Source organism: Bombus vancouverensis, chromosome 18 (assembly GCF_051014615.1).
Source record: "Bombus vancouverensis nearcticus chromosome 18, iyBomVanc1_principal, whole genome shotgun sequence".
NCBI lineage: Eukaryota > Metazoa > Arthropoda > Insecta > Hymenoptera > Apidae > Bombus > Bombus vancouverensis.
Genome location: NC_134928.1, coordinates 1078398 through 1222576, shown reverse-complemented (window position 1 = coordinate 1222576; position 144179 = coordinate 1078398). Strand labels below are relative to the sequence as shown.

The 144179-nt window shown below is 38.5% G+C and overlaps 7 protein-coding genes, 2 long non-coding RNA genes and 1 pseudogene across 13 annotated transcripts; 5 read left to right on the top strand and 5 right to left on the bottom strand.

Moving 5' to 3' along the window:
- The first annotated feature begins 47991 nt into the window (after nucleotides 1–47991).
- LOC117160356 (uncharacterized) lies at nucleotides 47992–49383 on the top strand. Its single transcript, XM_033341052.2, has one exon. It carries the CDS (start codon nucleotides 47992–47994, stop codon nucleotides 49381–49383), a length of 1392 nt encoding a protein of 463 aa, XP_033196943.1.
- Nucleotides 49384–53545: 4162 nt separating this feature from the next.
- On the top strand, nucleotides 53546–55240 carry LOC143304041 (omega-amidase NIT2-like). 3 transcript variants are annotated; one of them, XM_076626349.1, is made up of 3 exons: nucleotides 53546–54424; nucleotides 54817–55022; nucleotides 55081–55205. In XM_076626349.1, the coding sequence occupies exons 1-2, from the start codon at nucleotides 54341–54343 to the stop codon at nucleotides 55000–55002; spliced, it is 270 nt and encodes an 89-aa protein (XP_076482464.1). In that variant the 5' UTR covers nucleotides 53546–54340; the 3' UTR covers nucleotides 55003–55022; nucleotides 55081–55205. The 3 variants fall into 3 exon arrangements, with proteins under 3 accessions (XP_076482464.1, XP_076482465.1, XP_076482466.1); XM_076626350.1 differs by having other exon boundaries at nucleotides 53547–54424; nucleotides 55094–55178; XM_076626351.1 differs by having other exon boundaries at nucleotides 53883–54424; nucleotides 55107–55240.
- Nucleotides 55241–60844: 5604 nt separating this feature from the next.
- Nucleotides 60845–136472, top strand: LOC143304038 (uncharacterized). Of its 2 annotated transcripts, XM_076626343.1 has the most exons (5): nucleotides 60845–61479; nucleotides 61564–61758; nucleotides 68224–68490; nucleotides 109540–109806; nucleotides 133398–136472. In XM_076626343.1, the coding sequence occupies exon 5, from the start codon at nucleotides 133677–133679 to the stop codon at nucleotides 135816–135818; it is 2142 nt and encodes a 713-aa protein (XP_076482458.1). In that variant the 5' UTR covers nucleotides 60845–61479; nucleotides 61564–61758; nucleotides 68224–68490; nucleotides 109540–109806; nucleotides 133398–133676; the 3' UTR covers nucleotides 135819–136472. The 2 variants fall into 2 exon arrangements, with proteins under 2 accessions (XP_076482458.1, XP_076482457.1); XM_076626342.1 differs by lacking the exons at nucleotides 60845–61479; nucleotides 61564–61758; nucleotides 68224–68490; nucleotides 109540–109806 and adding an exon at nucleotides 126736–126866.
- On the bottom strand, nucleotides 88592–91142 carry LOC143304026 (uncharacterized). The gene is made up of 6 exons (XR_013060720.1): nucleotides 90654–91142; nucleotides 90346–90441; nucleotides 89991–90269; nucleotides 89647–89915; nucleotides 89467–89563; nucleotides 88592–89304 (listed from the first exon to the last, which is right to left on the bottom strand). It is a non-coding gene; the product is annotated as an uncharacterized LOC143304026 (long non-coding RNA).
- LOC143304025 (venom serine protease Bi-VSP-like) lies at nucleotides 90660–92710 on the bottom strand. Its single transcript, XM_076626308.1, has 5 exons — nucleotides 92372–92710; nucleotides 91936–91987; nucleotides 91667–91864; nucleotides 91313–91408; nucleotides 90660–91241 (listed from the first exon to the last, which is right to left on the bottom strand). The coding sequence occupies exons 1-5, from the start codon at nucleotides 92390–92392 to the stop codon at nucleotides 91144–91146; spliced, it is 465 nt and encodes a 154-aa protein (XP_076482423.1). The 5' UTR covers nucleotides 92393–92710; the 3' UTR covers nucleotides 90660–91143.
- On the top strand, nucleotides 94619–95730 carry LOC143304040 (omega-amidase NIT2-like). Of its 2 annotated transcripts, XM_076626346.1 has the most exons (3): nucleotides 94619–94857; nucleotides 95250–95431; nucleotides 95514–95730. In XM_076626346.1, exons 1-3 carry the CDS (start codon nucleotides 94774–94776, stop codon nucleotides 95653–95655), a joined length of 408 nt encoding a protein of 135 aa, XP_076482461.1. In that variant the 5' UTR covers nucleotides 94619–94773; the 3' UTR covers nucleotides 95656–95730. The 2 variants fall into 2 exon arrangements, with proteins under 2 accessions (XP_076482461.1, XP_076482462.1); XM_076626347.1 differs by lacking the exon at nucleotides 95514–95730 and having other exon boundaries at nucleotides 94628–94857; nucleotides 95250–95455.
- LOC143304042 (uncharacterized) lies at nucleotides 118483–121135 on the bottom strand. Its single transcript, XR_013060737.1, has 6 exons — nucleotides 120547–121135; nucleotides 120239–120334; nucleotides 119884–120162; nucleotides 119540–119808; nucleotides 119360–119456; nucleotides 118483–119197 (listed from the first exon to the last, which is right to left on the bottom strand). It is a non-coding gene; the product is annotated as an uncharacterized LOC143304042 (long non-coding RNA).
- On the bottom strand, nucleotides 120553–123636 carry LOC143304039 (venom serine protease Bi-VSP-like). The gene is made up of 6 exons (XM_076626344.1): nucleotides 123563–123636; nucleotides 123127–123178; nucleotides 122858–123055; nucleotides 122598–122693; nucleotides 122372–122526; nucleotides 120553–122043 (listed from the first exon to the last, which is right to left on the bottom strand). The coding sequence occupies exons 1-6, from the start codon at nucleotides 123581–123583 to the stop codon at nucleotides 121888–121890; spliced, it is 678 nt and encodes a 225-aa protein (XP_076482459.1). The 5' UTR covers nucleotides 123584–123636; the 3' UTR covers nucleotides 120553–121887.
- LOC117161888 (omega-amidase NIT2-like) lies at nucleotides 121183–129089 on the top strand. The gene is made up of 5 exons (XM_076626345.1): nucleotides 121183–121293; nucleotides 125864–126048; nucleotides 126441–126622; nucleotides 126705–126925; nucleotides 127200–129089. The coding sequence occupies exons 2-4, from the start codon at nucleotides 125965–125967 to the stop codon at nucleotides 126844–126846; spliced, it is 408 nt and encodes a 135-aa protein (XP_076482460.1). The 5' UTR covers nucleotides 121183–121293; nucleotides 125864–125964; the 3' UTR covers nucleotides 126847–126925; nucleotides 127200–129089.
- Nucleotides 136473–136645: 173 nt separating the features above from the next.
- LOC117161889 (U6atac minor spliceosomal RNA) lies at nucleotides 136646–136729 on the bottom strand (annotated as a pseudogene).
- Nucleotides 136730–144179: the final 7450 nt, after the last annotated feature.

Sequence of the window (144179 nt, the reverse complement as noted above, 5' to 3'; positions counted from 1 at the left end):
AATTTTCCTTTCTTTATTTTCATCTACTTTTTCACCCAATCTTTCTTTGGCGGAAAGTCTTGTAGGTGAATAAGTTTCTGGAACTGGTTTGAATTTTGTCCGGTCTAATTTAGCTTTCTTCACTGGTTCCGTTATTTCAACATTTCTTTCGTTTCTTCCTACATTTATAGTAACGTTCACGCTCTTCCTTGCTTCTCTATTAGGTTCAACTTCAAGTACTTTAGGCTCTGGATTCTGATATAGTACTTTTCTACTTTCACTTATCTTTTTAATTTCGATAGGTCTAATGGCATTTATAGCCTTTTGGAAAATCGCATTTTCTGCTCTTTCAATGTAACTACTTATCTTATATAAACCATGATCTTTGAATGCGATCCCTATCGACTCCCTGTATTTGTTATGTATCTTTGAAGTATTTCCTGCTGAGACTATCTTATTTTCATTCGTTACTCTCGCATAGCTAATTAAGTTATTATCCATTTCTTTCACGTAAAATACATTAGACATTGTAATTTTAATCCTCCTTTTGCTTACTTCAAAGTAAGTTAAAATTTTTCCGACTTTTGTTCCTTTTAGAATTTTACCGTCTCCTAACTTTATATTTATCAGGTTTTTTAAATTTTCGTACGCAACAAAATAAGAGTCATTATTTATAATGTGATCTGAACATCCATTATCCAATATCCAATCTATTTTTCGCGTATCGCTAGTACATACCGTAATTTCATTTTTATTATTTTCGCGCTCTACTCTTGTTAGGAAAGATTCAATTTCTTAGTCGTCGTAGCCCTCGTTGTGTGAATAATTTGCGTCGTGTTGACTTGCCTCGTAGTAGCGTTGTTGCCGGCCTCTGCTTTGTCCTCGTTGGCCAAATCCTCGTTGGCCGTATCCTCGTCTTCTTTGGCCAAAACTTCGTCCGCCGCGACCCCTATTCTGCTGCGCCTGATACGCACCTCCTTGCTGTTGCGTTCTTCCATTGTTTCCGCCTTTATACGTGTTTGTGCAATTTTTTGCCATATGACCGTACTTTCCACAGCCATAGCACTTTATGTCCTTTTTTTCGGCTGTAAATACATTTGACTTTGTTCTATGACTTTCTTTCTTGCTACGCGTTTCCCACATTATAATTTTATTTTTCAAAAATTCACATGTTTGATCACTTTCTTTCACTGAGTCGATTAAGTCCCCAATATAGCTCAATGATTCTGGTAGTGCTTTCAGCATGTAGTCGAGTTTTTCACGTTCGCTTACATTTGCACCAGCACTCTTTAATTCATTGATCGTTTTTTCAAATTCCGTGAAAAATGAATTTGATTCTTCAAAGTCTTTCAACCTCATCATGTCTAGTCTACTTCTTATACAAATTTGCACTGCTGTTGATTCCTTCATATACATCTCATCAAACTTTTGCATTATTTTTAAAGCAGTGTCTTGATCACCAACAAATTCTAATTACTCATTCGTTATACTACTATAGATGTAGTTCATCGCCCATTGATTCTTTTCATCCCACTTATCTTGCTCTTGCTTGTCCATTTTCTCTCGTGTAGCCGGTTCATAACATTTTTTACACTTTAATTGCATTAATATTCTTTTCTTCCACATTCTGTAATCGCGTCCATCGAATATTTGAACCTTAATTTCGTCGTCCCTTGGCATCTTGATTCGTTTTCTATATTCACGCCTTTTTTTTTCTTTTTCAAAAAATAATTCTCTTTATTATCCAAAATCTTTTTATTTGTTCTACCAATAGCCTTTTTATCTCTTTAGAACTTATTTCCAATTTTTTATTCCTTTTTATAATTCGACTTTTATACATTCACTTCCGGTTACACGTGGTTCCTTAACATTGAATTTCAACAACCACGCTCTGCTACCATGTTGAGAATTGTGGATCTTTGAAGCCGAAATAATGTTATAGGAACATTAAATTTATATTGACAGTTATTACTAAAATAATGATATATTTATTACATGGACGATTCTTTATATATTTATCGATACACACTTGCACGCGTCTCAGCACCTTCTACTATACCCGACTGTAAACCGACTCTTCGACGACCCTTAACCGACTGACTGTTTACATTCATTTGTTTCGAGACGCTGCGCACACACACGTACTTCCACACACTGATATATACATATAAGTATTTCTACTACGCACTTAACTCAGTCCAGCACAGAAAATTACACATATCTCAACAAAAACACTCCTGAAACAATAATACACGTCTAAACTTCATGGTTGCGACACATGATTCTTTACAGTCTTTAATTAAATTTGTCAAATAGTTTCGTTTTAAATAATAGAATTAACGAATATATAGTACATCTACTTCTATTTTCATTGGTAAATTAATTAATCCCATCTTTTCATTTTTTCAAAATAATAAAGCAAAATCTCTAGATATTTGAGGTGGTATAGTGATAGGTGCGTAAGGAACTACTCTTGGTGTTTTACGAACAACAGTTTATTAGAACTAATCAACAATCAGAGTTAACAATTAATAATCAACAATTACACTTAACAGACAACAGGCAACAACTAACAAATAACGATAGACACCGAGATGCCGTTCGACGCATTGCTATCAACGAGGACCGAGGAGTTACACCTTTAATGACGCAAGACAGACTGACTCTGCTTTTTGTTTTTCTTCGCGCAGATCCTTCCCTTCGTAGCCAATCGATATCCCCACTAGCGTGCATTCATTAGATGTGCCGCCCGTGCTGGCGCGTGTATGCTCTTCCGAGAATTCGGCGGAAAGAGTGTGATGATATCGATGATACATTGGGCACGTCGGCGTTGCGCTTTGGCGGCGTCGCGCTTTGTATCCGGAGCCGTTGAAAAGTTCCGTGGCCCGTGCCGCCACATATTCATCGAGTTCATCCATTAATTGCATTAACCTCTTCTGGAATTTCTAGAGACTCGGTGCGATAGTAATACAGGTAACCGGCAATTTAAAGCAGTTTACTATACATTATGCGATTGGATTTACGATTTACGATTTCCGATTTCAAAACGCTTATGCTTAATGAAACAGTGGAGCAGAAAGCAGTCATTTACAGATTCCTAACATGCACTCGCGTTTGAGATCCGATTCAAAGGGAAACCAGCAATACGCCATAGGCACTGATAACATTACAGAATGCATTATCGATTAAAGCTGTATGTATCAAAAAAATCTTCAATTGTAATGAAATTCATTTTACATATTGCATATTTTACGAATGGAATAATTCAACGTAGATTTTAACACGTTCGTCGCCCAGCGTGATTCGGCTATGTTTCCTGCGGAGCCCAAATCCGACCGCCGGCACGCAGAACGTAAATAGAGCGATAAACGGAAATTCATTGTATATCTTTTTCGATTCACTGTTTATCGCCTTCGATTCACTGTTTATTGTCTTCGATTCATTGTAAAGAATATATTTAGTTCTGAAATGGAGAAAGGGATAAACTTTCCAGCTAGAGTATTCCGAGGGATCTCATGACAGATATCTCAAATCTTTGATTTAATCGAGAAGCATACTTGTGAGACGTACATAAGTGATTTTTTCATCCTCAAAATGTTCAGTAAACAGCGTGAAAATATATTTGAAAGTAAGGAGAGTAGTGATGACGAGGTAGTGAATTTTAGAAAAAAAATTATAAATAGAATTTCATCGAGTTCGAATGTTGAGGAAGCATGTGCAAGCAAAGACCTCAAAGACATGTTGGAAGAACTTGCTATAAACGAAGTAGAGAAACTCGACTCTATTGATAATTCGTTGATATTTGACTGGAATGAATTCGCTAACAGGCAACAGACATTTCCGTTCACCGGATAAAGCGGATTTCTGATGGATTTGCCGTCTGACATTAGCGCAAGTGAAGTGTCTTCGTTATTCGTCACAGAGACTAATAGAGAATGCAGGGCAAAAATTACACCAACATGAAGTGGCACTGCGCTACCGTCGTCCGGTAGAAGTTAGTGTCGAGTGGCGCCACACGTTTAAGTCCTCCTTTATCGGCAGGATTTCGACCCAGTTGCTCGTGTCGTGGCACTTGATCGTCGCTTTAAGGTATCTATGCAAGCGTTCTACGATCCCATTAGACAAGGGATGATAGGCCGATGTGCGCAGGTGCGTGACGCCGAGCAACCGGCATAACTCTTTAAACAGACACGATTCGAATTAGCGTCCGTAGCCGGCCGTTATTTTTAAAGAGACGCCGAAACGAGAAATCCAAGCGGAAAGCCGAGGCGATAGTTGGCGCTTCCATAGCAGCAATGGGAACGGCTTCGGGCTAACGCGAAAAACGATCGATACACGATAGACAATATCGATAGCCCTGCGAGTATTGCATCACGATAATGTGTAAGTGTATGTGTCCGAACCGGCCTGCTAACGTTTTGAACGCTCCAACTGGTGAGGATACGTGCCTTTCTTTTTTTTTTTTTATACGAGAAGGGGAAATGCATTACGCATACCAAACAACCCGCGCCGCCGGGTTATGTGGGACTCGGCTGATGGTAGTGCCATACCCCCTAAAAAACCCCTCCTCTTCCAATCCTTCGAGTGGAGGGTCTCGACGGCACTGTTAATACCACATTACTTCGACGAGACCCCATTCGACGCGTCAGCTCCTTATCAAAAAATGCCTCTGTTTCTTCGGAGATAGTCATCATCCTCTTCTTCCCCTTTTCCGAATCGCCCCGCCTTTGTACCTTTTGCCTGTCTTGTCCTCATTACTATCCCGCAGAAACTGCGGAACAACGATAGCTCCTACAATCGCACCCGCTCTATTACAAACCGTATCGAAATGATCACAATAATTTCTGTTAGAGTGTAACACTACGCCTAGGTATTTAACCCTTTCGCGTGTGTTAAGCACCTCTCCCGTCAATGTTATATTAAACTTCTTCGGAACTCTCATTATCGTCAACAATATAATCTCCGTTTCCTCCTTTGCTATCTGGAGACCCGAATTTTCACACCAATTTAATATCGTCTTCATGTGGAGATTCAAATCTACCTCCACACTTTGCTTCTTCTTCAGACCCACCAAGCTAGTGTCACGTAAAATTGATACTTGGGTTGTAAGAGAAAAGAAAGCTGAGTCGTAACCCAACTATTAATTTTCTTTTATCGAACTTTATTATAATTTTGGCACTTACAATGATAGAATAACACTGAACAGTAAAAAGGGTGTTGTACAAGAACAGCAACTAGAACAAGAACTGCCCGAGCTGGGTGAAGTCTCGGTTTATAAACATTTTGGTTTTAGGATGTTGAGGGGCTAGGTGTATCTCTATCTCTGATGTGGACTAATGTGCGTCACAGCCTTGGTGTAGGCTATGATGATAAGGTGGTGATGTGTCCAAAGGAGTCTGAAAGTTGGGGGTCTATGTCTTATCACTGATGTAGGTTGAGATGTGATTGATGTCACAATAGCAAGGTCGTCTGCAAATGCAATAGCTCTGAGATTGACACTGTATCTTCGACCAATCGCGGGGAGACGCAATCGCGAGGAAACACGTAATAATCGACGCCGCGAATTGGTCGATCCCCTGATTTTCGTTGAGATAATGTGGGTGGTTGAGGTGGTATAAGTTCAGGCTGCGATTAACAGGGTTATAAACTATATATTTTCAACGCTTAAGAGTTACACCGTTGCGCATGATATACATCGTAGACGATGATTTGGCGTATAAAGATGCGATACACATGCACAATAGAGCAAGGCCCATACAGTTGAGTTTGTTGTTTTAGTTGACGTAGCAATAGAGGAGACTAAGTATAGATATGAAGTGACTGTTCTGTAGTCTCGAGAACAAGTTTAGAGAGATGACGTGCTTAAAACTGACTTGTCGCTCTTATGTTATTACGGAAGAAATTTCGATGTGGGTGTGCCCTTTGAATGAAGAACGCGGATCCGTTGTTCACACTTTTCGTTAGGAAAATTGAGGGTAATGATCCGCGATGTTGATTGGTTATGACCCACGTTAATGCCTGAAGGTATGAGGAGGAAGCCTCCTACCATCGTGGTTCGTGGGTGATCTTGTTCATGGGAAAAACCAACCTGTTTTGTTAGACAAATATTCAGTGTTTCCCAATAGGTGAATACCCGCATTCTCCGTGGTTTTAAGAACGCCCAACAAACCCAAGGACTTTTCTAATAACCAGCCGCAAACCGAAAAAATTTCTAGGATTAAAAATCCTTCAGGACAAACAGATCGACTGAAAAACATATGTTGACACAATGAAGTTAAATTTAAAGGTTTATAATGGGTCCTTAGATTTATCGAGGGTCGAAATGACGGTACGTAGACCGTTGGCTGTCCAACAGCTAGGGATGGAGTGCAGATGTCCTACGCGACATAACACTGCTCTTGGAGATACAGTCACAGTTATTTGTTGCATCTATTGAGATGAGAACGTGAAACCGGCGCTCGTATAAAGTGGAATTGAATCTAATACAGATCCCGAATTCTTTTAAGAATGCCGATGCGAACTCCCTTCGATGCACACACACGCGCCAGCGCTTTTGCTTTACTCTCAGCAAAAAAAAAAAACAAATATTTAAAGTAGTAGTGTTAGAAAATATTTAAGTAGTGTTTTACACTGACTGCAGCCTGTTCACATTGAATACTATCAGTGCCTTCACAGTCATGCAACTACGGACTACTTGATATTAAATACAGAGCCTTAAATAATGGCCAATAAAACAATACAAACTGAAGACGATGTGCCAATATTTTTATTGTTTTATTGACTACTATTTAGAGCTTGAAAGTACGTACAAAGAGAAATAGACATATTTCCGAAACCCATCTAGTAAATACGAATTATGAATAAATCTCCAGCTATATAAAGTTTGACGATTGTACAAAGTAGATTTACGCTTTTTTAAACACATTTGGTGCACAGCCTGTTTGCTTCCTCGATACCACACCCTTGTTTTCGTAAGGAACTTCTGAAATATTATGATTGTTCCTGGATAAATCCGAGTTATATAAATTTAAGTTACATAAGCATTGACAAAGAATATAGTAAATTCTTCTTCGTGAATGAACTCTCTGTCGCTACCATATTGTAGCCATTTTGAGGCAAAAGTCTAGAACAATTTTGAAAGGACAGAATCATTCCGACAGTCGATGAGAAACTTTCAGAGAACTGAAAATATAAAGTTTGAGTGTCACTTAGGTGTATTGGGTGTGCAGTACGCGCAGTGGGTGTTGTATGCAGTGTAGCATTACTATTCGTTGTTTATTATTTAAATCGCCATATGTGTTACAAAATATCGTATACATTTGGAGAACTTTCGGACGTGCACCTTTGTTACCACACCAATAGAACTATATACCTAGCACAAAGATATTTTTTAAAATAGATTATCGATTTCAGGATATAGGTACATTGAAACCTGGCGGGCGAATTCAGCACGACGATCCGGATCTGGGGGACGGAATACTGCACCGCATTGAAAAAAATCTCAGGTTAAATACGAGGGTTATTGCTGCTGAAGAAGGTGTCAGCAGCAGCACCGTGTAGTCTGTATTGAAGGGGAAAGATCTACACCTGTGTAGCTTTCAGAAAGTTCACGAGTTAAAAACAGAAGAAAACTTTTTCAAATGGATGAGTCGGAAAATCCAACGCAATTCCAATTTCCCCGCGAGGATATTATTTACTAATGAGACAACATTTAATAAATGTGACACTGGAGTAACAAATACACGTAGCGATCAATTTTAATCACATCACATTCTACCCACGCAGTGTAGGAACATTTGTCTAACTGTTTTGGAGATTGATGGATCGGTGGAAGGGGACTTGTGCTTTGGTCTGCTCGATCCCCACGTTTAAATCCCCTCGACTTTGACCTCTGGGGACACATGAGGAGGTTAGTGTACGCATCGCCGGTGTCTATTGCAATAGAACTGCAACACTGCATTCTCGATACGGTAAAATTTTAAGAGAAGCGTTAGGCTCTGTTTACGACAAAACGGAGGTCATATCGAACATGTGTCGTAATTCGTTGTATTTCTTGTGGATACTCGCCGTAGGGACAATCACGGTGCCTGTGCAAGCCTTTAATGAACATTGATAATACGCTTTTTTATTTATGAGTTATGGAGGCAACGGTTCCACTCGTAAATTTCATAGAGCTGTTTTCCATGTGCTCTTATGGATTTCCATCCAATCCAACATTCTCTTGACAACGTCGCGCGAGATCGTTTACATCTCTGAATCTTCTTCTCTACGACTTGTACGAGGTATATGAGGAACTACGACTCGCGCGGGAGCTCATTTTTCTTTGAGCTGCCGTATTGTGTAGATAAAAATAGAACTTTTACTCACTTATTAATAATTTAATTATTAATTTGTAACAATTAAATTAATAATTTACAACATTTAAGCCATTGACTTACACCGTTTGATCTGTTAATGCCTCACAGTTCAACTATTAATTTATAACAATATATTATTAATCTGAAACAATTACTCCATTAATTTTTAACAATTAAAATAATAATTTATAACAAAAGCCTCCCATTAATTTAAAATAATTATGCTCTTAATTTACACCATTAATCGGAAGCAATTCTACTATTCATTTAAACCAATAAATAAATTTAAACCAATAAAACCAACTCATAGCGATTAAATTAATGATTTATTTTGTTTTATTTAGTATTAACGAAATCTTTCGAGTCTTTGAAGCGGTATTTTGTTTCCATTTAGTTTTATCTTTTAATTTTAAGCACAGTATTTAATTTTTCACTTAACTATTTCATATAAAATCAGTGCTAATACAAAGTGTAACTGTAGAGCGTCTATGGATGAAATGTAATTCTTCGTACTCGCTCAAAGCCAAGGAATCAAATCGCATTCACGGAACTGAAAAAGCAAATGCGATTTAATCGATGGCAACGAGGTTTGGTTTCTTCGATGGTAAGTTCAATGTTCAAATGTGATTATGTAGATCCACATACTATACCTATTCTAATTAATAAATTTCCATACACGCTACTTCTTTGCCATCAAATAATTTTATATCTTCTGCTTTCGATGCTTAAAAACTCTTTACGTAAATAGAATCCCTGCGTAGTTACCTCCCCGTGATGGGACCGAGTAATTGCCATCGTTTCCCAAATAATAATACATGATGTACTATTCTGAAAGTGTAACGTTAATTTTAATATTAGGATTCGATTGCTATTGGTAAACAACATATATTTATAATTCCGAGATATATCAAGCTAGAAACTACTTTAATAGTTTAGTCTAGTCTAGATCATCCAAAACTGTTTGATGAATTAGACTGGACTAATAACCCCCTACGGGGGCACCGTCGGATGTCGTGGAATGTCGTGGGTCGTTGAGGAACGTCGCGGGACGTCGTGGAACGTCGTCAGACGTCGTGACACGAGGCCTGCTGCTTGTTATCTCATCTAGCAGGAGAAGTCTAATTAGGTACTATAACTCCCCACCTTCGCCAATTTATTTATGTGGTTGTGCAAGGTAAGCCGCGCTAGATTGCAACGAAAACCCTACATCAGCTCAGATTTCACTGCCATTACCATGTTCTGAAGAAGTCTAAATGTAACAAGACTGTTTTAAGTTATTATTTTAAGTATTTGATGAAACTCTGATGCAGAGCCGCCTTTTCTTCATCCAGTATAGATTATTCGTGGTACTCCCTACCGCTTAAAGAAATGTAACGTGGCTCTGTCTATCTTTTAAATGAGACGCATAGTTCAATAGGCTCTCATTTTCGTCATCAGATTGTCAAGTTCAAAATCGAAAAAATACACTCTATTGTTAGTCTAGGCATTATCGAGAAAACACCAGTTTTCATTTTCCTTAGCACAGAAAACCTGTTGTACTTTCAATAGAGTATTGTTGTGTGTTCCAATCCATACTTTTGTAGCTTCGCTAGGTAGTAATCACTTGGTTACCAGGATGATTTTTGCCAGAAAAATTCATGCCGGAAATTGAGATGGTTTTAAAGATAGAGCACCACCTCTTAGAGAGTCCCATATATCGCTCCATTTTTATTACTATTAGGACAAGTCTCTGCGAACGCCCGCAGGCCGATCACGCTCGATTGACCTCACATCATTGGAGTACAGTGTACACAAGTAAATATCTCCGGATATGCGATTGCCACAAAAGCTTGTTATCCAAGATGTGTTATGGAAAGGAGATACCTATATATTTAACAATGTGCTGGACTGGATAATGTGCTGAAGGGAACAGATAATATCATCTAGACGCTGAGTCGGTAACATTTGGAATAATACTAAAATGCTAAAGGTTCCCAATGCTTCCAGATGTGCGATAAACGTGTTTATTCTACGTCTCGTATATGTATACTGATATAAATACTTATTCTATAAATAATAAATATTATATAATATATATGTAATATCGTGATATAATGTGTTTACAAGGAATGGACAATAGAGATGTTAATCGGACAGAAAAAGGCGATTGTTGTTTAACCTGAACTATTCACACCAAACGTACAGAAAACAGCGCAACTAAATAACTCGATAACGACTCGACTTTTACCAAACGCAATCAACACTCTCTCGGCAACGCCACTCGCAAACTCCGCTTCTCCGCTCACACTCTGCTTTTCGAATCACACTCTGTTTCTCGACTGACTCTCTGGCCGTTGTCGCCTTCTATTGTCTTTTCTAGGCGCACGTGTTCTGCAGACGCTCGTAGCCAGGGTCACGTAGGTCTTTTCTACGAAACTATGCACTTGAAAAGTGGAGTGGTTGTATGGTTCTCCCTAGAAATGTGGTTGTGGCGGCATACGGCCTCAAGAACGGGCCTGGCCACGTGTGATTTTACCTCGGAGGTGCCAATATAATGGGACACACGTTGTATTAATAATAAAACTCCAGGTACAAACTGCATAGCAACGGCGATTGGAACTTTCTCGATGCTTCTAACGAGTATTTAACAAACGAACGCGATTGTAAAGCGAGGAAAATTTTCATCAGTCTATTATTCGTGCGATCGCCTTTGAAAGTTACACTTCGAGCAGTTTATACTGAGCGTCCCAGCAATCGTATTTTGTGCTTAAAATGTATTCTACGCCTAGTAAAGTGTTATCCCGTTGACCGTGGATTCGTTATCGAACCCAAGAACATTGTCAATTGCATCTTGCGTGTCTAAACACCTCTGATGTTTGTTAAACTCTGTTAAAGTCATTTTTTTTGTACCTGTAAATATAATCTCTGTTGTTCAGAACGATGGCTAATTCAAATGAAAAATTGTTACGCGCCCTAAATTCTATCGATAACCTGACACATAAAGATGTTGTCGGTAAGTTACCGACTGCAAAAGTTAATTGTCGATAGGGTTCAAATAATCATTTCTTTAACCACATTTTAATTTCTTGAGCAATAGGATTCTTATTCTTAACGCTAGAGTATAAAACAGATATTTTGACAAATATTTTAACAACCAATGGTATCTCATGAGCCTTTGACAGAGTCAACAGTAAGAAGGTGTGTGTGTGTGTGTGTGTGTGTGTACGCGCGCCTGTGTATGTATGCATATATTTGCCATGTACGGGCCAGAAAGCATTTCTCGAGTAAGGGACTTGAATCGATTTGTTAGACTTCGCCGCGCAGCGCTTCTTGTGTCTGCAGCACGATCGTGTCTATAACTAAACTCTATAGCATTATGTAAAACTACATTCATTTAAACAACATTCTTTTGTATCACGTGAAATACTGCATGTCTACTTTAAGTATATTGATGAAAATTATCACTAAAGGTGAAGAATATAAACTAAACTGCTTTTCATAATTTTGCAAACGAAGGTGTTAACAAATTGATGCCAGCGCTGCGACTAACGGCCGACTTGTAAAGCACATTTCCGAATATTAAGAGCATTACCCCCTCTACTGGAGTTTACAAACCTGTGTATACGAATACGAAGCTTGCAGTACTTATGATGCAGGAATAATCAGATATTCATTGACGTGTGTTGGTGTTGCTTTTTAGATGCACAGATATACATACATATATAACGTGAGTTTATACAGAAACGTGAACAAAAAAATTGTATTGAACATAACGTGAAGTTAGTCAGAGAATCTACTCAGTAAGACGCATGCGCTGCAGCCACGTGTGAATCTATCTGAATTGAGCGTCATGTTTGCTACTAGTGGAGGATGCCATTTTAATGCCCACAGTGCTGCTCATGGTGGTGTCCTAGTTCGAACGGTATTTTCTCTCTCTTTGCATGTTTATATGTGTATAAGAAATTTACATTCTATCTTGACGCGAACTATTAACAAAGGAAAACATGTTCTGGATGCAAATGAATAATAAGTGAATAATAAGAGAGTGTAAACAACTTTTAAGATCATGTATGACACGTTAACCTGAAATATCTTCCATTGTCTTCTGCTTTTCATTGATTTCACGACTTTTTATCAAATAATTACAGTTTTGTTAAATGTATTTGATAACTGTATCTCATACAATTTCTATATTCATTTACAAATTGCTACTGTTATCGTGCAGTTATGGCATATTTTAAGGAAAACGCGAATTGTTCTTTGAGGATATTATTAAAGTCTACTGCTCACTAATCATAGATTTTCCTTGTGCACAGGCAAGCAGTTTGTCTAATAATAATAATAATTTCGTAAAGCAAATGGCTCGAGTGTTAGTTTACGTGCGGTCCGTTTATGCAATCTCCATGGATATAAAATTGGACAACAAAATGGACGTAAGTACCTTTTGAAACATCATTCGATAAGTGAACTTTGACCGTATTGAATAATGTATTTTGTTTCTACAAATCTTGGTTAATATAACGTATTAAGCTAATGTTTATGTACCACTTTCTTTAACTATTTCAATATGACAATGTAAGATTTGCTTCTTTGGCCGTTCTGATGCAAACTTATGATTTGTAATAGAAATGAAATTTAATTGTTGAATTAAAAGGAATTTCCACGATGGTACATAAAATTTTGTATAATGTATCTGTCAATTATAAGACTACTTTGGCCAACGCGCTATGATCTCTTGCGTCTATACTTTATATATTATGGCTCAATAATAATACATGGATTAAAAATACTAAAGTAATGCAGAATGTCTAGCATCGATGCAACCGTGTTTATTATTGTTATCAATATAATATTTAATTGCTCCGTTGTAGAGTAATGAGTTTATGCGAATGTGATCATTTTACAATTAAATTTCATTTACATATTTTATTTTATAAAAATGGAAATATTGAATTACAAATGATTTGCATTAATATGTTGATATTTAGTACACTGATTATGTTTGCCATTTGTGTTATTATCATTTGTTATTAATTTTCCTCGGCTTGTAGAATATAAAATTGATATTTATACATATATAAATATGTTTTATGTAATATTAATGTAAATCGCTGTTGTATCGTGAAATGTTATCTATTTATTCGTACGATACCAAGTGGATTAGTAAGAAAGATTAGATTTTCATCATATTAATGCGTCGAAGCATACGAGCGTTGAAACAACGTATGTTGTAAAAAATATATTGCCGTATAATGGATTAATACTCACAGATGTACCAGGAACGTTCATCACTGGGAACGTGCGCTACCTGTTCACTGATGTATTTATATAAATACGGGCATTGGATTCAGCTGAGGCGTTTTGTAACGTATAACTTTAAATAAAGCAGGTCACACGAACGTATCGCTGGTTATTCGTTATCAGTTCGATGAGTACGTATTTTTTATGTATGTCCAGCGATTATTCTATAGCGAATAGTTGTATCGGAATGAAAACTTTTCTATTTTGTGCAAGGATTTTCAGATTTGTTTATTATAAATCATTTGTTATTGCAAACATCATTTGTATAAATCAAATTATTTACAGTTTTTAACGCACTTCGATATCGATTCAGATTAAAAAGAAATATTATTGGAGTTTTATAACACAATGTCGCGAACGTTCCGTCAAGCATGGTTTACGCCACAGTCAAGAACAATCGCTATTTTTGAGAACTAGAAATTTAGCGCTTCGACCATCTGCGTGTCAGCACACTGATAGGGCGTGAGTAATTGTTCCGCCAGCTCTGCAAAACAGACGACGCTCGTATGCCGTGACTTCTACGTACGTACGAAATGACTGTGAAACGTATGCCCGTTTTAACGCTCGTGTAACCTTATGCCCAGGTTTAAAGCTGTATGCGTTATGAAAAGTATTGCTGCTGTGGGTTTATATACAAAATTTTTCCGCACACAGTTATAACGAGGCACAGATACGCGTGTGCGTTTACCCGCGTGTATATATATTCTTATACAAATTGGCAACATAGTGAAAGGGAGGAATTTTGCATATGTCCCTTACTGCCCGAACAGCATCGGGACAGTAGTTCTAGTATAGTCTAGCGTAGAAAATTCGTTGAGCAGCCTGTATAGCTGAAACGTATCGTAATGACGCTACGCATCGACTCCAAAGTCTCGTGAAATGACATCAGTATATCAATATATACTTAATATATACCCAATGGCTTTGTCTACCAATTAAGGAAATAATATTACTTTCTGCATCGATGCAAGCCAATATACACCATAAAAGATCAAAAAACGTTGATGCGTTCATCGTATCAGCGTATGTAAGCACCGTTGACAGTCACGTTTTCCTTCTTTTTGACCAGTTACTACCATTGACTGTTTCTCACACCGGTTACTGATCGCGATTGATTCTACAATATCTTCCATCGAATTGGATACAAATATTGCTACTTTAAACAATTCATGGTGATTTTTGTAAACTTTTTGAGTTGTTTTTTTATATTTTCAAATGATATTGAATTTTTAGAGCTTTGCATGGTGTTTGTTGCTCTGTCGTATATTTCATTTCTCATTTATAATATACAATTTGTTAAACATATAGAAGAACCGCTCGTTGCTTTGTACCAATTTGTTACTTGGAAGAATACATTCATGAAATAACGTTAAACAACCATGTTAAAAATATCGTATGCGAATCTGATTTTTCTTCCATTTGAATATAATTGAAAGTTGAATATAATCCACTTCACTACACAATAGTTTGAAAATATCGATCGGCCATGTCCTATGATAAATGTTAGGAGTTGAGGAAAAGTTTCGTAGCAATTCTAATGAAGCTGTAAATTTACACAAAATTTACACCTCTCTTCTTATGTATGTAGTATTCTGGATTTGTGCAGTTATGTTTTTCATGTTTTTAATGGTAGAACCTGGCTAACTCATAAACATGGCGTCATAAAGCGTTCTTTCTACTATCTAGTTTTGTAGCTCTATACATAGTTTTCTATCCAACCCATGATATTTATGACACGATTGGCTTCAATTACTAGGCTAGGACTGTTTCATAGATTTTTCGTTTTTTAGAATGTTACGTTAGGTTTGTATATTTTTTTCAGCCTTCTGACTATGCAATAAGAATAAAAGAAGAGCCAATCGATCCGGAGATCTGCGATGATTTGTCGCCAGTTGATACGAATACAGGGAATGAAAATGAAACAGCGACGTTTAAAGGTGAATCTTCGGATGATGTTTATTCTGAAGATGAAGAATTCGCGTTTCCTCAAGAAAGTACGTATCTAGAAAATAAGAAATCGGATCCTGATAAACGAAAAAGTAAACATAAAGTACCTTCAAACAACAGAAGAAGTTGCAACGTTTGTTTGTTAACTTTTCGAACTAAACATTTATTTGATCAGCATAACAAATTATATACCTGTAATGTATTTAAGTGTAATAATTGCACTGCGATTTTCACTATGCATTTTTCCTTGATACGTCATTTAAAGAAGCAATGTCGTACGAAACAATTGTCTGGATATAGATGTAATTTTTGTAGCCGAAGGTTTTCCTTTAAAAGACATATCCAATCTCATTTATTCCATGCGCATGGGAACGCAATATTTTCTGGTGAAAGCAAAATCACGAAAACATCTGCTGAATCGTTAGGAAAGTCGAATCATTCGGATGGTATAGCCATGGCAGAATCAAATACTTCACACAGTCCCTGCCCAAAAAACGTAGATAGCTCAATAAATATATCTTTGATACCATCCAAGGGAAGGGACCAATTGCATATTTTTACAAAATCAGAAAATAATAGCAAGAGGTTCTGTTATCGGAAATTTGTATAAAGTAGATATGCGAGTTATCATACCGTCAGTTTGTAATTTTAGCAATAGAGCGGTGTCAAACGCGGACACATTGCAGTTATGGCACGAACGGCTATGTCATCAGAACATCAGACATGTTAAAGAATTCTTAAAGAATTCAAATATGAAAGTTGTAGAGGATAATAACTTTTTCTGTGAAGGTTGCGCGTACGGGAAACAGCATAGATCGAGTTTTCACGAGAAAATCAATCGGGCGACTAAACCTCGCGAAATTATTTATACGGATGTATGTGGACCTATGGAAGTCGAGTCATTAGGTAAGAAACTGTATTTTCTTACATTTAAAGATGATTTTTCAAAATTCACAATGATTTACTTCTTACGACGTAAGTCAGAAGTAATTGAAAAATTAGAAACTTTTTGCTTAGAAGTTGAGAATCAATTTAACTATAAGATTAAAGAAATTCATAGTGATGGAGGGAAAGAATTCATAAATAAAAAAGTCAAAGAGTTTTTAAGAAGTCAGGGAATTAGGCACACAATTAACGTCCCATACATTCCTGAACAGAATGGTGTTGCAGAAAGAGGACAAAACTTGACAGAAAGGCTAACAAAGGATATTTGGTAGGCTATTTAGATGACGGACGAGGGTATCGAGTGTACGTGCCAACAGTAAAAAATGTAATATTAAGCCGTGACGTAATATTTAAGCCTGAACTAGAAAATGCGAAATTCGTAAAATTAAGTTTACCGAAAATTGTCGAGCGCGAAGATGTGAGTGCGCAGAGCGATAGAGCATGTACGTATGAAAGTGCAGAGAGTGAACATGAAAAACAACCTCATGGAACTAGCGACAATGTGAGACAATTGAGAGATAGAGATAAGATCAAACGAACCGATTTTTATGGTAACCCAGTAACGTACGTAGCGGAAAAATTACCGGTGGATTTTAACGAAGCGATGAGATCCAAAAAGAAAGAGTTATGGGAAACGGCTATGAATGATGAAATGAAATCGCACCGTGAAAATAAGACGTGGATTCTTGTAGAAAAGCCTAAAGATCAGAAGGTACTTAGCAATAGGTGGGTTTTAACGATAAAGCTAAATCCGGACAACTCGGAACGATACAAAGCGCGACTTGTAATAAAAGGGTGTTCACAGAAAGAAGGCATAGATTATAAGGAAACATATAGTCCTGTTGCTCGGTCTGACACAATTAGATTAATGCTCAGTATTGCAGCCAAAAATAATTTACACCTTGGACAGTTCGACATTAAAACCGCATTTTTATATGGAAGTCTGAAAGAAGATATTTATATGAAACAACCTAAAGGTTATGATGATGGTACAAATCGCGTTTGTAAATTGCTAGAAAGCCTATATGGCTTAAAGCAGTCTCCAAGATGTTGGACGGAACGTTTCACAAAATTTATCTCGAACTTAAAATTTTATCAGAGTAACGCAGATCCTTGTTTTTATATTTATACAAAAGACGACAAATTAATGTTGATGACCATATACGTAGACAATGGACTGGTAGCAGCTTCAGATGAATCTCTAATTTTTCGATGATTTAAATAAAGAATTCAAAATTACGAGTTCAAAAGAAGTAAAGAGTTTTCTTGGACTTGAAATTAATAGATTAGAAGATGGTTCAATATTCATTCATCAGAGTAGGTATATCGAAAACATATTGGAAAAATTTAATATGAATGAGGCAAACAGTATTTCTACACCTATCGAGACTAATTGGAGCGAAAGTAACATAGGCGATAATGATTGTAACGCACCATACAGAGAAGCCGTAGGGAACTTAATGTTTTTACAAACTGTAAGTAGGCCAGATATTAGCTTTGCAATAAATATACCGGCGAGACATTTAGAGAATCCAAACCAGTATCAGTGGAAATTAGTCAAGCGAATTTTGCGCTACATAAAAGGGACCGCAGACATGGGACTCTTGTATACAAAAGCAGGCAGTCTCGAAACCTTTAGCGACGCTGACTATGCAGGCGACAAAGAAACAAGAAAGTCGACATCAGGCGTTGTATGTAAGTATGCGAATGCGGCCATCACATGGCAATGTAAGCGACAACAATGTATAGCTCTATCTACGACCGAAGCTGAATATGTCAGTGCAGCCTCAGGAGCGAAAGAAATTATGTGGCTAAAGAAAATATTTCTTGAATGTAAATTAGAGATCCTTAAGTATATGCTATGAGTAGACAATACTAGTGCCGTGAAATTAATTAAGAATCCAGAATTCCATCAAAGAAGTAAGCATATTGACGTAAGATATCATTTCTTGCGAGATTTATACAATAGAGGCAAAATTGATATAACGTATGTAACAAGCGAAGAGCAATTGGCAGATATATGTACAAAGGCGTTGCCAAAACCGAGATTTGAATATTTAAGGAAAAAGTTAGGTTTGAAAAGTAAAAAAGATAGATATTAAGAGGTAATTGTTTGTAAACATGTAGAGTTTTTAGGGAGGGTGTCGAAGTGATTATTACTTCTCAAAAAAAAAGAGGAAAAACTCTACATGATCTGTCTAGTCTTCTAGTTTTTTTTTTGTGTAATAAATTAATTTGTATGGAAAAGAGAAAGGCGGCTGGCAAATGTACTTGAGAAGGCATTGACAAATTAATTTTCAGATATTTACGACAAGAGTTAGAAAATATTAAGAGATAATTTGTAAATTTGAGATAATTGTTTGTAGGGATGTAGAGTTTTAGAGAGGGTGTTGAAGTGGTTACCACTTCTAAGAAAACTCTACATCTGGTCTTTTTTAGTTTTCTCAAGCACTGAAGCCATCGACAGCGTGTAGACAAAAGACTGCGACGAAGTCAGGCCATAAACAGTAGACAGGCAACGTTGGCTTCGGGGTTTTTCAGTTATTAGGTAACACAGCTAGCGTGCGGATCTGGACCAGCTCAAATTGTATTTTACTTATTACACTTCTATTTAAATATATTTTCTACCTTACAATTTATCCACGTGTTTTCTCTGTTTACACACCGAATAACCTCAACACTTTTTATTTCTATTATTTATTTTAGTCCGTGCTTTTCGGCTTTGGACGACTTCCAGATTACATCTCTTACATTGTCTTTACTTATATTTAACGCTTTTGCTTCCTTGCTGCTCTCCCTCTCTGTGGTTCCTCCCCCTCTTCTGCTGCTCTTCTTCAGCACTTCCCCCATGTCCCTTGTTCCTCCTGTAATCTCGCATTCCTCTACTACGTGCTTCAGGTCCTCCTCTCCTTTTTTGCATAATCTGCATTCTCTTTCTCCCTCCTCTTTCCAGTGTTCTCTTGCCCTGGTTTCGTTGCCATATCTAAATCTCCCTACTATGTTTCTGTCCCCCTATTTCATCTTTCCTTCTAGGTACTTTGGTAGTCCTTCTTTCGCTATGTTTCTGTAGTGTCTGTTGTATTTAGATTCCCTTAATCTTTTCTCCCTCTCCTCTGTTTCTCTTTTCCTTTTTTCTTCTATGATCTGGTTCGCTGTCATCCTTTCTTGTCTATCTTCTGCTTCTCCTTGAGCCCTTCCCTTTCTCGCCTCCTCTAACCTCATCTTTTCCTTGCTCTTTTCCCTTTTTGGCCCTTTCCTCATTTCCTTTCTCTCTCCTTTATACATTCTTTCACTAATTCCTTCTTCGATTCCAAGGCCTTCTCCTCGTACCTTACTGTTCTTTTCAGTGCCTTTTCTCTAATTTCCTCTATCTTGCATTCCTCTCTCAGGATGTAGTTTGGCGTTGTTGTGTTTAAGCCTAGCAACCATCTCACGTATCTCCTTTTTACCCTGTCCAGTCTCTCATCTATATTCCATCCCCACACCTCCGTTCCATACAACGCTACATTCTCTACCAGTGCTCCAAACATCCTCATTCTCCTCTTGTAGTCCCTTTTAAATATCCTTTCTCCTACGCTCCATGTCTTCTTCATCGCAATTGCTGCCCTCCTTTTTCTGTCTTGGATATGCTTCTCGTCGCACCCGTTTTCTTTTCAGTATGTACCCTAGATACCTAATTTCATCCACTTCTTCTAGTTCTTGTTCCCCCCATCTCCATTTCCTTTGCCTCCTCTTGTTCCTTCTCTTTTCAAACACTATTACTTTTGTCTTTTCGGTGCTCAGTTCCAGTTCCACTTCCTCTAGGAATGTCTTCATCATTTCCTTTAACTCCTCTTCTCTGTCCGCTATCAATACAATGTCATCCGCGTATGATAATGACCATAGCTTCCTGTCTCCTACCACTATGCCTCCTACTTGCCCTTTCCTCATTTCCTCTTCCTGCCCTGCCACATATATGTTAAATAGTGTCGGGCTCAGCGGGCACCCTTGTCTCACTCCCCTCACCGTCCAAAACTCTTCTGTGTAGTTGTTCCTGATCCTCACTACGTTCTTTATCTCCTCTGTCCTTCTGGTTAACTTCTCGTTCACCCCCATTCTCCTCATTATCTCTCCCAGTTTCTTCCTGTTGACCCCATCGAACGCTGACTTTAGGTCCGCGAAGCTAGCATATAACTTCCCTCTTCCCCGACTCAATTGTTTATCTATCATATGGTTCAGTACGTACACTGCGTCTATCACTCCTCTTCCTTTCCTAAATCCGAATTGGCTCTCTACCAGCTTGTCCTCCATTTCCACCTTCAGCCGCTCGTCTAGAATTCCTGCATAGATCTTGTATGCCGTGTCCATTAGCGTGACCCCTCTGTAGCTCTTCACCGCCCCTTTGTTCCTCCTCTTGTAAATCGGACATATCACGCCTTTTCTCCAGTCTTCGGTTATCCCCTTTCCATTCCAAATTTTTCCTAACATCTCCCATAACGCCTCCCCCACTTCCTTCGGCGCATACTTCCATACCTCGTTTTCCAAGCCATCTTCCCTCGTTGCTTTTTTCTCTTTCAATTTTCTTATTTGGAGTATTACCTCTTCCTTCTCTATGTTGTCTTCTCTCTCCTCTTTTGATTCCTCCTCCTCTCTCCACCCTTCTGTTCTTTTGTCCTCTTTGTTTTCTGTCCCCTCTAACGTTTCCATAAAATGATTTTTCCACTCCTCTTCCCTTATCGCCTCGTCTACAACCTCTCTTCTTCTCCTATATTTATTTATGTATTTCCATGCTTCTTGCTCTGTTTTGATCTTTTTGATTTTCTCCATCTCTTCCTCTTCCTGCTTCTCCTTTCTTTGTTTACACCACTGTTTGAATGCCTTCTTCTCCTCTATGAATTCTTCTCTGCTGCATTTTCCTTTCCTAAATTTTGTCATTTTCCTTCTTATCCCCTTTTTCCTTTCTTTCCACTCCTTGTCGTACCATACCTTTTCTCCTATGCTCCATTTCCTTATCCTTACTCTTTTCTTTGGTATTGCCTCGTTTATCTTCTTCTTAATTTCTGCCCACATTTCCTCTACTGTTCTTCCCCTGCTTGCCCAGTCTTTGCACTCCTCTAAATATCTTCCCGCACTTCCTTTTGTCCATTCCCTTCTCTCCTTCTCTTCTCCTTTTCTTTCCTCATCTCTTTGTACCTCTGGTCCCTTTATTTCTATTTCCAACGGCATGCGGTCTGACTCCACTCTTTTTTCTACCTTCATGTCTGTTATTTCCTCTATCGCTTCCTGGTTGCCAATCACGTAGTCTATTACTGATTTTCCCCTCTCTCCCACATAGGCTCACTCGTCTTCTTCTTTGTCTCGACCGTTAATTATCGTCCAGCCTCTTTCATCCAGCAACCTTAGCAGCATTCTTCCTTCCGTATTTATTGTCTTATCTTTTGATCTCCTGCTCTTTTCTTGTCCTAGTTCCTCGTTTATCAGCCCTCCCTCTTCTCCCGTTCTTGCACTCCAATCTCCTCCTATGATCGTCACTTCCTCTTTCCTTCCCTCTATTCCTTCCTCCATTTCTTTCCATGTCCTTTTCGTGTCCTGGTTATACACCACCACTATTCTATATGTCTTCTCCTTGTACCTTATTTTTCTTTCTACTATGTCGTCTCCTATTTCCTTATACTCTATTTCCCTCAGATTTTTGTTTACGCCTGTTATTATACCCCCTCTTGTCCTTCCCTTTCTCCATTCTCTCCTTGCTGCCCTGCATTTCCAGTCGTATTCCTTGGGCAGTCTATACTTTACCCTTTCCCATTTGCTTTCCTCTGTCCATGTTTCCGTGAGGCCGATTACGTCAAATGTTCTTAAATATTCCCATACCTCTTTGTCCTTGTTCATTGTCCCTGCTATGTTCCAGAAGCACATTCTCAACCCCTTTATGTCCCCACCCCTTTCTTTCTCCTTATCTCACCCTTTCGCCTCTCTCCTTCTTTCTTCCTCTAGTTTCTCCTCGCTTTCGTTCCACCTGTACCACCTGTCTTCCATTTTCAGCTTCTTGTAACCTATTTTTACGTATTCTCCCTTCTCCCTTTTCGCTCTAGCTATTCTTCTTTACCTTCGTTGTATTTCTCTTTCTTTCTTCGTAGGTCGTTGTCTATGTATATCCCCTTCCCCAATTTACCTTTCTCTCTTATTACCCTCATCTTCTCCTCCCACGATTTCAACGTTGCGATTATTATCGTGTTCTTTTCTCCCACCCTTACCTTCTGTGTCCTTCCTACCTCTACCTCTAATCTCATATTTTCCTTTATGAACTCTATCACTGTCCCGTTATCGCTTTCCTCCCCCCACTCCGCGCCTTTTATTACGATGTTCCTCTTCCTTCTCTCTCTTTCTATCCTGTCTTGATCATCCGCAAACCTCCTGATTCTGTCTTCCAACTCTTTCTTCTCCCTTTTCCATCTTTCCCACTCTCTGCCCCATTTTTCTCTTTCCGTCTCTTTCTCTTTCCTCCATTTCTCTCTCTCTTCTTCTCTCTCCTTTTCCCATCTTTTCCTCTCCTCCTCCTTCTCCTTCTTCCACCTTTCCCTCTCCTCTTCTCGTTCCTTTTCCCATCTTTCTCTCTCCTCTTTCCTGTCCCTCCTCATCTCCACTACTAACTCTATCATCACCTCCAGTCCCCTCTCTATTTTCTCCATCCTCTCGTCCCATGCTTCTTTGCCGCCCTCTCTCTTTGCTGCCTCCTTCTCAGTCACGATGTACCTTTCCAGCGTGTTTCTGCGATCTTCCTTCTCTCTCGCCTTGTCCGTCATCAACGATCTGCTTCTTGTCGCCATCTATCTTCTTCTTGACCAATTAGTTTTGTACTTTCGTCCACCTAACCTCTCTTTTCCTAGCTTTATGTTTCACACTTTCTCCTGTCTTTTTGTCACTTTTTTCTTATACTTTTTCTACCCTCTCTTCGTGCTTTCCCCCTTTCTTTCCCTTCTTTCCCCTATGTCTTCCTCCTCCTTTTCCCCTTCACTTCTTACTTTTTCACAGCGCTTACTACCCACGTGTTACCTTCGCCCGCGTCCAAACCGGAAGTCCCCAAACTCTACTATTAATTTCTTGTATATGGGGGTCCATTGTTTCCATTGTCTCAACATTTCTGACGGCAGGGTGAGCATGCCGCTCTTGCGTTGATAACCCTCTTTGGAACCCGAAGCTCATGGGGCAAGCTCGCATCTAAATTAACCCTCATGATATTGCGCGGAGCCGCTACATTTTGTCATCTACCCACATGGTGCTGTAGGACGTTTCTACCACAACTTATGCGTCCCTGTTTAATGGGGGTATCCACATGTTGCAAACTAAGGAGTTTATCCAGGTCACCTAACGTCATAAAAAGACGCTGGGCTTCCCTTTTCTCGCAGACCGGATAAGCAACCTTGTCCCCCACCAGCGGCATCATTATTTTTGAGCTCCAGGCCAGGGACACAGCTGAGTCGTCAACCATGATCCCCTCCGAAGCGGACAAATTCGCCACAGCTCTTCCGGGACCGAGGCTCGATTTTTTTCCAAATCTTAACAAATTTTTAATTTTCTCTTCCCAAAGTAATTGTTCCAATCGTGTCCATCTCATGTCCATTTCAGCCATATTGTCAACAATATTCTTCCAAAGGAACGGATTCTTTCTTAACCAGTTGTTGTTATTCCTCCTTCACGGCAATTCCCGTCGTTCGGCAAGCCGACTATTAATTTAATTATTTTTGTCTTCCACTCCTTTGTCGCCACACTCCGTTTAGCTATGAACGCCGCGTCTGGGGGACAAATCTCCACGCCGACGCGGCGCACATGTTACATGTTACGCACGGGGAGGTAGAGGTGCGACTTGAGCAAGCGAGATGGAAGTCTCTCCTGCCCCCGATCAACCATGACTCTCCAAGGGACCCACAGCACGACCGTTAAATAGCGGCGTTCTACTTACACCGAACTGTGGAATCCCGAGAACGAGGCCCCCACTTTCGAGATACCCCCTCGTAGGGACATACAACTAATATTTACCTTGAAATTGATAAATCAATTATCAAGGCAAATAGACAACAATTAAAAAAATAGACACCACTCAATAAGTAAAGTAAATAAATAAATAATTTAGGACTAGTCAACAAATAAAACTAGTCGATAAAGTTGTGTCAATACATAAAATATAAATAAATAAATAAATAAATAATCAATTGATGATAAAATAAAAATAAATAAGTTTATAATTCCATTGTCATCCATCTAAAAATATGTTAGACATCTCTATGGAGCTTCTCAGGACATTCATCACTATAGTTTTAATTTCGCTATGTGTGATGCCGATTAATTTTAAGTTTTTTCTAGTATTCGGCGTTATTGCCCCTCTACTGCCCAAGACCGCGGGTGAAACCTCTCCATCGTTGACGTTGTACTTCCGCCTTAGATGATTGTGGCATGGAATGTATTTGTCGACCATAAGAATCCGTTCCTCCTTTTTAACTACGAGGTCCGGCTTAAACAGATTATCCCCTACCATTAACGTAGGTTCGACATATACTTCGTTATCCTGTTGTGAAAGCAACACGAGAATTAAAACAAGCCAACAATAGAATACGTTACCTACATCCGACACCTCCGAATAATCATAACCGAAACAATGCTCCTCCCCCATACAATAGTAACTACATCGGAAACAATCGCCAGGACTGGAGATTTGTACCGCCGTCGCGGAAACATCTAAACAACCTGGGAATAGAAGAAGATGTCAGGAAAGGAGCAAGAGCAATAACTTGGGAAGAAAAATGCATAAGTAAATACCTCGATAGAGATCTAAATCAAAAGAGGGATGCTGATCATTTGAACCAATCAACTTTTCGATACAAACACCATTCCGTTGCTGTGATAAGGGATAATATCACGTTAATTAGTAAGAGTTAATTAGTAATCATGAGTGAGAAATTTTCCAAGTTCCCCAAGAAGATAAACAATACTAATGCCAAAGAACTTTCAGATGAGGCAGAAACTAGGAAATTGAACGACAAGGCGATAAGCAACGCTTACCCACTGCCTAATATCACGGAGATATTGGACCCGCTGGGAAGTGCGAAGTGCCTCTCCACGTTCGACTTGGCAAAGATACAAAAGTAAGACTCCACGAATTTCGTGAATGTCTCAACCATAATAGGAAAAAAGATAGCGAGTGTATCTCACTCAAAAACTTCTGTAAAACCATCAGAAAGTAACTTTATCGAATTCAAAGCCAAGTCATCAAATTGCAAGGAAGTTGAGACTACACAGAATAAAAATATAGTTATCCCTAAATCCAAAACAGAACCTATAAGCAGAAAGGTTTGTAATAAAAATTCAAAGAATAATTCTAAATCTACCGAAAATATTCTTAAACGTTCCATACAAATAAATAATAATTTGATTATAATAAGCATTTCCAGTGCAACTATTCATCCTGAAAAGGTAGAGAAAAATCAAGGTGTTGTGAATAAAGTGTGGCGGATCGGTATCAACAGGACGCCGACAGGTCGAGGCATCAACGCGGCGCAACACCTCCCGGGCGATCCGCGTGTACCAACCGCCAACACTAGAGGGCTACGACGACGACGTGTCTGTCTGTCTAACTCGCTAGCGGTCGAATATACGAGCGATTGATATAAATACCGCACCTAGCGAGACTCCCTCTACGTCTAAGGCAGGGACTACCGGGCATAGCCTTACTGACGAGTCCACCGGTAGTCCCGGGACGCAACGCACAACTCTCTCTCTTCTCATCCGCCTCATTGGAGACCACCGACAACAAACACGCACCTTTGGAGAAGGAGTCAGGAAAGGAACCAACCACCGACGACGACCAAGCCAGGAAGTGATGTAGCCATTGTAATAGTTCATGGGCTTCACCTCCAGCAGCACGTCAGAGGAGGCGACAACCACCTCGTCCCCACGACGATCAGCCTTCCATCATCGACGACGAGCCATTCCCTCTAACTTGTATCGCGCTATATAGCTTTGGGGTCACGCTATAGCGCTAGGTGGAGGCTGTGTGGCGGATCGGTATCAACAGGACGCCGACAGGTCGAGGCATCAACGCGGCGCAACACCTCCCGGGCGATCCGCGGGTACCAACCGCCAACACTAGAGGGCTACGACGACAACGTGTCTGTCTGTCTAACTCGCTAGCGGTCGAATATACGAGCCATTGATATAAATACCGCACCTAGCGAGACTCCCTCTACGTCTAAGGCAGGGACTACCGGGCACAGCCTTACTGACGAGTCCACCGGTAGTCCCGGGACGAAACGCACTCTCTCTCTTTTCAACGCCTCAAAAGTAAATAAAGAAGAAAAAAGGGTAACTAAGCAAAAGGATTCTAAACATTTTCAAGCTGAAGAAACGCAAGTTAAACGGGCTCAAAGAAATCAAAAAGGAGAAAATAGGGAATCACCAGTCGGAGATATATATAAAAACTTCAATAAATACGCTAGCCATTGGATCATAATTGGATTAAAAATACTTCACTGGTTACTACATCTAGTATTTGACGTAGATAACATGAGTGCTGATCTTATGATTCCTCTTGGAAAAGATAGATGGTATCACACTATACTATATCCAAAATATTTTTAGGTTAATATGGCTACGGCATTTTCAAAAATTTTTATTTTGAATGCTATTGGCAAGCAATTGGATAATTGGATCGGTGTCAGTAAACTTGCGTTTTGGCGCAAAATAAAAACTAAAATAAAGAAAAGGAAGAAAATAGTAATTGGATACATGGTAGTCTTGAAGCCAATATTGCAAAGTTTAGGAGCTTACAAGGGGCACGAAACGAATATATATAAACCCATCAGAGGACAACTTTCCGATCAATATTCAGCATAAAGTGCTAGAAGTTTTAGAAAATCAAAACATCAAGATTGAAGTTAAGGGGATTCCACGAACAGTGCATTTAAATAAGTTGAAACTAGCGCATAACCCAAGTAGACAATAGACGCACGATTACGGAAGGCGATACAGTACAATATCAAATTTTCTCCGCAAATTTGAACACCAAGGGCAGAAGTGTCACGTCCCGCGCTGCGCACGCGCCGTAACGTAGACTAAAACTACCAATAGCGCGAGTGAGCGTTTCAATTTGAGATTCAAATAAAATTTAACAATTTGTATAGAAACCAAATTCGAGCCTCACAACTCCCACGGAATAACCCGTCACATGACGACCCCTCCACGGTAGACCTAATTATAAATAAGCGTAGCGACATAGAAGACAGGGAGATAATAATTCCTTAGTTCAGAGTAGTTAATTCCTCAGTTCTAGGTGATTAATTCCTTGGTTCTTGGCGATCAGTTCCCCAATTCTTGGCAAGTAATTTCTTTGTTTATAGCGATTAGTTCTCAATTCCTTTAGCTCTTAGTTTCTCAGTTAATTTGCCTTTCAATTCTTTAGTTCCTTAGTTTTTCAGCTCTTAGTTTTTTTCTCTTAGTTCTTAAGTTCTTTAGTCCTTTAGTTTTTTTAGCTTTTAGTTCTTTGTTTCATTAATTTCCAGTTCTTGTCAGTTTTGTTAATCAACGTGTTTCGTTAATCGACATGAAAACGTATAGCGAACGATTGTAACATCAAGTATTCGAAATCTCAACGACAATTCTGTCAATACCCAATTAGAATTAGAATAAACATTTGTTGTGGAAAATATTTGTCTAATAGTATAATAGGATTAAGCGAACATTTATTTTCACCAACTTTGATCCTCTCCCGTGCCAGTACTCCTGCGCGTAGCAGGTTACCCGAAACGTGGAGTTTAATTGCCAGCCGCATTAAACATCGGACAACGTTGTTTACCATTTAATCTAAATTCAAAAATTAACGGCAACACAACCAAAACAAATCAAACAAAAACGTAACATTGGCACGACCCTAAAATGTGTCCGAGGGTTTCTGGTTGTGCACTACATCTTCTACAAGTCACGCCTACTTTTTAGTCGGCCCATGACAATATGGTCCTTGTCTCAAAGGTGTTCGTTCTTAACCTTATGGCATCCATGAATCACGATGGCCTGAGCAGGTTATACTCCTCTAGCCATACGTTACCAGTTTTATCCCTTGAGAAGTCTTTAATTCCTTGGCCCTGACTTCTCAATTCCAACCATTGTTTAACATGTGCGTACTTCGACCTTTTCCGGGCCTTCTTTATGTCTTCCGAAGTGGCCGGCCAATTGATCGAATTCTTTAGTTTTATTGCGCTTTTTAGGATACCGAGTTTAACGATATGTTCGATCCTCGGCAATTCTAGACCCCCATTAGCTTTTGGAGTGTGGAAGAATGTATGGCATTGATCTCTTGCCTGACTTCGCTGTCCATCAATTTTAAGACACAATTGCTTGGTGAATTTAGTAGTAGTTGGTAGATATAACGAGGAAAGATGTAATTCATTAACAAATCAATTTTCTTTCTTGGTTTCAGAAAGAGCTTTCTGGCTCTTCTCGCCACGCTCAGAACTTCTGGTACTATAATTCCACAGTGGATACCTCTCCAAGGCACAATTTTGGCGCCTAAATACTTGAAGGCCTCGTCTGAGTCAATGGCTGGTATTATCACACCTTCATACTTATTCTCGGTTCTTTGACGAACCAGGTGTCCTTCCTCGCGACCACCTGGGTCGTTTGGCTCTTCTCCCCTGTGATGGTCATTCCAAGGCCTTCGGATATCCATGTAGGATATTCACTTGGCGTTGTGCCTTCCTCTCAACTTCACCGAGTAGGACAATGTTGTCGGCGAAAGCCAGGATTGGAACTTTTCTTTCGTTACTGACATCTATACTACTGGGTTGCTCTTCTATTCCGTCCAGCAGCGGGTCTAGACATAAATTAAGTAATAGCGGCGACAAAGGGTCACCCTGCTTGACTCCCATAGGTGTCTTGATCTCCACTCCTATATTGTATTTTGCTTTTATCGTCTTGCCCTCATAGTACAGTTCATTTATTAATTCAATAATAGGGGTCGGCACACCCTTCATCGCCAGGCAAGGATTTAACGCCGAACGCTTTAGAGATATCCACAATTGTGAATCCCCCCCCCCTCGTTACTTCTCTTGATGTAACTGAAGGCAACATTAAACAGTTCCATATTTATTTCACAGCCGTTCTCGTTCTTATCCTTCCATCGAGGATGGAGGAGAAGATTCGGCCGAAAACAGGGCCTATCGTTATAGGTCTCCAGTTTTCGACCAGGCTGCATTGCTTGTTCGCCTTTGGTATTAATGTATTTTCCTTCCATACGGTCGCCAAATAGGAGGGAGCTATAGCATAAAATTATAAACTTTGGCCAATAATGCTGGCAGGCCATATATCATTAAGTGCTCCTTCTGAATATCATATGGTACTACCGCAGGCTTTTTCCTCATCTTACTCAATGTCTCGCACACATCCTCCACGGTTATCGGCGAGAATAAATAGTTTTTCTACGATTTCAATTGCTGTTACTATTTTTCTTCCTTTCCTTTGGGGCGTTGCCTTCTTTGCACGCTCATCGTTCTTGTCTTTCTCTATCGCTTCGCATAGAGATGTCGTTCTGAATCTATTAATGTTCTTTATTAGGACTTCCATGTTCCCTTATCATTAGTCCATATCTGGAGTAACCGAGTATTTACCTCCCTTAACGAGGGGGTATCTCGGTAGGTCTTTCAATTTCTCTTGTTAGATCGAGTCTCCACTGATACGTAGACGCTTCGGAATTCATTTCACCGCTAATTTCAGGAACTTTGCGTATCCGCACATTGCCCGATTTAACAGGATCGCAACCGTCCTCTGTCTCATGGGCAACCTCCTGAGGGCTCGTATCCTGACTGGTTATCTATAACTTTTTCCTCTTATTCTTTATCTGAGGATTTTGCTTATCTCTAAATTTTAATAACTATAATGGATATATATTTCCTCGAGCTACTTCAGGGGAGTTACCTCTTCTACCGTCCGTTTCCTAGTATTTGGGGGGTCCGTTCCCCTTCTTTTCTTATTTCTTATAGCAGGGTGCGTATGCCATTCATGGATGGATAGTCCTCTTTGAATCCCGAAGCTCATGGCGCAAACTTCGCACTTGTATGTTCTCTCTTTCCTCTGACTTGGGCCGCTACACTTAGGTATGTGGTACCTAACCCCATGCAGCTTCGAGAAGCTTCTCTCACAGTGGAAGAATCCGCCACGGCGCCTCCGAGACCGAGAGGCGCCGCGTCCGAGGCTATACTCTTATTACTCATTTTGCAATTATTTAGTTGTATTGCAACTCCTTAAGAGCGGCATAGTCACTCCCGCCGTTTACCCACGCCTTTTTGAATTTCTTCACGTTGACATTCAGAGCACTGGGCAGGAATCGCATTGCGTCACCACTCTTGGGGGTCATCGTAATGCTTTGTTTTAATTAGACAGTCGGATTTTTCTAGCTCGTGCCAGTTCTGAGCTGAGCGTTGAACAGCGGCCAAAGAGAACGACCGCGAAACCGCCTCGAAACCGTGGAACCGCCGCGAAAGCCTCGCAGCAAAGAAGATTCACGCGAGACCAAAGCACGGGACCGAGCTCGGATCCGAGGTGTGCGAGGATCCCCCGAGAGAGATTCGCCGCGTACCGATTAGCTCGCCCAGGTCCGGCACGTCAGTCAAACCCGATTCCCGACCAAGCCGGTGTGACATCAATCACATCTCAACCTACATCAGTGATAATACATCGACGGTCGACTTTCGAACACTTTTGGACACATCACCACCTTATCATCATAGCATACACCAAGACTGTGACGCACCTTAGTCCACATCAGAGATAGGATATGGACCCCCGACCTTTGGACACTTTTGGATACATCACCACCTTATCATCATAACATACACCAAGGCTGTGATGCACCTCAGTCCACATCAGAGATAGGATATGGACCCCCGACCTTCGGACACTTTCTACATCATAACCTACACCTAGCCCCTCAACATCCTAAAACCAAAACGTATATAAACCGAGACTTCACCCAGCTCGGGCAGTTCTTGTTCCTCTTCTAGTTGCTGTAATCATACAACCCCTATTCTCCGGTTCGGTGTTATTTTGTAAGTGTGAACATTTATAATAAAGTTTTATAAAGGAAAATAAGTAGTTGGGTTACGACTCAGCCTTCTTACTACCACCCAAGTACCAACTTTACGTGACACCGGACACGTCCCGCTCCTCAGAGCCAATCCTTGTTCCGACGTTACGCATCCAATTTGCCGACTTACCTTACCTACAATAATCTATCGACTAGAGGCTCCTTACGTTGGAGGCCTGCTGCGGATATGGGTACGAACCGGCGCGACACCTACAAGTGGTTCTGTCCTGGATTTTCAAGGTCGGAGGAGAAGATCCGGATACTGCTGAAACTGAGTTGCTCCTCGCGTTCCAAACCCTATCTCCCTGCTAGAAGTGTCCAGGGAACTCGAACGATTATACAGAAAAGAAAACTCTTCCCGGATCTCCTGACACGTACGCTCTAGGTGCGCCTTTCCTCGCAATGAGTACGAGACACCCCGGGAGCGCGGAGCCGTTTAGTTGCGCGGCTCATCCTCCCTCCAACGGCACGAACGCCGATTTCCATTTTCATTTAGATTTCACTTAATACTTATGAAGTCTGCACTAGCCAGATATTTAACACGTTCGTTGCTTCGAGACGCTCTATTTGCCCTTGCTCTTATAATAAAAAGTTTACGTTCTACGGAATAGGTAAATCCTTTGCAAACAGGCACTCTGTTCCTCTTCCTCATGAAATATAACTTTGATATGTAATAGGATGCCGCGTTACGAATGATTTAATATTAAGGACATATTTAAATTATCAACAACCTCATAACTTGAAGTATGCCTTTCTCCATATCTGCACGGGTACGCGCAACTATTTTGTATCACCTGTAAAAACAAAAATGAAAAAGATTATTAAGTTCAGCATTCATCTTCTAAAAATAATACGAGTATCGCATGTTTCAGTAAAGTACTTCTTAAACTAATATTATTTATTATATCATTACTTGCTAATCAATATTAATTATATGAGCTTTCGTCCACTCTTACGTTTAGTTAATGAATTATTTGATTAATGAATTCCGGCAATAGGAAAATGTTTCCCTGTACACCCTTTCATTCCTTCCTTATTAAATAAGATACTTCGAGATAGGATAAAAGAATTATAATCAATAATGCTCAGATAATGTACTTTTGAATACGCACAGAATTAATTTAACAACATTAGCAGAATCGATGCAAATAATTATGAATGAAGTGACGAATAGTATAAACACATAAATTGATAAAAGATGCATTATGATAAGTGAATGAGTGTAGAAAGAGATCATTCAATGATAACGAAACCTCGAAAGATTACGTTGCACAAGTATTGCATGAGTATACACTCGTTTATTGGATATGGACTAAGTTTAAATGGACGAAGAAAAACGTGAAAATTTATTATCTTTAGGAAATAATATACCGAATGGTAAGGAAATATATTTACACGTTCTCTTCTATAATAAATAATATTCATTACCAAACTTCATGAGTTGTAAATGTCGAATCAAAAAAATGTTAAAAATTTATGAGAAATATATAGAATTTAGTATTAAAATTAATGTGTTTATTCTTTTCCCTCGATTTATCTCGTTAGTAATATTAATATAGTAATGCAAGATGTGAGCAGTGCCCGCTATAGACCTAAAAATGGAGCAGTTCCATATATAAGTATATAAAAACAACCATGAACTTAGTGCATTTATAGGCATCTTTAACGTGTACGCTCTGGACTAAGTGGCGTACATATCTCGTTAAACTATATCAAAGACGACGAAGAAATTGACCAGCGAGAAGAGAAAGACTTTACCTGGTAAAAACTTTCAGAGAATAAGTTGCAACGAGGAATGAGTAGCTAGATTGATTATTCACTGTCACTTGCGCGGTGCGTGCTATACGCAGGCTGGGTCTGAAGGTGTCCCCAGCCAAGCGGGTGGCTATATGGTTTTACGACTGGCGATGTAGGGGGGCTCCTTCGCCCGGTCTGTGTTTGGATATAAATAGGGAGGACATCGATGTGGGGCTTCAGATGAAATATCTGGGTTTTACTATTAACAGGCAATGGACGTTCGGGCCGCACTTCAGGCTCTTGGTATCCAAAGTGATGGCGGCAGCCAACGCCTTATGTGGCTTGCTACCGAATATCGGTGGCGCCGGGGTAGGAGTGCGCCGTGTATATAAGGGAGTCGTCCGTTCCCGGGTCCTGTACGGGGCTCCGGTGTTGACACGAGATCTGATGGCGCGTTGCCGCAGTCTGCTTTTGCTGAGGAGGCTACATAGGACGCCCGCCATCAGGATCATAAGGGGATACGGGACGGTTCTCATGCGTCGGTGCCCGTCTTGGCGGCGTCTCCTTCGATCTGCTGCAGGCCTTGGCGGGGCCTGGGCTCGAGTGGAGATACTTCGCCCGGTGGGCAAGTGGCTAGAGACATTCGGAGAGAAGCTAGGCGAGAGGTATGGGAGTGGTGGCGCTCCAACCTACTCGCCGAAGTTTAAGCCCTTGGCCACCGCGCCGTTAGATCAGTCCTCCCGAGCTGTGAGGTTTAGAGGGGCCGCAGAGAGCTTCCGTTATCCTTCTCGATGACGCAGGTGCTCGCCGGGCACGGGGTATTCGGGGAATACCTGCAGAAAATTTAAGGAGAGATGACGACCACCACTGCGACCGCTGTCACCATTGCGGAGAGGGCGAGAACACGGCGCAGCACACGCTGGAGTTTTGCTCGAAAAAATTTTTCTTCGAACGGCCGCCATTTTGTGAAAAAATTTTTTTTGATTTCTCCAAGTTTCGTGCTATAGCGGCATCTATACTAATTTAGAATCCTTTCGGCTTCTTTGCTTCAGATGATCAGAAGGGTTGAAATCATGCACGCCAGGACACCCTTTTTTTATTGGACCCCGACTTTGCCAGTTCATAACTTTGTGAATTTTGAGTTTTTTCGGTTAATTTTTACAGCAATCTTAAAATATCAATAAACAAATGATAAAAAATGGATAGTAAAAATATTTTTTGTTTCGCTTGTACAGAGCTTCAAAAATCACTCGAAATTCATGCCTCTAATTATGTTACATAATTTTGAAGCAATTTGAAAGCGGTTTCGTCTTGCTACAACTCTATCTATTCATGGTTGTACCTTACCTACCTCAGAGCAGTCTCTTGTGGCCTCCAAACTTCATTTGTAGTATGTCCAAAGTTGAAACAAGTAATAGCTCCTCGGGGTATCTGTAATATACATAAAATCGGTGAAGGAAATGTCAAAACAACCTTGACAGTTCGTTACAGTGTTTATATTCACGTTCAGTCAGTATAATAGTCAAACCTCCTATGGTTGTCTACACGTACGAGTCTGTCTATTACAATGAAGCAATCTGTTCCTCATATTTGGAGAATAAGAGTAACTTTAGTGCGTTGTACTGCCAATATACAGTTGTGTCACTTTACCCACAAAAGTATCATCAATACCACATAATGATATACATATTGATATAATAATATCAAACAACTTTTATAAGAACATTGTTTTTATAATTTCAATCCCATGTGAGTTCTTCGACGGTACTTACTTAAACCGAACACTCTGTATATACAAATATCTTAGGTATATACACATGCGTATTTGTGTGTGTAGTTACAAATTTTGACTTCGTTCAGTTCTCCTTTCTCAGTTTTCATTTTCGTAATACATTTTTCGTATTATATTTTACTCTACACTTTATTCCAGTTAAGACAGCATATTTATTTATTATTTTGCTTCTTCTTCTAAATAACGGATTCTATTTTACTTCTCGTTGGTAAGTGTAAAAACGCTTTAAGATTTGCTGTATGAATTTTTTTGTAATATTTCTCTTTCCTATCTAGATTTGATTTATTTTGATTATATTTTGAGAACGTATCAGATTTTCGTAAAAATAAAGATCTACAATGAATGTTGAACAATTTAATGCCAAAAGAAATACGAACGACTGCGTATTTTTCTATGAAAGAATATGGAAACAAATGCATATTTTTTCCAAAAAATTTAGGTCAACATAAAATGTCATTGAAAAAGATCAATCTTGGCTATACAGAAAACAGATTTCTTAAAAATAATTATAAATGGCTCGAACAAGATTGCATTTATTAAAAAAAAGAAAAAAGAAATGAAGAAAAGGCGGCTGATATCTCCTTTTATCAACAATCGTTATCTTTTTAAAATAAAAATTTTGTCTTAAATGAATCAATAAATTCAAATAAAACGAATCTGCAGTAGGAAGCACGCTTACATCAGTGCCTAGAACGTAATGAATATAATAAAAGCATTGAAACCTTTTGTAAGGAAAGCTGTTCGTGAAACAAAAAACAAATTACACTCTGTTGAGCATTAAGTGTGTTTATTATGACTGACTATACTATATTATACTATACTATGCTATATACTATATAATGGCTATACTATAATTACATAGTAATAACGGTCATCATACGATAATATATTAATAGGAAAGAAGATACAATGGAAATACAATAGATGCAATGGAAGTGTTTGCCAAAGCAGACCTACATTGTAGAGATGGTGTGAGCGTAACCTGCGAATAACAAAATGATTCGATCACGTTCGGTCCAAATCAAGACGATTTTTCATAGCGCCTTGTGACTTTTCATGGTCATTTCTAACTGATGGAGAGCATAACTGTTCTTTGCACATATCACATGATTTGTAGCTGCTATTATACTTTTTATATTAACCACATCAAAACAAAAATGCGAGTTACATAGTATAAAGGAATGACGAAGAATGGAGAAAGATAACGCAGAAATTAATGATTTTGAATTTTGCAAACGTAAGTTTAATTTCAAATTTTTTTAGACTGAATTCTACTAAATGTAAATATAACTCTATTACAAAATAATATATGTAGTAACTGATGGATTCTTAGAGTAAGGACAAGTAATGATGGTAGGTTCGAAGTTTAATGTATTTTAAGAAGTGATATTCAACAACAAGAGGAATGTAAATAGAGTTTAGTGTAGTTTAAATAAGCGATATTCAAGAACAAAAGGACCGATTATAATATCGTCGCACGTCGATTCACACTCTGTGTCCGCTCAACTCACACTCTGCTTCTCAACTGACTCTCTGGCCGTTGTAGCATTCTTTTGTCTTTTGCTAGGCCCACCGCACACGTGGTCCGCGGACTCTCGTAGCCAGGGTCACGTAGGCCTTTTCGGCGAAGCTACTTATTTGAAGGACCCGATAACGCATTGATGGAGCCGACAGCGCCTCGGCTCTCGCGACATTGTCTATAGTTGGCTCGATGTTTCTTAGGCCCTTCACCCCGATACTACATATATGTCGGGTTTACATTAGAATTAGGGTTAGGGGCGTGAAACGAATCTTCGTTTGGGTTACACGTTGTCGTTATGCAATAGAGAAGACATTGACTAGTGGAAATACGATTATTATAGAACCGGACAAGTAACCGTGGTAGTTAGGTACTCGAGAAACTAATGACAATGATCCTAGGTTCAATAACGAATTCGCGGTCGACGAGATGATAGATGAACGTACTCACAAAATCTAAGTCGGATGCGTAATATTCACTGCTCGTAAAGGGTTACTCCTTTCATCAGTGAGAGCGCGAGCGAGAATGCCTTTCCCGTCCCGATGATGCCACAGAGGAAAACTATAATGGGGTGTGTAAATGGATTCGTCGAGAAAAGCCTTCGTTCAGAAAGTAAGGGAAATTGGCGTTGCTGCTAATTGGTCAATCTCCATATCGGTGGTTAGAAAAAGATGCTAGTCGCCCTCGAGAAAAAGTTGCTAGTGGGAGACGCCGCTCGTTGAAAAATAGGTCTCCCCTATTTTCCCGTAGTTGGGACAAAGACTGTTTGTCTGTTTGAAGGACTTTAGTTGACTAAATCTTAAGATTTATAACGGGCCCTCGAGCTAGCCGAACATGTACTGCGGAGACGCATCGACATCTGGCAATCATCTTATTCGAAGAATAGGGTCTGCGTGTGGCGAGCCACGGGACAGAAACCGTTGGAATGTTTACTGTCGCGTGTCGCCACGAATATTTCTTTTAAGGAGAGCTATAGAATTACTCCATACCTTTGTTAGACAAAGCGTTCATCCCGTGACCGCGGCTACGTTCGGCGACTGACTGTCGCCTCGAGCCAGAGCTCACTATCACTAATGTCGAACAATTACAATCGGATTGAATAACTACAATTGTTTAATTACCGCTATAGTAGACTCTAGGTTAAAATGTTGCGGGATTATCCAAAGTTCCAAAGGCTCCGGTGTTCTTTCATCTCCGACATATATAACTAAATTATTATGAGCTATGAAGTCTCTTAGAAAAAAACATGATTCCACAATATGTTTCAATTTAATGATGAAATATCGCTTCAAACATTCCTTATAGCTACTTGAGCTACTATCCTGAAATTAAAATTGAGCCAGAACATTCTCGATTTTGATTTAACAAACGGTAAAATCATTAAGGAACTTTCTTCTAAAGCAATTAGAATACTTACTATGATATACATTGTCACATTAACCCCTTCCCGTGCTTTAACGAGTGAGACTCGCGATGAAGATTTTGGCCCAAACATGAATATCACGAGCCACGGTCGTGAACAGATAGCTTTACATCTGCCAGAGTGTTTTAGGAAATATCATACCATGGAGGTTTTTTTAGAGTTTATTTTACTTTACTTTTTACTATTTACTTTTTACTATTTACTTTTAGGCGTAGTATTATTACATTATTACATTGCTTCGGATAAAATCACATTTGAAGACTCTTGAATTTCTATTGAAGTATCGTTTATTCATGAAATATAATTTTGAAACCGTCATTTATTACAAAATATAATATATTTATCATATCCATGAAAGGAAAAAGGATTAGAGTTTACTTCCACAACAGCAGGCTCAGGACCAGATTCGCAGGCTGAAGAGGCACTACCCGCTAGACCTAAACGCTAGATTTAATTAGTTATCTAAATTAAGTAATATTCACTTATTTATAATACTTACTTATAAATTATACCTATCTATAATAAGTATTAACTTATTATAAATAATCAGCCATGTAACTGCGCCGCGCCAGAAAAATTACTGAAAATTCTCAACGCGAGAATTGATTGTAATTTTAATAAATAAATAAAAGAAAAAAAATGTCAGATTTTAAAAACAGTACCGCACCGCATCGCACATCGGTGGTGCTTGAGAGGCACACTTGGAGCGTTAGTGATAAGAGGAGATATAAATTTGTAAATTTATCAAATTCAGAAATATTATTCAGAAAAATTTCAATAACTTTGACATTTTTTAGGAAAAAACTCGTTTTGCCACACACGTTTAATTCTTTATTAGGTGCCAAACAGAAATGAAAAAGCTATCAATGTACAATGGAAGCTACCCACATTAAAAAGGAAAAGAGGAACAAAAGTAGATTTGGAGAATTCACGTACGAAAATAAGACTAATTAACGTGAAAACCAATATCAAGTGATTAGAAGATCCGCAAACGTCAAACAGATGTATAACATTGCAAAACCTCAATGATGATAATTTACAAAATCATTCTACTTTTATATCAAAAACTATACATTAAAGTGTACCGTGGATTCGTTAACAAATCTGGAGCCATCGTCATTTGCGTCGGGAGTACCTAATTGCCGTGAGTAACCGCACTGATTGTCATAACCACCTTATCGTAATAAATCGCACCCGTGTCGTACTGCATCCATGGCTAATTCCCGAGAAGATACCTCGGCCGCCCACAACACCCGATGACACTCCGACATAAATATGTCGGAGATGAAAGGAAAACCGGATCCTTCCCTTTGCAATTTTGGGAAAGTCTTCTAATGCTTTAGCCTAGATTTTATCATAGCTGTAATTAAGTAATTGTTGTCATTCAATCTGATTGTAATTGTTCGATATTTGTGATAGCGAAAGTGGGTTCGAGGTGACAATTGGTTGCCGAACGTAGCCACGGTCACGGAATAAACGTTTTGCCTGACGAAGGTGTGGATCGGTTGTATTGTTCTCCCTAGAAATCACATAGAATTGTACTTTGGAGATGTCGATATAATGGGACACACGTTGTATTAGGCATCAAACTCCAGACAGAAACTGCCTAGCAACGGCGTTTGGATCTTTCTCGATCCTTCCAAAGAGTATATAACAAACTCTTGGCAGAAACTGCCTAGCAACGGCGATTGGAACCTTCTCGATGCCTCCAGCAAGCATATAACAAACAAATGCAGTCGTACAGCGAGAAAGATTTTGATCAGATTATCATTTGTGTGATCGCCTTGGAAAGAGATACATCGAGCAGTTTACCGAGCGTCTCAGCAATCGTATTTTTGTGTCTAAAATTGTTCTACGCATAGTAAAGAGTTATCCCGTTGACCGTGGATTCGTTTGAACCCAAGAACATTGTTAATAGCGTTTATTAAATTCATTATTCGTAAAACCTATTATTCGTTAATCTCATTATTCATTAAACTTATTATTCGTACAACATATTATTCGTTAATCTTATTATTCGTTAAACTTATTATTCTTTAATCTAATCATTAGTTAAACTTATTGTTTGTTAATCTTATTATTCATTAAACTCAATATTCATAATATTTTGTAAAATCTTGTATATACGCGTAAATATAATCTCTGTTTTGTAAAACGATGACGAACTAATTCAAACGAAGAATCGTTACGCGCCTTAAATTCTAATGTTAACCCGACATATATATATGTCGGAGATGAAAGAACACCGGAGCCTTTGGAATTTTGGATAATCCCGCAACATTGTAACCTAGAGTCTACTATAGCTGTAATTGAACAATTGTAGTTATTCAACCCGATTGTAATTGTTCGAGAGTTGTGATAGTGAGCTTGGGCTCGAGGCGACAGTCAGTCGCCGAACGTAGCCGCGGTCACGGGATGAACGCTTTGCCTAGCAAAGGTATGGAGTAATTCTATAGCTCTCCTTAAAAGAAATATTCGTGGCGACACGAGACAGTAAACATTCCAACGGTTTCTGTCCCGTGGCTCGCAACACGCAGACCCTATTCTTCGAGTAAGATGATTGCCAGATGTCGATGCGTCTCCGCAGTACATGTTCGGCTAGCCCGAGGGCCCGTTATAAATCTTAAGGTTTAGTTAACTAAAGTCCTTCAAACAGACAAACAGTCTTTGTCCCAACTACGGGAAGATAGGGGAGACATATTTTTCAACGAGCGGCGTCTCCCACTAGCAACTTTCCCTCGAGGGCGGCTAGCATCTTTTTCTAACCACCGATATGGAGATTGACCAATTAGCAGCAACGCCAATTTCCCTTACTTTCTGAACGAAGGCTTTTCTCGACGAATCCGATGATCTCGTATCCTTAGACACACCCCATTATAGTTTTCCTCTGTGGTATCATCGGGACGGGAAAGGCATTCTCGCTCGCGATCTCATTGATGAAAGGAGTAACCCTTTACGACCAGTGAATATTACGCGTCCGACTTAGATTTTGTGAGTACGTTCATCTATCATCCCGTCGACCGCGAATTCGTTATTGAACCTAGGATCATTGTCATTAGTTCCTCGAGTACCTAACTACCACGGTTACTTGTCCGGTTCTATGGTAATCGTATTTGCACTAGCCAATGTCTTCTCTATTGCATAACGACAACGTGTAACCCAAACGAAGATTCGTTTCACGCCCCTAACCCTAATTCTAATGTAAACCCGACATATAGGTTATTGGGCACTAGATATCATAACGCTGATTAAATTGTTTTAAATCATGACTTCGTTCAGCAGCAAAGTAGCATTGGGCGATCTAATTACAGTGGTCTAAGAGAGCATTTCGATCGTCTTGTAAAGGACAAGCTGAACAGCCCGTACAGAAACGTGTTCTACGTATTTTAGCATGTAGACAGAGTCACGTTTTATAATTCACGCGCGTAATCAAAGCTTGAGATCATTTCATGTTACATCATCAGCAAATACATTGTGCAGCACGTGCTTCTACTATTGCTTTACTATTCTAAAAGATGATAACATATTGGTATAAGTACATGTTAAAAACATGATATAATTTTTCTCTGGGTCTCTTATTACACGTTTTTCTTCTTTATCGCACTGTTATTGACACGCTCAATAATATGTCATTGGTCATCACATTCGTATAACTTGCACGTAACTGAAGAACACATCCAGAGATTATTTTAATTAATTTTTTATTTTTAAGTTATTTATTGGCTACATTTGAAAAATGTCTTTTAAATCCAGATAAATCTATGGAATTGTGCAAGCAATCAAGAATATATTTAATATTATAATAATGGACATTTTTGAAGTGTTTAGTAGGTGCAAAAATTCATATGTGATCTCATAATCAAGTACGATTTACCATTAGGATTTACCATTTACAGAAAACAAAATTGTTAGAATTTAATCTCGGAATTAAGATTAATAATCTGTGGAAGACACAATGTTTGTGTTGAAATAATATTATGTGATATTTGTTAAACAATTATTACAGGAAATATAAGTGTGTTGTGGGATGTAGACAGTTGGCTAGTTATTCTCGGACTGACTGGCTTAGTGATCCATGGCCCTTGAAAAGGTTTCGAATCCCACTCTCTATGCAGTAATGAGTGTGACCTGTGTAGATGCCTGTGTGGCGTCACATGTGCCACGGAACCTTCTAGTAGCTTCTCGACGTGCCCAATGTTCAATCCATATCCTTACGCTTCTTCCGCCGAATTCTCGAAAGAGCATGCACGCGCTAGCCGCCGCCGTACATCTCACGAACGCACGCTAGTGGGGATATCGCTGGGCAACGAAAGTGTGGCGGCACTTGACAGCAAACTTCCCAACAGTTTACGTCGCGTGACGCACGACACAAAGACCCTATACCTGCGGACAAGATGATTGCCAGATGTCGATACATTCGTACCGAATATTTCCAGCTAGCCTAAGGACCGCTATAAATCTTAGGATTTATTTTAGCTAAGGTCCTCCAAAGAGACAAACAGTCTTTGTTTATCAGTCTCGAAGTCGACCACCTACCACGGGGACACACGAGAAATCTGCTATCTCTCACGTACGATGCTTCCAGCTAGCAACACCCTCTCAAGGGCAGCTAGCATAATTTTCCAACGACCAACACGAATTAGCCAATAAACATTAAAGTACATTTCCCTCACTTTCCGAACCAAATCTTTTCTCAACGAATCCGACGCCTTCGCATCCTTAGACACATCCCAACGCAGTCTTCCTCCGCAGCAGCATCGCGACAAAAAAAGACAGTCTATTACAGCGAGTCAACACACAACGATCGTTACACTTACGCGGTTCGAGCCGAATAATTACCCAAGCTCTCGACATCTCGCGCAATCATTGTCCGCACTCGTAGCGCATCTCGAATCATAGCTATCCGAGCTCTAACTTGTAACCGCGCATCCGCGAACCGAATATAATCGCGAGTCCTGCGTCAAGTGTACTCATTGACATTACAGTGAATAAACATTTATCGTTGAATAAATCTGAGTTTTCCTTCCGACCCTATCACGACATACCACCTCAAAGGGAAGAATCCGTTCGATCGATCACTTCATCTGTATGCGATTAATATCGTTGTATTCCAACAAAAATTCATGTATTGCAGAAAGATGACATAAATGATAATCGATTCTAATGTGAATTAAAAAACAGTGTTTGCAACATCGTCACTTAATTTGCGAAATGGATTACTGTGACTTCTGAACGGCTAATAGAACAGCCAACCTTTAATATGCATATCCACATATACTATGCATAACTAATTTGACTTAAATCAATCTAATGAAAATAAGTATATGTAATTGCGGCCCTGTCCTAATAAATGTATTTCATAATTTTACAATAAATATATTGCAAAAATAAATAAAAAGTTTGAGCATATAGATAGCAGAATATAGCAGCAGAATATAGAGCAGAATATAATAATATTAGTGTAAAAAATAAAGTTGTATAAATGTTTAGAGATTTATACAAATTCTGTATAAATAATATATAAGTAAATTACTCATTGTTCCTTTCTGTTTTTTTTCTTGCGTTATGTTATGTAAAATTGAAAAGTTTGCAGTAATAGTGACACAATTGTTACTAAATAATAGGCAATAGTTTTAAGAAATAATATCTTTTGAATAAGACCTCGGATCAACGAAAATGAATTACACAACTTTTTCAGGTTGAAATACTTTTTGTGGTAAGGACTATACCAAATTAGATACTCTTTCGCGATCCTTATCACGTACGATATCAACCGTAAGGTAATTTATATAATTTATATAATAATAATTTAATTTACATTAAATTTAATTCACATTAAATTTTTCTTATATAAATTATTATTATTTTATTATTATTATTGCTTAGTCCGTGCCTTTCGGCTTTGGACGAACTTTCGGTTTTACATCTCTTATATCTATTTCGCTTCTTATATATCTACCTCCCCTCTTATCCGCTCTATTCTATTTCACTCCCTTAATTATTCTATCTCTAAAAACTAAAACTAGAAACTTCAAATTAGCAACTAATGACTAAAAACTATTGCAACTTTGGACTTTAGCCTCTTTGCTGTGCATCCTTCCTGCCTTTTTCCCTTCTCTTCTCTATTATTGCTTTTAGTTCTGTTGAACATTTTCCAGTCTCATTTAGTGTTTTCCCTATGTCCTTCGATCCTCCCGTTATTTCACATTCTTCTATTACATGTCTCAGGTCTTCTTTCCTTCTACATAGTCTGCATCTTTTTTCTCCCTCTTCTTTCCAGTATTCCCTTGCTTTGGTCTCTTTTCCACATCTGAAACTTGCCAATATTCTTCCGTCCTTCCACTTCATCCTCCCTTCTAAGTAGTTTGGTAATTTTTCTTTGGCGATATTTCTGTAGTGTCTGCTTCTCTCTTACTTCTTTCTTCTATAATTTGGTCTACTGTCATCCTTGTTTGCTCCTCTCTTGCTTCTATCTGTGTCCCTCCATTTCTCACCTCTTTTAGTCCCTTCTTTCTCTTTCTTGCTCCTTTTCCTTCTTGGCCATTTCCCCAATTTCTCTCTCTTTCCTTTATACACTCCTTTACTCCTTTTTAGTTCCTTTTTCATTCTAGGGCTTTATCTTCATACCTTGCTGCTCTTTTTAATGCTTTTTCTTTGATTTCTATTAGCTTGCATTCTTCTATCGATATATAATTTGGTGCTGTCATACCTAATATCCGTTTTATATATCTTCTTTGTGTTCTATTCAGTCTTTCTTCCATATCCCAGCCCCATACCTCTGCTCCAAACATCTTCATTCTACTCTCGTAGTCCTGTTTGAATATTCTTTCTCCCACGCTCCATGTTTTCTTCGTTGCTATTGTTCCTCTCTTTTTCCTGTCTTGTATGTGTTTCTCATCACTGCCGTTTTTCTCTAGCATGTACCCTAGGTATGTTATCTCGTCCACTTCTTCTAATTCTTGCTCTCCCCATTTCCATTTTCTTTGTCTCCTTTTATTCCTTCTTTTTTCGAAAACTACTATCTTGGTCTTTTCCGTGCTCAGTTCTAATTCGGCTTTCTTTAAAAATTGTTTGAATCTCTTTAGCATATCTTTTAGCTCCTCTTCTCTATCTGCCATCGACACAATATCGTCTGCATATGTTAGTGACCATACCTTTCTTTCTCCTACCACTATGCGCCCAGCTTGTCCTTTCCTTAGTTTTTCTTCCAGTCTTGTTTGACTCCCCTCGCAGTCCAAAATTCCCTTGTGTCGCGGTTCTTGACTCTCACTACATTCCTTGTTTCTTCGTATATCGCTTTAATCCTTCGGGTTAGTTTTTCGCTAATCCCCATTTTCCTCATTTTCTCCGCCAGTTTCTCTCTGTTTAGTCTGTTGAACGCCGCTCTGAAGTCCGCAAAGCAGGCATATAATTTCCCTCTTTCTTTACCTAGCTGCTTGTATATGATGTGGTTTATCAGAAAAACCGCATCGGTCACTCCTCTTCCTTTTCTGAATCCGAATCTTCCAGTTTGTTTTCAATCTCTGCTTTCAGTCGTTCGTCCAGTATCTCTGCATAGATCTTGTATGCTGTATCCATTAGCGTTACTCCTCTGTAGCTCTTCGCTACTCTCTTGTCCCCCTTCTTACATATTGGATGTAGTACTCCTTTTTTCCAATCTTCTGGTATCCCCTCCCTATTTCCATATTCTCCTTAAGGGGGGGGGGGTAAGGTATTAAATTTTTTTGTATTTTTTTAATTGAATGCATAATATCTTAAGAATATTGTATCAAAATTTCAAGTCGATTGGAGCAAAATTGACAAAGTTACGAGTATTTTCATACATGTCGGATTTTAATACCTACCCGACCCGAACGTGCTATTGATACCTGGCAGATGTTTCGCTCTCTATATAATACCTAATCTTACCCCCCAGATCCCGGTGCCCCTTTGAACACTATTTCTGTACATAATTTACGAGGTAACGCTGGAGAGTTTTTTCAAATTTGTTAGTTATTTTTATTTTACAATAACAAATTATCCGATTTTTTCGCAAAAAATCGCTTTTTCCCTTCAAAGTGTTCCAAAAAAGTGAAAAATTAAAATTTCGAAAAATCCTCCCAGCGTTACCTGGAGAAAACTGTTTCCTAACGAATGAACTTTAATTTTTTGATTTCAGATGATACAGCACCAAGTTACGAGAGGCACCGCAATTCTACTTTTTTCCGAGACACGTCCGTGAAAGTTTTATACAATATACTTCGAATGTCATACTTTAGTGTATTATTGGTTTTAATAAAGAGATTCTAACTGGTGTCGTCACAAAAAATTCACAGAAACATGCCTTTTTTGTACGAATTAACCTTAGCCCCCCCGTAACTCCCATAACGCCACCCCCACTTCCTTCGGTGCATACTTTCTTACCTCATTTTCTAACCCGTTTTCCCCCGTTGCTTTCTTTTGCTTCTTTTCTTTTCTTTTCTCTTTTCCCTCTATGAGCGCTTCTCTGCTGCATTTTCCTTTCATAAACATTGTCATCTCCCTTCTCATCTCTCTTTCCCTTTCTTTCCACTCCTTGTTGTACCACGCTTTCTCTCCCATACCCCATTTCCTCATCTTCACTTTCTTCTTTGGCATTGCTTCGTTTATCTTCTTTTTGATTTCAGTCCACGTTTCCTCTACTGTTCTTCCCTTGCAGGTCCAGTCTTTACATTCCTCCAGGTATTTTTCCACACTTTCGCATGTTCATTCCCTTTTCTCCTTCTCTTCTTCTATCTTTTCCTCGTTTTTTTATAATTCTGCCTCCCCCCCCCCTATTCAACGGCATGTAGTCCGACTATGTTCTTTTTTATACTATTACGACCTTTCGTGGAGAGACGCAATCGCTAGGAAAACGCGTTAGCGAGAGGCGTAAATTCTCGCTACGATTCTGTTAATCGACGCCGCGAAATAGTCGTTCCCCTGTTTCGATTAAGATAGCAGAGGTGGTTCAATGAAGTAACACTGTATTAACAGATGAACATAAAGTAATATATTTAACAATAATATGATGAATAAATTACACAAAGTTGACTCGACTTTACGATATCTCTTAATGAATTCGTTAAACTATATGATTTTGATTTTGCTCGTCAGAGCTCTCGATGTCTAACGCTTGACTCGTCAGAAGGGACTGATTGCCTTTCGATCATTTCTTTATCTTGTTTGGAAGACGACCCCCATTATGCTCGGTTCACGCCTCCGCTCGCGCCTATGATCACGTATGGCTCTTCTTGTGTCGAAAACGTTATGGACAAAAATCGACGTTTCTAGGGCTCGCTGCTTGGCGACAACTATGCGCCTGTCACGACCGACATACTTCAAATCCGACGGACTGACCATGAATGATCAATGAACCAATGAACCATCAACATCCCAACGGTCCATCCACCGAAGGTTTTAGAAGAAAGAGCACGTGGCAACGATCGCGGACGCCTAGCAAATGCATGGACGGTGGGGATGTTGAGGGATGACAAAAGAAAGTAATCGGATCCGATCGAAAGTAAAATCATAAGAGTCAGTCTTAGAAAGTCACGCCTAGAGTTCGGAAGTAGATTGTAAAGTGTATTGATGTTAGAAAAAAAATAAAGTTTTCTTTTTTTATTTTTTACCTCAAATTCCTTTTTTATTTTGTTATTTTACGTGACATTTTGGCGATCCTGCCAGGATAGTGAAAAGTATTTGTTCGGAAACCAAAAGACATTCATCATCTACAGAAGATCGAATTATTTGGGACTACGGTCATCCGCAACAACAAAGTAACTATCACGAACCAAGTGAAGTAACAATAAAAGGTAAACTGAATTCCTTTGTACGTTACCGTGAAAGAAAATTTAGCTTCAGTAGCCAAGACTCGTCTTCGTCTGAAAATTATAAATCAGCGCAATAATGTCTAAGGCAAACGAATCTCAAACTTCAACCTCAACTGACCCAATGTTGCGAGCAATATGGGACAGTATTCAAAAACAGAACAAGAACATTGCCCTTTTACGAGAGGAAATGTTACGTTTGTCTATGCAAAATGACGAAGAGAATAGACACAGGGCAGCAGAAATCGAGAATCTCGGGAAAACCGTCGCAGCGCTACGGACTGGGTTCGGATCCCCTGCGACCGATGAATTTGCTTCCATTATCACCGAAGACAATGAAAGTGCGTCGACAGCAATCAATCGCACCGTGAATATGGCAAAAGCACGCAAACTGTCAGGGTTAGCAGCTCCAGACACCCCACCTGTCCACCTCGACATCGAACAACCCGAGGTGGAAGAAAGAGGCTATTTTCCGGCCGCTCCTCCCACTCTACGAGCTAAGGATGCAATACGCTACATCCCAACGCTCAACGGAGATGATGATGTAGGAGTTGAAGACTTCATCAAAGAAGTGAGAAGTATGAAGGATCGCTGTATGGAGCAAGATCTATTGCTGAAAGCAATAAAAGTGGAAAAAATCGTGGGGAAAGCAGCCCAAAGTATTCGCAATATTCCTATTGAGTGTTACAGTGATCTGTACGACGCACTGAGAAATAACTTAGCAGCACAAGTGACTTCGGATGAGTACCAAGAACAATTACGAGAGTTGAGACAGGGACGCGAGGAATCAGTGCAAAGTTTTAATATTCGGTTTAGAAGAATACTCAACCGTTTGCTGTACGCAGTAACCAATGAGTACCCACAACCACTAACACGCAAAATTATGACTGAAGAAATCACGAAGAAGACTGTTCGTGTGTACCTAAAGGGACTCAGACGCGACATAGGGCGAATACTATTAAGCAGTGAACCCTTGAATCTTCCGGAAGCTGAAAAAAAGGCAGCCGATGTAGAACGCTACTTGCGAGAAGAACGACAACCTAATTGGTCATGTAATCGCTTACCTTCGGTTAGTAATCGCCCCGACAACCAGCATATGCAGGTAAGACGATCTAATGTACCATCAAGATCGCCTAACACGCCAGTAGCTCAGAAACCTGCTACATTTGACCAAGTAGAAAATAGATCACCTGCTGAACGCGCGCAGATGAAGTGCTTCAAGTGCGGAAAGCTGGGACACATTGCCAACAAGTGTCAAAATTTTCTACCACCGAGTCAGCGCGATCGACCACCCGCAAGGATTCAGGCAGTCCAGGAATGGGACGAAATACAAGAAACAACATCGAACCAGGAGATGGACGCACCGTACGAGACATACGAGTCAACATCGTCACGGGAAGACTACTCGCAATACCTTTGTCAACCCGAACCGAAGAGCGAGTATTTCTGGTCGACACAGGAGCAGGGATAAACCTGGTGAAACGTAACAAAACTGTCAACGCGATACAAATAGGGCCTAAACAAAAATTTTCTATGGGACGAGACAAATACGAAACTAACGAATACGTAACGAAACGAATTTTTGGACAAGATCACATTTTTCACATAGTACCGAACAATTTCCCTATTATCGAAGACGGAATCATTGGGCTACCATATTTAGAGAAGTATAACTATTCAATATCCAATGACAAAATCCGATTAAACGACAAAACCATTTTATTTCAGAAACCAATACATTTGACTCCTGGAGAAAACAGAGTTCAAACAATCTATTTGGAAGGCAAACCAACTAAAGTATGTTTTATCAACACTGGTAAGCAAAACGTTGAAATTTCTAGCAATATTCAAAATTCTCATGACTTTTCCAACGTATCAAAACTAAAAAGCCTAGTGAGAACAGATCACATTGAAAAACCAATCCGTGAATCCATCGAAAAGATTATCTTCCATTATATTGACATCTTTAATTTAGAAACCGATCTTTTACCCTGTACTAATTTAACTCAGCACACAATTTCGTTAACCAAAGACAAAATTATTAACACACGATCGTATAGACCACCGGAATGTCACCGTGACGAGATTTCGCGACAAATAGGAGACATGTTGAAGAAAAATATTATAGAAGAATCCGAATCCCCTTATAACTCTCCGGTATGGGTAGTTCCGAAAAAATTAGACGCCTCAGGAAAACAGAAATGGAGGATAGTTATCGATTTCAGGAAACTAAATGAACTCACAGAACAAGACGCTTACCCTTTACCTGATATAGACGACATTTTAACACAACTAGGAAACGCAAAATTCTTTTCGGCGCTTGATTTATCCTCAGGATTCCATCAAATTCCAATGAGCGAGAAATCTAAAAAATATACCGCTTTTTCGACACCGCAAGGGCATTTTCATTTCAATCGAATGCCATTCGGACTTAAAAACGCACCCGCTACCTTTCAAAGATTAATGGACAGAGCCTTAGCTGGACTTGTAGGAAAATACTGCTTTGTTTATTTGGATGACATAGTGATATTCGGAAAAACGATTCAAGAACATAACGAAAACCTCACGATAGTATTTCAGAGACTCAGAGAATTAGGACTTAAATTGCAACCGGACAAATGTGAATTCGTAAAACCGGAATTAGAATACTTAGGCCATGTAGTTTCATCCGAAGGAGTCAAACCAAACCCCAAGAAATTAGACGCTGTAAAAAACTTTCGATTACCTCGCAATGCCACGGACGTGAAATCATTCTTAGGTTTAGCAGGTTATTACCGCAAATTTATTCGAAACTTTTCCAAAATCGCGAAAAGCCTTACAGACTTAACAAAAATGGACACACCATTCCATTGGACTGACAAACACCAGATTAGCTTTGATACTTTAAAAGACAAACTCTGTAATTTCCCAATATTAGCTTATCCAGACTTTAACAAAACCTTTACCTTAACTACCGACGCAAGTAACGAAGGACTAGGAGCAATACTGTCGCAAGACGGTCATCCTTGTTGTTACATTTCAAGAACACTGAATCCACCCGAACGAAACTATACCACGACAGAAAAGGAACTCTTAGCCATCGTATGGGCCGTGAAAAGATTAAGACAATATTTGTTAGGATGACGCTTCATTATTCGAACCGACCACCAAGCTCTTAAGTGGCTACACAATTGCAAAGACCCTTCTAGCAGACTGATTCGTTGGAGACTTAGACTCGAAGAATATGACTATGAAATCGAATATACAAAGGGTAAAGATAACACAGCTGCAGACGCTTTATCTAGAGTTCACGCAGTAACTCGCGACGAAGTAGTTAACCTCGACCTAGTAATTGATCACACTAATTCATTCAACGCATGGAAAGACAACAACGAGAATCCGAAACTCTTAGAAATTAAACCAAATGACCAAACATTTTACCAATTAACTCGAAACGACTTAGGAGAATACGACGAGACACTTTGGATCAGAAGACTTTACAAAATTCTTAAAGATACAACAAAAATCGGCATAGGAAATAACGATTTCACTGAATTAGAGAAAACACAGATTAAACTCATGCTAATATATTTTAACGACACGTACAAGAAAATTACTTATGCACCTAATCCCATCTTAAAACTAGACGAAAACGAAATAATATAAGCAATAAAGGAAAACCATAACGACACCGTAGGACATTTAGGGATACAGAAAACGTATCAACGGATCAAGGATAAATTCAAAATTTCCGGACTTTTAGAAAGAGTAGAAAACTTTGTGAAAACATGCGACACATGTCAAAAGGAGAAACTAACACGTATCAGACCCAAAGAATCCCCACAAATCTCAGACACGCCACTTAACCCTAACGACAAAATCGCTATGGACATCATAGGACCGATGACGAAAACCAAACGCGGAAACCAATACATACTTTCAATACACGATGAACTTACGAAATATCTGATACTAGTTCCCCTTAAAACGCAACGAACTGAATCCATAATTAACGCGCTCATTGAACACTATATTTACATATTTTCGGCACCAAAAACGATCCTAACAGATCAGGGACAAAATTTTGTTAGTGATTTAATGACGAAATTTGAAGAAGCTTTTAAAATCAAACACATCAAAACAACTTCATTTCACCCACAAAGTAACGGATCCCTCGAAAGAACGCATGCCTCAGTTAAAGATTTAATTCGTACTGCATTACACGACAATGACAAAGAATGGGATGAAGTACTTAATTTCATTTGTTTAGGGTACAACACCGCGAAACATGAAGGAACAGGATTCTCTCCCTTTGAATTGACCTTTGGGCGAAAAGCTAACTTACCTTCCGCAACATCCAAATTTCCCACACTTACCTATGATGATATGTACTCACTTTGGCAAAAACAGTTGAATAAATATTGGGAAACAGCTCACAAAACACTTATTCAGAGCAACGATACAAGCGAGACCAAGAAAGAAAGATTGTTAAAACTCAGACTGTGTTTAGGAAAGGAGACTTTGTTTTAATTCACAACGACCATAAAAGAGATAAGTTGGACATTGAATGGTTAGGACCCTACAGGATTAACGATGTGAAAACTCCTTATTACATTATTTCTATCGACAATGCTAAGAAAAAGATACATGGTAACCGATTGAAAGCGTACTTTTTTCAGGATAATGCTGACCCTAGCACTAGTAACAATACCCTTAATTAGTTGCCTTAAATTCACGGGATAGGAATTACGCTTTGTAAACAAACCCAACCAATTCACGATCGAAAACTACAACATCATTACGCCTCTGAAATTATTAGCTTCTCGAACACTAACAAATATTGTAAAATTGCTATATTTAAGATTAACGAAATAACTTTTGTACCATCACATGCAGAAAATCAATTCATAGCGATCCCTGAAAAAAAAAGCGTAAACATATCCTTTGATCTACATTTAAATAACTCCATTCTACTACGATCTTAGAGGACCAAGATCAATCTAACGAGGGTGGTATGTCACGACCGGCATACTTCAAATCCGACGGACTGACGATAGAGATAAAGATGTGGCGGCACTCGGCGACAATGTATATCGCTGAAGTGCCTAATGAACCATCAACATCCCAACGGTCCTTCCACCGAAGGTTCTAGAAGAAAGAGCACGTGGCAACGATCGCGGACGCCTAGCAAATGCATGGACGGTGGGGATGTTGAGGGATGACAAAAGAAAGTAATCGGATCCGATCGAAAGTAAAATCATAAGAGTCAGTCTTAGAAAGTCACGCCTAGAGTTCGGAAGTAGATTGTAAAGTGTATTGATGTTAGAAAAAAAAATAAAGTTTTCTTTTTTTATTTTTTACCTCAAATTCCTTTTTTATTTTGTTATTTTACGTGACAGAGGGAACGTTGTCCTCTCTGAGGATGACGATTGTGCCCTTTTGGATGCTGTGTCCACCCTTGCTCCATTTATTGCGGTTGGTTAGCTCGTTCAAATACTCCTTATGCCAGCGGTTCCAAAAATGTTGTTTAAGCTGTTGGATATGCTGCCATTTGGAGAGTCGGTTCGATGGAATGTCTCTGAAATCTCGATCACGTAAGCACATTAATGAATCGCCAATGAGGATATGTCCGGGAGTGAGGGCTAGGAGATCATTTGGATCGGTGGAGATAGGAGTTAGCGGGCGGGAATTGAGGACTGCTTCTATTTCTATGATAAGAGTATTACGGTGTTAAGCTCATATGTTTCTGTTTCTCCACTCGCGCTGCGCCATAATATCCTTTGATATTTCCGATCCCCTGGTCGTACGAGGAATTGCCGATACATTTTCTCGATGTCGCCAGTGAGTACGTACTGATGAGCGCGGAATCTAATTAATATACAAAATAAATTGTGAATTGATTCGAGAATATAGGATTTCCCCATTTTCATGATTATCGTGATTATTGTATAAATATATTTTTTAACATACTAATAATTAGGTACTTATAAATTAGTATTATCAATTATTTTGCATTTATAATTCCGCCTCTAGTATAAGTGTTAATTGAAAACTAACTTTATGTTTCAAAAAGTACTAGCAAAGTCGTTGAGTAACAAGCCACTGATGCTAACACAAATAGCATTGTCGTAATTAAATATTTCTAAATATTCATTTTTCATTTTGAACCTGTAGAAACAATTTATTATATATACTATTCGCTAAGTAATTGCATATTTAATTAAGTCGAAATATAAAACTTAGTTATTTTGATAATTTAGAAAATAAAAAACTGACAAACATTTCAATTTAATTTATGGTTGGAACAAAAGACAGTTATTTTTCATTAATTGAAATATTGCAATGCAGAGTACTTTCCAAAATACGCCGAGAGTATTCCTGATGGTGAAACGAGCGTTGCTTCATCGAACGCAGCTAAAGAAAACAACATCTATGTAGTTGGTGGTACGATGCCTGAAATAGAGGGCGATAAATTGTACAATACCTGTACTATTTGGGGTCCCGATGGAACTTTGATAGCAAAACACCGAAAGGTAAGTAATATATTCCTTTATGGCTTTGAATTTGAAAATATTGGGGTGAAGAAAGTGACTCTATCTGGGAATAATTTAGGAATATACATATGTACATACGTATACTATAACCAATTCTATAATTTACGGTTTATAAAATACGTTATGATACGGGAAACGCCCATTTTTGTTGTAATGTGTTTGTTGTTGTATAAATTTTTCACATACGAAAATACTTATTTTTTCTCCTTTTTAAACATTATTAAATGATAAGATTTTTTAATAAAAGAAAGTGATAAAAACGCTGTCAGTTATTAAATAAAAAATAATTAAAGTTTAGGAGTTGGTAACTTTGATATTAAATTACAAAAGTTGCAGCAATAGAATTAGCGACTACATTTTTATGTTATTAGGTACATCTATTCGACATCGACATTCCTAATAAGATTACTTTTCGAGAGAGTGATTCACTCAGTCCTGGTAACTCCCTAACGACGTTCGATGTGAAGGGCTGCAAAATAGGTATTGGCATTTGCTATGATATTAGATTCGAGGAAATGGCACGCATTTATCGGAACTGTTACGTCGATTCGGGGTAATTTCACGTTCCGCAAGCAAGGTGAGAGATTCGTACTTCAATTTTGATTGTTATTAGAAAATTTATTAAACACTGACAGAGTAACGATACAGAATGGTCAAACAGCACAGAAAAGAATGTCCAGTACTGACTTGAGAGGTACCTTTTTATATCAAGGACTTGGTTCCTGTGGAGGGGTTATCGCTGGATGCCGGTCACATAGGGTTTCTATTACTGTTTAGTCGCTATTTTGCTGGCCAAGGTATGTGAGATATAATCATCCTTTCGCTGCGTTCTCACGACCACCGTGACATTCCCCCCTCCTTAGTTTCGCTTTGCTCCGCTAAAGCGTAAGGCTCTGGTGGGGCTTCTAAGTTGAATGATCCCCTCATCTTCGTCTTCGGTGATATTTTGGAAGGTGATCGTCCTTGGTACCGTTGATGTTTGATCGATCCTGTTTACGCGAGCGGTAGGGCAGAGTATTTTGATACGTACATTTTTAGGAAGTGATAGGCGTAGACATTCGAAAAGTTTACATTTGTACATTTTTCGCAGGAATAATAATATAATGATTTTCCGTTTGCAAAGGTACGAACGTCAATTCTTCCAGCTTGAAGACAGCAGTCGGGCAAGTTTTGACTGTCTGTCGATTATTAATTAATTCCGATCTGCATTCAGGTGAATTGATTCTATTGTGACTCGGTTGAGTTCTTTTACAAATGTGGATGATTGCCGTTCGTTTACAATATTTGTTTAAGTAGTGACTATCGACAAAGGTGTGTTGTTCTGAGTCGGTTAGTATCAAATCAGTTTCTATTACAGGCGCAATGAATACAGAGTTTTGTTTGGAAGGTATCGGGTAAATTTTAGTTATTTTCCATTCATTGTTTTCCAAAAGCGGCACAGTTATTGTATATATAAGTTTGTTATCTCTTATCCATACCTTTAGTTTGCTTAGATCTAGAATTAGTTGAAAGTTTTGAACTGAAGGTTCGATATGGTTAGTCATAAAGTTTTGTCTCGTTATTTGGTCAAGTGTTTTTAAGAATTGTTCGGGTTCTATAACTTGTGGGTTTATGATTCCTTGTTTCCCTAACATAACAGTGTTAAAAATTTCGTCGATGTTTATATGGAGTTCTGATATGGTAGATTCGGTTTGAATTAATAGGGAGACTAATATTTCGTTTTTTTCATTGTGGTTTTCAATCTTGTGTATATCGTTGGCTAAGTTTTCAAGTTGATTTGTTTTGGTATTGTCTAGCACGCGTTTGATGAGTGCGGTTTGGTTACTAAGAATTGTTTTTATTTTATTGTTGGAATCAAATAATGTATCGATGTTCTTGTTAATGAGTTCTAAATCGTTTTCGTCGAGAGTTCCGAATAAAGTTTTGGATACTGAGCCTATGACATTGAGCAATCCGCGTTTGCTTTTATAACGCAATAATAATTTGAGTTGCCGAGTCAGGTTTTGAAGATTTCTGTACTTAAATTTTAGGCTGCTTATTTCTGGTATGTAAGCGCAAGGTGGTTTACATTGACGGTCTATTAAATCTATTACGCGTTGTAATCTATTAACTTGGTCAATTGGATCGTTAAGGCCTACTATAAGGGTGATATCTATTTGTTCGTTGTACAGATAGCAATTGTCAATGTGTTCCAGGAATATGTTGGCGTAATTCAATGGTTTTACTTCTAGATCGCTTCTAATGTACTCGAGTGTTATGATGATCCATATTATGGTCTTCTTCCTGAAAGGTAGGGTTTTAGCCTGTTACCGTGGATTCTTTGCGTGTGACCGTTGGAATATTCGATAAGATAGGTGGGTGGATTGGATGAGAGGATTTCTGCAGGTCCTAGCCATTCGTGGTCTAGCTTGTTAGTTTTGTGATCGTTATGTACCCATACTTTATCTTTTACTCGGAATATCGTCTGTGTTTTAATAATTTTTCGCATTTGATCCCTCTGGTATCGCTTTTTGTTAGATTCGGTAACTCGTCTTGCTTTAGCTATATAGGCGTTGTGTCGATTTTTCCAGAGGTTAAACAATTGTTCTCTGGTTAGGCTAGGAGTGGTTGATATTGAGGATGGCATGTTAGCTTGTCGTCCAAATGTTAGTTCGAATGGGGTATGTCCGGTCGTCTCGTGTACTGAAGTATTATATCCCATGCATATTAATTTTAAGTTTTCATCCCAGTCGTTCTGTCGGTCGGTCGTACAAGTTCGAATAAGGTCCTTTACTACGGCATGCGTTCGTTCAAGGGATCCGTTAGATTGTGGATGGAAAGAAGTGGTTTTTATGTGTCGGATTTTGAAAGCCCTTTCAAATGTGTCCATCAATTTACATACGAAATTTCGTCCCATGTCCGTCAGAATACTTTTTGGTGCGGAAAATATGTACACATAGTGATCCAAAAGTTCGTTAATGATTGAGTTGTCTGTTTGGTCTTTTAAGGGTATGAGGATGAGATATTTGGTTAATTGATCTTGGATAGACAGGATAAACTGATTGCCCCGTTTGGTTTTGGTGAGAGGTCCGAATATGTCCATTGCGATTTTGTCATTAGGATTAAGCGGTGTGTCAGTTATCATAGGTTGTTCCTTGGCCCTGATACGATTTAGCTTTTCTCGTTGGCAGGTTTCGCAGTTTTGTATGAATTCTGTAACGTCTTGTTCTAGGTTTGTCCAGTGATGGTGCTCTTGTATTCGTTTCACGGTGCGGTGTATACCTAAGTGTCCTACTAATTCGTTATGATTTTCGCGTAGTATCGTTTGTTTTTGTTCGTTATCGTAGTCTACTGGCGGATCTTGTCCAAATATTAATTTAATTTGAGGGAATCTAGTTGTTAGAAACCTTAGCATGAGTTGAATATTTACCTTTTCTAACGTGCTGAAGCTATTGTCGTTTATTCCTATTTGTAAGCGTCCGGTTCGGTGTTTAATAAAGTGTTTGGTTAATTGACGCAACCAATGCTGTTCGTTAAAGTCTCCCAGTTCGGTCTTTGTAATTTGTTTAAAGTGTGGTCTGTTAGGTTTTTAAGTTATCGGAGCTGGGGTGATATTGATTTTCCAGTCTATATTCTCGTCATAATAGTCCGGGTTTTCTACATTGGGTTGGATTTCTTCATTAGTGATAGGATACAATCGGGATAGAGCGTCTGCGGCTGTATTTTCTTTTCCTTTTTTGTATTCGATTTCATAATCGTACTCCTCGAGTCTCAAACGCCATCGCACGAGTCTCGATGAGGGATCTTTAACATTCTTTAACCATTTCAAGGCTTGATGATCGCTTTGAATTTTAAATTTTCTACCAAGTAGGTATTGTCTTAGTCTTTTGATTGACCATACTATTGCTAATAACTCTTTCTCGGTTGTGGAATAATTCTTTTCAGGAGGGTTCAAAGTTCGGGATATATAACAGCATGGATATCCGTCTTGGGAGAGTATTGCTCCTAACCCTTCGTTACTTGCGTCTGTTGTTAATGTGAATGTTTTGTCAAAGTCTGGATATTGTAGTACAGGGGCTTCGCAGAGTTTTTGTTTTAGTGTGTCAAATGCAAGTTGTTGTCTATCGGTCCAGTAGAATGGAGTGTCCTTTTTTGTGAGATCTGTCAATGGTTTTGCGATTTTAGAAAAATTACATATAAATTTTCTATAGTATCCAACGAGTCCTAAGAATGACTTTATGTGGGTCGCGGTCTTTGGTGTTTTAAAGTCTTTCACGGCTTGAATCTTTTTGGGATTAGGCTTTACTCCTTCCTTTGTTACTACGTGTCCTAAGTATTCTAATTCCGGTTTCAAAAATTCGCATTTGTCCGGTTGTATTTTTAATCCTAAATTTTGTAGTCTGTCTAGTATAATGGCTAGATTTCGGTTATGTTCTTGGATGGTGCTCCCGAATATTATAATGTCATCCAGGTATACGAAACAGTTATTTCCTATTAACCCCCGTAGCGCGGTATCCATCATACGTTGAAACGTCGCCGGTGCGTTTTTAAGGCCGAAGGGCATGCGATTATAGTGGAAGTGACCTTGTGGGGTTGAGAATGCAGTATATTTTTTGGAATTTTGCTCCATAGGTATCTGGTGAAATCCTGACAAGAGGTCTAGGGCCGAGAAAAATTTAGCTTTGCCTAAGTGCTCGAGTATTTCGTCCGAATTTGGTAAAGGATACGCGTCTTGGTCTGTTTGCTCGTTTAATTTTCTAAAATCTATAACGATTCTCCATTTTTGTTTGCCTGATGCATCTAATTTTTTTGGAACTACCCAAATTGGTGCGTTATATGGACTGTCCGATGGTTCTATGATTTGTTTGTCTAACATGTCGTTGATTTGAGTCTCGATTTCCTTTTTATGACATTCGGGCGGTCTATAAGATTTGATGTTTATAGGTTTGTCTGTCTTGAGTGCGATTGTATGTTCTGTCAAGTTGGTACATGGTAATGAGTCTGTTTCCATGTTAAAAACGTCTAAGTAATTGATGAGGATTTTCTCAAGGGGTTCTCGAAGTTCTGGATCAATATGTTTGGTACGTATTATTTGTGCGAATTTATTAATTTGGCTTAGTTTATCGGGTTTCTCTATTTCGTTTGTAATGTGACAGATTTGCTTACCAGTGTTGATGAAACATACTGTTGTGGGCTTTCCTTCGATGTATTGGGCTGAGATTAGAGTTTCGCCTGGTCTTATCTTGCTATCGGTTTCCTGGAATGGTAATATAATTTCGTCCAAGGTTAGTTTATTGTTAGTGACGCTGTATTGATACTTTGTAAGGAATGGGAGTCCGATTATTCCATCTTCGATTAGGGGAAAGTTGTTAGGGACTACGTAGAATTGATGATTTTTCTTGAGCATGGTTAAATTGCAAATTTTGTTAGTGGTATGTTTGTCACTTCCCATTAGGAAGGTTTTTGGGTTAGAAGTTTGGACGTTTAGTGAGGCTTTTTCTTTTATAAGGTTGATTCCTGCTCCGGTATCGATGAGGAATCTGGCTCTTCCTCCGTCTCTTCATTGCAGTACGATTGATAGTAATCTTCCGGTGGTGGTGCATTTAACTCGAGGTAAGCTTCCTCTGGGTTCTTCGTTGTTTGGTTTACTCGAGGTGGAATCTTTCCTTGGCTGGCGAATGGAAAATTTCGAGAGTAGCATTTTTCGGCTGTGTGTCCAATTCGTAAACACTTTGGACACTTCGGTTTCATGCGGTCGTCTAATGGTCGGCTAGGTAGCTGAGCAAAAGTTTGTGGCTGTGAATTGGTAGTAGTTCGCTTGGATACTAATGTAGTGTTGTGAGATTGATTCTTTGGGCGGTTGGCGACACGATTTGCTTCTCGTAACCATTGTTCTCTATCAGCTGCTAGTTGTTGGGCAAGGTTCAGGTTCTTTGGATCGCTAGATACCACCATCTGTCCTATCTCGTATCGTAAGTTGAGCAAATATGTTTTAAGTGCTTCGCGTTCTTCAATATCTATAGCTACGCGTCGTTCTGTTGGTGTGCGGTTTTCGTTTTGGACTGCATAATTTAATTCGTTTAGCTGTTGTCGGAATCTGGAGTTAAAAGATTGTACACTTTCTGTTGCCCCTTGTTTTAAATTCTTTAATTTGACCCTACAGTTGCTAATAGTTGTTGGTGTTAATACGTGTTGTCCTAAGCATGAATATAAGTCTTCGAACGAGTTGATTTTTAGATATCGTATGTTTCGTTTCGCGTTGTCGGTAATCTTTTCGATCAGTATGAGATCTAATAATAGCTCTCTGTCACTTGCCTTGCACCTAGCTCTTGCCTTGCGGACCGATAAGATGAAATCTTCAACGCCTACGTCATCTCGACCTCGTAGTGTCTCGATAGTTCGTATGGCCTTATATGCCTCGAGCCCTCGATCTTCGTTGTAGTTGTTTATTGGTTTAATCGCGGCGCGGCTAGATGCGGCTCGTGGTCTTTGTGACGTGTTCGGTCCGTCAGTTTCGTCATCCGTTACGTTATCAGCAGCGGTTTCTAAATGGGTGTTTATTTGCGACTGGTCAGTCTCGGTGTCGTATTTTATTTCCATGGTTTTTGCAAGATCGCGTATTTCTTTAGAGCGATTTCTATCGCTAGTTTCCGCAAATTCTTTTATGTTTTTAATGTTTTGATCGGTGCTGTTTCTAAAGCTTCTAAACTCGTGAGTTAGGCTTTCAAATTGTTCAATCAGGGTAGCGATTAGTTCGTTTTGTTTAGCGGTACTCTTGTCAGTTGGGTTCATGCTGAGAAATATGACACTTTCGGCGGAAGAAGAGTCACTATCTTCAGAACGTATTTCAGGTTTACGGTTTCGACAATGTACGAAAGCCAGCTTACCGAGATTCTTTGCAGATCCTTCTTTTGATCAAGGAGGTGACCGTGGTCCTTCGCTGTAGAATCCGTAGAGTTCCCTTTGAAGTTTCCTCTTGATGCGATGAATGGATCCTGGCGGGATCGCCAATTTTGTCACGTCGATTCGGGGTAATTTCACGTTCCGCAAGCAAGGTGAGAGATTCGTACTTCAATTTTGATTGTTATTAGAAAATTTATTAAACACTAACAGAGTAACGATACAGAATGGTCAAACAGCACAGAAAAGAATGTCCAGTACTGACTTGAGAGGTACCTTTTTATATCAAGGACTTGGTTCCTGTGGAGGGGTTATCGCTGGATGCCGGTCACATAGGGTTTCTATTACTGTTTAGTCGCTATTTTGCTGGCCAAGGTATGTGAGATATAATCATCCTTTCGCTGCGTTCTCACGACCACCGTGACAGAACAAAGGTACAGTAACTTAATCGATCAATACTTAACTAGCAAAAAATTAAATATCTTTCTTAAATATATTCTATATAAAATTAATATAATCTGTAACTCTGTATAAAAAGAAGCTTAATTTAAAAAACCAGTATATTTGCTGAAAATGAAACAAATAAAAGAATTAAAAGCACAATAAGAGGACTGTCCTCGCATATTCAGAAATGATGGAATGTGAACCGTGCAACTACGAAGTTAATTGGTATTCGGTGGCTTCATATTTCCTGCTTCTCTGGGTTAGGTTGCCAAATGCTGATATATCCAGCGGCATTCAATATGACCACTGGACCACTGCACTGGTCATTACTTCAGCGTTTCAGAGCGAATGATAATCAATCATACGTTGCCTGCATATCACCGGCTCGTGTTCCTTAAGCAAGTTACGTCGCATGGGGACATACACAGTTGACCAATCCCTGGGGAAAGATTCTTTACGATTTGGAAACTCAAGAGAATATGGCAGTCACCGATATCAAAAAAAAAAAAAAAAATTTCAACAAATAAATAAAAAAAAAAAAAGTCACCGATATCGGTAATTTACAGCTTAAAATTAAAAGCGAGAGATCCATGATGTAATTAATTTTTAGTCTCGTTAATTTATCGATTTAGCCATCTTCCTCTGTATTTGTTGAATTTATTAGTAAGCATTACTTATTACTTCGTATGTTTCTTTTTTCTATCAGATCTAAAAGTTGTTGAGGAAGTAAGGGCTCAGATACCTACATTTTCTCAGAGACGTACAGATTTGTACGACACTGTCTGTAAGAAGGAGTAACTCTGCACTAAAACAGAAAATGTTTTTTTATAATATTTCTACTACGATATCCTTTTTTTGTGAATTATTACTAATTTCTTATCATTTGTACTAAATGAATGACTCAATTAAGAAAACCAAAACGTTATAAATAATAATCTGTATATCTTGTGTATCAACATGTAATTGGATATTATAATAATATAGGAATGCTATAATAATATAGGATAATAATATAGGAGAATAATAATATAGAAAAGAATACATGCTTTTAAACACCTTTAATATCGATCACATAAATTGTTATAATTCACAATGATTACGCATACATAAAAGACCCCTTGATAGTAAAATTTACGATCAAAAGGCAATTACGTATCGTTTAACAACATTTAATTTATAACACCTTTTAAACATTTAGACAGATTAACACATAACACTTCTTATATATAAACATCAATTCGAAGTTATCAGCTTGGAGAAATTGGTCGATTAATACCTGTAGATTGTCTGTCTCGATGAAAGACTTAAAGAGAGCGAAAACATGATAATGCCGCTAATATAATATTCCTTCTTTCTTGTATCTGTCTGCCTCTCAGGTCGTTTTACTAATTACAATAAGTAATTTCGACTTCTTTACGCTCTCTTTTAACGCATTCGAGACCGAAAGAAATTCATATCAGTCAGTAGGCAAGGGTATAATATACATATTTTATATATAACTTATGTAGTAATGTATATATCATGTTAATTTCATATTTTTTTCAATATAGAATTATTATATATATATATAACTGTACATAATACATTATACAATAACATAGTATATAATTTTATACTTTAAAAATATGAGGCATACTATTTAAGATTGTCATCGATTTAATATCAAAGTATGAAAAGGATACCCTGGAGAAAGTAAAACACAGAATCATTCTAACTAAACATTCAGATCGTACCGACACCTAGGTATCGTCTTACAATTAAATCTCGGTCTCGAATGGATTAAAATGAAATACATACTTGCAGCTTCAACATCTTCAATATCGAGGAGATTCAAACTTTACAAATAAATGTAAATTGCGATGTAAAACAAAGCGATGTAAAAAGGGAAAAAGGAGGAAAGAAGGAACAGGGAAGCAAAGAGAAGAAACGAATTTTTCATTTTCTCTTGCCAGGAATATAAGATGCTAAGTAATCTTCCTAAGTAATCTCCTCCAGCTTTTTCTAGTTTGATCAATAACTATTAGTACATGTTAGGAAAACAAATAGAATTTTTGTTCTCAAGCGAGGTATAATTTAAATTTTGTATGTACACAAAAATGTTAAATATCTGTAATAAACATGGTATAATCAATTTTTTTACATAAAATTATGTTGTATAGGCTATTGTTATTTAAACATTTTAAATTGGATGAAGAAAAAAAATGACGCAAATAAAACGTAGGACATTTTAATTAAAGAGACTAATATAGAGATTTATCTACTTAACTGTGATTAAATCATCTCCACTTAACGCTCTACCTCTTCTATTAAATATGCTTCGTTAAACTATGATTACAGAGGATGGGTTTTTTGATAAAATGACATTCTGACAAATATATATAGATCGATATATATAGATATAGATAGACAAATATATAGATTCTTACAACAGTAGTTATGAATGAACAGTAGTTATTGTATCAATTCCGTTCTTCAGAAGCTTCATTTGTGAAAAGACAATTCGCCAGAATATGGATTCACTGTAGTTATAGCTATAGGATTTCAATCTAGTTGACAGACTTGCTTTACGTAGAGAATATCTGTCTCTTGCTCTACCTTATCGCGATTCTCTCCTCATCTTATACGCTTTGTCGAGCAAAGTAATATTGGCATATATCTCGGCTCTGGTTACAATCATTAGTTTCCGCCTAAACGGTTAGAATCACATAGCTCGCGCTCTACTCTCGTTTATTCAACATTCAGGCCATATGGTCGCATGCGACGAGTTTTATGTTAATTCCGACCGATTACAATACCTTTTTTTCGTTTACAAGGAACGACGAGACTGGCAGTTGCGTGATTTCCAATGCAAAAGCCGCGATATCTGCACGATAACCTAACCTCAACCGATTTTGTTGTACTATTCTTATGTGGACTTTGTTTGTACCACTTTCGTAACAAAAATAGAATACGTAGAACACAGCATTCCGTTATGCGATATTGTCGATTCCTAACATCCGAAAAATCAGAGATAATTTTTTCCCTACAGTTGTACATTTGTGTGAAAAATTACGAACGTAAAGTTGTTTGGTGCATGCACAGTCCTCCCCTCCCCTGCATTTGCGTGGACATGCTAGAAAGATTCACTTTTCCACGGTGAAACTGTATGTATTATAATTTCATTTTTACAAAGGTCGAACATCCTACTATGCATAAATTTAATATTAATATAAGCAGGTTTCGTGTTAAGTATTACATCTGACGTATAAGCACACGTGTGTACGAGCCTTGGTTTTAAATGTCTTATAGTAGACACCGAAAAGATTATTCAGTTGCATATCTGACTCAACATCAATATTTTACTAGGAGATAACATGTTAAGAACACGTTGGTGGATGGCATGGGAGATGATGAATGAAGACATACTTCTGTGAGATACATAAAATAGTAGTCAGAACGTATTTTGGCGCTTGGGGACAGCAACAGCTTTTTTTTTTTTTATTTATTTGTTGGAATTACAATCAATTCTCGCGTTGAGAATTTTCAGTAATTTTTCTGGCGTGGCGCAGTGACATGGCTGTTTATTTACAATAAGTTAATACTTATTATAGATAGGTATAATTTATAAGTATTATAAGTAAGTGCATATGCTTAATTTGGATAATTAAATGAATCTAACGTTTAGGTCTAGCGGGTAGTGCCTCTTCAGCCTGCGAATCTGGTCCGTCGTATCGAGTAGTCCAGTGATTAGGGGGTTTCGGTGTTTCTTGACTCTTTTGCTATATCTGTCGCTATATTTTGCTATTTCCTCTTTGACTGTAGGTATCTTGAGGTCGCGATGGATGGTTTCGTTGGTAACATACCAAGGTGCGTCTATTAAGGCTCTTAGCGTTTTCGATTGGAATCGTTGTAGTATTTCGATGTTGGGGTTACTTGGACAGCAACAGCTGGTGATACTGTCATACACCTCCATTTATAAACTTTCGAAAATCGATGTGACCTTCAAACTTTAGTGTATTCTGTTTCACAGCACAAAATGTTTCCGAAACGTACGTTTATTGTTACAATAAACTTGACTAGTGGCTCTGAAATACTATCCTTGAAAAAACAATGGGGAAATTGGAGCAAAAAAAAGAAGGAAATAAACAAAGACCTTGTTGGTTCGTAAAAATAAAATATGCTACAGGAAAAACTTTTTCCAACGGATTGAGATGCGACAAGCTTTAAAAGCTATGACGCGAATCGAGCGTTTGTCTATGTTTCGATCGTTCGCGGAGAGACGCGATCGCGAGATAGCACGTCAACGAGAGTTGTAAGTTCCCATTACGATTACATAATCGACGCCACGAACTGATCGATGCCCTTATTTCGATTAGGATAATAAGGGTAGTTCAATGAATTCCACAGAATTAACACAAATAAATTAACGTTTATTTTAACAAATTATCAACTAGGAAGACATAAAGAGAACAACAAAAAGAAATGTAACTACGTAATGCGCGATATAAGATATGTGTTGACGGTTCGGCTTCTCGAAACGTTCTGCACGCCTTTAGATTTTTTCCGTTTTTTCTGGAAGGCGACCCCCACTACGTTCGGATCACGCCACATTCTTTTACGCCAGGTAAAATAACGGCCACGAATCGACGTTTCTGGAGGTCGCCCTGCTTAATGAACCATGCGCTTGCCACTACAATGTTTGTTTGTCGGCAGCCGCGACGATCCGTCTGCGACATTATAGTGCCGCGACCGACAGTTAAGAATATGATCTATGGCAAGCCGCATGGCGTAACAGTCTACAAGAGCGCATTTTCGGTGGATATATATGTCGGAATGACATTGGGGATAGGGTTGTCGGTGTTTGAGGAGTCTTCATTGAAGGTAGCCATCGTTGCGGTGTAACGAAGATACGATTTATTGACACAGGTATGAATAACACAGGTTTGACAATCTACCACGGCGGTGAGACGTCCGCGACACTAGTGACAGTAGTCTCCGGTTCAATAACGAATCCGCGGCCAACGGGATGACAGATGGGCGTTCTCGCTGAATCTAAGTCTGACTCGTAAAAATAATTGCTGAGCGTAAAGGCGTTACTCTTTGGTCGACGGGAGCGCGTAAAAGAATGCCCGTCCCGTCCCGATGATGCCACAGAGGAAAACTATAATGGGGTGTGTCTAAGGACACGAGATCATCGGATTCGTCGAGGAAAGCCTTCGTTTAGGAAGTAAGGGAAATTGACGTTGCTGCTAATTGGTCAATCTCCATATCGATGGTTAGAAAAAGATGCTAGCCGCCCTCGAGGGAAAGTTGCTAGTGGGAGACGCCGCTCGTTGAAAAATATGTCTCCCCTATCTTCCCGTAGTTGGGACAAAGACTGTTTGTCTGTTTGAAGGACTTTAGTTAACTAAACCTTAAGATTTATAACGGGCCCTCGGGCTAGCCGAACATGTACTGCGGAGACGCATCGACATCTGGCAATCATCTTACTCGAAGAATAGGGTCTGCGTGTGGCGAGCCACGGGACAGAAACCGTTGGAATGTTTACTGTCGCGTGTCGCTACGAATATTTCTTTTATGGAGAGCTATAGAATTACTCCATACCTTTGTTAGGCAAAGCGTTCATCCCTTGACCGCGGCTACGTTGGGCGACAGACTGTCACCTCGAGCCAAAGCTCACCGTCACTAATCTCGAACAATTATAATCGGATTGAATAACTACAATAGTTTAGTTACAGTTATAGTAGACTTTAGATTGCAATGTTGCGGGGCTATCCAAAGGTTCCGGTGTCCTTTCATCTCCGACATATAGATATACATGTATATGTGACGAAATATACTAAAGCAATATTGACCCTTTTTCGCTGAAAGTATCAAACTACAAAACTTCCTTTCAAATTTTCAGAATAAGGAAATCAGGATCATGATAAATAATTGGAACATAATTAAAAATAGTATATCTTCTCTATAAGATAATGAATACATTGGTTCATTTAATTTTTATGGATATTCAAACGCTTCTGTGAAATAAAACGTCAAGATTATAGAGTATAAAATTCATAGCTATGAAATAACTAAAACTCTGATGTATTATTAAAAATATACGTTAGGTTGTATGTAGTGATACATACAAAGATTACATGTACAAACCCATAATTAACACAATGCTACCGCAACCATTCTGCAATCTACCTTGCCCAAAACACTCTTCCAGTCACCTCCAAACTCTTCAATTCTCTCCACCTAACCACCCACAAACCATTCACAAACATGCAATTCTCGACAAAAGAAGAACTTATCGTCAGTTGTCCTTAACATCTCGTTCATTCATTTGGTCCCTATCCCCCTATTTCCTCCCACTGCGATGATCGCACTACATTTTTCCACGTCTCTATTCTATTCTCTGGATGATCTGAATTCTCGAGCAGTCGAGTAACGATTGATCTGTACAATTGATCGATTTCTTTTTACTACAGACATGCAAGAAATTCCGTGTTGGAGAGCGATGTTGCGAGTTCGAGTGCCTGGACCATCTGAAGAACGTTACCGGAACTGGTATAGTTTATGTCGTTGATGATAAGAATTCCTCCACGACTCAGCAACAAGAGCTACTCTGGGTGATGAGCTTAATGGTGCTGTTGCGGCTATTTTAATTTTTCAACAAGGATCCAGATGGCGCCGTTGACGAAATTCTTTCATTATAAACGTCAACGATCAACATCAGCCATCAGGGAACGAAGAAGGTACGCTGTAACGTGTCTGAGTAATAATACCTCGAGGAGTACATACAGTTATGTAATGAAGATTCGTATGTGAGTGTTTTTTTTCTTATTTCTTTTCCCTTTGTTTCATTTGAATGGATTTTTGTACTCAAAGAGCGAGGTAAGATTACGTCAGATACGTTTTTACATATGCTAAAAAAAATGGAAAATGATGATGATGAATCAATGACACGTAGAAAATTATAATCTATTGTATTGCTGTTATCTAATGGTGTTGTAGTTGACTGTATGGTGGATGTATCTAATGGTGTTGTAGTTGACTGTATGTTGTTCAATATTGCTATGAAACTCTTCTGATTCATTGTCACTTATACGAAGGATGGAAGTATACGAAATTGATAAAATTATTAATAATATTTACGAAGAGAAAGTAAACTGTTGGATATATGACAAAATAATTCTATTTTAAATAAGAGACTGGTCAGCGTGGTTATTTTGTTTACAAAATCAAACGAATTTAATGAATGTAATGGTAAGGAAGTAACTATAAGTGGCTGTTAAACTATTTTTATGCTTGAAAAGTAATTCGCAAAGTAATGTAAAGCAGTACGACTGAGTTGTACATAACCTCTTTCAGAATTTGTTCTTAACCTCTTGCTTCATTACTTCCTTAATTATACTCTTCAAACTTATTGACTACTTCGATGTTGTTACGAACAGAAACTGATAAAATATTAATCTTAAATATAGATTGAAATGAAAGCTTGTCACGTAAATATATGTCGGAGATGAAAGAACAGCGGAGCCTTTGGAATTTTGGATAATCCCGCAACATTGTAACCTAGAGTCTACTATAGCTGTAATTGAACAATTGTAGTTATTCAACCCGATTGTAATTGTTCGAGAGTCGTGATAATGAGCTTGGGCTCGAGGCGACAGTCAGTCGCCGAACGTAGCCGCGGTCACGGGATGAACGTTTTGCCTAACAAGGTATGGAGTAATTCTATAGCTCTCCTTAAAAGAAATATTCGGGGCGACACGAGACAATAAACATTCCAACGGTTTCTGTCCCGTGGCTCGCCACGTGCAGACCCTATTCTTCGAGTAAGATGATTGCCAGATGTCGATGCGTCTCCGCAGGACATGTTCGGCTAGCCCGAGAGCCCGTTATAAATCTTAAGGTTTAGTTAACTAAAGTCCTTCAAACAGACAAACAGTCTTTGTCCCAACTACGGGAAGATAGGGGAGACATATTTTTCAACTAGTGGCGTCTCCCACTAGCAACTTTCCCTCGAGGGCGGCTAACATCCTTTTCTAACCACCGATATGGAGATTGACCAATTAGCAGCAACGCCAATTTCCCTTACTTTCTGAACGAAGGCTTTTCTCGACGAATCCGATGATCTCGTGTCCTTAGACACACCCCATTATAGTTTTCCTCTGTGGCATCATCGGGACAGGAAAGGCATTCTCGTTCGCGATCTCAATGATGAGAGGAGTAACCCTTTACGACCAGTGAATATCACGCATCCGACTTAGATTTTGTGAGTACGTTCATCTATCATCCCGTCGACCGCGGATTCGTTATTGAACCTAGGATCATTGTCATTAGTTTCTCGAGTGCCTAACTACCACGGTTACTTGTCCGGCTCTATAATAATCGTATTTGCACTAGCCGATGTCTCCTCTATTGCACAACGACAACGTGTAACCCAAACGAAGATTCGTTTCACGCCCCTAACCCTAATTCTAATGTGCGCTCCGACATCAGAAGTGGGATCAGTGCCGGTTATAACAGTGCAAGAGCTTACGACCATCGTGCGCGAGTTAATTCCGTCGCTAGTGCAAGAATCGAGTGTGGAACCTAACAATTTTTCGACTCCGCTGCATGGTGCGCAGCTACCAATCTGATTATGGAGGAAAATCCTTTACAAAGCAGTTTCCTGAATATAATTTCAATACCGAGTGTCGAATCGACTTCCACGTAGTGGAGGCGCCAACTGGTAGATCAAGCCATCCGGGTGAGTCGTTTCCATTTTACCCCGATTTCGGAGCCGAGTGTTCGCTAATTAAAGAATCCGTAGTCTTGAGAATTTCTGGCAAAAGAACGATTGATATAGTAGTAATGCGAGGAATAAGAGATATTGGTACTAAACGTATCGCTCAAATCTTGCCCGTTGCAGGTGTTAGTGGTTAGAGATAAATTTTTCATGTCCTGGCTGATAGTTATTTAAAAATACGATATCGCGATTGCTCGTCAAATTTTAAGCCAAGATCTTGACGTAATATTACACAAACTAGCCTCGCTATGTGTAAAACAAAAATAATTCATGCCCGTAATAAAACCGCTGAAAACGCGATCGATGTCAATGAAGTTGACAGTGAGGTACGTGGTAGTGATAAAAGTCGATTAATCTTTCTTTTCGAAAATTCAGAGATTCATCCGTTACGGGTTCCCTACGTACTCGTACAAAAAAATACAGGACAGTTAGAAGTACAATTAATTGATCCTAACATCGCCGTACAAGGAGTCCTAATAGACTTCGCGAGCGCAGAGTAGTACGTGATAGAACAAGCGACTTAATTACAGCCAAAAATCATAAAGCCTAGTAATTCACCGTTCGCGAGCCCCGTGTTACTCGTGAAGACGAACAATGGTACAGATAGATGATAGACAGATTTTCGAGAACTAAATAAACATACGGTCGCGGATCGGTAGCCTTTACCCCTCATTGCGGATCGAGTCGCGAGATTGCAAAAGCGAGATATTTTATTATTCTGGACATGGCCGGTGGGTTTCTCCAAACCCCTATTCATCCTAATTCTAGGAAGTATACAGCATTGATTACCCTCGATGAACAATTTGGATAATAAGTTGTTGTTTTCTTCGAATTCTTTTGTGCCTTTGTTCGATCCATTCGATGTCCTTTATTTGCATAACATAAGTGCGTGCGCGTTTAATGTTTCTTCCGGAAGTCATTTTCGGGACGGCGATACTATGCTGACTCCGTCGAAAATGGGGATTCTTATATCTTCGGACAACCCTAATAATTTTGCAACTCATACTTGTCTAAATATTCTAATATTTATGTTCTTCCTTGCTACAATTTTGTAAACCATCAAAGCGTTTACTACGGAAACCCTCAGGAGTAGTCGCGTGCCAAGTCTTCTGTAGCATTTGACCCTTTTTAATTGTGGTAACATAAGAAATCATTTGGTCGGAGTGATCTGTACTACACTTTCCTTCATTGTATTCAGCAGCGGCTGCTGATTTCGATGTTGCGAACAAACGAAACGAGAGATCGTTCTTGAGATTCCTTTGAAAACACGTATAACAGCCAACGTGCCATTCGTACGTTGTCGTCTATTTGGATGATGTCCTAATTATTGCCGACTCGATAGATCAAGCTCTAAAAGTATTGCACACCGTACTAGATACCCTTGTAAAAGCCGGATTCTCCTTTAACTTTTCAAAATGTTCTTTTCTAAAGGCATCGGTACTCTATTTGGAATATGTAATTTACGTCGGAGAAGTTCGTCCCAATCCGGGTAAAATGCACGCCTTGAGTTCTTTACCTGCGTCAACGACCGTCACACAGCTCAGGCAGTTCATAGGTTTAGCCCTTTATTTCCGAAAATTCGTCCCTAAATTTTCACGGGTAATGAAACCCTTGTATGCGCTTACTTCCGATAATAAAAACATGACTTGGACAGATAGGCATGGAAAAATAAGGCAAAAGGTAATTTCCGCCCTGACCGACGCGCCGGTGTTAATGGTATTTGACCCGAACTACCCGATAGAACTTCGTATCGACGCTAGTTCGGATGGATAGGAGGTCATTTTAATGCACAGGGTTGAAGGTAAAAATCAAGTAGTGGAATATTACAGCAAAAGAACTAGCCCTGCAGAATCTAGGTATCATTCCTACGAATTAGAAACGCTAGCAGTTGTAAACGCCGTCAAGCACTTCCGTCATTATCTCCACGGACGAGAATTTCTTGTCGTCTCCGATTGTAATCCTTTGAAGGCTTCCAGTAGTAAGGTAAATTTAAATGACAGGGTTTACAGGTGGTGGGCTTACTTACAAACTTTTACTTTTGACATTCTGTACCGGGAAGGTAAACGAATGGCCCACGTAAATTTTGTCTCGCGAAATCCCGTAGACTTGGATCACCTTACGATCAACGAAGTCATAGAGAAGGAAATCAATCTGACCGAAATCTCCGAAGACTAGCTATTAGTGGAATAACGTCGCGACTCCCAAATTTCTGGGATCGTCAATAAATTACAGAACGAAGAGCTCGCGGAAGACGTCGCGAATACGTATGAGTTACGGTCCGGTACCCTTCATCGTAAAATACAGAGAAAAGGCAGAACTCTCTGCTTGTCCATTGTCCCCAGAGGTTTTAGATGATCTGTTATTAACCATGTGCAACAGTCAATTATGCACTTAGGTTGGGATAAAACGCTTGAGAAACCGTGCGAGTGTTACTGGTTCGAAGGAATGGCGGAGTATGTTCGCCAATTCGTAGAGAACTGTCACGCTTGTCAAGTTTCAAAGGCCAGTTCAGGTAAAATACAAGCTGAATTACATCCTATACCTAAGACCAGCATACCTTGGCATACAGTTCACGTGGACATAACGGGCAAACTAAGCGGTAAAAGTGGTTCGAAAGAGTATGTCATTGTTTTGGTCGACGTCTTCACTAAATTCGCATATCTGCATCATACTCGCAAAGTAGATTTCCTTAGTACCGGTAAAGCACTTAAGTACTATATTTTTATTCGGCAGTCCTTGCCGGATAATAGCGGACCAAGAGAGGTGTCCTAACGGGTAAAGAATTCCAAGATTTCTGGCAAGGTGAACACTAAAACTCCACTTAATCTCAACCGGTGCGAGTAGGGCCAACGGTCAGGTAGAGCGTATTACGGTACGTTGAAAATTATGTTCACGATCATAGAAACGACCGGGCGATCGTGGCTAGACGCGGTTGGCAAAAATACGGCTGGCTTTAAATTGCACCACCAACCGCGTGACTAAATCGAGCCCATTGGAACTATTAATTGGTGGAACAGCAAAGACCTTACGACTCATTGATACCCGATAATATCGAAGAAAAAGAAGTAGATATCTCTGATGTAAGACAGCGGGCAATAGAGGATATAGAAATTAGTGCTAGGTACGATAAAGGTGGAGTTGACAAAACTAAAACTAAGGTAGTTAGGTTTAACCTTGGTGATTTTGTATTATGCAAAAACGAGGAAAGAAACTAGACGAAGTTAGATCCGAAATTCAGAAGTCCATTCGAGATAGCAAAGATTTTGGAAGGAGGTAGATATACTTTAAAAACCTTAGACGGCAAACAATCATATAAGGACAGACATGACAGACTGAGAAAGATGCTAGAAAGTTGCGCCCCTGCTGAGATGGACGTCTGTGGTGGTGACAACGATGGTGATAATAACGATGCAAGTGCACTGACCTCAGAGGATCATTAACACCACGTTGTGGTCGTAGTGTATACCCACAGTGACGTTTTGCGTATCTGCAATATATCCACTGTGATGTCTCATACATCTGTAATATACCCACAGTGACGTTTTGCGTATCTGCAATATATCCACTGTGATGTCTCACACATCTGTAATATACCCACAGTGACGTTTTGCGTATCTGCAATATATCCACTGTGATGTCTCATATATCTGTAATATACCCACAGTGACGTTTTGCGTATCTGCAATATATCCACTGTGATGTCTCATACATCTGTGATATACCCACAGTGACGTTTTGCGTGTCTGCAATATATCCACTGTGATGTCTCATACATCTGTAATATACCCACAGTGACGTTTGCGTATTTGCAATATATCCACTGTGATGTCTCATGTATCTGTAATATACCCACAGTGACGTTTTGCGTATCTGCAATATATCCACTGTGATGTCTCATACATCTGTAATATACCCACAGTGACGTTTTGCGTGTCTGCAATATATCCACTGTGATGTTTCATACATCTGCAATATACCCATAGTGATACACCCAACGTAGCAATATGATCCAACCAACTGAGATTCATCAGTGTACGAAATCGAACATGATCTGTCGTGTCATTACGGTCTGGCGACTCACAGAACGCAACTAGCACTTTGAATACAAATTATAACGCTACAAATTCTTGTTCTCTTTTAGTTTTGTGTTGTCAAGCCTCCGAACGAAATTTTGTTATTGCACTGGACCCTTGACTTGCTTGGACATTTAGTTAAATCGTAAATAATGTCAGTTGAATCTAATGAAAGAAAACACGATATTTTAGTTACACACGAGGACGTGTGATAGTCAGGAAGGCCGTGTCGGAGATGAAAGAACAGCGGAGCCTTTGGAATTTTGGATAATCCCGCAACATTGTAACCTAGAGTCTACTATAGCTGTAATTGAACAATTGTAGTTATTCAACCCGATTGTAATTGTTCGAGAGTCGTGATAATGAGCTTGGGCTCGAGGCGACAGTCAGTCGCCGAACGTAGCCGCGGTCACGGGATGAACCTTTTGCCTAACAAGGTATGGAGTAATTCTATAGCTCTCCTTAAAAGAAATATTCGGGGCGACACGAGACAATAAACATTCCAACGGTTTCTGTCCCGTGGCTCGCCACGTGCAGACCCTATTCTTCGAGTAAGATGATTGCCAGATGTCGATGCGTCTCCGCAGGACATGTTCGGCTAGCCCGAGAGCCCGTTATAAATCTTAAGGTTTAGTTAACTAAAGTCCTTCAAACAGACAAACAGTCTTTGTCCCAACTACGGGAAGATAGGGAAGACATATTTTTCAACTAGTGGCGTCTCCCACTAGCAACTTTCCCTCGAGGGCGGCTAACATCCTTTTCTAACCACCGATATGGAGATTGACCAATTAGCAGCAACGCCAATTTCCCTTACTTTCTGAACGAAGGCTTTTCTCGACGAATCCGATGATCTCGTGTCCTTAGACACACCCCATTATAGTTTTCCTCTGTGGCATCATCGGGACAGGAAAGGCATTCTCGTTCGCGATCTCAATGATGAGAGGAGTAACCCTTTACGACCAGTGAATATCACGCATCCGACTTAGATTTTGTGAGTACGTTCATCTATCATCCCGTCGACCGCGGATTCGTTATTGAACCTAGGATCATTGTCATTAGTTTCTCGAGTGCCTAACTACCACGGTTACTTGTCCGGCTCTATAATAATCGTATTTGCACTAGCCGATGTCTCCTCTATTGCACAACGACAACGTGTAACCCAAACGAAGATTCGTTTCACGCCCCTAACCCTAATTCTAATGTGCGCTCCGACATATATATATGTCGGAGATGAAATGAAAACCGGAGCCTTCCCTATGCAATTTTGAGGAAGCCTTTTAATGCTTTAGCCTAGATTTTATCATAACTGTAATTAAGTAATTGTCATCTGTAATTGTTTGACATTTGTGAAAAGCGAAAGTGGATTCGAGGTGACAACTGGTCGCTGAACGTAGCCACGGTCACGGGATAAACGTTTTGCTTGATGAAGACAGAAATTGCCTAGTATCGGCGTTTGGATCTTTCTCGATGTTTCCAAAGAGTGTATAACAAACTTTTGACAGATATTGCCTAGCAACAACGATTGGAACCTTCTCGATGTTTCCAGCGAGAATATAACAAACAAATGCAGTCGTATTACGAAAAAGATTTTAATCAGATATTCATTCGTGTGATCGCCGTGGAAAGTGATACATCGAGTAATTTTTCCGAGTGATTCAGCAAACGTATTTTTGTGTTATAAAATTGTTTAAAGTTTTCCCGTTGACCATGGATTCGTTTGAACCCCGGATCATTGTTTATAGCGTAAATTAAATTCAATATTTGTAAATTTATCAATCGTTAATTTTCATTATTCGTTAAATTAGTAAATCGTAAGATATATTATTCGTTTCTTTTATTGTTCGATAAAACTTATTATTCTTTAATCTAATTAATAATTTAATTTATCATATGTTAATCAATCATATCATTTACAAAATTCATTATTCATAATATTTTGTAAAACCTTGTTTATTCGTGTAAATATATTCTCTGTTTTGAAAAACAATGGCTAATTCAAATGAAGAAACATTACGTGATTCAAATCTTAATGATACCCCGACATCAGAAGTGGGATCAAGCCCAAGTGTCACTTTGGAACAACTCATGAAAATCATGAACCAGATGACTCAGCCTAGGGAGCAAAAGTCGAGTATGGAACCTAAGGATGTAATGTTATCACGTTTTGATCCTGAAGGCACGGGCGCTGATCCATCCGCGTGGTGCTCATATACAGATGTGATTTTGAAAGACTATCCGATGCAAGATAGTGTGTTACTTTCTGCTTTAAATCGTGCCCTAAAGGGATCTGCTGCACATTGGCTTTCACAAATAGTGCGCGGTGGAAAGCTTTCCTGGCCAACGTTTAAGGAACAATTCCTTTCGCGTTTTGGTGGCAGAGAGACAGCCGCCACGGCATTAATAAGGATGTCCAGAGAACGACCGACGGAGACCGAAACTCTAGGAGCTTATGGTAGTCGCCTCCGTTCCATGTTGCAGATGAAGATGCAAGATCTAACGATGCCCGAAGTATTCAATACCTTTACTCTTTATATGCTAAACTCACAAGATCAACGCTTTCATCGATTAACGCTCGCAAATAATATCAAGACGGAGGAACAATTTTATGATGAAATGAGAGCTCATCCTTACAACGATCTGCCGGCAACTTTGTTAGGAAATACATCGGAGGAACCTGAAGTTAAACGACGCAAGTTATCGCATTACCGGGTGAAGTGTCATTATTGTGGTACTCTTGGACACAAAATAACGGAGTGTCGCAAGAGGATGCGTAGTGAACAGCGGAAGGATACAAAGGATACAAAGGATACACAACACCAGGAAAGAAACCGTTCAGCTTCATCGTCCAAGGTGGTTTGCTTCAAGTATCGTGCGGAGGGTCATATCGCACCTGATTGTCCACAACTGCAGAACAGAAAATCCGGCTTCAAGAATGAACGTCGAGTCGACTCCTGTGTGGTAGAGCCTCCAGCTGGTAAATTAAGTCATCTGGGTGAGTCGTACCCATTTTATTTCGATTCCGGAGCCGAATGCTCATTAATCAAAGAATCCGTAGCTTCGAAATTTTCTGGCAAACGAACGACTGATGTAGTAATAATGCGAGGCATAGGGAATACTTGTGTTAACAATACATCTCAGATTTTATCCACTGTATGTATTAACGGTTTTACATTGGAGATAACTTTTCATGCCCTTGCTGATAATTACTTAAAATACGATATCATGATTGGTCGTGAAATTTTGAGCCAAGGTTTTGACGTGAATGTTACACGAAACAGTGTCGATATTTGTAAGACAAAAATAGTTAACGCTTGTAGCAGAGTCGCGGAAGATGTGATCAACATTAATGAGGTCGACACTGATGTAGTTGGTAACGATAAAGATCGATTGATTTCTGTTCTCGAGAAATACAAAGAGTCATTTATTACGGGTTTTCCGCGGAATCGTGTAAATACGGGTCAATTAGAAATTCGTATAATTAATCCCAACGTTACCGTGCAACGAAATCCTTATAGACTCAGCGAGGAGGAGCGGGGAATAGTTCGAGAGAGGATAGGTGAACTGATCCGAGCAAAAATCATAAGACCGAGTAATTCACAATTCGCAAGCCCTATATTACTTGTTAAAAAAAAGAACGGTTCAGATAGATTATGTGTAGATTACCGAGCATTAAATAAAAACACCGTCGCGGATCGGTACCCTCTTCCTCTCATAGCTGACCAGATCGCGAGACTGAGAGGGGCGAAATACTTTATAAGCCTGGATATGGCCAGCGGGTTTCATCAAATTCCTATTCACCCGAATTCGACTGAATATACCGCGTTCGTTACTCCTGATGGTCAATATGAATACATGACGATGCCGTTTGGATTGAAGAATGCACCGTCTGTTGTTCAGAGGGCCATTTTCAATGCCTTAGGTGATCTTGCTTATTCATATGTTGTCGTTTATTTGGATGATGTTTTAATTATTGCCGATACGATAGATCAGGCGTTAGAAAGATTAAACACCGTCCTAGATACCCTCGTAAACGCCGGATTCTCTTTTAACTTTTCTAAATGTTCTTTCTTGAAGACGTCAGTACTTTATCTGGGTTATGTGATTCATAACGAAGAAGTCCGACCAAACCCAGGTAAAGTACAAGCCTTGAGCTCTTTGCCCGCACCAACGACTGTTACACAGCTCCGGGAATTCATTGGTTTAGCTTCTTACTTTCGAAAATTTGTTCCTAAATTCTCACAGGTAATGAAATCTTTGTATGCTCTCACTTCCGGTAGCAAGAACATAAATTGGACGGATAAACATGAAAAAAATTAGGCAAAAAGTAATTTCTATTCTGACCAATGAGCCGGTGCTAATGATATTTGACCCCAAATATCCAATAGAACTACATACGGATGCTAGTTCCGAAGGATTTGGGGCTATCTTAATGCATAGGGTCGAAGGTAAAAATAGAGTAGTTGAGTATTATAGCAAGCGGACTAGCCCTGTGGAATCTAGATATCATTCTTATGAGTTAGAAACGCTGGCAGTGGTAAACGCCATCAAGCATTTTCGTCACTATCTGCACGGTCGGGAATTTCTTGTTGTCACTGATTGTAATTCTCTGAAGGCATCCAGTGACAAGGTACATTTAAATGACAGGGTTTACAGATGGTGGGCTTACCTGCAAACTTTTACCTTTGACATTATGTATCGGGAAGGCAAACGAATGGCTCATGTAGATTTCTTTTCGAGAAATCCCGTAGATCTGGATCATCGTACGATCAACAAAATTGTAGAGAAAGAAATCAATCTATCTGAAATCTCCGATGATTGGTTGTTAGCAGAACAACGTCGCGACCCACAAATCTCTGAGATCGTCTGTAAGTTGCAAAATGAAGAGCTCGCGGAAGATATTGCGAATACGTATGAATTACGATCTGGTACACTCCATCGTAAAATACAGAGAAAAGGTAGAACTCTTTGCTTGCCCATTGTCCCAAGGGGTTTCAGGTGGTCCGTCATTAATTATGTGCATCAGTCCATTATGCACTTAGGTTGGGATAAAACGCTTGAGAAACTATACGAGTATTACTGGTTTGAAGGAATGGCGAAATATGTTCGCAAATTCGTTGAGAACTGTCATGCTTGTCGAGTTTCGAAGGCTAGTTCAGGTAAAGTACAAGCTGAACTACATCCCATACCTAAGACCAGCATACACTGGCATACGGTACACATGGATATAACGGGTAAATTAAGTGGTAAGAGTGACTCGAAGGAGTATATCATTGTTTTGGTTGATGCTTTCACAAAATTTGTATACCTGTATCATACTCGTAAATTAGATTCCTTTAATACCATTATAGCACTTAAGTCCGCTATATTTTTATTCGGCAATCCCTGCCGGGTAATAGCAGACCAAGGAAGGTGTTTTACGGGTAAAGATTTCCAAAATTTCTGCCAGAATAGACATATTAGACTTCACTTAATAGCAACCGGTGCGAGTAGGGCCAATGGACAGGTAGAGCGTGTTATGAGTACGCTGAAAAATATGATAACGACGGTGGAAACGTCCGGGCGATCTTGGCAAGACGCGATTGGGGAGATACAACTAGCTTTGAATTGCACTACCAATCGTGTAACCAAATCAAGTCCTCTGGAATTATTAATTGGGAAGGCAGCTAGGCCCTACGGTTTATTGTTGCCTGATAATATTGAGGAAAAGGAAGTAGACATCTTCAATGTAAGGCAACAAGCGATACGGAACATAGAGACTTGCGCCAGTTATGATAAAGACAGGTTTGACAAAACGAAAGCGAAGATAGTTAGGTTTAATCTCGGTGACTTTGTGTTACGTAAGAACGAGGAGAGAAACCAAACAAAGCTAGATCCGAAATTCAAGGGTCCATTCGTAATAACGGAAGTTTTAGAGGGGGATAGATATATTTTAAAAACTCTAGATGGCAAACGGTCATATAAGGATAGACACGACAAGTTGAGAAAGATGCCAGATGGTTGTATTCCTGCTGAGTTGGATGTCTGCGGTGATGACAGCGACGGTGATAATAACGATGCGAGCACATTGATCTCTGGGAATAACGCCGCATTGTGGTCATAGTAATATACCCAGTGTAGTGTATGCGCCTTTTATAATACCCCCAGTGTAGTGCTTGTATTTTTATAATATCCTCACTGGTGCCCTGCGCTTTCTATAATATCCTCACTGGTGCCCTGCGCTTTCTATAATATCCTCACTGGTGCTCTGCGCTTATTATAATATCCTCACTGGTGCCCTGTGCTTTCTATAATATCCTCACTGGTGTCTTGTGCTTTTTGTTATGCATCCAACGTGGTTATGTGATTCAACAAACTGAGATCTTTGTGTGGAGTCGAAAATGATGATGAAAATGGAGTCGTATTACGAAAAAGATTTTAATCAGATATTCATTCGTGTGATCGCCTTGGAAAGTGATACATCGAGTAATTTTTCCGAGTGATTCAGCAAACGTATTTTTGTGTTATAAAATTGTTTAAAGTTTTCCCGTTGACCGTGGATTCGTTTGAACTCCGGATCATTGTTTATAGCGTAAATTAAATTCAATATTTGTAAATTTATCAATCGTTAATTTTCATTATTCGTTAAATTAGTAAATCGTAAGATATATTATTCGTTTCTTTTATTGTTCGATAAAACTTATTATTCTTTAATCTAATTAATAATTTAATTTATCATTTGTTAATCAATCATATCATTTACAAAATTCATTATTCATAATATTTTGTAAAACCTTGTTTATTCGTGTAAATATATTCTCTGTTTTGAAAAACAATGGCTAATTCAAATGAAGAAACATTACGTGATTCAAATCTTAATGATACCCCGACATATATATATATATATGTACTACTTACTCAAACTATGGATCACATAACCTATACAAAAAAAAAAAAAAATTATTGTACACTATAAAGCAAGAGGTTAGATCTTTAATCTGTTAAGAATTAAATTTTTTATTGTAACTGCGAAAATTATAAAAGTACCAAGCGAAGCAAGTACGGAATATATGCGGAATATGAATCGCTCAACGAACCAAAGAGCGGCTCAGTGACAAAATTAGTAAAGTAAAGACCACAAATATTACAACATTATATTCTACCACAAAATAATTCTCTATACAAAAAAGGTACACAACGAATCGATTTTTCACAACGATAAGAGTCAACAGAACCAATCAAGACCAGGCGAGACTCTCATAAGACAACGATATCAGAGGGATCAAATCAGCGACTTCAATCTATGTTACAGAGTATAGTTATCAAGAAAAATTGCTCTTTTCATGAAAAGTATGGTAATGATACTCTTATAATACATTGTATATCTGGCAGTCGGATGTGCCCGTGGCCATCGGAAATGTAAAGACGACGCTTTTAGAAAGTGATAGCGCCATCGCGTTTTAAAAAGGCGTTAGAAGAAGGACGGTTTCGCTATCCAAGGCGAATCGAAAAGTGTGCGTGTTGCGAGAATCAGAGTTGATCGAGACGTCGAAGCATAGAGTCGTTAGAATTGAGTTGCGAGTGTTGTCGAGTGTTAGAGTTGCTAGTGAGAGAGAGAGAGAGGGAGAGAGTTACCAAATAGTTGTCAAGTTATTTGTTGTAAATACGAGCGTTGCATTTAGTTTTCCTGTTAATCAAACATCGTTTCTCTGTCTAACTAATATCTGTATTTTCAATCCATTATTAATATATTCCGATATTACAAGTGGGGGCTCGTCCGGGATTGAATAAGACAGAGAAACGATACGATTTAACGGAGCTATTTGTGCGGGAGTAGAAAAGAATAGAATAAAATGGCAAACGTTGAAGACGAACGATTGTCGGGTGAAGAGGATTTGACGCTGGAGGAGCTGAGGAGTAAGCTCGCACAGATGAATCTGCCTATATCCGGTGCGAGATCAGTGCTGGTTGCCAGGTTGAACAGAGCGTGCAAACCTGGTCGATCTACTCCTAAGGATTCGAAGCGTGGCGAAGAACCAACAAAGCGAGATCTAAGAAGCAAGCAGAGAGCCGAACGCAGTCAAGAGGGAGAGGAAGACCTCGAGAAGCTGAGGACGAAAGAGCTGAGAGCGCGTCTCGTTAGCTTGGGGTTGAAGGTAACGGGAAGAAAATCCGAACTACGCGCGCGGCTACAGGCGGCCCTAGAAGGAGACGATGTATCGTCGGAAGAAGAGAGCTCCGACGAAAGTGAAGGCGAAGACGATAAACAAGGCGCGCGAGAATACAGGAGAGGCACGCGAGCGGTGTATCAGGACCGCGATGAGTATCAGCAGAAGTATATGCGTCGGTTCGATGTTGAGTCTTAAAGACGTGGAAGACTCATTAGAGAAATTCAGCGGGGATGATCTGCTGAGTGTAAATCAGTGGGTGGAAGACTTCGAGGAAATGGCAGAAGTGTGGGATTGGTCAGACGCCCACATGGTGGCCTATGCTAAGAAATTACTCGCAGGCTCCGCTCAGGCCTTCGTACGACAAGAGCGATGCGCGAAGTTCTGGGCAAAGCTAAAAAAGGCGTTGAGGAATGAGTTTGAAAATGTAGTAAGCGACCAACAGATACATGGCGAGTTATCCCATAGAAAGAAGAAAGCAGATGAGAGTCTGCAACAATATAAGTATCACATGTGCGGGATTGCAAAACAAGGAAGGGTTGATACGCAATCCTTGATAGACTACATTATGCAAGGCATTCCCGACGAGGTCGCGAACAAGACTGTGCTATACGGAGCCAGGAATATCGAGCAATTAAAAGAGCGTTTCAGGCGCTACGAAGCGATAAAAAGAGATATGGAGATGAGGACGAAATTTGAGGAGCCGAAGAGTAACAGGGTAAAGCCGGTGGCGAAGCTGTCCGAAACCGAGAGGAACAAGGAACTCGGTCGATCTGGAGATGCGAGGAAGGCGCGATGCTACAATTGCGGTGATGCGGAGCACGTGTGTGCGGAGTGTCCGAGCAAGTCGAGAGGACCTAAATGCTTCAAATGTAGGGAGTACGGACACATCAAGTACGCATCAAGTTGCGACAATTTGGGTGAGCCCTCAAAAAAAGTTTACAGCGTGTTTCGGTCGTTACAAACAAGGCGTGGTAAGGATGTTAAGATGGAAAATTTCGAATTGAGCGCGTTGATAGACACCGGTAGTGAGCTGACTCTAATGCGAGCAGATCAGCATGTGAAAATCGGAGCGCCCAGATTAAGTCGGGAAATCGTTGGATTTCGCGGTGTCGGTTCCGGAAGGAATTTTACGCTCGGGAAATTTTCGACGAACATTATTATAAACAATGAGTCGTACTGTATAACCATACACGTAGTTTCAGACACAGTGATGCAACATTCGCTTATTATTGGCGCAGACTTTTTGGACACTGTTGAAATAAGTATAAAAGGGGGAGAATCTTTTATTAGTATAATAAAGGACGAAAATCCCGATGAGTGTCCGGAAGTCCTCAAGATAGATGTAGAGACACAGGCGAGTGAGATAGATTTGTCACACGTTAAGGACATGCAACATAGGCTAAAAAGAGATTTGAAGAGAACCAAAGCATTGCTAAGAGACGCTCAAACGATGCTGGAGATATCGAAAGGTGACTCGACGGGTAAAGCAGCTTTACGACAGCTGAAGAACCAGTTAGAAGATGCAGAATGCGCTAGAGCAGTTGCAGTTAAAGCGAAACAGGCACTGGAGCAAGAACTGAATGAGACGCAGGCTTCGTTGCAGGAAGTACTGCGGCAACTTTCCGAAGCAGTAGATCGTATTAATGTAGCTAGTCGCGAACGAACTGAGCTACTGTCGCAATTGGAAGAAAATAAAGAAGAGTTAGCAGAAGTTTTGAAGAAGTATCGGGCAGCTGTGCAGCAAGTGTCGGAGGAACGGAGAATAGTGGCAAGACACGTGGTGATTGGTAAAGTGGACCACGAGATGGTGTCCTCGTCGGATTCTTGCGGCCAGCAGGAGGACTTAGCGAACATCACGAGGAGGAAGAATCTGGCTAAACAACAGCAACAGGATGTTGTTGATGATATTTCCGAATTTACTGAGAAGGATAGCGTTGCGGGTGTGAGGGTTGTTTCAAGTTTTCGGATAAACTCGAAGAGAGTGAATGCAAGGCGAACGAAAAGACAAGGGAAGTCGCACGCGCGGAATCCCTCCAATAATATCGATACGAAGATTCGATATACAGAGGATGTGGATGACGAGGACGACGATGGGATTGTCGAGGACACGATGAACGTGAAGACCTTCGAAAAAGAAGAGATCATAGTCTCGGTAGATGGTAAGTTGTTAACGTCTTCCATGTACGAACCGAGCCTACGAAAATGTCACGATGCTGCCACGACGATCAAAGCCCCTGACAAGAGTGAAATGGGTAAACAAAGAACGGAGAGGAAGATAGAGGAAGAGCGAAAGAGGAGCAGTAGCATCGAGGACGAACAGACCGCGGTGTTCCAAGAGGAACGAGATCAGCTGCGTACGGACGCAAAGAGACGGATTGAGGAGATCCAAATCCGAAACAAGCGGGCGTATAACAGGAGACGCAAGAAGGCGACAGCATACAGGACGGGAGATCTAGTGGCAATCGAGAGGATGCAGAGGGGTCCCGGGCTAAAGCTGCATCCGAAGTTTCTTGGACCGTACCGGGTGATAAAAGTCCTGCGAAATGACCGATACATAGTGCAGCGAGAGGGGGAGCACGAAGGGCCACGTACAACTTCCACGGCAGCCGATCACATGAAATGGTGGAATGCTGACGATAGTGATGTAAGTGCGAGCGGCGATGATGAGCACATCTGAGGGCAGATGTGATTGTCAGGAAAGGCCGATTGTAATATCGTAGAATAGCTTTGATTGGAGATCGGCTGAAAATAGAAAAACCGTGTACGTCGTGTTTCTGTGGTTCGTTTACATTTAAGAGTGCCTACGTGACTAAAGGCACGTAGTTGGTAGTTCTTACATAGGTATGAGGGAAACAATAGACAACGTTAGAAGAAGGACGGTTTCGCTATCCAAGGCGAATCGAAAAGTGTGCGTGTTGCGAGAATCAGAGTTGATCGAGACGTCGAAGCATAGAGTCGTTAGAATTGAGTTGCGAGTGTTGTCGAGTGTTAGAGTTGCTAGTGAGAGAGAGAGAGAGAGAGAGAGAGAGAGAGTTACCAAATAGTTGTCAAGTTATTTGTTGTAAATACGAGCGTTGCATTTAGTTTTCCTGTTAATCAAACATCGTTTCTCTGTCTAACTAATATCTGTATTTTCAATCCATTATTAATAAATTATAATTAATCGGACAAAATTACACCTTTAATATATTCCGATATTACATTACCGTGATGTAATATTTATCATGCTTATTTTGTACGTAAAACGAATCGTTGGAATATTCCCGAAACTAACGAAGCATTTCCCAAAAGTTAAACCGAAGAAATTAACGCGAATAGTTGAGTGAAATTTTTCCATTAACTTGCTGACCAACCGGCAAATAAAAAATCATAAAAATTGTTTCAATGTGTTGAGGTCACGCATAACTTCTTTTTTCATTGACGATTACCAAACAGGTAAAATTTCGAAATTGTACGAAGGCCACGTGACCAGATCGTATTGGAATTTGAAGTGCATGGAAAAAGACAACTCGAAGTACAAACCTTGAGCTGTACTACTCGAAGTACAAACGTGAACTAATGGATGCAGAAAAGCAATTAACGCCAAACATCCGAACAGCATCTTGGAGCCCGTCATTGTTCTGAAATAAAAGAAGTGACGAATTAAAAAGACGCAGGACTAATAATAATAAAGGAAACTTAGTTCGTATTATAAATTGAATTTACATCAGAAAAGAAGCACGATCAAACGAAACAGATCGTAGAAATGACAAATATCATCGATATACGTTTCAGTGTAATTTCACTTTTGAAAATTATTTAGTTTAATACGATCGTATTCATCGCTCTGAAACTTTCATTGTGCTGCAATTTGTGCTGCGTCTTTTTAATTTCTCTATCTTTCTGTGTTTTCGGAAAAATTACTTGAAAGATTAAGAATTGCTTGCCTTATTTTATTTTCGATTAGTTAGGATTTGATTATTCCAGGTAAGGTTTATTATTTATAACTGGTTTTATCACTTGTTTATTATTTAGGAGTTTGTTATTTTAGGATTAGTACCTTTTAGGATTTCTTATCCTTCGAGTTTCTGTTTCAGATATCTAGGTCTATTTCAAGATGTTTTATTACATTAGGATTATTTATTCGATTAAGATAATTTAAGAGTTTCACAATGTACAAAGAAATAATCGCGTGAAATTTAGATTTATGCTTTAAACGTATTAAACACGCGGTAATTTCAATATCTATAGCCTCGAACGTGTTCTGATTAGTTGTGTCATTGTCTGTGACATTGAAATCACAAAAATCCATTGCAAGTGTGCTGTCATGCAATGTGGATGTAATTGGGTTTTTTGGGTATTTCCTGTATCATCTGATTTGTACAGTACTATTTTAACGCAAGGACAGGAAAGTTATTATATATTTCCCGTCCATTATTTGAATCGTTGTGAAGTGTAACGAATTATATTCGATTCGAGGAGATGTTAATGAATTACCCATTTCATATGTAATTACATGGAAATAAAAATCATTGCAAAAATAATTGATCTAATGACAACGGAATTTCCAATATTTTTTTGTTTCGTCACGTCTTTTTCATAATATATCTTTTATAGGTACGTGATTTATTAATCGTTCGAATGGAAATAATTATTCGTATAATATTCAAATGATTCTAGCCATAAAATAAATTAAAACGATACCTGTAATGCAATCTGCGTATGACGTCAACCTCGATCTATGCTTATACAAGAAATTTTATCAATCAATAACTAGATATACAATAATCAAATATTATAAAATTTCCTGAAAACCTTTAGGTGTTAATATTAAGGTGTTAATATCTTTAATATTTGCAAGTTATTGTTTAGCGCTAATTAGTTAGAATGTAACAAGTGGTGTACCAGAATTGAGATAATTAAGCCACACGAACAATCTTATTTAGATCTTTTTAATTTTTTAATTCTCTTTTGCTCTAATACTTCGTAAAATTAATCTTCATTAGCTACTACACTTCATAGAATAACAAGAGATAATTTTTCTTATATAACGTTTCATTCATAAAATCTATCATTAAAGTATATCTTCATAAAAATATCATTCCATACTAACGGTATATTTGGTGTCATACGAGATAACAGTTACCAGTGATGACATATGTAACTTTATAAAGATATCTCGTTTTATTATATATTAAAAGAATGTACTCATTGCTGCTATATTTCAGATGAAAAAAAGGAGGCAATGATTTTACAGTAAAATCGTTCGTTTACAACTGATTCATTTACATTTCATGATAATACTGTGCATTCTGAATATGCTATGATTTGGTTTAAAATAATAAATAGTCCATTCTTGCATACTATTGCTCCAGCTTTACTTGTATTTTCGATATTGGTATAAATAGAAAGACAATTAATGTCGTTCGAGTCTATTTTCGGATCATTTATATTACGTTTAATCCATATAGTTATTATATGAGACATAGTATCGTAAAATTTGGAAGAATAAAACGTTCGTACAGGAAGTACATTTTATAAGAACTCCAACAAATCTGCGTGTGCACCTAAAATACAAACTGATAGTGATTGTTCATAAGTTTATATACATTATCTAATGTCAATCGAAGGTATCAATTCTTTTTCTCCATAAGAGTACTTTTTCATTTATATGTGTTCAAAAATACATGTGTTCAACCGTGAAGCATATGTCACCTACAACGAAAAAGAGTTTTCCTATACTTAATATTTCCTTTATATACCTATGAAAGTCTATTCTTCGCGTAGTATGAAATTGTGAATAAATCTGGAATATTGTTCAATCTGAAAAGAAAAATAACTTATTGACATCATTCATTGATACGAGATTCAGAATGTTTGTTTTGTCTTGCAGAAAAAGAAGGCAGCCCTTTCTTTTAATGTGAAATAGAAAGCGAAAATTTGAAAACAGATTTTTTGGAAATTTACTTGCAAATATCGTTTTCAATATCGTGATTTTCTTCCCAATGGTACTGTACTTTCAAATTTTCCAGTACCCCTCTAAAAACAAAAAGTCGAACCTCGTTATTATCAACGTAGGCATTACAAGGAAGAGAAGTATTAGAAAGCAGCTCCTTTTTATTATGGATTTCTTTATAATCATGTAAATAAGAAATTCCGGAAATTTTTTCCTCAAGAATTTAATTCTTGTGTTTTGATTGATAATTATTACACTACATACTAACTTTTCGCATACTGTTCGCGTCTAACAATTTCCTAATAATAACTACTTCAAAATTACATATGTTCTTGCACGAATTCAAAAGTACGTATGATACAATTACAATTGATTCTAAAATAATAATTATTTAAAGATATTAAGATACTAATTAAACGTTTCACTATATTTCAAAATCTGGAACAACAAATTTTTATTTATAAAAAATGAAACTGTGTTTATATATTCTTTGTCATGATGCTATTTCTTATTACCATGTCGACATTTTTTAAAATTCATTTTGTTATCTCTACGCAATATGAAAATTCATATACTGCTTAATATTTTTTACATATTATCCATCCACCGCATGATATCTCCTGAAAAATCAAAATATTAATGTTATATTATTACAATGCTTCTTAAATTTCAATTTTTGACAAATTTGAAATCCAATATATTTTGCACAATTATTATTTATCAAAAAATTCTAAGTTAGTAACTTTCTTTTCAAATGGCAAATAACATATACTTTGACTTACCTGTAAGTTTTTGTTCCTAATCATCATTTCCTCTTATAGAACATCATTATTGTTCTTATAATTACTACCAGTGTCATAGATATTGTAGTGGCTACAACTGAATTAATAGAAAATGATAAATAACTGTGTATAACAATAACACATAACTGTGTATAACAATGACACATAACTTTTACTTACATATCAGTCGATAAAGGATTACTGTGATATCCTGTTGATGTTTCTTAAGACACTTGATTAGGTGTGATACGGTATCATTCCTTATGGTATACTGTAGATAAGTATTTTAGAAAATAACAAGAATAAATCTAAATTATTCAGAGGTTCCAGTTTCGGCTTAGACATAAATACAGGACCATTTGCAAAGAAGAAAGGGTGCGTTTCTACAGCCTCGTTATAGTAACCATGAATACCAATCTCTGAATTACTGGTTACTAAACATAAATATCCTATAAAATTTAATATATTTCTTTAATTTTTAATACATACATGAGTTAGTAGTTCTAAATTATGAATCATCCTACCTGTGATATTACACTTTTCCTTATAATATCATCACTCATGTGAACAACATTAAGATCATGTAAACCATGTCATCCTATCTTACTGTGAAGATACTTAGTTATGTTATCTAACATTATAAAAATATCATCAAATTCAAGTCCTTTTATTCACATCACATGGCCATGACGATCTGGTTCTTCGTTATATAATGTTCTAAAATTTGTCGTACATATAGGATGTACAAACCGTGATATCAAGGTATCAGTTCTTCCTTCCCAAGGGACAGTTTCATTAAAATGCTGATAGAATTAAAAATTAATTATTAATATTCTAACAATCATATATGTTAAATACATTATAGTCAACGATATATACCTGAGCGAATGTAGGGGTGATTCCTTGATAATTATAAATGTCATCAGCCCACATCATTGTGCCACTTCTTTGTACTCCAGCCTCTAGATTAACAGCCTAAACAAACATACAAAATTTTATAGAAGCTGTACAAAATATAGTATATATGCGCAATATTGAAGCGTTCAAGGGGATATAAAGGTAATGTACATCACATACACGTGTACTCTCATGCAACAAAATACAATTAGATTTAATAGTATAAGCTCTTTTGTTCATCATAATAGATTGGAAATTTAAGTGTCTTATGAGGGTGAGTAAAAAGTTACCCGCTCTGTCGGTGTAGAATTTATTTTAGGCAATTGTCAAAAAAGACATACATCATTTTTTGACATAATCACTCAATTTCTGTATACACTTTGTCCATTTGCTGAAGGACCTTCGTATTTTCTCATTAAAAAATGTTTTGGGCTGAGCTGCGAACCACGAATGCATCGTCGTCTTCACCTTTTCATCAGCTTTTTCGGCATCCATCTCGCACAAACTTTTTAAAACCCAAATCTGTCGTGCACTATTGCATAAGCAGAGCCGTGGCTGATTTGCAAATGATTTGCCACATTATCCAGCGTCACTCGTCTATTCCATAGAGCATAAGTTCATGAGCACGTTCAATGTTGTCATCGTGGATGTGGACGGGCGTCCAGCTGTTTTTTCATAACACTTATGCGATCCTCTTTGAACTTTTGTGCCCATTCGAACACATTTCGTGACAAAACACTTTCTCCATAATGTGCATTAAATCTTTGATAAATATAGGCATCAAACATAACCTCCGACCACAAGAAACGAATCACAGCATTCGGCGTTCTTAATCACTGGCATTTGTACTTCCATTAATGCATTACGTCGTGGTCGTCCTACGAAGAAAATAAGAAAGATATTTAAGACTGGAACTGTTTAATTTTATTATAAAATTGATATCACTTACTATATCTTAATGCTCCCCATCCAGCAACAAGGGGGTTGTAGCCGACGAAGTTGCTCTTTCGTAGGGGCTTTTTCGTACAAATGGGATATATGTACCCTGAAAAATAAAAAAATAAATGAAAATGCAGGAAACGAATGACCAAAAGTATGAGAAAGAATTGTACACGCTTTATGACACAATATATGTGTACAGTAAGAAATTTCAGGATATGATACTTCAGTAATACTCAATAGCATATATATATATATATATATATATATATATATCGAGTAAGTCCTCAAATATATATATATATATATTTGTATAATAAATATATATATATATATATATATATATATATATTTGAGGACTTACTCGAAAATGGCACCTCCTCCATCAATCTAAGAATGGCAATATTATGATTGTGTATGTTTTCTATTCCATCCATATGTGCACAATGTGCTGCGGTCAAAACATGCCTAGTCGATATCAGGGAACCTCCGCACTTCCATAGTGGTTTGTCTGGGTTTCGGGGATTACGAAAACCTAATGCAGCGATCCATGGCCAAGCGCCTAAAATGCAATAGTCATAGTTGTGAATATACATAATTTTTTCTCACGTAACGAGTAACAACGATTATTACCTATTCGATATTCGATCATACAGCAGACGATAAGTACATACGTACAAATACTCTGAAATAGAGATTTGATAAAGACAGAAATTAAATTTTTATTCCAGTGGAATACAAATTATTAAATAATTCTATATAATTTCTATTTGAACTATACTGAACTATAAAGTTCAAACGTGTAATTTCTGCCCTAACAGTTTTTGATCTCTATCCATATTATTACTCCTATATCAATTTTTTATTTCAAGCAAAAAGATACTCTTCCTAACATGAAGTAAAAGAAAGAAATAATTCAAGTTAATAAGTAAAGTTACTACCGATAAAATCATAGCATTATTATTTGGTCTAATTGAAATGTACATTGATGTGCTGTTTAATGCCTTTAAAGTTCATTCTTTGCAGTAAATGGCTTATTATTAATCGGAAAGAAAGACATAAAACGTACCAAGTTCAGCTGGTTTACCATCGACCACCCTGGTATGAGAGACGTTGCTAAAACCACAGTATGGTGGTCGCAAAGCCTTATACTTATACACAGTTTTTATTAAAATTTCTCTCTTCTCTTTGTTTGGATCGTTCGGACAGCAAACGATCGTAACATTGCCCTGGTATCTGCACACTGATCGTCTATAAAAATCGGTGGCTGTACGGTACTGTATCTGCCATATTTCTTGCAGAGGTTTACATTTTCTGTAGTCAAGGCACCTGCCTTCTTGATTGTTCGGTGTGGTACATTCTGGATCAAACAATTTTAAAACATTTATACAGTTCAAAGATGCGTAAGAAAGCGACACCAATTACTCAACTTTCGAAGTAAAAAGCCGATCAAGTCCACCGGATTGCCCTACAGACACGTATTAATCCGTAAGAGTTAGTCATCATGTTGATAATAATTATCTAAAGAAACTCACGTGAAAATATAAAATTTTAATTGATTAGATATTGTGTTAGCCACACTTAAGAAAGAAAATGAAAATGAATGAAATGAAATAAAAGGACTACCTTCAACCTCATTTTTTAAATAAACACTTTGTCAGTTTTGCGGTAAATAAATTCTTAGGAATTCAGGACAGTTTTTAGTGAATCATTTTGTTTCGACCGTTCGCGGAGAGACGCGATCGCGAGATAGCACGTCAACGAGAGTTGTAAGTTCCCGTTACGATTAAATAATCGACGCCACGAACTGATCGATCCCCTTATTTCGATTATGATAATAAGGGTAGTTCAATGAAATTCCACAGAATTAACACAAATAAATTAATGTTTATTTCAACAACTTATTAACTAGAAAGATATAAATGGAACAAAAAAAATGTAACTGCGTTTTGGTTGATAAGTAATGCGCGACATAACAGATGTGTAGACGGTTCGACTTCTCGAAAAGTTCTGAACGCCTTTCGATTTTTTTCGTTTTTTCTGGAAGTCGCCCTGCTTAATGAACCATGCGCTTGCCACTACAATGTTTGTTTGCCGGGCAGACGCGACGATCCGTCTGCGACATTATAGTGCCGCGATCGATAGTTAAGAATATGACCTATGGTAAGCCGCATGGCGTAACATTCTCCCCCCGTTGAGAGGGTACCGATCAAACTAGCGAGGTGTGGTTGAAGTTCCCATCTTATTTCGTCTCGGTGGCTAGTTGTTCGGGTTTCTCGAGATCGGGTTGAATTGGCAGTGGGACAAGCCTTTTGACGCCCCGATCCAAAATGCTCTTTGCCGTCTGAACTGTAGCTGTCCGGATGACACCATCGGCGCCTGGATGAACCTTGATAACTCGGCCCAGAGGCCAATGCACGGAGGGAACGTTGTCCTCTCTGAGGATGACGATTGTGCCCTTTTGGATGCTGTGTCCACCCTTGCTCCATTTATTGCGGTTGGTTAGCTCGTTCAAATACTCCTTATGCCAGCGGTTCCAAAAATGTTGTTTAAGCTGTTGGATATGCTGCCATTTGGAGAGTCGGTTCGATGGAATGTCTCTGAAATCTCGATCACGTAAGCACATTAATGAATCGCCAATGAGGAAATGTCCGGGAGTGAGGGCTAGGAGATCATTTGGATCGGTGGAGATAGGAGTTAGCGGGCGGGAATTGAGGACTGCTTCTATTTCTATGATAAGAGTATTACGGTGTTAAGCTCATATGTTTCTGTTTCTCCACTCGCGCTGCGCCATAATATCCTTTGATATTTCCGATCCCCTGGTCGTACGAGGAATTGCCGATACATTTTCTCGATGTCGCCAGTGAGTACGTACTGATGAGCGCGGAATCTAATTAATATACAAAATAAATTGTGAATTGATTCGAGAATATAGGATTTCCCCATTTTCATGATTATCGTGATTATTGTATAAATATATTTTTTAACATACTAATAATTAGGTACTTATAAATTAGTATTATCAATTATTTTGCATTTATAATTCCGCCTCTAGTATAAGTGTTAATTGAAAACTAACTTTATGTTTCAAAAAGTACTAGCAAAGTCGTTGAGTAACAAGCCACTGATGCTAACACAAATAGCATTGTCGTAATTAAATATTTCTAAATATTCATTTTTCATTTTGAACCTGTAGAAACAATTTATTATATATACTATTCGCTAAGTAATTGCATATTTAATTAAGTCGAAATATAAAACTTAGTTATTTTGATAATTTAGAAAATAAAAAACTGACAAACATTTCAATTTAATTTATGGTTGGAACAAAAGACAGTTATTTTTCATTAATTGAAATATTGCAATGCAGAGTACTTTCCAAAATACGCCGAGAGTATTCCTGATGGTGAAACGAGCGTTGCTTCATCGAACGCAGCTAAAGAAAACAACATCTATGTAGTTGGTGGTACGATGCCTGAAATAGAGGGCGATAAATTGTACAATACCTGTACTATTTGGGGTCCCGATGGAACTTTGATAGCAAAACACCGAAAGGTAAGTAATATATTCCTTTATGGCTTTGAATTTGAAAATATTGGGGTGAAGAAAGTGACTCTATCTGGGAATAATTTAGGAATATACATATGTACATACGTATACTATAACCAATTCTATAATTTACGGTTTATAAAATACGTTATGATACGGGAAACGCCCATTTTTGTTGTAATGTGTTTGTTGTTGTATAAATTTTTCACATACGAAAATACTTATTTTTTCTCCTTTTTAAACATTATTAAATGATAAGATTTTTTAATAAAAGAAAGTGATAAAAACGCTGTCAGTTATTAAATAAAAAATAATTAAAGTTTAGGAGTTGGTAACTTTGATATTAAATTACAAAAGTTGCAGCAATAGAATTAGCGACTACATTTTTATGTTATTAGGTACATCTATTCGACATCGACATTCCTAATAAGATTACTTTTCGAGAGAGTGATTCACTCAGTCCTGGTAACTCCCTAACGACGTTCGATGTGAAGGGCTGCAAAATAGGTATTGGCATTTGCTATGATATTAGATTCGAGGAAATGGCACGCATTTATCGGAACTGTCACGTCGATTCGGGGTAATTTCACGTTCCGCAAGCAAGGTGAGAGATTCGTACTTCAATTTTGATTGTTATTAGAAAATTTATTAAACACTGACAGAGTAACGATACAGAATGGTCAAACAGCACAGAAAAGAATGTCCAGTACTGACTTGAGAGGTACCTTTTTATATCAAGGACTTGGTTCCTGTGGAGGGGTTATCGCTGGATGCCGGTCACATAGGGTTTCTATTACTGTTTAGTCGCTATTTTGCTGGCCAAGGTATGTGAGATATAATCATCCTTTCGCTGCGTTCTCACGACCACCGTGACATTCCCCCCTCCTTAGTTTCGCTTTGCTCCGCTAAAGCGTAAGGCTCTGGTGGGGCTTCTAAGTTGAATGATCCCCTCATCTTCGTCTTCGGTGATATTTTGGAAGGTGATCGTCCTTGGTACCGTTGATGTTTGATCGATCCTGTTTACGCGAGCGGTAGGGCAGAGTATTTTGATACGTACATTTTTAGGAAGTGATAGGCGTAGACATTCGAAAAGTTTACATTTGTACATTTTTCGCAGGAATAATAATATAATGATTTTCCGTTTGCAAAGGTACGAACGTCAATTCTTCCAGCTTGAAGACAGCAGTCGGGCAAGTTTTGACTGTCTGTCGATTATTAATTAATTCCGATCTGCATTCAGGTGAATTGATTCTATTGTGACTCGGTTGAGTTCTTTTACAAATGTGGATGATTGCCGTTCGTTTACAATATTTGTTTAAGTAGTGACTATCGACAAAGGTGTGTTGTTCTGAGTCGGTTAGTATCAAATCAGTTTCTATTACAGGCGCAATGAATACAGAGTTTTGTTTGGAAGGTATCGGGTAAATTTTAGTTATTTTCCATTCATTGTTTTCCAAAAGCGGCACAGTTATTGTATATATAAGTTTGTTATCTCTTATCCATACCTTTAGTTTGCTTAGATCTAGAATTAGTTGAAAGTTTTGAACTGAAGGTTCGATATGGTTAGTCATAAAGTTTTGTCTCGTTATTTGGTCAAGTGTTTTTAAGAATTGTTCGGGTTCTATAACTTGTGGGTTTATGATTCCTTGTTTCCCTAACATAACAGTGTTAAAAATTTCGTCGATGTTTATATGGAGTTCTGATATGGTAGATTCGGTTTGAATTAATAGGGAGACTAATATTTCGTTTTTTTCATTGTGGTTTTCAATCTTGTGTATATCGTTGGCTAAGTTTTCAAGTTGATTTGTTTTGGTATTGTCTAGCACGCGTTTGATGAGTGCGGTTTGGTTACTAAGAATTGTTTTTATTTTATTGTTGGAATCAAATAATGTATCGATGTTCTTGTTAATGAGTTCTAAATCGTTTTCGTCGAGAGTTCCGAATAAAGTTTTGGATACTGAGCCTATGACATTGAGCAATCCGCGTTTGCTTTTATAACGCAATAATAATTTGAGTTGCCGAGTCAGGTTTTGAAGATTTCTGTACTTAAATTTTAGGCTGCTTATTTCTGGTATGTAAGCGCAAGGTGGTTTACATTGACGGTCTATTAAATCTATTACGCGTTGTAATCTATTAACTTGGTCAATTGGATCGTTAAGGCCTACTATAAGGGTGATATCTATTTGTTCGTTGTACAGATAGCAATTGTCAATGTGTTCCAGGAATATGTTGGCGTAATTCAATGGTTTTACTTCTAGATCGCTTCTAATGTACTCGAGTGTTATGATGATCCATATTATGGTCTTCTTCCTGAAAGGTAGGGTTTTAGCCTGTTACCGTGGATTCTTTGCGTGTGACCGTTGGAATATTCGATAAGATAGGTGGGTGGATTGGATGAGAGGATTTCTGCAGGTCCTAGCCATTCGTGGTCTAGCTTGTTAGTTTTGTGATCGTTATGTACCCATACTTTATCTTTTACTCGGAATATCGTCTGTGTTTTAATAATTTTTCGCATTTGATCCCTCTGGTATCGCTTTTTGTTAGATTCGGTAACTCGTCTTGCTTTAGCTATATAGGCGTTGTGTCGATTTTTCCAGAGGTTAAACAATTGTTCTCTGGTTAGGCTAGGAGTGGTTGATATTGAGGATGGCATGTTAGCTTGTCGTCCAAATGTTAGTTCGAATGGGGTATGTCCGGTCGTCTCGTGTACTGAAGTATTATATCCCATGCATATTAATTTTAAGTTTTCATCCCAGTCGTTCTGTCGGTCGGTCGTACAAGTTCGAATAAGGTCCTTTACTACGGCATGCGTTCGTTCAAGGGATCCGTTAGATTGTGGATGGAAAGAAGTGGTTTTTATGTGTCGGATTTTGAAAGCCCTTTCAAATGTGTCCATCAATTTACATACGAAATTTCGTCCCATGTCCGTCAGAATACTTTTTGGTGCGGAAAATATGTACACATAGTGATCCAAAAGTTCGTTAATGATTGAGTTGTCTGTTTGGTCTTTTAAGGGTATGAGGATGAGATATTTGGTTAATTGATCTTGGATAGACAGGATAAACTGATTGCCCCGTTTGGTTTTGGTGAGAGGTCCGAATATGTCCATTGCGATTTTGTCATTAGGATTAAGCGGTGTGTCAGTTATCATAGGTTGTTCCTTGGCCCTGATACGATTTAGCTTTTCTCGTTGGCAGGTTTCGCAGTTTTGTATGAATTCTGTAACGTCTTGTTCTAGGTTTGTCCAGTGATGGTGCTCTTGTATTCGTTTCACGGTGCGGTGTATACCTAAGTGTCCTACTAATTCGTTATGATTTTCGCGTAGTATCGTTTGTTTTTGTTCGTTATCGTAGTCTACTGGCGGATCTTGTCCAAATATTAATTTAATTTGAGGGAATCTAGTTGTTAGAAACCTTAGCATGAGTTGAATATTTACCTTTTCTAACGTGCTGAAGCTATTGTCGTTTATTCCTATTTGTAAGCGTCCGGTTCGGTGTTTAATAAAGTGTTTGGTTAATTGACGCAACCAATGCTGTTCGTTAAAGTCTCCCAGTTCGGTCTTTGTAATTTGTTTAAAGTGTGGTCTGTTAGGTTTTTAAGTTATCGGAGCTGGGGTGATATTGATTTTCCAGTCTATATTCTCGTCATAATAGTCCGGGTTTTCTACATTGGGTTGGATTTCTTCATTAGTGATAGGATACAATCGGGATAGAGCGTCTGCGGCTGTATTTTCTTTTCCTTTTTTGTATTCGATTTCATAATCGTACTCCTCGAGTCTCAAACGCCATCGCACGAGTCTCGATGAGGGATCTTTAACATTCTTTAACCATTTCAAGGCTTGATGATCGCTTTGAATTTTAAATTTTCTACCAAGTAGGTATTGTCTTAGTCTTTTGATTGACCATACTATTGCTAATAACTCTTTCTCGGTTGTGGAATAATTCTTTTCAGGAGGGTTCAAAGTTCGGGATATATAACAGCATGGATATCCGTCTTGGGAGAGTATTGCTCCTAACCCTTCGTTACTTGCGTCTGTTGTTAATGTGAATGTTTTGTCAAAGTCTGGATATTGTAGTACAGGGGCTTCGCAGAGTTTTTGTTTTAGTGTGTCAAATGCAAGTTGTTGTCTATCGGTCCAGTAGAATGGAGTGTCCTTTTTTGTGAGATCTGTCAATGGTTTTGCGATTTTAGAAAAATTACATATAAATTTTCTATAGTATCCAACGAGTCCTAAGAATGACTTTATGTGGGTCGCGGTCTTTGGTGTTTTAAAGTCTTTCACGGCTTGAATCTTTTTGGGATTAGGCTTTACTCCTTCCTTTGTTACTACGTGTCCTAAGTATTCTAATTCCGGTTTCAAAAATTCGCATTTGTCCGGTTGTATTTTTAATCCTAAATTTTGTAGTCTGTCTAGTATAATGGCTAGATTTCGGTTATGTTCTTGGATGGTGCTCCCGAATATTATAATGTCATCCAGGTATACGAAACAGTTATTTCCTATTAACCCCCGTAGCGCGGTATCCATCATACGTTGAAACGTCGCCGGTGCGTTTTTAAGGCCGAAGGGCATGCGATTATAGTGGAAGTGACCTTGTGGGGTTGAGAATGCAGTATATTTTTTGGAATTTTGCTCCATAGGTATCTGGTGAAATCCTGACAAGAGGTCTAGGGCCGAGAAAAATTTAGCTTTGCCTAAGTGCTCGAGTATTTCGTCCGAATTTGGTAAAGGATACGCGTCTTGGTCTGTTTGCTCGTTTAATTTTCTAAAATCTATAACGATTCTCCATTTTTGTTTGCCTGATGCATCTAATTTTTTTGGAACTACCCAAATTGGTGCGTTATATGGACTGTCCGATGGTTCTATGATTTGTTTGTCTAACATGTCGTTGATTTGAGTCTCGATTTCCTTTTTATGACATTCGGGCGGTCTATAAGATTTGATGTTTATAGGTTTGTCTGTCTTGAGTGCGATTGTATGTTCTGTCAAGTTGGTACATGGTAATGAGTCTGTTTCCATGTTAAAAACGTCTAAGTAATTGATGAGGATTTTCTCAAGGGGTTCTCGAAGTTCTGGATCAATATGTTTGGTACGTATTATTTGTGCGAATTTATTAATTTGGCTTAGTTTATCGGGTTTCTCTATTTCGTTTGTAATGTGACAGATTTGCTTACCAGTGTTGATGAAACATACTGTTGTGGGCTTTCCTTCGATGTATTGGGCTGAGATTAGAGTTTCGCCTGGTCTTATCTTGCTATCGGTTTCCTGGAATGGTAATATAATTTCGTCCAAGGTTAGTTTATTGTTAGTGACGCTGTATTGATACTTTGTAAGGAATGGGAGTCCGATTATTCCATCTTCGATTAGGGGAAAGTTGTTAGGGACTACGTAGAATTGATGATTTTTCTTGAGCATGGTTAAATTGCAAATTTTGTTAGTGGTATGTTTGTCACTTCCCATTAGGAAGGTTTTTGGGTTAGAAGTTTGGACGTTTAGTGAGGCTTTTTCTTTTATAAGGTTGATTCCTGCTCCGGTATCGATGAGGAATCTGGCTCTTCCTCCGTCTCTTCATTGCAGTACGATTGATAGTAATCTTCCGGTGGTGGTGCATTTAACTCGAGGTAAGCTTCCTCTGGGTTCTTCGTTGTTTGGTTTACTCGAGGTGGAATCTTTCCTTGGCTGGCGAATGGAAAATTTCGAGAGTAGCATTTTTCGGCTGTGTGTCCAATTCGTAAACACTTTGGACACTTCGGTTTCATGCGGTCGTCTAATGGTCGGCTAGGTAGCTGAGCAAAAGTTTGTGGCTGTGAATTGGTAGTAGTTCGCTTGGATACTAATGTAGTGTTGTGAGATTGATTCTTTGGGCGGTTGGCGACACGATTTGCTTCTCGTAACCATTGTTCTCTATCAGCTGCTAGTTGTTGGGCAAGGTTCAGGTTCTTTGGATCGCTAGATACCACCATCTGTCCTATCTCGTATCGTAAGTTGAGCAAATATGTTTTAAGTGCTTCGCGTTCTTCAATATCTATAGCTACGCGTCGTTCTGTTGGTGTGCGGTTTTCGTTTTGGACTGCATAATTTAATTCGTTTAGCTGTTGTCGGAATCTGGAGTTAAAAGATTGTACACTTTCTGTTGCCCCTTGTTTTAAATTCTTTAATTTGACCCTACAGTTGCTAATAGTTGTTGGTGTTAATACGTGTTGTCCTAAGCATGAATATAAGTCTTCGAACGAGTTGATTTTTAGATATCGTATGTTTCGTTTCGCGTTGTCGGTAATCTTTTCGATCAGTATGAGATCTAATAATAGCTCTCTGTCACTTGCCTTGCACCTAGCTCTTGCCTTGCGGACCGATAAGATGAAATCTTCAACGCCTACGTCATCTCGACCTCGTAGTGTCTCGATAGTTCGTATGGCCTTATATGCCTCGAGCCCTCGATCTTCGTTGTAGTTGTTTATTGGTTTAATCGCGGCGCGGCTAGATGCGGCTCGTGGTCTTTGTGACGTGTTCGGTCCGTCAGTTTCGTCATCCGTTACGTTATCAGCAGCGGTTTCTAAATGGGTGTTTATTTGCGACTGGTCAGTCTCGGTGTCGTATTTTATTTCCATGGTTTTTGCAAGATCGCGTATTTCTTTAGAGCGATTTCTATCGCTAGTTTCCGCAAATTCTTTTATGTTTTTAATGTTTTGATCGGTGCTGTTTCTAAAGCTTCTAAACTCGTGAGTTAGGCTTTCAAATTGTTCAATCAGGGTAGCGATTAGTTCGTTTTGTTTAGCGGTACTCTTGTCAGTTGGGTTCATGCTGAGAAATATGACACTTTCGGCGGAAGAAGAGTCACTATCTTCAGAACGTATTTCAGGTTTACGGTTTCGACAATGTACGAAAGCCAGCTTACCGAGATTCTTTGCAGATCCTTCTTTTGATCAAGGAGGTGACCGTGGTCCTTCGCTGTAGAATCCGTAGAGTTCCCTTTGAAGTTTCCTCTTGATGCGATGAATGGATCCTGGCGGGATCGCCAATTTTGTCACGTCGATTCGGGGTAATTTCACGTTCCGCAAGCAAGGTGAGAGATTCGTACTTCAATTTTGATTGTTATTAGAAAATTTATTAAACACTAACAGAGTAACGATACAGAATGGTCAAACAGCACAGAAAAGAATGTCCAGTACTGACTTGAGAGGTACCTTTTTATATCAAGGACTTGGTTCCTGTGGAGGGGTTATCGCTGGATGCCGGTCACATAGGGTTTCTATTACTGTTTAGTCGCTATTTTGCTGGCCAAGGTATGTGAGATATAATCATCCTTTCGCTGCGTTCTCACGACCACCGTGACAGAACAAAGGTACAGTAACTTAATCGATCAATACTTAACTAGCAAAAAATTAAATATCTTTCTTAAATATATTCTATATAAAATTAATATAATCTGTAACTCTGTATAAAAAGAAGCTTAATTTAAAAAACCAGTATATTTGCTGAAAATGAAACAAATAAAAGAATTAAAAGCACAATAAGAGGACTGTCCTCGCATATTCAGAAATGATGGAATGTGAACCGTGCAACTACGAAGTTAATTGGTATTCGGTGGCTTCATATTTCCTGCTTCTCTGGGTTAGGTTGCCAAATGCTGATATATCCAGCGGCATTCAATATGACCACTGGACCACTGCACTGGTCATTACTTCAGCGTTTCAGAGCGAATGATAATCAATCATACGTTGCCTGCATATCACCGGCTCGTGTTCCTTAAGCAAGTTACGTCGCATGGGGACATACACAGTTGACCAATCCCTGGGGAAAGATTCTTTACGATTTGGAAACTCAAGAGAATATGGCAGTCACGATATCAAAAAAAAAAAAAAAAAATTTCAACAAATAAATAAAAAAAAGAAAAAGTCACCGATATCGGTAATTTACAGCTTAAAATTAAAAGCGAGAGATCCATGATGTAATTAATTTTTAGTCTCGTTAATTTATCGATTTAGCCATCTTCCTCTGTATTTGTTGAATTTATTAGTAAGCATTACTTATTACTTCGTATGTTTCTTTTTTCTATCAGATCTAAAAGTTGTTGAGGAAGTAAGGGCTCAGATACCTACATTTTCTCAGAGACGTACAGATTTGTACGACACTGTCTGTAAGAAGGAGTAACTCTGCACTAAAACAGAAAATGTTTTTTTATAATATTTCTACTACGATATCCTTTTTTTGTGGATTATTACTAATTTCTTATCATTTGTACTAAATGAATGACTCAATTAAGAAAACCAAAACGTTATAAATAATAATCTGTATATCTTGTGTATCAACATGTAATTGGATATTATAATAATATAGGAATGCTATAATAATATAGGATAATAATATAGAAGAATAATAATATAGAAAAAAATACATGCTTTTAAACACCTTTAATATCGATCACATAAATTGTTATAATTCACAATGATTACGCATACATAAAAGACCCCTTGATAGTAAAATTTACGATCAAAAGGCAATTACGTATCGTTTAACAACATTTAATTTATAACACCTTTTAAACATTTAGACAGATTAACACATAACACTTCTTATATATAAACATCAATTCGAAGTTATCAGCTTGGAGAAATTGGTCGATTAATACCTGTAGATTGTCTGTCTCGATGAAAGACTTAAAGAGAGCGAAAACATGATAATGCCGCTAATATAATATTCCTTCTTTCTTGTATCTGTCTGCCTCTCAGGTCGTTTTACTAATTACAATAAGTAATTTCGACTTCTTTGCGCTCTCTTTTAACGCATTCGAGACCGAAAGAAATTCATATCAGTCAGTAGGCAAGGGTATAATATACATATTTTATATATAACTTATGTAGTAATGTATATATCATGTTAATTTCATATTTTTTTCAATATAGAATTATTATATATATATATAACTGTACATAATACATTATACAATAACATAGTATATAATTTTATACTTTAAAAATATGAGGCATACTATTTAAGATTGTCATCGATTTAAAATCAAAGTATGAAAAGGATACCCTGGAGAAAGTAAAACACAGAATCATTCTAACTAAACATTCAGATCGTACCGACACCTAGGTATCGTCTTACAATTAAATCTCGGTCTCGAATGGATTATAATGAAATACATACTTGCAGCTTCAACATCTTCAATATCGAGGAGATTCAAACTTTACAAATAAATGTAAATTGCGATGTAAAACAAAGCGATGTAAAAAGGGAAAAAGGAGGAAAGAAGGAACAGGGAAGCAAAGAGAAGAAACGAATTTTTCATTTTCTCTTGCCAGGAATATAAGATGCTAAGTAATCTTCCTAAGTAATCTCCTCCAGCTTTTTCTAGTTTGATCAATAATTATTAGTACATGTTAGGAAAACAAATAGAATTTTTGTTCTCAAGCGAGGTATAATTTAAATTTTGTATGTACACAAAAATGTTAAATATCTGTAATAAACATGGTATAATCAATTTTTTTACATAAAATTATATTATATAGGCTATTGTTATTTCAACATTTTAAATTGGATGAAGAAAAAAAATGACGCAAATAAAACGTAGGACATTTTAATTAAAGAGACTAATATAGAGATTTATCTACTTAACTGTGATTAAATCATCTCCACTTAACGCTCTACCTCTTCTATTAATTATGCTTCGTTAAACTATGATTACAGAGGATGGGTTTTTTGATAAAATGACATTCTGACAAATATATATAGATCGATATATATAGATATAGATAGACAAATATATAGATTCTTACAACAGTAGTTATGAATGAACAGTAGTTATTGTATCAATTCCGTTCTTCGGAAGCTTCATTTGTGAAAAGACAATTCGCCAGAATATGGATTCACTGTAGTTATAGCTATAGGATTTCAATCTAGTTGACAGACTTGCTTTACGTAGAGAATATCTGTCTCTTGCTCTACCTTATCGCGATTCTCTCCTCATCTTATACGCTTTGTCGAGCAAAGTAATATTGGCATATATCTCGGCTCTGGTTACAATCATTAGTTTCCGCCTAAACGGTTAGAATCGCATAGCTCGCGCTCTACTCTCGTTTATTCAACATTCAGGCCATATGGTCGCATGCGACGAGTTTTATGTTAATTCCGACCGATTACAATACCTTTCTTTCGTTTACAAGGAACGACGAGACTGGCAGTTGCGTGATTTACAATGCAAAAGCCGCGATATCTGCACGATAACCTAACCTCAACCGATTTTGTTGTACTATTCTTATGTGGACTTTGTTTGTACCACTTTCGTAACAAAAATAGAATACGTAGAACACAGCATTCCGTTATGCGATATTGTCGATTCCTAACATCCGAAAAATCAGAGATAATTTTTTCCCTACAGTTGTACATTTGTGTGAAAAATTACGAACGTAAAGTTCTTTGGTGCATGCACAGTCCTCCCCTCCCCTGCATTTGCGTGGACATGCTAGAAAGATTCACTTTTCCACGGTGAAACTGTATGTATTATAATTTCATTTTTACAAAGGTCGAACATCTTACTATGCATAAATTTAATATTAATATAAGCAGGTTTCGTGTTAAGTATTACATCTGACGTATAAGCACACGTGTGTACGAGCCTTGGTTTTAAATGTCTTATAGTAGACACCGAAAAGATTATTCAGTTGCATATCTGACTCAACATCAATATTTTACTAGGAGATAACATGTTAAGAACACGTTGGTGGATGGCATGGGAGATGATGAATGAAGACATACTTCTGTGAGATACATAAAATAGTAGTCAGAACGTATTTTGGCGCTTGGGGACAGCAACAGCTTTTTTTTTTTTTTTATTTATTTGTTGGAATTACAATCAATTCTCGCGTTGAGAATTTTCAGTAATTTTTCTGGCGTGGTGCAGTGACATGGCTGTTTATTTACAATAAGTTAATACTTATTATAGATAGGTATAATTTATAAGTATTATAAGTAAGTGCATATGCTTAATTTGGATAATTAAATGAATCTAACGTTTAGGTCCAGCGGGTAGTGCCTCTTCAGCCTGCGAATCTGGTCCGTCGTATCGAGTAGTCCAGTGATTAGGGGGTTTCGGTGTTTCTTGACTCTTTTGCTATATCTGTCGCTATATTTTGCTATTTCCTCTTTGACTGTAGGTATCTTGAGGTCACGATGGATGGTTTCGTTGGTAACATACCAAGGTGCGTCTATTAAGGCTCTTAGCGTTTTCGATTGGAATCGTTGTAGTATTTCGATGTTGGGGTTACTTGGACAGCAACAGCTGGTGATACTGTCATACACCTCCATTTATAAACTTTCGAAAATCGATGTGACCTTCAAACTTTAGTGTATTCTGTTTCACAGCACAAAATGTTTCCGAAACGTACGTTTATTGTTACAATAAACTTGACTAGTGGCTCTGAAATACTATCTGTTTCTTCGACCAATGTTTCTTCGACCAATCGCGGGGAGACGTAATCGCAAGAAGAGACGTCAACGGGGGTCGTAAATCCCCGTTACGATTATAACAATCGACACCACGAATTAATCGATCCCCCGATTTCCGTTGAGATAATAGGGGTGATTGAGGTTGTATAACCCTGTGATTCACAGAGTTATAAATTATATGCTTCCAACACTTAGATTACACTGACGTAGAGAAATAAATAATTAACAACTTGTCGCACGAAGCTAAGATAGATATGTGCGTTAGAGCAGGGCTCTTATAATTGGATTCAATGTATTAGTGGACATAGCACTATGAGATATTTAGGAGAGGAAATGTATGCTCGACAATACCGAGACCGACTCTCGCGTTATGCTTAGACTGCCCCGCTGGGCATTAGCGTATACTTAGTAGTTGACTTTTCCAACGATGTAGAAGAAGTGAAGTTGAGTGACGGTGCTGTGTCGGAGGAAAGCTAAGGATGGGTGTGTCTAGCGCACGGGACCATCGGATTTGTTGGTGCCGATGTTAGTTAAGAGAGTGAGGGAAACAGGTTTCGCTGTTAATTGGTTAACCGAAGGGTCTTAACCGCCCTCGAGAGACAGTGGTTAGTGGGAGGAAAGTTGCAGCGCACGTGAGAAAACTAACTTTCCCTTGTCCCGCCGTGGTAGACAATAGTCTTTAGAAATTCTTCGGGCACAGATGCTTGTTTGTTTTGAAGGACCTTAGCAGGCAAGTGACTCGGGTTTATGACGGGTGCTTAAGGATATTGAGGGTACGCCGTACGGAAAAGCGGACATCTGGTGTCCGTCTGGCCCGCGGTGTGTGACCTGGGCCAGGCAGAGAGGCCCGGCGTAACACTATCCTTGAAAAAACAATGGGGAAATTGGAGCAAAAAAAAAGAAGGAAATAAACAAAGACCTTGTTGGTTCGTAAAAATAAAATATGCTACAGGAAAAACTTTTTCCAACGGATTGAGATGCGACAAGCTTTAAAAGCTATGACGCGAATCGAGCGTTTGTCTATGTTTCGATCGTTCGCGGAGAGACGCGATCGCGAGATAGCACGTCAACGAGAGTTGTAAGTTCCCGTTACGATTAAATAATCGACGCCACGAACTGATCGATTCCCTTATTTCGATTAGGATAATAAGGGTAGTTCAATGAATTCCACAGAATTAACACAAATAAATTAACGTTTATTTTAACAAATTATCAACTAGGAAGACATAAAGAGAACAACAAAAAGAAATGTAACTACGTAATGCGCGATATAAGATATGTGTTGACGGTTCGGCTTCTCGAAACGTTCTGCACGCCTTTCGATTTTTTCCGTTTTTTCTGGAAGGCGACCCCCACTACGTTCGGATCACGCCACATTCTTTTACGCCAGGTAAAATAACGGCCACGAATCGACGTTTCTGGAGGTCGCCCTGCTTAATGAACCATGCGCTTGCCACTACAACGTTTGTTTGTCGGCAGCCGCGACGATCCGTCTGCGACATTATAGTGCCGCGACCGACAGTTAAGAATATGATCTATGGCAAGCCGCATGGCGTAACAGTCTACAAGAGCGCATTTTCGGTGGATATATATGTCGGAATGACATTGGGGATAGGGTTGTCGGTGTTTGAGGAGTCTTCATTGAAGGTAGCCATCGTTGCGGTGTAACGAAGATACGATTTATTGACACAGGTATGAATAACACAGGTTTGACAATCTACCACGGCGGTGAGACGTCCGCGACACTAGTGACAGTAGTCTCCGGTTCAATAACGAATCCGCGGCCAACGGGATGACAGATGGGCGTTCTCGCTGAATCTAAGTCTGACTCGTAAAAATAATTGCTGAGCGTAAAGGCGTTACTCTTTGGTCGACGGGAGCGCGTAAAAGAATGCCCGTCCCGTCCCGATGATGCCACAGAGGAAAACTATAATGGGGTGTGTCTAAGGACACGAGATCATCGGATTCGTCGAGGAAAGCCTTCGTTTAGGAAGTAAGGGAAATTGACGTTGCTGCTAATTGGTCAATCTCCATATCGATGGTTAGAAAAAGATGCTAGCCGCCCTCGAGGGAAAGTTGCTAGTGGGAGACGCCGCTCGTTGAAAAATATGTCTCCCCTATCTTCCCGTAGTTGGGACAAAGACTGTTTGTCTGTTTGAAGGACTTTAGTTAACTAAACCTTAAGATTTATAACGGGCCCTCGGGCTAGCCGAACATGTACTGCGGAGACGCATCGACATCTGGCAATCATCTTACTCGAAGAATAGGGTCTGCGTGTGGCGAGCCACGGGACAGAAACCGTTGGAATGTTTACTGTCGCGTGTCGCCACGAATATTTCTTTTAAGGAGAGCTATAGAATTACTCCATACCTTTGTTAGGCAAAGCGTTCATCCCTTGACCGCGGCTACGTTGGGCGACAGACTGTCACCTCGAGCCAAAGCTCACCGTCACTAATCTCGAACAATTACAATCGGATTGAATAACTACAATAGTTTAGTTACAGTTATAGTAGACTTTAGATTGCAATGTTGCGGGGCTATCCAAAGGTTCCGGTGTCCTTTCATCTCCGACATATAGATATACATGTATATGTGACGAAATATACTAAAGCAATATTGACCCTTTGTCGCTGAAAGTATCAAACTACAAAACTTCCTTTCAAATTTTCAGAATAAGGAAATCAGGATCATGATAAATAATTGGAACATAATTAAAAATAGTATATCTTCTCTATAAGATAATGAATACATTGGTTCATTTAATTTTTATGGATATTCAAACGCTTCTGTGAAATAAAACGTCAAGATTATAGAGTATAAAATTCATAGCTATGAAATAACTAAAACTCTGATGTATTATTAAAAATATACGTTAGGTTGTATGTAGTGATACATACAAAGATTACATGTACAAACCCATAATTAACACAATGCTACCGCAACCATTCTGCAATCTACCTTGCCCAAAACACTCTTCCAGTCACCTCCAAACTCTTCAATTCTCTCCACCTAACCACCCACAAACCATTCACAAACATGCAATTCTCGACAAAAGAAGAACTTATCGTCAGTTGTCCTTAACATCTCGTTCATTCATTTGGTCCCTATCCCCCTATTTCCTCCCACTGCGATGATCGCACTACATTTTTCCACGTCTCTATTCTATTCTCTGGATGATCTGAATTCTCGAGCAGTCGAGTGACGATTGATCTGTACAATTGATCGATTTCTTTTTACTACAGACATGCAAGAAATTCCGTGTTGGAGAGCGATGTTGCGAGTTCGAGTGCCTGGACCATCTGAAGAACGTTACCGGAACTGGTATAGTTTATGTCGTTGATGATAAGAATTCCTCCACGACTCAGCAACAAGAGCTACTCTGGGTGATGAGCTTAATGGTGCTGTTGCGGCTATTTTAATTTTTCAACAAGGATCCAGATGGCGCCGTTGACGAAATTCTTTCATTATAAACGTCAACGATCAACATCAGCCATCAGGGAACGAAGAAGGTACGCTGTAACGTGTCTGAGTAATAATACCTCGAGGAGTACATACAGTTATGTAATGAAGATTCGTATGTGAGTGTTTTTTTTCTTATTTCTTTTCCCTTTGTTTCATTTGAATGGATTTTTGTACTCAAAGAGCGAGGTAAGATTACGTCAGATACGTTTTTACATATGCTAAAAAAAATGGAAAATGATGATGATGAATCAATGACACGTAGAAAATTATAATCTATTGTATTGCTGTTATCTAATGGTGTTGTAGTTGACTGTATGGTGGATGTATCTAATGGTGTTGTAGTTGACTGTATGTTGTTCAATATTGCTATGAAACTCTTCTGATTCATTGTCACTTATACGAAGGATGGAAGTATACGAAATTGATAAAATTATTAATAATATTTACGAAGAGAAAGTAAACTGTTGGATATATGACAAAATAATTCTATTTTAAATAAGAGACTGGTCAGCGTGGTTATTTTGTTTACAAAATCAAACGAATTTAATGAATGTAATGGTAAGGAAGTAACTATAAGTGGCTGTTAAACTATTTTTATGCTTGAAAAGTAATTCGCAAAGTAATGTAAAGCAGTACTACTGAGTTGTACATAACCTCTTTCAGAATTTGTTCTTAACCTCTTGCTTCATAACTTCCTTAATTATACTCTTCAAACTTATTGACTACTTCGATGTTGTTACGAACAGAAACTGATAAAATATTAATCTTAAATATAGATTGAAATGAAAGCTTATCACGTAAATATATATATGTCGGAGATGAAATGAAAACCGGAGCCTTCCCTATGCAATTTTGAGGAAGCCTTTTAATGCTTTAGCCTAGATTTTATCATAACTGTAATTAAGTAATTGTCATCTGTAATTGTTTGACATTTGTGAAAAGCGAAAGTGGTTTCGAGGTGACAACTGGTCGCTGAACGTAGCCACGGTCACGGGATAAACGTTTTGCTTGATGAAGACAGAAATTGCCTAGTATCGGCGTTTGGATCTTTCTCGATGTTTCCAAAGAGTATATAACAAACTTTTGACAGATATTGCCTAGCAACAACGATTGGAACCTTCTCGATGTTTCCAGCGAGAATATAACAAACAAATGCAGTCGTATTACGAAAAAGATTTTAATCAGATATTCATTCGTGTGATCGCCTTGGAAAGTGATACATCGAGTAATTTTTCCGAGTGATTCAGCAAACGTATTTTTGTGTTATAAAATTGTTTAAAGTTTTCCCGTTGACCGTGGATTCGTTTGAACCCCGGATCATTGTTTATAGCGTAAATTAAATTCAATATTTGTAAATTTATCAATCGTTAATTTTCATTATTCGTTAAATTAGTAAATCGTAAGATATATTATTCGTTTCTTTTATTGTTCGATAAAACTTATTATTCTTTAATCTAATTAATAATTTAATTTATCATTTGTTAATCAATCATATCATTTACAAAATTCATTATTCATAATATTTTGTAAAACCTTGTTTATTCGTGTAAATATATTCTCTGTTTTGAAAAACAATGGCTAATTCAAATGAAGAAACATTACGTGATTCAAATCTTAATGATACCCCGACATATATATATATATATGTACTACTTACTCAAACTATGGATCACATAACCTATACAAAAAAAAAAAAAAATTATTGTACACTATAAAGCAAGAGGTTAGATCTTTAATCTGTTAAGAATTAAATTTTTTATTGTAACTGCGAAAATTATAAAAGTACCAAGCGAAGCAAGTACGGAATATATGCGGAATATGAATCGCTCAACGAACCAAAGAGCGGCTCAGTGACAAAATTAGTAAAGTAAAGACCACAAATATTACAACATTATATTCTACCACAAAATAATTCTCTATACAAAAAAGGTACACAACGAATCGATTTTTCACAACGATAAGAGTCAACAGAACCAATCAAGACCAGGCGAGACTCTCATAAGACAACGATATCAGAGGGATCAAATCAGCGACTTCAATCTATGTTACAGAGTATAGTTATCAAGAAAAATTGCTCTTTTCATGAAAAGTATGGTAATGATACTCTTATAATACATTGTATATCTGGCAGTCGGATGTGCCCGTGGCCATCGGAAATGTAAAGACGACGCTTTTAGAAAGTGATAGCGCCATCGCGTTTTAAAAAGGCGTTAGAAGAAGGACGGTTTCGCTATCCAAGGCGAATCGAAAAGTGTGCGTGTTGCGAGAATCAGAGTTGATCGAGACGTCGAAGCATAGAGTCGTTAGAATTGAGTTGCGAGTGTTGTCGAGTGTTAGAGTTGCTAGTGAGAGAGAGAGAGAGGGAGAGAGTTACCAAATAGTTGTCAAGTTATTTGTTGTAAATACGAGCGTTGCATTTAGTTTTCCTGTTAATCAAACATCGTTTCTCTGTCTAACTAATATCTGTATTTTCAATCCATTATTAATATATTCCGATATTACAAGTGGGGGCTCGTCCGGGATTGAATAAGACAGAGAAACGATACGATTTAACGGAGCTATTTGTGCGGGAGTAGAAAAGAATAGAATAAAATGGCAAACGTTGAAGACGAACGATTGTCGGGTGAAGAGGATTTGACGCTGGAGGAGCTGAGGAGTAAGCTCGCACAGATGAATCTGCCTATATCCGGTGCGAGATCAGTGCTGGTTGCCAGGTTGAACAGAGCGTGCAAACCTGGTCGATCTACTCCTAAGGATTCGAAGCGTGGCGAAGAACCAACAAAGCGAGATCTAAGAAGCAAGCAGAGAGCCGAACGCAGTCAAGAGGGAGAGGAAGACCTCGAGAAGCTGAGGACGAAAGAGCTGAGAGCGCGTCTCGTTAGCTTGGGGTTGAAGGTAACGGGAAGAAAATCCGAACTACGCGCGCGGCTACAGGCGGCCCTAGAAGGAGACGATGTATCGTCGGAAGAAGAGAGCTCCGACGAAAGTGAAGGCGAGGACGATAAACAAGGCGCGCGAGAATACAGGAGAGGCACGCGAGCGGTGTATCAGGACCGCGATGAGTATCAGCAGAAGTATATGCGTCGGTTCGATGTTGAGTCTTAAAGACGTGGAAGACTCATTAGAGAAATTCAGCGGTGATGATCTGCTGAGTGTAAATCAGTGGGTGGAAGACTTCGAGGAAATGGCAGAAGTGTGGGGTTGGTCAGACGCCCACATGGTGGCCTATGCTAAGAAATTACTCGCAGGCTCCGCTCAGGCCTTCGTACGACAAGAGCGATGCGCGAAGTTCTGGGCAAAGCTAAAAAAGGCGTTGAGGAATGAGTTTGAAAATGTAGTAAGCGACCAACAGATACATGGCGAGTTATCCCATAGAAAGAAGAAAGCAGATGAGAGTCTGCAACAATATATGTATCACATGTGCGGGATTGCAAAACAAGGAAGGGTTGATACGCAATCCTTGATAGACTACGTAATTCAAGGCATTCCCGACGAGGTCGCGAACAAGACTGTGCTATACGGAGCCAGGAATATCGAGCAATTAAAAGAGCGTTTCAGGCGCTACGAAGCGATAAAAAGAGATATGGAGATGAGGACGAAATTTGAGGAGCCGAAGAGTAACAGGGTAAAGCCGGTGGCGAAGCTGTCCGAAACCGAGAGGAACAAGGAACTCGGTCGATCTGGAGATGCGAGGAAGGCGCGATGCTACAATTGCGGTGATGCGGAGCACGTGTGCGCGGAGTGTCCGAGCAAGTCGAGAGGACCTAAATGCTTCAAATGTAGGGAGTACGGACACATCAAGTACGCATCAAGTTGCGACAATTTGGGTGAGTCCTCAAAAAAAGTTTACAGCGTGTTTCGGTCGTTACAAACAAGGCGTGGTAAGGATGTTAAGATGGAAAATTTCGAATTGAGCGCGTTGATAGACACCGGTAGTGAGCTGACTCTAATGCGAGCAAATCAGCATGTGAAAATCGGAGCGCCCAGATTAAGTCGGGAAATCGTTGGATTTCGCGGTGTCGGTTCCGGAAGGAATTTTACGCTCGGGAAATTTTCGACGAACATTATTATAGACAATGAGTCCTACTGTATAACCATACACGTAGTTTCAGACACAGTGATGCAACATTCGCTTATTATTGGCGCAGACTTTTTGGACACTGTTGAAATAGGTATAAAAGGGGGAGAATCTTTTATTAGTAGAATAAAGGACGAAAATCCCGATGAGTGTCCGGAAGTCCTCAAGATAGATGTAGAGACACAGGCGAGTGAGATAGATTTGTCACACGTTAAGGACATGCAACATAGGCTAAAAAGAGATTTGAAGAGAACCAAAGCATTGCTAAGAGACGCTCAAACGATGCTGGAGATATCGAAAGGTGACTCGACGGATAAAACAGCTTTACGACAGCTGAAGAACCAGTTAGAAGATGCAGAATGCGCTAGAGCAGTTGCAGTTAAAGCGAAACAGGCACTGGAGCAAGAACTGAATGAGACGCAGGCTTCGTTGCAGGAAGTACTGCGGCAACGTTCCGAAGCAGTAGATCGTATTAATGTAGCTAGTCGCGAACGAACTGAGCTACTGTCGCAATTGGAAGAAAATAAAGAAGAGTTAGCAGAAGTTTTGAAGAAGTATCGGGCAGCTGTGCAGCAAGTGTCGGAGGAACGGAGAATAGTGGCAAGACACGTGGTGATTGGTAAAGTGGACCACGAGATGGTGTCCTCGTCGGATTCTTGCGGCCAGCAGGAGGACTTAGCGAACATCACGAGGAGGAAGAATCTGGCTAAACAACAGCAACAGGATGTTGTTGATGATATTTGCGAATTTACTGAGAAGGATAGCGTTGCGAGTGTGAGGGTTGTTTCAAGTTTTCGAATAGACTCGAAGAGAGTGAATGCAAGGCGAACGAAAAGACAAGGGAAGTCGCACGCGCGGAATCCCTCCAATAATATCGATACGAAGATTCGATATACAGAGGATGTGGATGACGAGGACGACGATGGGATTGTCGAGGACACGATGAACGTGAAGACCTTCGAAAAAGAAGAGATCATAGTCTCGGTAGATGGTAAGTTGTTAACGTCTTCCATGTACGAACCGAGCCTACGAAAATGTCACGATGCTGCCACGACGATCAAAGCCCCTGACAAGAGTGAAATGGGTAAACAAAGAACGGAGAGGAAGATAGAGGAAGAGCGAAAGAGGAGCAGTAGCATCGAGGACGAACAGGCCGCGGTGTTCCAAGAGGAACGAGATCAGCTGCGTGCGGACGCAAAGAGACGGATTGAGGAGATCCAAATCCGAAACAAGCGGGCGTATAACAGGAGACGCAAGAAGGCGACAGCATACAGGACGGGAGATCTAGTGGCAATCGAGAGGATGCAGAGGGGTCCCGGGCTAAAGCTGCATCCGAAGTTTCTTGGACCGTATCGGGTGATAAAAGTCCTGCGAAATGACCGATACATAGTGCAGCGAGAGGGGGAGCACGAAGGGCCACGTACAACTTCCACGGCAGCCGATCACATGAAATGGTGGAATGCTGACGATAGTGATGTAAGTGCGAGCGGCGATGATGAGCACACCTGAGGGCAGATGTGATTGTCAGGAAAGGCCGATTGTAATATCGTAGAATAGCTTTGATTGGAGATCGGCTGAAAATAGAAAAACCGTGTACGTCGTGTTTCTGTGGTTCGTTTACATTTAAGAGTGCCTACGTGACTAAAGGCACGTAGTTGGTAGTTCTTACATAGGTATGAAGGAAACAATAGACAACGTTAGAAGAAGGACGGTTTCGCTATCCAAGGCGAATCGAAAAGTGTGCGTGTTGCGAGAATCAGAGTTGATCGAAACGTCGAAGCATAGAGTCGTTAGAATTGACTTGCGAGTGTTGTCGAGTGTTAGAGTTGCTAGTGAGAGAGAGAGAGAGAGAGAGAGAGAGAGAGAGAGAGAGAGTTACCAAATAGTTGTCAAGTTATTTGTTGTAAATACGAGCGTTGCATTTAGTTTTCCTGTTAATCAAACATCGTTTCTCTGTCTAACTAATATCTGTATTTTCAATCCATTATTAATAAATTATAATTAATCGGCCAAAATTACACCTTTAATATATTCCGATATTACATTACCGTGATGTAATATTTATCATGCTTATTTTGTACGTAAAACGAATCGTTGGAATATTCCCGAAACTAACGAAGCATTTCCCAAAAGTTAAACCGAAGAAATTAACGCGAATAGTTAAGTGAAATTTTTCCATTAACTTGCTGACCAACCGGCAAATAAAAAATCATAAAAATTGTTTCAATGTGTTGAGGTCACGCATAACTTCTTTTTTCATTGACGATTACCAAACAGGTAAAATTTCGAAATTGTACGAAGGCCACGTGACCAGATCGTATTGGAATTTGAAGTGCATGGAAAAAGACAACTCGAAGTACAAACCTTGAGCTGTACTACTCGAAGTACAAACGTGAACTAATGGATGCAGAAAAGCAATTAACGCCAAACATCCGAACAGCATCTTGGAGCCCGTCATTGTTCTGAAATAAAAGAAGTGACGAATTAAAAAGACGCAGGACTAATAATAATAAAGGAAACTTAGTTCGTATTATAAATTGAATTTACATCAGAAAAGAAGCACGATCAAACGAAACAGATCGTAGAAATGACAAATATCATCGATATACGTTTCAGTGTAATTTCACTTTTGAAAATTATTTAGTTTAATACGATCGTATTCATCGCTCTGAAACTTTCATTGTGCTGCAATTTGTGCTGCGTCTTTTTAATTTCTCTATCTTTCTGTGTTTTCGGAAAAATTACTTGAAAGATTAAGAATTGCTTGCCTTATTTTATTTTCGATTAGTTAGGATTTGATTATTCCAGGTAAGGTTTATTATTTATAACTGGTTTTATCACTTGTTTATTATTTAGGAGTTTGTTATTTTAGGATTAGTACCTTTTAGGATTTCTTATCCTTCGAGTTTCTGTTTCAGATATCTAGGTCTATTTCAAGATGTTTTATTACATTAGGATTATTTATTCGATTAAGATAATTTAAGAGTTTCACAATGTACAAAGAAATAATCGCGTGAAATTTAGATTTATGCTTTAAACGTATTAAACACGCGGTAATTTCAATGTCTATAGCCTCGAACGTGTTCTGATTAGTTGTGTCATTGTCTGTGACATTGAAATCACAAAAATTGGGTTTTTTGGGTATTTCCTGTATCATCTGATTTGTACAGTACTATTTTAACGCAAGGACAGGAAAGTTATTATATATTTCCCGTCCATTATTTGAATCGTTGTGAAGTGTAACGAATTATATTCGATTCGAGGAGATGTTAATGAATTACCCATTTCATATGTAATTACATGGAAATAAAAATCATTGCAAAAATAATTGATCTAATGACAACGGAATTTCCAATATTTTTTTGTTTCGTCACGTCTTTTTCATAATATATCTTTTATAGGTACGTGATTTATTAATCGTTCGAATGGAAATAATTATTCGTATAATATTCAAATGATTCTAGCCATAAAATAAATTAAAACGATACCTGTAATGCAATCTGCGTATGACGTCAACCTCGATCTATGCTTATACAAGAAATTTTATCAATCAATAACTAGATATACAATAATCAAATATTATAAAATTTCCTGAAAACCTTTAGGTGTTAATATTAAGGTGTTAATATCTTTAATATTTGCAAGTTATTGTTTAGCGCTAATTAGTTAGAATGTAACAAGTGGTGTACCAGAATTGAGATAATTAAGCCACACGAACAATCTTATTTAGATCTTTTTAATTTTTTAATTCTCTTTTGCTCTAATACTTCGTAAAATTAATCTTCATTAGCTACTACACTTCATAGAATAACAAGAGATAATTTTTCTTATATAACGTTTCATTCATAAAATCTATCATTAAAGTATATCTTCATAAAAATATCATTCCATACTAACGGTATATTTGGTGTCATACGAGATAACAGTTACCAGTGATGACATATGTAACTTTATAAAGATATCTCGTTTTATTATATATTAAAAGAATGTACTCATTGCTGCTATATTTCAGATGAAAAAAAGGAGGCAATGATTTTACAGTAAAATCGTTCGTTTACAACTGATTCATTTACATTTCATGATAATACTGTGCATTCTGAATATGCTATGATTTGGTTTAAAATAATAAATAGTCCATTCTTGCATACTATTGCTCCAGCTTTACTTGTATTTTCGATATTGGTATAAATAGAAAGACAATTAATGTCGTTCGAGTCTATTTTCGGATCATTTATATTACGTTTAATCCATATAGTTATTATATGAGACATAGTATCGTAAAATTTGGAAGAATAAAACGTTCGTACAGGAAGTACATTTTATAAGAACTCCAACAAATCTGCGTGTGCACCTAAAATACAAACTGATAGTGATTGTTCATAAGTTTATATACATTATCTAATGTCAATCGAAGGTATCAATTCTTTTTCTCCATAAGAGTACTTTTTCATTTATATGTGTTCAAAAATACATGTGTTCAACCGTGAAGCATATGTCACCTACAACGAAAAAGAGTTTTCCTATACTTAATATTTCCTTTATATACCTATGAAAGTCTATTCTTCGCGTAGTATGAAATTGTGAATAAATCTGGAATATTGTTCAATCTGAAAAGAAAAATAACTTATTGACATCATTCATTGATACGAGATTCAGAATGTTTGTTTTGTCTTGCAGAAAAAGAAGGCAGCCCTTTCTTTTAATGTGAAATAGAAAGCGAAAATTTGAAAACAGATTTTTTGGAAATTTACTTGCAAATATCGTTTTCAATATCGTGATTTTCTTCCCAATGGTACTGTACTTTCAAATTTTCCAGTACCCCTCTAAAAACAAAAAGTCGAACCTCGTTATTATCAACGTAGGCATTACAAGGAAGAGAAGTATTAGAAAGCAGCTCCTTTTTATTATGGATTTCTTTATAATCATGTAAATAAGAAATTCCGGAAATTTTTTCCTCAAGAATTTAATTCTTGTGTTTTGATTGATAATTATTACACTACATACTAACTTTTCGCATACTGTTCGCGTCTAACAATTTCCTAATAATAACTACTTCAAAATTACATATGTTCTTGCACGAATTCAAAAGTACGTATGATACAATTACAATTGATTCTAAAATAATAATTATTTAAAGATATTAAGATACTAATTAAACGTTTCACTATATTTCAAAATCTGGAACAACAAATTTTTATTTATAAAAAATGAAACTGTGTTTATATATTCTTTGTCATGATGCTATTTCTTATTACCATGTCGACATTTTTTAAAATTCATTTTGTTATCTCTACGCAATATGAAAATTCATATACTGCTTAATATTTTTTACATATTATCCATCCACCGCATGATATCTCCTGAAAAATCAAAATATTAATGTTATATTATTACAATGCTTCTTAAATTTCAATTTTTGACAAATTTGAAATCCAATATATTTTGCACAATTATTATTTATCAAAAAATTCTAAGTTAGTAACTTTCTTTTCAAATGGCAAATAACATATACTTTGACTTACCTGTAAGTTTTTGTTCCTAATCATCATTTCCTCTTATAGAACATCATTATTGTTCTTATAATTACTACCAGTGTCATAGATATTGTAGTGGCTACAACTGAATTAATAGAAAATGATAAATAACTGTGTATAACAATAACACATAACTGTGTATAACAATGACACATAACTTTTACTTACATATCAGTCGATAAAGGATTACTGTGATATCCTGTTGATGTTTCTTAAGACACTTGATTAGGTGTGATACGGTATCATTCCTTATGGTATACTGTAGATAAGTATTTTAGAAAATAACAAGAATAAATCTAAATTATTCAGAGGTTCCAGTTTCGGCTTAGACATAAATACAGGACCATTTGCAAAGAAGAAAGGGTGCGTTTCTACAGCCTCGTTATAGTAACCATGAATACCAATCTCTGAATTACTGGTTACTAAACATAAATATCCTATAAAATTTAATATATTTCTTTAATTTTTAATACATACATGAGTTAGTAGTTCTAAATTATGAATCATCCTACCTGTGATATTACACTTTTCCTTATAATATCATCACTCATGTGAACAACATTAAGATCATGTAAACCATGTCATCCTATCTTACTGTGAAGATACTTAGTTATGTTATCTAACATTATAAAAATATCATCAAATTCAAGTCCTTTTATTCACATCACATGGCCATGACGATCTGGTTCTTCGTTATATAATGTTCTAAAATTTGTCGTACATATAGGATGTACAAACCGTGATATCAAGGTATCAGTTCTTCCTTCCCAAGGGACAGTTTCATTAAAATCCTGATAGAATTAAAAATTAATTATTAATATTCTAACAATCATATATGTTAAATACATTATAGTCAACGATATATACCTGAGCGAATGTAGGGGTGATTCCTTGATAATTATAAATGTCATCAGCCCACATCATTGTGCCACTTCTTTGTACTCCAGCCTCTAGATTAACAGCCTAAACAAACATACAAAATTTTATAGAAGCTGTACAAAATATAGTATATATGCGCAATATTGAAGCGTTCAAGGGGATATAAAGGTAATGTACATCACATACACGTGTACTCTCATGCAACAAAATACAATTAGATTTAATAGTATAAGCTCTTTTGTTCATCATAATAGATTGGAAATTTAAGTGTCTTATGAGGGTGAGTAAAAAGTTACCCGCTCTGTCGGTGTAGAATTTATTTTAGGCAATTGTCAAAAAAGACATACATCATTTTTTGACATAATCACTCAATTTCTGTATACACTTTGTCCATTTGCTGAAGGACCTTCGTATTTTCTCATTAAAAAATGTTTTGGGCTGAGCTGCGAACCACGAATGCATCGTCGTCTTCACCTTTTCATCAGCTTTTTCGGCATCCATCTCGCACAAACTTTTTAAAACCCAAATCTGTCGTGCACTATTGCATAAGCAGAGCCGTGGCTGATTTGCAAATGATTTGCCACATTATCCAGCGTCACTCGTCTATTCCATAGAGCATAAGTTCATGAGCACGTTCAATGTTGTCATCGTGGATGTGGACGGGCGTCCAGCTGTTTTTTCATAACACTTATGCGATCCTCTTTGAACTTTTGTGCCCATTCGAACACATTTCGTGACAAAACACTTTCTCCATAATGTGCATTAAATCTTTGATAAATATAGGCATCAAACATAACCTCCGACCACAAGAAACGAATCACAGCATCCTGCACTGTTTTCCTGCAAATGGCCATTGCAAAGCGCCATTACTCGCGCAACGGTCACAAACGAATTGACGTAACACAATAAAACCTGCGCAGCAGCACTGAACAGATATTGACGTCATACGAAGAGTGCAGATGGATCAATACGGTCGACAGAGGTTTTAACTATCTGGAGTGCGGATAAATTTTTACCGAGAGTCGTATAGGAATCTATAATCTGTAAGTACACCTTTGGCTGAATGGAAATTTCTCTTACATATAGTCAAAAATGCAGAAACAGTGTATTGAATTGGAAAGTGATAAAAAATAAGCGAAGTTTCGAGGTTGCATGTGATTGCATGAGTACACAGGACGTTTTTAGCGAATAAAAAATAATTTTGAAAGACACGAGACTTATCTTGTATTTTATGCACTCTCTGTGTCCGAATCTCCAGAAGCTCTCTATCTTATGAAGTGTTTTAGATTAGCCGGAAAATTTTGTATGTACATACAAGAAGTATACGATCTAGGTGGAATATTCCATTATTCTCTTGATACAACAGAAACGAAATTTACAGAACTTCTCAGAAAGTTGGTTTATTATTACCAAATTAATAGAATTAATATACGTTTATCATCTTTACATACCTAAGTCGTGGAGGTCTATCGTGCGTAAAAAATTAGTGTCGTTTCAAAGTTACATTTCGTACATTTTAAGCCTATAATTTGTAACGTACAAAACAATGTAAATTTGAGCTGTTTCTTATCTCCACAATAAGAAAATCCAACTTTACGTTTTTTACACAATGATATTTATGGAACAGTAATATCATATTATTGCATCGCTTGGAGAATGAAGTCAAGGTACGATGTGACCCTAGTGTAAACGCTGGGATAGCCAGCTGTGCCGCACTTATAAGCATAAGACACAATACCTATTAAATACGAGGTTAATTCATGTTGTATCAGCAGTGGTCCGCCGCGGTCAGCCTGAAAGGATCGTTAAATTTTTAATCAAAGATACTGAAATATATCAATCGAATTGTATTGAAATTACACTTATATACAGTAATAATCTTCTATTGATTTGTGTATTGAAATACTCCAATTTATAATGTACATGTTATATGTATTTTGAGCAAAACTAAGATTAGAAGGAAATTAGATTAAATACCATAATGAGGTGTGAGAAGTGGGCAAAACTATTAAATTGTGTTTATCTATTATTTTTAATGTTTAAGACGTCGATTTGATGTTAATTCGAATTGACGTGTCTTCAGATACCGTATAGTTTGTAGTAACTCTGTAACTTAATTACCGTACAAGAATCCTCTCCACCCTGAGCATGTTCGGCGCATATTATACCATCAGTGATATCAGGTGCATTAGGAAATTTGGAATAAGCTATTTTGCATTCGGCGTTCTTAATCACTGGCATTTGTACTTCCATTAATGCATTACGTCGTGGTCGTCCTACGAAGAAAATAAGAAAGATATTTAAGACTGGAACTGTTTAATTTTATTATAAAATTGATATCACTTACTATATCTTAACGCTCTCCATCCAGCAACAAGGGGGTTATAGCCGACGAAGTTGCTCTTTCGTAGGGGCTCTTTCGTACAAATGGGATATACGTACCCTGAAAAATAAAAAAATAAATGAAAATGCAGGAAACGAATGACCAAAAGTATGAGAAAGAATTGTACACGCTTTATGACACAATATATGTGTACAGTAAGAAATTTCAGGATATGATACTTCAGTAATACTCAATAGCATATATATATATATTTGAGGACTTACTCGAAAATGGCACCTCCTCCACCAATCTAAGAATGGCAATATTATGATTGTGTATGTTTTCTATTCCATCCATATGTGCACAATGTGCTGCGGTCAAAACATGCCTAGTTGATATCAGGGAACCTCCGCACTTCCATAGTGGTTTGTCTGGGTTTCGGGGATTACGAAAACCTAATGCAGCGATCCATGGCCAAGCGCCTAAAATGCAATAGTCATAGTTGTGAATATACATAATTTTTTCTCACGTAACGAGTAACAACGATTATTACCTATTCGATATTCGATCATACAGCAGACGATAAGTACATACGTACAAATACTCTGAAATAGAGATTTGATAAAGACAGAAATTAAATTTTTATTCCAGTGGAATACAAATTATTAAATAATTCTATATAATTTCTATTTGAACTATACTGAACTATAAAGTTCAAACGTGTAATTTCTGCCCTAACAGTTTTTGATCTCTATCCATATTATTACTCCTATATCAATTTTTTATTTCAAGCAAAAAGATACTCTTCCTAACATGAAGTAAAAGAAAGAAATAATTCAAGTTAATAAGTAAAGTTACTACCGATAAAATCATAGCATTATTATTTGGTCTAATTGAAATGTACATTGATGTGCTGTTTAATGCCTTTAAAGTTCATTCTTTGCAGTAAATGGCTTATTATTAATCGGAAAGAAAGACATAAAACGTACCAAGTTCAGCTGGTTTACCATCGACCACCCTGGTATGAGAGACGTTGCTAAAACCACAGTATGGTGGTCGCAAAGCCTTATACTTATACACAGTTTTTATTAAAATTTCTCTCTTCTCCTTGTTTGGATCGTTCGGACAGCAAACGATCGTAACATTGCCCTGGTATCTGCACACTGATCGTCTATAAAAATCGGTGGCTGTACGGTACTGTATCTGCCATATTTCTTGCAGAGGTTTACATTTTCTGTAGTCAAGGCACCTGCCTTCTTGATTGTTCGGTGTGGTACATTCTGGATCAAACAATTTTAAAACATTTATACAGTTCAAAGATGCGTAAGAAAGCGACACCGATTACTCAACTTTCGAAGTAAAAAGCCGATCAAGTCCACCGGATTGCCCTACAGACACGTATTAATCCGTAAGAGTTAGTCATCATGTTGATAATAATTATCTAAAGAAACTCACGTGAAAATATAAAATTTTAATTGATTAGATATTGTGTTAGCCATACTTAAGAAAGAAAATGAAAATGAATGAAATGAAATAAAAGGACTACCTTCAACCTCATTTTTTAAATAAACACTTTGTCAGTTTTGCGGTAAATAAATTCTTAGGAATTCAGGACAGTTTTTAGTGAATCATTTTGTTTCGACCGTTCGCGGAGAGACGCGATCGCGAGATAGCACGTCAACGAGAGTTGTAAGTTCCCGTTACGATTAAATAATCGACGCCACGAACTGATCGATCCCCTTATTTCGATTATGATAATAAGGGTAGTTCAATGAAATTCCACAGAATTAACACAAATAAATTAATGTTTATTTCAACAACTTATTAACTAGAAAGATATAAATGGAACAAAAAAAATGTAACTGCGTTTTGGTTGATAAGTAATGCGCGACATAACAGATGTGTAGACGGTTCGACTTCTCGAAAAGTTCTGAACGCCTTTCGATTTTTTTCGTTTTTTCTGGAAGTCGCCCTGCTTAATGAACCATGCGCTTGCCACTACAATGTTTGTTTGCCGGGCAGACGCGACGATCCGTCTGCGACATTATAGTGCCGCGATCGATAGTTAAGAATATGACCTATGGTAAGCCGCATGGCGTAACATTCTCCCCCCGTTGAGAGGGTACCGATCAAACTAGCGAGGTGTGGTTGAAGTTCCCATCTTATTTCGTCTCGGTGGCTAGTTGTTCGGGTTTCTCGAGATCGGGTTGAATTGGCAGTGGGACAAGCCTTTTGACGCCCCGATCCAAAATGCTCTTTACCGTCTGAACTGTAGCTGTCCGGATGACACCATCGGCGCCTGGATGAACCTTGATAACTCGGCCCAGAGGCCAATGCACGGAGGGAACGTTGTCCTCTCTGAGGATGACGATTGTGCCCTTTTGGATGCTGTGTCCACCCTTGCTCCATTTATTGCGGTTGGTTAGCTCGTTCAAATACTCCTTATGCCAGCGGTTCCAAAAATGTTGTTTAAGCTGTTGGATATGCTGCCATTTGGAGAGTCGGTTCGATGGAATGTCTCTGAAATCTCGATCACGTAAGCACATTAATGAATCGCCAATGAGGAAATGTCCGGGAGTGAGGGCTAGGAGATCATTTGGATCGGTGGAGATAGGAGTTAGCGGGCGGGAATTGAGGACTGCTTCTATTTCTATGATAAGAGTATTACGGTGTTAAGCTCATATGTTTCTGTTTCTCCACTCGCGCTGCGCCATAATATCCTTTGATATTTCCGATCCCCTGGTCGTACGAGGAATTGCCGATACATTTTCTCGATGTCGCCAGTGAGTACGTACTGATGAGCGCGGAATCTAATTAATATACAAAATAAATTGTGAATTGATTCGAGAATATAGGATTTCCCCATTTTCATGATTATCGTGATTATTGTATAAATATATTTTTTAACATACTAATAATTAGGTACTTATAAATTAGTATTATCAATTATTTTGCATTTATAATTCCGCCTCTAGTATAAGTGTTAATTGAAAACTAACTTTATGTTTCAAAAAGTACTAGCAAAGTCGTTGAGTAACAAGCCACTGATGCTAACACAAATAGCATTGTCGTAATTAAATATTTCTAAATATTCATTTTTCATTTTGAACCTGTAGAAACAATTTATTATATATACTATTCGCTAAGTAATTGCATATTTAATTAAGTCGAAATATAAAACTTAGTTATTTTGATAATTTAGAAAATAAAAAACTGACAAACATTTCAATTTAATTTATGGTTGGAACAAAAGACAGTTATTTTTCATTAATTGAAATATTGCAATGCAGAGTACTTTCCAAAATACGCCGAGAGTATTCCTGATGGTGAAACGAGCGTTGCTTCATCGAACGCAGCTAAAGAAAACAACATCTATGTAGTTGGTGGTACGATGCCTGAAATAGAGGGCGATAAATTGTACAATACCTGTACTATTTGGGGTCCCGATGGAACTTTGATAGCAAAACACCGAAAGGTAAGTAATATATTCCTTTATGGCTTTGAATTTGAAAATATTGGGGTGAAGAAAGTGACTCTATCTGGGAATAATTTAGGAATATACATATGTACATACGTATACTATAACCAATTCTATAATTTACGGTTTATAAAATACGTTATGATACGGGAAACGCCCATTTTTGTTGTAATGTGTTTGTTGTTGTATAAATTTTTCACATACGAAAATACTTATTTTTTCTCCTTTTTAAACATTATTAAATGATAAGATTTTTTAATAAAAGAAAGTGATAAAAACGCTGTCAGTTATTAAATAAAAAATAATTAAAGTTTAGGAGTTGGTAACTTTGATATTAAATTACAAAAGTTGCAGCAATAGAATTAGCGACTACATTTTTATGTTATTAGGTACATCTATTCGACATCGACATTCCTAATAAGATTACTTTTCGAGAGAGTGATTCACTCAGTCCTGGTAACTCCCTAACGACGTTCGATGTGAAGGGCTGCAAAATAGGTATTGGCATTTGCTATGATATTAGATTCGAGGAAATGGCACGCATTTATCGGAACTGTCACGTCGATTCGGGGTAATTTCACGTTCCGCAAGCAAGGTGAGAGATTCGTACTTCAATTTTGATTGTTATTAGAAAATTTATTAAACACTGACAGAGTAACGATACAGAATGGTCAAACAGCACAGAAAAGAATGTCCAGTACTGACTTGAGAGGTACCTTTTTATATCAAGGACTTGGTTCCTGTGGAGGGGTTATCGCTGGATGCCGGTCACATAGGGTTTCTATTACTGTTTAGTCGCTATTTTGCTGGCCAAGGTATGTGAGATATAATCATCCTTTCGCTGCGTTCTCACGACCACCGTGACAGAACAAAGGTACAGTAACTTAATCGATCAATACTTAACTAGCAAAAAATTAAATATCTTTCTTAAATATATTCTATATAAAATTAATATAATCTGTAACTCTGTATAAAAAGAAGCTTAATTTAAAAAACCAGTATATTTGCTGAAAATGAAACAAATAAAAGAATTAAAAGCACAATAAGAGGACTGTCCTCGCATATTCAGAAATGATGGAATGTGAACCGTGCAACTACGAAGTTAATTGGTATTCGGTGGCTTCATATTTCCTGCTTCTCTGGGTTAGGTTGCCAAATGCTGATATATCCAGCGGCATTCAATATGACCACTGGACCACTGCACTGGTCATTACTTCAGCGTTTCAGAGCGAATGATAATCAATCATACGTTGCCTGCATATCACCGGCTCGTGTTCCTTAAGCAAGTTACGTCGCATGGGGACATACACAGTTGACCAATCCCTGGGGAAAGATTCTTTACGATTTGGAAACTCAAGAGAATATGGCAGTCACCGATATCAAAAAAAAAAAAAAAAAAAATTTCAACAAATAAATAAAAAAAAAAAAAGTCACCGATATCGGTAATTTACAGCTTAAAATTAAAAGCGAGAGATCCATGATGTAATTAATTTTTAGTCTCGTTAATTTATCGATTTAGCCATCTTCCTCTGTATTTGTTGAATTTATTAGTAAGCATTACTTATTACTTCGTATGTTTCTTTTTTCTATCAGATCTAAAAGTTGTTGAGGAAGTAAGGGCTCAGATACCTACATTTTCTCAGAGACGTACAGATTTGTACGACACTGTCTGTAAGAAGGAGTAACTCTGCACTAAAACAGAAAATGTTTTTTTATAATATTTCTACTACGATATCCTTTTTTTGTGAATTATTACTAATTTCTTATCATTTGTACTAAATGAATGACTCAATTAAGAAAACCAAAACGTTATAAATAATAATCTGTATATCTTGTGTATCAACATGTAATTGGATATTATAATAATATAGGAATGCTATAATAATATAGGATAATAATATAGGAGAATAATAATATAGAAAAGAATACATGCTTTTAAACACCTTTAATATCGATCACATAAATTGTTATAATTCACAATGATTACGCATACATAAAAGACCCCTTGATAGTAAAATTTACGATCAAAAGGCAATTACGTATCGTTTAACAACATTTAATTTATAACACCTTTTAAACATTTAGACAGATTAACACATAACACTTCTTATATATAAACATCAATTCGAAGTTATCAGCTTGGAGAAATTGGTCGATTAATACCTGTAGATTGTCTGTCTCGATGAAAGACTTAAAGAGAGCGAAAACATGATAATGCCGCTAATATAATATTCCTTCTTTCTTGTATCTGTCTGCCTCTCAGGTCGTTTTACTAATTACAATAAGTAATTTCGACTTCTTTACGCTCTCTTTTAACGCATTCGAGACCGAAAGAAATTCATATCAGTCAGTAGGCAAGGATATAATATACATATTTTATATATAACTTATGTAGTAATGTATATATCATGTTAATTTCATATTTTTTTCAATATAGAATTATTATATATATATATATAACTGTACATAATACATTATACAATAACATAGTATATAATTTTATACTTTAAAAATATGAGGCATACTATTTAAGATTGTCATCGATTTAATATCAAAGTATGAAAAGGATACCCTGGAGAAAGTAAAACACAGAATCATTCTAACTAAACATTCAGATCGTACCGACACCTAGGTATCGTCTTACAATTAAATCTCGGTCTCGAATGGATTAAAATGAAATACATACTTGCAGCTTCAACATCTTCAATATCGAGGAGATTCAAACTTTACAAATAAATGTAAATTGCGATGTAAAACAAAGCGATGTAAAAAGGGAAAAAGGAGGAAAGAAGGAACAGGGAAGCAAAGAGAAGAAACGAATTTTTCATTTTCTCTTGCCAGGAATATAAGATGCTAAGTAATCTTCCTAAGTAATCTCCTCCAGCTTTTTCTAGTTTGATCAATAACTATTAGTACATGTTAGGAAAACAAATAGAATTTTTGTTCTCAAGCGAGGTATAATTTAAATTTTGTATGTACACAAAAATGTTAAATATCTGTAATAAACATGGTATAATCAATTTTTTTACATAAAATTATGTTGTATAGGCTATTGTTATTTAAACATTTTAAATTGGATGAAGAAAAAAAATGACGCAAATAAAACGTAGGACATTTTAATTAAAGAGACTAATATAGAGATTTATCTACTTAACTGTGATTAAATCATCTCCACTTAACGCTCTACCTCTTCTATTAAATATGCTTCGTTAAACTATGATTACAGAGGATGGGTTTTTTGATAAAATGACATTCTGACAAATATATATAGATCGATATATATAGATATAGATAGACAAATATATAGATTCTTACAACAGTAGTTATGAATGAACAGTAGTTATTGTATCAATTCCGTTCTTCAGAAGCTTCATTTGTGAAAAGACAATTCGCCAGAATATGGATTCACTGTAGTTATAGCTATAGGATTTCAATCTAGTTGACAGACTTGCTTTACGTAGAGAATATCTGTCTCTTGCTCTACCTTATCGCGATTCTCTCCTCATCTTATACGCTTTGTCGAGCAAAGTAATATTGGCATATATCTCGGCTCTGGTTACAATCATTAGTTTCCGCCTAAACGGTTAGAATCACATAGCTCGCGCTCTACTCTCGTTTATTCAACATTCAGGCCATATGGTCGCATGCGACGAGTTTTATGTTAATTCCGACCGATTACAATACCTTTTTTTCGTTTACAAGGAACGACGAGACTGGCAGTTGCGTGATTTCCAATGCAAAAGCCGCGATATCTGCACGATAACCTAACCTCAACCGATTTTGTTGTACTATTCTTATGTGGACTTTGTTTGTACCACTTTCGTAACAAAAATAGAATACGTAGAACACAGCATTCCGTTATGCGATATTGTCGATTCCTAACATCCGAAAAATCAGAGATAATTTTTTCCCTACAGTTGTACATTTGTGTGAAAAATTACGAACGTAAAGTTGTTTGGTGCATGCACAGTCCTCCCCTCCCCTGCATTTGCGTGGACATGCTAGAAAGATTCACTTTTCCACGGTGAAACTGTATGTATTATAATTTCATTTTTACAAAGGTCGAACATCCTACTATGCATAAATTTAATATTAATATAAGCAGGTTTCGTGTTAAGTATTACATCTGACGTATAAGCACACGTGTGTACGAGCCTTGGTTTTAAATGTCTTATAGTAGACACCGAAAAGATTATTCAGTTGCATATCTGACTCAACATCAATATTTTACTAGGAGATAACATGTTAAGAACACGTTGGTGGATGGCATGGGAGATGATGAATGAAGACATACTTCTGTGAGATACATAAAATAGTAGTCAGAACGTATTTTGGCGCTTGGGGACAGCAACAGCTTTTTTTTTTTTTTTATTTATTTGTTGGAATTACAATCAATTCTCGCGTTGAGAATTTTCAGTAATTTTTCTGGCGTGGCGCAGTGACATGGCTGTTTATTTACAATAAGTTAATACTTATTATAGATAGGTATAATTTATAAGTATTATAAGTAAGTGCATATGCTTAATTTGGATAATTAAATGAATCTAACGTTTAGGTCTAGCGGGTAGTGCCTCTTCAGCCTGCGAATCTGGTCCGTCGTATCGAGTAGTCCAGTGATTAGGGGGTTTCGGTGTTTCTTGACTCTTTTGCTATATCTGTCGCTATATTTTGCTATTTCCTCTTTGACTGTAGGTATCTTGAGGTCGCGATGGATGGTTTCGTTGGTAACATACCAAGGTGCGTCTATTAAGGCTCTTAGCGTTTTCGATTGGAATCGTTGTAGTATTTCGATGTTGGGGTTACTTGGACAGCAACAGCTGGTGATACTGTCATACACCTCCATTTATAAACTTTCGAAAATCGATGTGACCTTCAAACTTTAGTGTATTCTGTTTCACAGCACAAAATGTTTCCGAAACGTACGTTTATTGTTACAATAAACTTGACTAGTGGCTCTGAAATACTATCCTTGAAAAAACAATGGGGAAATTGGAGCAAAAAAAAGAAGGAAATAAACAAAGACCTTGTTGGTTCGTAAAAATAAAATATGCTACAGGAAAAACTTTTTCCAACGGATTGAGATGCGACAAGCTTTAAAAGCTATGACGCGAATCGAGCGTTTGTCTATGTTTCGATCGTTCGCGGAGAGACGCGATCGCGAGATAGCACGTCAACGAGAGTTGTAAGTTCCCATTACGATTACATAATCGACGCCACGAACTGATCGATGCCCTTATTTCGATTAGGATAATAAGGGTAGTTCAATGAATTCCACAGAATTAACACAAATAAATTAACGTTTATTTTAACAAATTATCAACTAGGAAGACATAAAGAGAACAACAAAAAGAAATGTAACTACGTAATGCGCGATATAAGATATGTGTTGACGGTTCGGCTTCTCGAAACGTTCTGCACGCCTTTCGATTTTTTCCGTTTTTTCTGGAAGGCGACCCCCACTACGTTCGGATCACGCCACATTCTTTTACGCCAGGTAAAATAACGGCCACGAATCGACGTTTCTGGAGGTCGCCCTGCTTAATGAACCATGCGCTTGCCACTACAATGTTTGTTTGTCGGCAGCCGCGACGATCCGTCTGCGACATTATAGTGCCGCGACCGACAGTTAAGAATATGATCTATGGCAAGCCGCATGGCGTAACAGTCTACAAGAGCGCATTTTCGGTGGATATATATGTCGGAATGACATTGGGGATAGGGTTGTCGGTGTTTGAGGAGTCTTCATTGAAGGTAGCCATCGTTGCGGTGTAACGAAGATACGATTTATTGACACAGGTATGAATAACACAGGTTTGACAATCTACCACGGCGGTGAGACGTCCGCGACACTAGTGACAGTAGTCTCCGGTTCAATAACGAATCCGCGGCCAACGGGATGACAGATGGGCGTTCTCGCTGAATCTAAGTCTGACTCGTAAAAATAATTGCTGAGCGTAAAGGCGTTACTCTTTGGTCGACGGGAGCGCGTAAAAGAATGCCCGTCCCGTCCCGATGATGCCACAGAGGAAAACTATAATGGGGTGTGTCTAAGGACACGAGATCATCGGATTCGTCGAGGAAAGCCTTCGTTTAGGAAGTAAGGGAAATTGACGTTGCTGCTAATTGGTCAATCTCCATATCGATGGTTAGAAAAAGATGCTAGCCGCCCTCGAGGGAAAGTTGCTAGTGGGAGACGCCGCTCGTTGAAAAATATGTCTCCCCTATCTTCCCGTAGTTGGGACAAAGACTGTTTGTCTGTTTGAAGGACTTTAGTTAACTAAACCTTAAGATTTATAACGGGCCCTCGGGCTAGCCGAACATGTACTGCGGAGACGCATCGACATCTGGCAATCATCTTACTCGAAGAATAGGGTCTGCGTGTGGCGAGCCACGGGACAGAAACCGTTGGAATGTTTACTGTCGCGTGTCGCTACGAATATTTCTTTTATGGAGAGCTATAGAATTACTCCATACCTTTGTTAGGCAAAGCGTTCATCCCTTGACCGCGGCTACGTTGGGCGACAGACTGTCACCTCGAGCCAAAGCTCACCGTCACTAATCTCGAACAATTACAATCGGATTGAATAACTACAATAGTTTAGTTACAGTTATAGTAGACTTTAGATTGCAATGTTGCGGGGCTATCCAAAGGTTCCGGTGTCCTTTCATCTCCGACATATAGATATACATGTATATGTGACGAAATATACTAAAGCAATATTGACCCTTTTTCGCTGAAAGTATCAAACTACAAAACTTCCTTTCAAATTTTCAGAATAAGGAAATCAGGATCATGATAAATAATTGGAACATAATTAAAAATAGTATATCTTCTCTATAAGATAATGAATACATTGGTTCATTTAATTTTTATGGATATTCAAACGCTTCTGTGAAATAAAACGTCAAGATTATAGAGTATAAAATTCATAGCTATGAAATAACTAAAACTCTGATGTATTATTAAAAATATACGTTAGGTTGTATGTAGTGATACATACAAAGATTACATGTACAAACCCATAATTAACACAATGCTACCGCAACCATTCTGCAATCTACCTTGCCCAAAACACTCTTCCAGTCACCTCCAAACTCTTCAATTCTCTCCACCTAACCACCCACAAACCATTCACAAACATGCAATTCTCGACAAAAGAAGAACTTATCGTCAGTTGTCCTTAACATCTCGTTCATTCATTTGGTCCCTATCCCCCTATTTCCTCCCACTGCGATGATCGCACTACATTTTTCCACGTCTCTATTCTATTCTCTGGATGATCTGAATTCTCGAGCAGTCGAGTAACGATTGATCTGTACAATTGATCGATTTCTTTTTACTACAGACATGCAAGAAATTCCGTGTTGGAGAGCGATGTTGCGAGTTCGAGTGCCTGGACCATCTGAAGAACGTTACCGGAACTGGTATAGTTTATGTCGTTGATGATAAGAATTCCTCCACGACTCAGCAACAAGAGCTACTCTGGGTGATGAGCTTAATGGTGCTGTTGCGGCTATTTTAATTTTTCAACAAGGATCCAGATGGCGCCGTTGACGAAATTCTTTCATTATAAACGTCGATAAACGAAACAAAAAAGGAGAGTGATGAAGCATGTTTGGCTTACATGTACCGCATGCTCGAAATAGCCAGCCATGTGGACATAGAGGAGGAAGCAAAGGTGGAATACATAGTGGATGGAATAATAGACGACGAGAACAATGAGGCTATATTGTACGGTGCTACGTCAATCAAAGAGTTGAGGAAGAGGTTAGTGATGTACGAAGAGCAGAAGAGTCGCAGAGTAAAGTCGATTGTGAAGTCGGCTAAAACCCAGAAGAACGGGAAGCCCAGTCAATCTGTAGATGCAATGAAGAAAAGAAGATGCTTCATTTACGGTAGTGAGGATCATCTAAGTGTTAAGTGTCCGGAGAAGGGAGAAGGTGTTAGGTGTTTCAAGTGCAGCGGATTTGGACATATTGCAGCGAGGTGTACGGCACAACCGAAAGAGACTTGCGTAGTGTCAAGATCCGAAAAGGGGAAGTATATGAAGGAAGTGGCGATAGATGATTGTAGGTTTGTGGCATTAGTGGATACGGGTAGTGATCTCACGTTCATTCGATCAGACGAGTATGCGAGGTTAGGGTCACCACCGCTAGGTAAATGCAAGCTTAAGTTCGACGGTCTTAGTTCCGCTGGCAATGAGACCTGGGGTGAATTCACCAAGGTAATGATGGTTGATGGGTATAAACTGCCAATCACTTTACACGTTGTTTCAAACAAAATATTGACGAAGCACGGCCTGTTGTTAGGCACTGATTTTCTGGATCAGGTAGAGTTACGGGTTAAACGAGGCGAAGTGACTTTCTTGCGGCTTGACGAACAGACTAACAAAGGCGTGCCGGATGCGTTTAGAGTTAACGTGGTAAAACAGACCGACGAAACAGACCTAACACACGTACAGGAACCGCATTATCGTGAAGCGATTCGAGATATCGTTAGGGGGTATAGGCCGGAGAAGAAGCGAGACGTCGGAATAACCGCAAAAGTAGTTTTGGAAAGCGACAAGCCGGTAGCGCGAAGACCGCGAAGACTGGCGCCTTCGGAGAAAAAAGAGGTGGACGAGTTGATGGAATTATGGACAAATGAAGGCACAATAAAGCCGTCCGCTCATAAAACCAAGGCCGTTGCAAACTTTCCCAAGCCAACATCGGTTAGAAAAGTCCAGAGTTTCTTGGGACTTACGGGATGTTTTCGAAAATTCATTAGAGGTTACGCGAAGATTGCCAAACCCTTAACCGATCTGTTGAAAAAGGAGATAGACTTCAGGTTCGGGGATCGGGAATCAGAAGCCTTCGAAACCTTGAAAGCAGCGCTTACCAGCGGGCCTGTGTTAACACTTTATAGAATAGGCGCAGAGACCGAGTTGCATACGGACGCGTCCGCAGAGGGTTACGGAGCAATATTAATGCAACTAGATCTAAACGACGGTAAATTCCATCCGGTCTACTTTGCCAGCGGAAAAACAACTCCCGCGGAAGCGAAGTACACCAGCTACGAACTAGAGGTGCTAGCAATAGTAAAAGCGTTGAAAAGGTTCAGGGTATATCTGTTAGGCGTGCCTTTTACTATTGTTACGGATTGTCAAGCATTCGCCAGAACGATGAGAAAGAAAGACTTGTGTGTGCGTGTGGCTAGATGGGCCTTGTTACTAGGCGAGTTTAAGTATCAGGTGTGTCATCGGCCGGGGAACAGTATGCAGCATGTAGATGCTCCGAGTAGGAACCCCCTGCCGAGCACTATGTATGTAACGGAGAGTGAAGACGGGCTGATTGCACGGTTGAGAAGGGCACAGAACAAGGACATTGAAGTCCGTAGGATTTTGGACGCCGCAACGTGCAGTCAGGCCGATGGGTATGTAATAAGAAACAATATTTTGTATAAGGAGTGTAAGGACGATGTGCTAATAGTAGTACCGAAGGCGATGCGGGCTCAAGTAGTCAGGCAAGCGCACGAGCGTGGGCATTTCGGGGTTACCAAAACAGAAGCTATGGTCAAGAAGGACTTCTGGTTCAAGGGGTTACGCGAAAAGGTCGAACACGTGGTATCCAACTGCCTTGACTGTATCCTAACCGAACGAAACATAGGTAAGCTAGAAGGGAACCTGCGAAATTACAAGAAAAGAAGAAAGCGTGCGAAGCAGTACCGAAGGAAGGACCCGCGCACACCTCGATTTCATGAAACCTTGGGTCATAAACGCCGAAAATGACGCATCTTATGACAGCGAGATAGAAGGCAACATCTGAGGGCAGATGCTATTGCAGGATGGCCGAGTGTAGTATCGTGGACGAAAAGCCTAAGAGATATCGGGCGAACCATGAAAAATGTCGCGAGAGCCGAGGCGCCGTCGGGTCCATCAATGTGTCATCGGTCTTTTCAAGTGCATAGTTTCGTAGAAAAGACCTACGTGACCCTGGATACGAGCGTCTGCAGAACACGTGTGCCTAGCAAAAGACAATAGAATGCGACAACGAGCAGAGAGTTAGTCGAGAAACAGAGTTTGCGGGCGGCGTTGCCGAGAGAGTGTTGATTGCATTTGGTGAAAGTCGAGTCGTTATCTAATTATTTAGTTGTGCTGTTTTCTGTACGTTTGGTGTGAATAGTTCAGGTTGAACAACAATCGTCTTTTTCTGTCCGATTAACATCTGTATCATCCATTCCTTGTAAATATATTATATCACGATATTACATTAATATATTCCGATATTACAGGCGGGGGCTCGTCCGGGATTGAATAAGACAGTCTTAAGACAATCATAAGAGTCAGTCTTAGAAAGTCACGCCTAGAGTTCGGAAGTAGATTGTAAAGTGTATTGATGTTAGAAAAAAAATAAAGTTTTCTTTTTTTATTTTTTACCTCAAATTCCTTTTTTATTTTGTTATTTTACGTGACACGCCCGTCGATACATTGTATATGATCCGGCGGGCAGATAAGACGGTCTGCCTGCGACACTGTAGGACCGCGAGCGACGGTTAGAAAATACAGCCTGTGGTAAGCATCGTGGCGTAACACCTACTTTCATGTTGATTATTGATAAAGATTATTCGCCAGTGATATCATTTATATGTGTTCCTCCCTTGTCTACGGGAATGTTAAACGTCTCTCCTATCATACTACAAAAATATTTTTTTTTTTTTTACGTGTAGGAAATCTTCATAGACACCTTACCACCCTGTGGGGACGGGCAGAAGGTAGTGCCGGATTCTTACCGGCTAAAACCTCCACGAACGGGACAGTGTACCAGTGCGAGTTTTTATCGTCGGGCCCCTGTGTGCTTAACACCAAGCACGTTTAAAAACCAAGTACTCCCAGAAAGTACATCCACAGCACACGCAAGGGAGGAGCTTGGCCGCTTGCCTGTTTGTATTATTCTAAGAGAAATTTTGGTTTTTCCGTCCCTTTTTAGATTGGAGTCCTTATGCCGAGGATTCGAACTCGCCACGGGTCGTCTTCAGTTCTGGGCTTTAACGACCGTAGCTGGCTGTCTCGCCGAGGTTCTAGCTGATTGGAAAGTATTTGATTCTTAATGTGGCAATGTATATCATAGGAAGTATTCTAAGTAGCCTCATGAAGGAGATGTACTTTTTTCATAGCCCTCTCAAAATACAAGGGGTAAAGGCAAATAATTCCCTTAATTAAATCATTATTATTTAATCTATTATGAAGCTCTTAATAATATATTTTTGCTGCTATTATAATTCTTGTAGTAAGAGATGGCCGTTCTAAAAGAATTCCTGCCTCTTGTAATGCACTTATTTTCAAGATGCCTAGCCTTGCGTTTTCCATCGCACTGGTAAAGATTTTATAACGTATGGGATTAGCATAAGTTATAAATAGGTCTAATTCATAATTTGTAACAGAAGATTTTAACTTCAAGATTTAGATTTAGATTATTAGAATTACGGTAAAGAATTATGATGTGAATCTTTCCCGTCGATTGAAAAGTGCAGCTATTGAAATAGGCTTAGAAATCTGTTATAATATTTCTTTTTACTTAAAAAAAAGTTGTTTGTATTCGTTAATTATATACAAAATCATACCTCAAAATTCAACAAATTCGTTTCTTTCTTTCCCTTCTAAAAAAAATCACAAAAAGTGGCTGTTTTAGAACATTCTAATTCCGAACACTCCCTTAATCGCTTTATTTACTTATCAATTCGTGTCCCGGTGCTTTTTGGGGGTTAAAATGGTAATAGATCATTTCTTTCACCTGTGAGTTTATAAATGGTTTTACAGGAAAAGATATCTAGAAAGGTGATTTACAAAAATTTCATGTATTATCACAAATATGATTTATAGATATACAAATATTTCTGCTTCGTTGGTAGAAGAAAGTGTTTTTTATTATTATTTAATTTGTACTTTACAATTTGTCCAGCTAGACATTTGGTAAATTTTTCTAGCTTAATGGCTAAATAACATTTGGATGGCTACGACCAGCGGGATACCATCATCGAGTTTGACTATTTTATTTCTTTAGTGAGGTCAATGGGATGTTTTCTTTTTGTCTTCTGTCTCTGAGAGTTTTGCTCGCTTCTGCAGTCAGTTGGTTTGGATGTGTTGTCGTTTTTCCTTGTATTTTTCTGCGTACCTGCCGATTTCAATAGAAGAAAGTGACTTAAATACTTCGGCTAATTCACAATTAAGTTAACTTTATCTGTGTGGGGTATCGTGTCCTCCTTGCGACAAATGGATCGCAGAAGTAATTTAGGATGAACCAGTGAATTTCTTGAATATCTACCAAAGAGAATAGTTACTGTCTGCTGTAAGGGACAAGTTTCTTAGATACTTTCGGAAACAGTTGTTTTTGAATTTCTGAAGGATTGTTGCCACTTTTCTCGTTGCTTCGTTTAACCTACGTTTCCTCTTGCTTCTCGATTGCCTTGTGATATTCTTCTGAGCTTATGTCTTTCTGTAATTTTTCTTTTTATGGAATCTGGGTAGTCCTGTTTGGTTGCGGACTCTTCATCAGGTGTAGTAGAACGGATCGTATTTATTATGTTGCTATTCAAATATTCCATACCTGTGTCAAAATCTTCGTTTGTTCTTAGCGGAACTGAAGCCGATCTTGAGATGTTTAAAGCTTCCCGACAGCACTGATACTTTGTGTGGTCGTTCTGAGTAGTTCTATTTAGTTTTCAATAATTGTTGAACTAGTTGTTGCTACAAGTGCGTGATCTGAAGAGAGCTCCAGAAAAGAGCCGACTCGGGTATATCTTGCAGAGATGTTTTAATATTTATATGATTTAATATTGAATATAATGATAAAGAGATCAATCAACACAGTATTATATCGTAGATTATTTGGATTACTACACATGTTATATTTCTTATTATTTCAATCTCTTGGCATTTCATTTTTCTCTTTACTTCTCATATTTCTCTGTAATTTACTTTACTTCTCTAACTTATAATTTCTCATTTTATCGAAGAACTTTCAGATATGTGAATATGCACACATTTTATCGTTCAGGTAGTTTGCGCAGCTTATTGCTAAATGTACATGAAACAAATATAGACATCCCATAAAATGATTCGCTTAACTATTACCCTATACGCGCAAATATTATTATAAATAATATTTATTTTTATATGCATATATTTAAAAGGTAAACTTTTCGGTTTTCTACATATAAGATGTAGTAATATAATGATCCAAAACTTATTGTAGTTTATAATTATGCCGATAAAGAGAACTGATGTTTATAATGATTCCTTGTGATGTTTAGAATGATATTTATAACGATGCTTGTTGATAAATTATAATTATTTCGTACATTATAACAAAAATACATGATACATTAAAGTTATTCGTTTTAAAGTATAATTAATAAAAAAGCGATGATTGTGTTACGTAAAAATAGTGGGAAAATAATAATAAAGGAAATGTTGGGCTCTTGAACCAGAGGTCCAGATACCTTTATTCTGCAATAAGATTGCAAGTGTGCGATTAGACCGTTATCGAAAGACTGAAGTCTCGATCAGTCCTTCAAACAGGCAAACAGTCTTTGTCCCAACTACGGGAAGATAGAGGAGGCCTACTTTTTCAACGAACGACGTCTCCCACTAGCAACTTTCCCTCGAGGACGGCTAGCATCTTTTTCTAACCACTGATATGGAGATTGACCAATTAGCAGCAACGTCAATTTCCCTTACTTTCTGAACGAAGACTATCCGCGACGAATCCGATGATCTTGTGTCCTTAGACATACCTATTGAATCTAGAATCATTGTCATTAGTTTCTCTACCACGGTTACTTGTTCGATTCTATAATAATCGCATTTGCACTAGTCAATGTCTTCCCTATTGCATAACGACAACGTGTAATCCAAATAAAGATTCGACATATATATGTCAGGTTTACATTAGAATTAGGGTTAGGGGCGTGAAACGAATCTTCGTCTGGGTTACACGTTGTCGTTATGCAATAGGGAAGACATTGACTAGTGCAAATACGATTATTATAGAACCGGACAAGTAACCGTGGTAGTTAGGTACTCGAGGAACTAATGACAATGATCCTAGGTTCAATAACGAATTCGCGGTCGACGGGATGATAGATGAACGTACTCACAAAATCTAAGTCGGACGCGTAATATTCACTGGTCGTAAAGGGTTACTCCTTTCATCAATGAGATCGCGAGCGAGAATGCCTTTCCCGTCCCGATGATGCCACAGAGGAAAATTATAATGGGGTGTGTCTAAGGACACGAGATCATCGGATTCGTCGAGAAAAGCCTTCGTTCAAAAAGTAAGGGAAATTGGCGTTGCTGCTAATTGGATAGGATAGAAACAAGAGGAATCGTGTACTATTGGATTGGCAACTAAGTGATTGCGGATTTTGCCATTAAGTGGTAATGACAAGATCCGCAATCATTTAGTTGCTAACCTAATATATGTCGGAGATGAAAGAACAACGGAGGGCCCGTTATAAATCTTAAGATTTAGTCAACTAAAGTCCTTCAAACAGACAAACTGTCTTTGTCCCAACTACGGGAAAATATGGGAGATCAATTTTCAACAAGCGGCGTCTCCCACTAGCAACTTTCCCTCGAGGGCGGCTAGCATCTTTTTCTAACCACCGATATGGAGATTGACCAATTGACCCTCTGTGGTATCATCGGGACGGGACATTCATTCTCTTTCGCGATCCCGTCGACTAAAGAGTAACGTCTTTACGCTCAGCAATTACTTTTACGAGTCAGACTTATATTCTGCGAGAACGCCCATTTGTCATCCCGTTGACCGCGGATTCGTTATCGAACCTGAGACCATTGTCACTAGTGTCGCGAACGTCTAACCACCGTGGTAGATTGTCGAACCTGTGTTATCCATACTTGTGTCAATAAATCGTATCTTTGTTACACAGCAACGGTGGCTACTTTCAATGAAGACTCATCAAACACCGACAACCCTATCCTCAACGTCATTCCGATATCAGAAGTGAGATCAGGCCCAGGTAGAATCGTGGAACAGCTCATGAAAATCGTGGACCGGTTAACTCAGCAGAAGGAGCGCAGTCCGAGTACGGGACTTGTAAATCTAGCGCTACCACGTTTTAACCCCGGAAACGCGGGCGCTAGTCCAGCTTCGTGGTGCGCGGCTGCTAGTGCGGTTATGGACAAAGTGTCCCTACGAGACTACGTGTTATATATTGCTATAAGTCGTGCTTTGGAGGGTACCGCGGCAGAGTGGCTTACGCATGTCCCGGTCAACGGTCTTACAAAATTTAGGGAACTTTTTCTTGCTCGTTATGGAGGCACGGAGACGGCAACCTCAGCGCTAATCAGGATGCTCAACGAATCACCACTGGAGGACGCAACCGCGGGGGCTTTCGGAAATCGTCTCCACTCCCTTCTGTCGGCGAAATGGGGAAATCTAACCAACGTCGAAATAATCAACGCCGCTGTCTTTCTGCGACTGATCTGGCATGACCAGCGTTTCAAAAGAATAGCACTCGGGGACGATATTCGGACCCTAGATCAATTCCAGAGGGAAATGCGAGTCTTCTCTCACGCGAAGAAGAGGCCAGTACCTTCGCCAAATAATCCATCGGCGGAACCTGAGGCAAAACGACGCTACTTGTCGGCCCGCCACCCGAGATGCCTTTACTGTGGTAAACCAGGACATAAACTCGCGGAGTGTAGGAAGAGGATGCGTGACCAACAGCAGAGGGGTACACAACGCCAGGAAGGCGACCGGATGCATCGCCCCAGGTGGTTTGCTTCAAGTGTCAGGCGGAGGGCCATATCGCACCTGACTGCCCGCTTCGACAGGACAAAAAAGCCAGTACCAAGAATGAACGTGTAGTCAACTGCTGCGCGGTGGAGTCCCCAGCTGGTACCCTAAGTCATCTGGGTGAGTCGTTCCCATTTTACTTCGATTCCGGAGCCGAGTGCTCATTAATTAGAGAGTCGGCTGCCTCGAAATTCTCCGGTAAGAGGACGACTGAGCTAGTAGTAATGCGAGGAATAGGAAACACCCGTGTTAGGAGTACGTCCCAGATCTTGTCCACGGTATGCATAAACGGTCTTACATTGGAGATAACCTTCCATGTTCTTGCCGATACTTATCTGAATTACGATATCATGGTTGGTCGCGAGATTTTAAGCCAGGGTTTCGACGTATACATTACACGAAATAGCGTCGATATTTGTAAAACAAAGGTGGTCAACGCCTGTAGTAAAACCCCCGAAGAAGAGATCGATATTAATGCGGCCGACACTGACGTGATTGGTAATGATAAAAGTCGGTTAATTTCTACTCTCGAAAAATTTAAAGATTAGTTTATTACGGGCTTCCCACGTACCCATGTAACTACGGGCCAGTTAGAAATAGGGTTAATCGATCCTAATGTCACCGTGCAAAGAAGTCCTTACAGACTTAGCGAAGAAGAGCGGAGGATAGTGCGTGAGAGAATAGACGAGTTAATCAGAGCAAAGATTGTAAGGCCTAGTATCTCACCGTTCGCGAGCCCTATACTACTCGTGAAGAAAAAGGACGGCTCGGATAGACTGTGTGTAGACTTTCGAGCATTAAATAAAAATACGGTCGCGGATCAAATCGCGAGATTGCAGAAGGCGAGATACTTAATTAGCCTAGACATGGCCAGCGGGTTTCACCAAATTCCCATTCATCCCAATTCGACGGAATATACGGCGTTCGTTACACCCGACGGGCAATACGAGTACCTAACTATGCCGTTCGGATTGGAAAATGCACCATCCGTTTTTCAGAGGGCCATTCTCAACGCCTTAGGCGACCTTGCGTATTCGTTCGTTGTTGTTTACTTGGATGACGTCCTAATTATTGCCGACTCTGTAGATCAAGCCCTGGAAAGATTGAACACCGTATTAGATACCCTCGTAAAAGCCGGATTCTCCTTTAACTTTTCAAAATGTTCTTTTCTAAAGACATCCGTACTCTATTTGGGATATGTAATTCGTAACGGAGAAGTTCGTCCAAATCTCGGTAAAATACAAGCCTTGAGTTCTTTACCTGCACCGTCGACCGTTACACAACTTAGGCAATTCATAGGTTTGGCCTCTTACTTCCGAAACTTCATTCCTAAATTTTCACAAGTAATGAAACCCCTGTATGCACTTACTTCAAGTAGCAAGAATATAACTTGGACGGATAGGCACGAACAGATAAGACAAAAGGTAATTTTCGTCCTGACTGACGCGCCGGTGCTAATGATATTTGACCCCAATTATCCGATAGAACTACATACGGACGCTAGCTCGGCAGGATATGGAGCCATTTTAATGCACAAGGTCGAAGGTAAAAATCGAGTAGTGGAGTATTACAGCAAAAGAACTAGCCCTGCGGAATCTAGGTATCATTCCTACGAATTAGAAACGTTAGCAGTTGTAAACGCCGTCAAGCACTTCCGTCATTACCTCCACGGACGATAGTTTCTTGTTGTCACTGATTGCAACTCCTTGAAAGCATCCAGTAATAAGGTACACTTGAATGACAGAGTTTACAGGTGGTGGGCTTACCTGCAAACTTTTACCTTTGACATTATGTATCGGAAGGTAAACGAATGGCCCACGTAGATTTCTTTTCGCGAAACCCCGTAGACTTGGATCGCAGTACGTTCAGCAAAATTGTAGAGAAAGAAATTAACCTAACCGAAATCTCCGACGATTGGCTACTAGCGGAACAACGTCGCGACCCACAAATTTCTGAGATCGTCAATAAATTACAGAACGAAGAGCTCGCGGAAGACGTCGCGAATACGTATGTGTTACGGTCCGGCACCCTCCATCGTAAAATACAGAGAAAAGGTAGAACTCTCTGCTTGCCCATCGTTCCAAGAGGGCTTAGGTGGTTCGTTATTAACCATGTGTACCAGTCCATTATGCACTTAGGTTGGGATAAAACGCTTGAGAAACTGTACGAGTATTACTGGTTCGAAGGAATGGCGAAGTATGTTCGCAAATTCGTAGAGAACTGTCATGCTTGTCGAGTTTCAAAGGTAAGTTCGGGTAGAATACAAGCCGAATTACACCCCATACCTAAGATCAGTATACCTTGGCATACGGTTCATATGGACATAACGG

What these genes read in the sequence shown, in the direction of transcription:
- LOC117160356 (XM_033341052.2), top strand. Translation starts at nt 47,992, where the DNA reads ATGTCTAAGGCAAACGAATCTCAAACTTCAACCTCAACTGACCCAATG.
- LOC117161888 (XM_076626345.1), top strand. Translation starts at nt 125,965, where the DNA reads ATGCCTGAAATAGAGGGCGATAAATTGTACAATACCTGTACTATTTGG. An exon ending in TGATAGCAAAACACCGAAAG is followed by an intron (nt 126,049 to 126,440) that starts GTAAGTAATATA and finishes TTATGTTATTAG; the next exon opens with GTACATCTATTCGACATCGA. An exon ending in AACTGTCACGTCGATTCGGG is followed by an intron (nt 126,623 to 126,704) that starts GTAATTTCACGT and finishes AAACACTGACAG; the next exon opens with AGTAACGATACAGAATGGTC.
- LOC143304041 (XM_076626351.1), top strand. Translation starts at nt 54,341, where the DNA reads ATGCCTGAAATAGAGGGCGATAAATTGTACAATACCTGTACTATTTGG. An exon ending in TGATAGCAAAACACCGAAAG is followed by an intron (nt 54,425 to 54,816) that starts GTAAGTAATATA and finishes TTATGTTATTAG; the next exon opens with GTACATCTATTCGACATCGA.
- LOC143304025 (XM_076626308.1), bottom strand. Translation starts at nt 92,392, where the DNA reads ATGGTAAACCAGCTGAACTTG. An exon ending in TGGTAAACCAGCTGAACTTG is followed by an intron (nt 91,988 to 92,371) that starts GTACGTTTTATG and finishes TCTCTATTTCAG; the next exon opens with AGTATTTGTACGTATGTACT. An exon ending in GGAGGAGGTGCCATTTTCGA is followed by an intron (nt 91,409 to 91,666) that starts GTAAGTCCTCAA and finishes TTTATTTTTCAG; the next exon opens with GGTACATATATCCCATTTGT.
- LOC143304038 (XM_076626343.1), top strand. Translation starts at nt 133,677, where the DNA reads ATGTACCGCATGCTCGAAATAGCCAGCCATGTGGACATAGAGGAGGAA.
- LOC143304039 (XM_076626344.1), bottom strand. Translation starts at nt 123,583, where the DNA reads ATGGTAAACCAGCTGAACTTG. An exon ending in TGGTAAACCAGCTGAACTTG is followed by an intron (nt 123,179 to 123,562) that starts GTACGTTTTATG and finishes TCTCTATTTCAG; the next exon opens with AGTATTTGTACGTATGTACT. An exon ending in ATGGAGAGCGTTAAGATATA is followed by an intron (nt 122,527 to 122,597) that starts GTAAGTGATATC and finishes TTTTCTTCGTAG; the next exon opens with GACGACCACGACGTAATGCA.
- LOC143304040 (XM_076626346.1), top strand. Translation starts at nt 94,774, where the DNA reads ATGCCTGAAATAGAGGGCGATAAATTGTACAATACCTGTACTATTTGG. An exon ending in TGATAGCAAAACACCGAAAG is followed by an intron (nt 94,858 to 95,249) that starts GTAAGTAATATA and finishes TTATGTTATTAG; the next exon opens with GTACATCTATTCGACATCGA. An exon ending in AACTGTCACGTCGATTCGGG is followed by an intron (nt 95,432 to 95,513) that starts GTAATTTCACGT and finishes AAACACTGACAG; the next exon opens with AGTAACGATACAGAATGGTC.